At 41.4% G+C, this 103481-nt stretch overlaps 6 protein-coding genes across 10 annotated transcripts in view; 3 read left to right on the top strand and 3 right to left on the bottom strand.

Moving 5' to 3' along the window:
* The first annotated feature begins 1460 nt into the window (after window positions 1–1460).
* LOC134216515 (protein C10) lies at window positions 1461–2106 on the top strand. Of its 2 annotated transcripts, none has more exons than XM_062695381.1 (2): window positions 1461–1513; window positions 1586–2106. In XM_062695381.1, the coding sequence occupies exon 2, from the start codon at window positions 1601–1603 to the stop codon at window positions 1949–1951; it is 351 nt and encodes a 116-aa protein (XP_062551365.1). In that variant the 5' UTR covers window positions 1461–1513; window positions 1586–1600; the 3' UTR covers window positions 1952–2106. The 2 variants fall into 2 exon arrangements, with proteins under 2 accessions (XP_062551365.1, XP_062551366.1); XM_062695382.1 differs by having other exon boundaries at window positions 1501–1517.
* Window positions 2107–11241: 9135 nt separating this feature from the next.
* On the bottom strand, window positions 11242–26549 carry LOC134212386 (FAS-associated factor 2). Its single transcript, XM_062690173.1, has 4 exons — window positions 26060–26549; window positions 22230–22687; window positions 21400–22169; window positions 11242–21314 (listed from the first exon to the last, which is right to left on the bottom strand). The coding sequence occupies exons 2-4, from the start codon at window positions 22606–22608 to the stop codon at window positions 21129–21131; spliced, it is 1335 nt and encodes a 444-aa protein (XP_062546157.1). The 5' UTR covers window positions 22609–22687; window positions 26060–26549; the 3' UTR covers window positions 11242–21128.
* Window positions 26550–39197: 12648 nt separating this feature from the next.
* LOC134209800 (uncharacterized) lies at window positions 39198–44897 on the top strand. Its single transcript, XM_062685830.1, has 3 exons — window positions 39198–40244; window positions 40531–43166; window positions 43235–44897. Exons 1-3 carry the CDS (start codon window positions 39198–39200, stop codon window positions 44895–44897), a joined length of 5346 nt encoding a protein of 1781 aa, XP_062541814.1.
* A 5029-nt stretch (window positions 44898–49926) lies between these two features.
* Window positions 49927–65167, bottom strand: LOC134212385 (uncharacterized). Of its 2 annotated transcripts, XR_009979260.1 has the most exons (4): window positions 65031–65167; window positions 64621–64959; window positions 50083–50359; window positions 49927–49981 (listed from the first exon to the last, which is right to left on the bottom strand). XR_009979260.1 is itself a non-coding variant. In XM_062690172.1 (3 exons), exons 1-3 carry the CDS (start codon window positions 65091–65093, stop codon window positions 50186–50188), a joined length of 576 nt encoding a protein of 191 aa, XP_062546156.1. In that variant the 5' UTR covers window positions 65094–65167; the 3' UTR covers window positions 50080–50185. The 2 variants fall into 2 exon arrangements, 1 of the variants encoding a protein (XP_062546156.1); XM_062690172.1 differs by lacking the exon at window positions 49927–49981 and having other exon boundaries at window positions 50080–50359.
* Window positions 65168–77117: 11950 nt separating this feature from the next.
* Window positions 77118–93084, bottom strand: LOC134212383 (dihydrolipoyllysine-residue acetyltransferase component of pyruvate dehydrogenase complex, mitochondrial). 3 transcript variants are annotated; one of them, XM_062690170.1, is made up of 7 exons: window positions 92620–93084; window positions 81046–81230; window positions 80161–80556; window positions 79675–80011; window positions 78324–78626; window positions 78106–78261; window positions 77118–78043 (listed from the first exon to the last, which is right to left on the bottom strand). In XM_062690170.1, exons 1-6 carry the CDS (start codon window positions 92739–92741, stop codon window positions 78132–78134), a joined length of 1473 nt encoding a protein of 490 aa, XP_062546154.1. In that variant the 5' UTR covers window positions 92742–93084; the 3' UTR covers window positions 77118–78043; window positions 78106–78131. The 3 variants fall into 3 exon arrangements, with proteins under 3 accessions (XP_062546154.1, XP_062546153.1, XP_062546151.1); XM_062690169.1 differs by having other exon boundaries at window positions 77118–77929; window positions 79675–80059; window positions 92620–93081; XM_062690167.1 differs by having other exon boundaries at window positions 79675–80059; window positions 92620–93080.
* A 1775-nt stretch (window positions 93085–94859) lies between these two features.
* Window positions 94860–103481, top strand: part of LOC134212384 (transformer-2 sex-determining protein-like) — a 20545-nt gene continuing 11923 nt past the window's right edge. Inside the window, exons 1-2 of the mRNA XM_062690171.1 lie at window positions 94860–95058; window positions 95117–95664. Coding sequence (XP_062546155.1) covers window positions 95056–95058; window positions 95117–95664 — 551 coding nt within the window. The 5' untranslated portion in view covers window positions 94860–95055. The remainder of the gene's footprint in view (window positions 95059–95116; window positions 95665–103481) is intronic.

Genomic DNA, 103481 nt, shown 5'->3' with positions numbered 1-103481 from the left:
TTAGCCGAAGCAAACAGCCTTTTTCAAGGCTATAAGAGTTAAAAATAATGTTCTCCTTCAGTCGCTATCGCATGGATTAGAAGGCTCTTCAGTGGAAGGGCTGAGATACAGTCTACATCCCCTGCTGAGCCAACTTGTGGTTTATTTCAGGCAGTCCTTCAGTGGGAAGGTTGCCACTGTCGAGGCTAATATTTCGTGACCGGACAGATACTTCCTGAATTTTTTTTTGATGATTCTTGTTCGAGGTAGATTTGATTTCTGTGTCGGTTTGATGAGAAGATTTTGCCAAGGAATGGTATGCATCGCCGATTATTTATCCAAAATAGTTGATGTGAGAAATTTGGACATATTATGTATCTTAAGGGCATGGTCAAGTCAAGTCCTACGTCCACTTAGCGGTTATGTCACAGACATTACCCACTGTTCGTTTTTGATTGGGTTTAGGTGGATACAGATTTTCGATACAGATTTTTTGGCTTGAGATACAGATATGAAGATTTCTTGGAGAAAATATACAGATTTAAATGTGGCAACCCTGGCAACCACCCATCGATTGTCACCGACATCAGTAGCGAAATCCCGGTGGTATCAAAAGGGTGAACAAAGACGGAGCAGCAGAACTGATCAACCAACTGAAAACCCAGCACCATCTACAACCCAGCAGAAATGCAGACGATTTTCGAAGATATAAAGCCAATTCCTAAAACAAGGGCCCATTGCTCTCATGAACGTCAATCTAAAGCTAATCAACTCGGTGGATAACAGCAGATTGCACAAAATAGCAGAAATTGGGAATCTGTATCTGCTTTGATTGTTTGGCTTCCGGAAATACAGGCTTTCGACTGTGTGAGTGTGTGAACCTCCAAAAGTTGCTCAACATTCTGAACATCCCTAGCAAACTAATTACTCTACATTTATCTTAACTAGCGTCAAATCAACCTCAAGACAAAAAGACAAACGAAGGGGATGCTTGCAGTTTGGTTAGTAAGGGTTTCCCTAAAGGATGTCACCGATCCTCTTTAACTTCTACACTAGCAGTGTCCATTAGATCGAACACTTGCAGAAACTCCAAACTATCCAAATGTATTATATTATTATATTAATTTATAGTGCACGATGATACTTCTCAAAAGCACTTTCATCCATGTAATCCATCCGGAGAATTGCCACTTGGCATGCGTAGAGAACTCCTAACCGTTATTTTGAAAAATTAATGTGATTAGATTAGATTAGATACGTGCCTATATTTTAATAACTGATATCCTAGTATAAGGTAAGGTTGTACGATGATAATATTGCGCAATGTAGAAGCCAATTTAATTTAGGAAGAAAAGCATCAATTTTATAGTTGCAATAAATACCAGAGGACTTACATCGTCCAACTCGAATATTCAACTTGTGTGCAACATTACTTTTGCGGTTCCACAGAACAGAGACGACGTAATGATAGTCAATGACGTTTTCAATTTGAATGAAGATGCAGTAGAACATAAACAAATAATCAATAAACACAGTTGGTATTGTCTTAATACGTTTAATTCACAATATTGATAGCATACAAATATCTACGTTATCGTATCGTCAGCGAACAGTGAACCCAATGTCCTACCTTTCCAATTTTACTGCCGAGACCGGAAAAACCATTCTCATCGATGTACTGAAGACGGCAAACCTGCCGGACAATGCCAAGAAGCTGTCCGAGGCGAAGGCCAATTCCGGCAAGGAGATGATCAAGATGATGCAGTACGTGTTTCCGCTGGTGATGCAGCTGCAGATAAATGTCATCAAGGAGTATGGATTTCCGCCGAACCGCGAAGGGTTGGTGCAGTTTGAGCAAATCATTCGGGAGTTCGAGCGTGAGGACGTAGACATTGCCAGGCTTCGGTCGCAAATACGGTCGATCTATCTGCCGCCGATCAACATCAATAGTACAAATGACGTTCTGATCTAGGAGGTGGGCGGATACGGGTCTACTACGAAAGGCCGAATCACAAAAGGCCGAATCACGAATGGCCGAATTACAAAAGGCCGAAAGCAAAAAAGGCCGAATGCACAAAAGGCCGAAATCACATAAGGCCGAATCACAAAAGGCCGAAACCACAAAAGGCCGAATAAAATCGGCAGACCAACAAAGTGGACCGAAGCGCGCGCGCTCGCTCCGGTCCACTTTGTTGGTCTGCCGATTTTATTCAGACTTTTTTTTTATTCAAATACTTAATATAATTTAGAATATGCGGATTATTTTGTGATTTCTCAGTGAAGTTTTGTGAAGTCAGTTTCTTTTAAATTGGGAGAAAATGATATGCATTGAGGAACACCGCGTTACTGCAAGTTATACAGCTTTTGATCAAAAGCATAATAATTTGTTAAAATATTATGTTTAGCTTCTGATGTCGCAATTAGATCATGAGTAGTGCGCATCATTAGCACAATGCACAACCATGCATCATGAAGCGCACAAATCCTACATTGATGCAAATCGGCAATTCGATTCTGTGAGCCATGAATCCGGTGGAATTTAACTCAGGCTCTTGCATTAGATTTGGGAATTTAACTTTTCCCAATACTACTGATAATGATTACTACGTCAACAAAGGAAGAAAAAAGAGAGCTCTTGGATTACTCCGTTACTTTAAAGTGATAATATTTATCCGTATGTTCATGCTTTCATTACTGCAATGAAGATTGATCTATTATGCAATATATAAGGAATCAAATTGACTCTGTAAACACCGTCATACAACTTCTTTCAATTGAAAGATTGAGCTTCGACGTTGAACTGACGTTAAATACCTCAACTGAATAAGATTGATTAAGATCGCTGCTAGTAGTTGCAAAACACGTGGCCAAGTTTTTTTTAATAGGGCAGCATAATATAAGTAAACGTAAATTTGTCAATATTCCAAGTTCTCTTAATTGAAAGATTGAAACTTTTTGTAATGATTCGGCCTTTTGTGTTATTCGGCCTTTTGAGATTCGGCCTTTTGTATCATTCGGCCTTTCGTGTTTCGGCCTTCTGGGTTTTCGGCCTTTTGTGGTATGCTAGAACATTTTCGGCCTTTTGTGATTCGGCCTTCTGTGGTTCGGCCTTTTGTGATTCGGCCTTTTGTACTGATCCCGGCGGATACTCATCATAATACTCAAATAATGTTTGCCAACGATTTCGATTTTTGTGTTGGATGAGGTATTTATTCTTTTCATGCTTCGACCTCAAATATGTGACGATTCGTACGCAAATTAGATTAAGGCAAGACTGAACAAATATTAACCGGATATATATGAGCTCATAGATATTGTGGGAATGGAAGATTTTATTCTAGAATAATTTAAAGGTATTAACATGGAACTGCCAGCGTTTACAATAGACAAAGTATAAAATTATATTATTTGAAGCATCGATGATAAAAACCTGTGCATGTATGTTGGTGATTATACAATTTTTGTGTCAAAGATTTTCATAAGGAACATACACTTTATGCAGGATATAAAATGATTAATTATATACTCGTGAATAATGTCAATAAATAATATATCAATTATTGTAAAATGCTTTGAAAGAAAATTATTATGGAACTCATATATAGATTGTAGTTGGAAATTTAGGCTTCACAATCAAAACCCAGATTCAATTCAATCGAAGTTAATTGCCTATTGTACTGAACTCGAGTGGCGATCTCTTTCCTCGCTTATGTGGTCAGGATGGGATCTGACGACCAAACTGCTTCGATCACACAGCCCTACTTCATTACATACTCATCCTACTCGGTTTGCATTTCACAAAACAATAGGTGTGAAAGAGTTGGTTTTAAAAATAGGTTGCGAGAGTTCGGCTGTGTGCCTGGTGTTGGAAATTGGCTCTCATAAGTAGCCTTTTGAGCTGCTGAGGACGATGGAGGCCCTTTGTAGCTTAGTAGGGAAAGCACCTGTCTAGCGTATACGTTTCGTGGAATCAAACCGCACCAAAGGAAGAAGTTACCCTCCAATACATTTTTCGAACTAAATCTCTCACTTGTTGTCCAAGTCTTGGATATTATCGGAATGGATTTTTTTTCGACTTCCAGGGACCTAATAGCCTCCTAATATACGGATACAAAACTTAGGTAACTTAGCAGTGCCTTGAATCTAATAATAACTGATGAAGTCGTATTTTGGTAAAATCTCAAATTCTCAAATATCATCGACGATTCAAATCATGCGTGAATTAGATTGATTAGATCCTATCAGAATCATGGCGCAGATAATCACTTATGATTCGAATCGCGATTTGCATCATTGCAATCACGTGCCCTTCATTGCTGAATGCATTGAATTAACTTTTTAGAGTAAAACAATGACTTCCATATGTAAACAGAACATACGCCTCGATTTCGTTTTGACGCTTTTTAGAGCGAAATCATTTTTCAGCGAGTGAGCGAAGCGCGATGCTCTCCCTACAGAATCGCAAGCGAGTTAGCTCGTGCATAAAGCCTCGATGATTGAGTTTTTAGTATAATTCTACCGACACTGAAATGCATAAACATAATTTAAATCTTGTGGATTTAATTTGAACTACGCACATAAACCGACCCTTCACCGCCTTCACTAATCTTATCAGTTTGTCCAGAAATCCGTATTCGTATATTATCTATTAGTCGAACATATGGCTAGACTGTATCATACGTTATTTACCCAGGGGGTGTAATGAGCTAATGACTCCATGTCCATGCCACACTAAAGTGCGGCGTATGGTCAAATTATTGATCTTATAGGGTAACTTGGTTTGGACCCCTATAGATTTTGGACCTTCCTGGTGACATTTTTTTGAATTCTGGCCAAAAATCAATGGCGCTGCTAATTCCATCACTGGCTTCAAAATAATAATGTTGTTCTGCATTCATTTAACTAGTTTCCTGTGCAAAAATAATGATATTTAGATGAAATTTTAACGAAATCAGTTTGGGCAAGAAGACAAACGTTATAATGCGTTACGCTTTAAAGCATACATCGCTGCAAATCTCAAAATGCACACAATAAGTGCATGTCGAAATTTAGAATTAAGAATGCAGGAATCATCTTATTTATGTATGCCAATCGAAAGATAAGGCTTTGCTACCGCACAGTTGACCAGAGTGAATCGATAATTCAGCTTTTGAGAGGTTAATTGGGTGCGTCGAAAATGTGTACAAAACGAAGAATATTTTCATTTCAGAAAGTTGCAAATTTCACTGGTTTATCAATAACTGAAGCCCATTTCAAATTTCTATCTTATAAATAAGACTTTTATCTTTGCAATTGTGTGATTCCCGTCCGTATGGGACATGTCTTTCAATAGATATAAGCAGATATTGGGAAGCACTTCCTCTAGGGGTCCAAAATTGGATATTTGCCCTAGGGCTTTGGAACTAATGGAAGTTATTCGGAATCATTTCACAAAGTAAAAATTTCGACAAGAGAGAATATGGGGTTTGCCCTCTAATAAATATAGGTTGTCTGGTAGTAGGGCATTGGTTTCTTGCATATGGTTTGCACATTTTTTGTATACCTTCCAGCTACATACCTTCTTCGGTAAAGTCTTTCGGCATCTTTCAGACTATTCATTTCATTTATTTAGTCTACATCTAAACAGATAACACTGAATCAACAATTTGACGCCACAATACACGGTTCGAGGCCGCATCTCTCCATCCTTCCGTTTTGCACCTGGTCTGCTCATCTCGCTCGCTGCGCTCCACGCCGTCTCGTACCTGCCGGATCGGAAGCGAACACCATCTTTGCAGGGTTGCTGTCCGGCATTCTTGCAACATGTCCTGTCCATCGCGCCCTTCCGGCTTTAGCTACCTTCTGGATACTGGGTTCGCCGTAGAGCTGGGCGAGCTCGTGGTTCATCCTTCGCCGCCACACACCGTCTTCTTGCACACCGCCAAAGATGGTCCCAAGCACCCGTCTCTAGAATACTCCGAGTGCTTACAAGTCCTCCTCGAGCATTGTCCATGTTTCATGTCCGTAGAGGACAACCGGTCTTATTAGCGTCTTGTGCATGACACATTTGGTGCGGTGGCGAATCTTTTTTGGCCGCAGATGCGCCTTCGAATTTCACGACTAACATTGTTATCAGCCGTTAGGAAGGATCCGAGGTAGACGAATTCCTCGACCACCTCGAAGGTATCCCCGTCTATCGTAACACTGCTTCCCAGGCGGGTCCTGCCGCGCTCGGTTCCGCCCACAAGAATGTCAGAATGGACATTGTTTTTGACGCATTCACCACCAATCCAACTTTTGTTGCTTCACGTTTCAGGCGGGTGTACAGTTCTGCCACCTTTGCAAATGTTCGGCCGACAATGTCCATGTCATCAACGAAACAAATAAATTGACTGGATCTGTTGAAAATCGTACCCCGGCTGTTACACCCGGCTCTCCGCATGACACCTTCTAGCGCACTGATGAACAACAGGCACGAAAGTCCATCACCTTGTCTTAGTCCCCGGCGCAATTCAAATGAACTGGAGTGTTCGCCCGAAATCTTCACACAGTTTCGCACAGCATCCACCGTTGCTTTGATCAGTCTGGTAAGTTTTCCAGGGAAGCTGTTCTCGTCCATAATTTTTCATAGCTCTACGCGGTCTATACTGTCGTATGCCGCCTTGAAATCAACGAACAGATGATGCGTTGGGACCTGGTATTCACGGCATTTTTGAAGGATTTGCTGTACAGTAAAGATCTGGTCCGTTGTAGAGCGGCCGTCAACGAAGCCGGCTTGATAACTTTCCACGAACTCATTCACTAATGGTGACAGACGACGGAAGATGATCTGGGATATCACTTTGTAGGCGGCATTAAGGATGGTGATCGCTTGAAAGTTCTCACACTCCAGCTTGTCGCCTTTCTTGTAGATGGGGCATATAACCTTTTCCTTCCACTCCTCCGGTAGCTGTTCAGTTTACCAGATTCTGACTATCAATTTGTACAGGCAAGTGGCTAGCTTTTCCGGGCCCATCTTGATGAGCTCAGCTCCGATACCATCCTTACCAGCTGCTTTATTGGTCTTTAGCTATTGGATGGCATCCTTAACTTCCCTCAAGGGGCTGGGCTGGTTGGCTTCCATCGTCCGCTGAACTGACGTAGTCATCTCCTCCGCTGCCTTGACTTTCACTGCCTGTACTCTCAGCGCCATTCAAATGTTCCTCGTAGTGCTGCTTCCACCTTTCGATCACCACACGTTCGTCCGTCAAGATGCTCCCATCCTTATCCCGGCACATTTCGGCTCGCGGCACGAAGCCTTTGCGGGATGCGTTGAGCTTCTGATAGAACTTGCGTGTTTCTTGAGAACGGCACAGCTGTTTCATCTCCTCGAACTCCGCATCTTCCAGGCGGCGTTTCTTCTCCTGAAAAAGGCAGGTCTGCTGTCTCCGCTTCCGTCTATAACGTTCCAAGTTCTGCCGGGTACCTTGCTGCAACGCGACCGCCCGCGCTGCGTCCTTCTCCTCCAGAATCTGTCTGCACTCTTCGTCGAACCAATCGTTCCGTCGACTTCGTCCCATATACCCGACGTTGTTCTCCACTGCGTCGTTAATGGCTGCTTTAACTGTATTCCAGCAGTCCTCAAGAGGGAGCCCATCGAGCTCACCCTCTTCCGGCAACGCTGCCTCGAGATGCTGCGCGTATGCAGTGGCGACATCAGGTTGCTTCAGTCGCTCTAGGTCGTACCGCGGCGGTCGTCGGTACCGAACATTGTTGATGACGGATAGTTTTGGGCGCAGTTTAACCATCACCAGATAGTGGTCAGAGTCGATTTTAGCGCCACGATATGTCCTGACGTCGATAATGTCGGAGAAGTGCCGTCCATCAATCAGAACGTGGTCGATTTGTGATTCTGTCTGCAGTGGTGATCTCCAGGTGTACCGATACGGGAAGCTGTGTTGGAAGTAGGTGCTGCGAATGGCCATATTCTTGGAGGCGGCCTCTTGGCCAACCTGAGCGTTCAAATCTCCTATGATGATTTTGACGTCGTGGCTTGGGCAGCTGTCGTACTCACGTTCCAGCTGCGCGTAGAATGCGTCCTTATCATCATCAGTGCTTCCGGAGTGTGTGCTATGGACGTTGATTATGCTGAAGTTGAAGAACCGGCCTTTGATCCTCAACCTGCACATTCTTTCATTGATCGGCCAGCACCCGATCACGCGCCTTTGCATATCGCCCATCACTATGAAAGCTGTTCCCAGCTCGTGTGTGTTGCCGCAGCTCTGGTAGATGGTATGATTACCTCTAAACGTTCGCACCATTGATCTCTTCCAACAAACCTCCTGCAGGTCTACGATGCCGAATCCACGGTCCTTGAGCACATCGGCGAGTATGCGTGTGCTCCCTATGAAGTTGAGAGATTTGCAGTTCCACGAACCGAGTTTTCAATCGCTAGTCCCTTTTCGTCGCAGTGGTCTTCGCCGATGGTTCCTGTCCGTACACTCTGGTTGATTATTCGTTGCTTATGTTTTTTTAAAGGCTGGCTTGCAGGGCCTAACACCAAACCCCCTTTATTTCCGGTGGACCATGGTGCACAGTTTTACTTAGAGTTCCTCGCTGGCACTCGGACGATGATCAGCCGCCCCTAACATGGAGAACAGACGCTGTTGTGAGCCGTTCCTGACATGGAGAACAGATGCTCAGTAAGATTTGCACCTCCGGAAAGAAGCAAACCCCCCCTTCCCTGTCAGCATACGACCATAGCTCCCACCAGGGTTGGTTACCCGATCTTCCCTAAGGTTGCTCGTATCCCGGCCAGCACCACGGGGAGGTAGGGATAGGAGTTGCTGGGTAAGAGGCTAAGACTGCAAGATGGGGTCTATTTTATTCCTTCAGGTACGCGAAGTACCAATGGTACGCTTTACCCAGCATTTTCCGTGCCATTTAAGTCGAATGCAACTTATTGCAAACAAATTGGATCAAGATAAGTGCCTAAAAGAAAAGTGAGTTTTATTTTGCGCACATACTTACACACACGCACACACATACACACAGACAGACATCATCTCAATTCGTCGAGCTGAGTCGATTTTTATATAACACTATGAGTCTCCGGACCTCGGATTCCCGAGGTGTGAGGCTATTTCAAGCAGCAATAATAACTGTTTTCAAAGATTGTAATTTTTCTGAGTATTTTATTTTTAATCAATTATGCCAAACGACTATTACGAAAGGCGAAAGAGTTTTGGATTTAGTGGGTCGGTTGAGCCCAACCTCACACTACCTGAGTTATCCTCCTCAGGTATCTGTTTACAGATTTTCGTTTACCCTTGCTAAAAAAACACCAATTATAATACAAAAACACTACTCAGGTTTTTAAGATGAAACACTTTTATTTAAAGTTTCAATAAGTTAGTGAAAATAAGGATTTTTTTTTTCAAAATATAAACCGATTATTTATATTATATCATCCACTAAGGTACTATTCTTATTAAGTAAACTTAAGGCTGCGTTAAAAAAGAAAAACTGTTCATTCGTTTCTTTCCTTGGTCTGAGGCGAATTCATATTTTAACTCTTTAATATAATCAATCGATTGGTTAAGAAATTAGCCCAATCCATAATGTTTCACATAGACATTATTTAAAAAAAAATAGTATTGATAATAATGAAGCAACTGAATTGAATATGACAATTCCATTCAAATACACTATTACACCATTCAGTTGAAACTCGGAAAAGATGCACCTTCGAAATTGATTTTAACGTAAAGAACAGAAGACATTGTTCGATTTAATTAAATTTATTCTGGAAATGCTTGCAAGATGATACAGAACCCAATTAATGATGAATTTGTCCAGATTATCGATGAGATCGCAACAGTGTCCGACATAATAGTGATTCCATTATCAACAGATTTTTTTTACACATATAAACAGAACGCAGTTAAACCACCAACAAAGCTAAACGATCGTTCAAAATCTCGAAAATTGTTTCATACATCCCCGGAAATAATTAGGTATAACGCATTCGCTTATTTTCATACAACATATTCATGTTTGAGGATCAAAATCTCGCTTAGATTGTGGACATTTTTGGCACCCCAGCCTAAAATGACCTAATTTTTTAAATAATGATTGTTTCTGTATGTATGTTTACTGAAAAGGCACGTTTCAGTTGGAAACAATTTTAAAGTCATCACCGACAAACCGACGTGCCTTCCCATATACAGTTCCTCAAATTTCCTGGCATTTCAATCTCCTTTCATTATACAGCTCCATACAATCAAAGTAACCAAAAGTTCCTTTAAAAGTACGTTTTTCGCTTTATCAGTTTGACTGAGCGGATTAAGCGAAAAACGTACTGTTAAAGGAACTTTTGTTTACTTGGGAAGTGTGTGGGCAAAATTGATCATGCACTCCTTAATTTATTTCATCAGCTTTCACATAAAAATCATTATTCGACTTCAAACTTTAATGTCCATCTGATGGGAACGTTTGTCATAAATACAGTAATATCCCGATTTTATCACCCCATGAATTTTGGGGTGATAAAATATAAAATATTACAAAATTGGAAAACATTTTGTTTTCAATTGTTAATTTGTTTCACAAATACGAATCAGTTTATACCTTGGCAAAACACATGAATGGAACCCGAAATTTCTTGTCGATTAGGCTTACAAAATTGTTAACAGGTCTTAGACATAATTCATAATAAATCACAGGCGGTGAAAGTTCCTTCCCCTCGGATAGTTAGCTTGCCGCGGTGGGTCGGCTTACGCCATTAGCACTGATATGGCAACCAAAGACATATCCTGTCGTGGTGGTATCACATGTTGACTACTTTTGTTTGGTGCCGCGTTACATATCTGGCATTGACGCACTAATTTACGGCATTTGCATGTGATCCAACGGATCTCGTATCTTGGAGCCTTGAAGGGGTAGTGCAGTCAGGCAGAGGCCTTTTTCATCAGTGATAATGATGTGAGTTCTCTTCTTTTCGGCAATACTTTTCTGATGCGTTCCCTATGACGATGAGTCGTAGCCACGCTTACATTTAGCTAGCTAGGCATTTATTGAAAAACAAAGTATTCAAGACATTCGTAGGGAATCGACTGCTGGATTCACTGAGTAGAAGTTTTTTTTTTTTCAAAACATAAGGAACGTGGTGCCAGTTTTATTTTGTTATGCCTCACTTCGAAGAGCAATAATGAAAAATATCACACATTATAATGATGGTATATGAACAATCTTATAACGGCTTCATTCTCGATAATTTTTACAAATAGATAGGCAATAGGCGAGATGAAGCTTTAGTTTGCCACCGAAAAGTGAATCCTATAACTGACCTTGATTCGAACTTAATAGATAATTACCGTAATTAATCAACGATAAAGCTACTTGTTAGAACAGTCAAAGAACTCACTTACTACGCATCACAGCGATATGTGACCTAGGTAGAAAAGCTACAAATATTTTTCTGATTTTTTATACCCTTATTGCATTATGCAACTTTAAACAATAAATGATATCTGATTACAGCTCCATACTAAACTCAAGCGGTTTAAGGGCCCGTTAACAAATTACATAACGCTTTAGGGGGTAGGAGGGTACCTGCCAGAGCGTTACGGCTCATACAATTTTCAAAACCCTTTCATACAAAAAACGTTACGAGGGGGTGGGTGGGGGCTGAAAATGGCCAAATTTTGCGTTATGTAATTTGTGAATGAACCCTTACTACAAATTTCTTTATGATTGCTCTCCACCTAGAGTGTACAAAAGTAACATTCATAACTTACGTCATTCTACAACAGTTGTCACGGATGTATATGCAAAATCACATTGAAATCACAGTGTCAATATCGCAATTTATACCAGCAGGTGTACTAGTGTTGTTGAAATGATTTGAAAGGGCCTTAAGCGGAATTTTAGCTAGAATGCCACTGGTCTCGTCCTATTGAATGCATAATCAAAATTTGAGTAACAAAAAAACCTTTTCAAGCCCCGAATTCAATGGATGATCCAAAATATCTCAGAATTAGCTTGTGGTGTTTTTCTCATCATAAGATGGTTGAATACATTTCAAAACTTCGGGTAACGAAAAAAGGTTTTTTTTGCAGCTGTAGATTCTAAGTTCTGAACTAAACTAAAGTAGCCTAAAATTTTCTATTTTTAAACTTCATGTTCAGAATGTTCTAGGATGTCGGAAGGTCTTGCTTAACCCTTTCTTCCAATGGTAGCTGTAGAGCTCCATCAAATCATTCATCGAATTATTTCAACAACAAAAAGCAATGTTTGGCACAACTTTATGGTTTCATTAGACTGCAAATATAATCGCCCGTGCCTTATATTTCTTTCCTGATAGAGGAGTTAATTTCATGCAATCTTGCTGAGGACAGTGTTCACTTTTATGCATCGTTGCGATTTTATACAGCCATTTCTCTTTTGGGGTCTTATATGAACCATTGAACCTCAGGATTAATGTGAATGTCTCTTGGCCAGAATGAGTCAAAATATTTCCTAAAAGTCACGTCATTCTAATGACATTTTGCTCCCCACGCCTTAGATTACATATTTACATATTACAATGGATTGTTCAACAGTTATAGTAAAATTTTAGGGGCACAAGTTCGTCAAAACTCGTCAAAGTTCTCGGAAAATTATACAAATGAATGCCAATGACATTTTACAACACTTGCCAAAACTGGCGGTAGAAGCATCATTGTTCCATATGTATTATGTATAGTGTATATCAGAGAATTATGTGTCGAAACCATATAAGCTTGGTTCGTTAATTCACTATACAATTATTTATGATGTGTATCGCATTAAGGCGAAACTAAACGATTGAATCGCGAATCTTCACCGCTCCGTGGATAATCTGGGTTTTTATTTATATCTATCTAATGGTACGGTTAAAATGAATGGAATTAAACCTAACCATTGAAAGAAGTTTCTTTCATTCAACAGAAGTTTGTTATAATCATTGTCCCTAAATCGTTAAAAATCGCACATATCCTCTTCTTTCTATATAGGCTAGATGTACCAGTTGTGGCTATAGCACCAGTTGTCGCACTAGTGCTTTATATGCCAAATGGCCAATCAAATCACCACAAACCAAGTGCATATCGATAAAGCATATTCATATGATACAATAAAACCTTTGATCTCCTCCAAAACAAGCAAAGCATAATTGTAAAAATTGATTTTGCTTAATTTTTGACGTCCTTTGCACCAGTTGTCGCACTAGTGGTCCCTATTTGGCCAGTCCCATAAGAAAACAATGGGATTTGCCAAATAAGGAACCAAAATTAAGAATAGTGCCACAACTGGTGCATGCGTTCCTATTATGGATTAATCAATTTTGATGATTAGGGTAATTCGCCAATTGTTGAACGGCTAATTTCTTCGCCTGTTGTTGAACGCACGTGCATTTCTTATGGAAGCTCAACAATAGGCGACAAAATTAGCTGTTCAACATTTGGCGGTTTCCCCTATAACAAATTTTATTGTGGTTTTCACAGCAGTTCTAAGGAGCAGGAAGTAAAACCTTTCGCTTGATATATAATGTCCACCTACATGCCTTTTACTTATTTTTTAAAAAATAGTTGTTCTTATGGTTGGCGAAGTGCAGCCATGGACCGAGCTGAATGGAGAAGTCTTCTATGTGCAGCACAGAGCACTCCGGCCTTAGTCTGATAATAAATAAATAAATAAATCTTATGTATGGCGACAATTGGTACACCCACCCTATTGCGCCTTGCAACAAAATGATTTTTTTGTTTTTCCAAGGTTCTCAAAGATATGAAAAAATTCTCCGTAGCTCAAAAAGCACGTGCTATCAAAGCATTCATTGCAGGGTGGCCACTGAACCGGGTAAACCGGGAAAACCGGGAATCAGATAGAACCGGGAAAAACCGGGAAATAACGGGAATTTGATTTTTAGTTTTGTTTCGATAGACTAAATAAAATCTATCATCCACTAATTAACTTCTTGTCTGTTTGTTAAAATAAAAAAATTTCTGATAATTGTTTACATTCTATTTAAATTTTAGGATTCATGAAATGCTGTTTGAATGAGTTTTGTTATCAAATTGTTATAATTTTTTTTATTGGGATGTACATTTTTATAAGGAATTTTTATGAGCTCAGAAATCCCAATTTTCCGTGGTTTCTCAACAGTTGAATAACTTCTTCGTTCCCAGCATAACAACACAGAAATTCTTTGACAATCATAGGTTTTAGAAATCACGTCCTAACTCAAGAATTATATTTACACAAATTTATCAATCTTTTAAAATGATTTTTTTTTGGATTTTCTGGAAGATTTTGCCCTCAGTATTGAGGGTTATGAGTTTGAGTCCTATCGAAGGAAAGTGGTTACCTCCAATACACTTTTCAAATCAAAATCTTCCACATAATGTACATATTTACATCAGAGATTTTCAGAGAACGGTAAATAAATAAAAAAGCATCTTAAGTGTCAGAGATTTCAGAAATTTCAGGAATAAATTTTTCAGTTCAAATATTGAAGAAATCATAATCGATAACCCTTTTGCTTCTAAGATCCTTTCAAATATACCAGCTTTCTTCTCGAAATACAAATACATTAGCTCTTAAATCTGCTTGGTGTGATAGGGGACCAGGGGGCATTATGAACACCCGGGGCAGATTGGACACCCCCAATATTCTTGTTAATTCAATCATTTTTCTACTTTCAATGCAGCGAACTCTATAATCCTTTCATAAGCAACTCATTTATAGCGTAGAAACCATTGTGTTTTATTTTCTTAGCGCATAAATTTGACAAAAATGTTAGAATGTCTTCCAAATAGTTAAAAATTATAAGTTTCACCTCCCATAAAATAAGCTTTACTTTACCACAGAAGATGATTTCTCAATTATTGGTCATCCCATAGCGAAATTCTGTTATTTACAGTGCTCTGGCATGCATTTGTGACAAGTTTCCTTGATTTTTACAAAATTTCCAACAGTTTTTAAATTTGTTCACCTGTTGGGGCAAACTGAACACTCTATATGGGAGTAGAACTGACACCTTAAAAATTAAAAACATAACCTCAAACTCATCGAACTTGGCTTTCATATCGTGTTATTTTCGTGTTATTATGGTGCGGAATTATAAATCGCTATAAAAGTTCCAGTAAATGACATATATACCATAGAAATAGAAGCATATATATACTAGAGTGGGCGCAGTTGTATGGGAAAACGCAAACTTTGTCCGATCAAACCAAACCGATCCGTTTAAACCATATGCAAGAAATCAATGTTTCTGCCAGCACTACCTGTAATTGTCAGAGGGCAAAACCCATTTTCGTTCTAGTCGGAATTTTTACTTTGTGAAATCATTCCGAATATCTCCCATTAGCTCCAAAGTCCTATAAAATCAATAATTTTGAAATAACACTCAGTTAAATTATTGCTCCACGTAGTTCGACAGTGCTGGCAGAATAAACGATTTTTTGCATACGGTTGGAACACTCAATCTTCGAAGCGTTATAACTTTTTTCGTGGACGTTCCAGCAACGTGCCTTTTTCAGCAAAGTTGTTCGGCATCCTTTGGGTTGTACTTTAACGTAATATGCCACTTGGTTTATGATTAACTGAAACCTCTAGTAGTAGAAATGCAAAAATATACGTTCTCCCATACTAATTTCCATACAAACTTCAAACGCGATGCGGAAAGCGAGGAAGCAATCAATCGGTCCCAAATTCTGCACAGTTGTTCAGGACCCAGAATGGCTTCGAAAAACCATTGATTTGAAAAAATGACCATGACGCCCCACTCTAATATATACCATAAAAGTCGCTGAAAGTACGACAAAAAAAGGAAGTGTTTTGTATAGATTTGGCAATCTCGTTGGCAAGTTGACCGGTACAACCCATTGGAAGGATTGGCGATGCCAGTAGAGTGAATAAGAGTATGCATAGATTATGCAATGCTTAGAGTAGAGACGATTGATAAGGGGTCTTGCAATAAGTGTGAGGATCCATATAAAAACAATCATATGCTTCATACACAAAGTTCGACATACATGTATGAGGCCGGCTGAAAGTGGCATATTTTTGCGTTACGTAATCAATCTTCTTCTATTCGTCATGGAATTAATATAGAAAACGACCATATATGACCTCGCTTAAGAAGAGGGAAATAGATTTTCGGATGTTGATGATCCAAACACAATTTTAGGTGTCTCATACAAAATCATGACAGGAAGATGAACAATTGGTAATATTTATGTTGGATGATCCATAAAATAGGTTACTATGGCACATAATCACAAGTAAGATGATTTTCTTCATATTTTATAAGGGTGTCCATACTGCCCCATGGGGGTGTCCAATCTACCCCGATACCTTCCCGAGAGTAGTGAAAAATTAATTAAAAATCGTCCTATTTGATTGAAATTGCCTTATTTTCAATACGATTCAAAACAGAACTGGTAGTTAACAAGTAATAGTATCATGTAATTGCTAGAGATCCGAATTATATTCAGTTAAAATCACCTAAAATTCATTAAAAGCTTAGGGTGTCCATATTGCCCCTTGTCCCCCTATGTTTCTTAGTTAAAACTTCTATTTTTTTTCTATTCAAGAAAACACACTTACCGTCTATAAACCTGATTGATAATTTTAGAAAATTATATCAGCATTACAGAATTTCCTAAATATCAAAAATCAGTCTAAAGCTAAGATATTAAACTGGAATCTTAGAAGTATATGTATCTGAATTTAAGATTTTTTTTCGAACACATGGTGGTCTGTAAAACCATTAGCGATACTCCATTTCTTATAAAATGCTTTCCCAAAAAACATCAAGCATTTTAAAATCCGCTTTGAAATTCTCAGAGAAATCTGACAAAAATAGAAGTGCTTTATGATATGAAAACATCTCTCATCTTTAACTTCCTTTTTTCGGTAGTTGTTATTATTTTTCTGAAGAACGCTTTGAAGTTTTTTTCAAGAAAAATATTTTGCTTGAAAAATCTTTGATATATTAATCACAATTTGGATCAAAATTATATGTAATGAGCTCGTTAATTTTTCAAATAAGAATTTACAATGAAAAATAATTGATAGCAATGCTTCTATCACTTACCAGAGATTCGTTTTAAATAACATGTTGCCAATGGTATAGAAAAGAAAAAACGAATGCAGAAAAGCTTTGATTCACTTCTAACAGTGACTGCTAGAATGTTCAAGATGTAGGTACCTATAGGATGGAGATGGAAACGATCTGGAATTGAACCCATGGCGTATAGAGCAGGAACGAGCGTTTGCCTTAAAACTGCCAAGCCTGTTACTAAAAAAGCGTCACAGCGGAATTTGCTTAACGGGCGGTTTATTAACATATTACCATATTGTTTTCTTTGATTTATTTAGGATGTACTACAATTCCACAGATTTTGATGGTGAATTTAAGTCACTTAAAACGATCGAAAAAATGTCGCGTAAAACAAGGATGGTTGTTCCACAGATTGATTTGTCAAAGGAATACAACACCTCATTCCTCGATCATATCTTTTCTCGATACACTTGCCAGGAAAGTTCAAAAATTTGAACCGGGAAAAACCGGGAAAAAACCGGGAATTCAAAAATGGAAATTGAGTGGCCACCCTGTCATTGCCACGATCCACCATGTGGCGCCAAATTTTCTAAAATATCAAAGCTTTTTGGTATGTTTTTCTTAGGCGACTATCTGGCGCTTATTTTTCTTTGCGACTAAAAATAAGCGGAGGAGTAGACTTTTTTATGTGCGGTACAAAATCAAAAATAAAGGGTCTGTTTTCGTATCTTCATAAATGCTGGATGAATTTAGTGCTAGAAGCCCTCAACGATATTTACTTTAGTCTCATCGCTAGAGCGAACCCCTTGACAAATTGTAGTTATGCGGTACCAGATGACCAGCAAAAGGTATCAGCAACGTGTTACGTACAAAAAACTCGTCAAAACATTTATTTCTACTAGGTACTAAAGCAAGCTTTTTAAATGATGTAGCTTGTATGCGTATTATAACCACCCCGGATCCACAATACGCATTATCGAGTTTGTTTATAGGTATACGTCTAATGGTCCCCCATTTGATAACATAATTAAATTCCTGTTTTCCAGTCCACAACAATTGTATGGAACCTGCTGTCCATATGTATGAATATACTAGCTGACCCGGCGAATTTTGACTCGCCAAAACATGATCAATTATTTTCTGATACAAATGTATGCGTCCACAATTTATCTAAAAAACAAATCGGTTCTTCAGAATGATCTCTCATTTTTGTTTTTACATCTTTTTTTTAATATATATTTGCGAATTGCAAGTCAGTCCCATCTGTAAAAAAGTGAAAACGAGAAAATCGCTTCAAGTTTAGCATGTTTTCTCTACTATTCATGTGTTTAGTTAGACTGACTTGATAAAAAACAAATCATGCTATTATCAATGGTTTTGCAGTAGAAACATTGTTAAAACTGCTGATAACAATCATTTTTTCAATAGTAACTCGAATGTGACTGACATGCGATTACATTCTTCATCCACGCAAAAAGTAACCGCAAGTCAGTCACATGTGAAGACGATTCTCTCATTGCATCGTTCGTACGTAGCAGCGTTAGTCTAAGTATCATGTTCACTGATTTCGGGAAGATCTACAAAGGGATCATCTCTAAATTACGTAACGCTTAGAAAGGGAAGGGGGTTGTCCAAAGTGTGACAATCCATATAAAAATTTCAGATGCATCATACAAAAATGTGACAGGGGAGAGGGGGGTTAATAATTGTCAATTTTTGATTTACGTTATTAAGTTATTACTTCCCAAAGTATGTCACGCAAAAATCGGCGATTTTCAACCTCCCGCCTCCCCCCTTCGTCTCACTTTTTGTATTAAACCTCTATATTTTTTGTATGAATCGTCACGCTGCTCGAACTCCCCCTTCCCCCTGTAAGCGTGACGAACTTTGTGGATGGTCCCTTATAACGAAACCTTTGCTCCTGAGGGCAAGTACATGAAAGACCTGCCTGTTATTTCATTTTTGGGGGGTGAATCTGTCGCCGGTCGTCAAGCCAACGACATTACGAGCTGTTTCCGTCGAGTGATAACCGGTTCAAAGATGCAGGAGAAATAACGTTTTGGCTAGATAACTGCCATGCGCAAAATAATAGTTATGTTCCAACACATGATACTTTTAATCAATCCTGACATTTTGAACGTTTATAAAATATCACTCACGTATTTTAAAACCGGCCACACGTTAATGGCAGCAGATAGTGGGCATGCCGCAATTGAGAAGAAAATACGCAAAAGTAAATCACATTCTCGGCATTTTCAGAAATAGTTGAAAGAGCGAAAAAACATGGAACTCCTAAACATCGTTTTCGACGATTTTTTCAACACAACCATGAACACCACCCAGTACGTGATCAATCAGTACAAACTTCGACCGTACATTGACAAAATTAAACACATGATTTTTAAGAAGGAACGTTTCAAGCTTTTTTACGGCAATGCTCTCGACGGAAGTGAGCCAATGTATCGCAATCTATTTACAAAAACAAATGAAACAGATTCAAAGTGATGAATTCCTTCTGCAAGACACGCTAAAACGACAGACTGCCCTTAAAGGGAGAGGAAAGCTTCTTTGCTGAAAGTTATTTTACCACTCGTCAATAACGATAGTAAATCATACTGGACGAATTTGCCAGAACAGTAAACCTACAGAAATGCTTCAGCAATGCTATCAAAAATCATTTTTTAACCTCTATATTATTAACCATTGTCATTTCTGAAGAAATATAACTAAACAAACAAGTTATAATGGCTTATTGCACTAATGGGATTGACTTGCGGTTACTTTTCGTTATGGGGCAATTTGACTTGGAATGGATTTTTAATTTTCTAGAACAAACTTCCCGTTATGACTAGCATAGCTAAATCTATATACAAAAATGAAGTGAATCCCGGTTCTTACTCAAAATTGATTAAAATGCAGATGGGACTGACTTGCGATTCACGGCATAGATGATCAAAATTTTGAAATTCCATGCAAATTGTACGAAAAATCATTTCATCGAAAAGGATTGTTTTCGATTTTCAAAGCATTTAAATTTCATCATAACATTTTTCCTCTTAAAAAGAGGAAGAAAACGAATATAAATTAGCAAAAATTGGGCTGTCTATTCTTGAGCGATGCGCGGTCGTACAAACGCCAACTTTATTTTATATATATAAATAAGAGAAGAAGAGAAGAGAAGAAGAGATGATCCGAAGGAAGTTCGCAGGAAATAGTCGATTCCAGCGTTTAATTTGGGTTTTTTTCAAGGGAGATCCATTACTAACAATCACTCCCTACTTCATTTTTACTTCAAGAACAGCTGATTTGGCCATAATGGAGTAGCACCTACGGGCGGTCGGTCAAGCTTAAACTCAATAATAAATCGTTTGACTGATCTGACTAAGAGATAAAACAAAAACTATTATATTTTTGTAATTCCACGTTATATGAATACAGTTGTTAACATACCATCCATTGCATTCTACTAAATCGTATTGCATTGAACTGATTTGTGGGAAGCAATCCTTATACGGATATAAAAGATAATGTGTACAACTATATTTCGATTCCAACATTTTATTTGAATCTTAGCAGATAGCCGTATTTCGACTATAACCGACAAACTGGAATTGATTTACCCACTTCCCCTAATACACAACTTACTCTGTTTAATTTGAAAATGGAGGTACATATCTTCAATTTGCTTTTCATGATGTTTCGATTTTTCATAATTGTTTTTTGGACTTATGCTTATGCCGTCCACTGTAACGATCTCAACTTATAACAATAAAAATCATGTTTTGTGTCTTTAAAATACGAAATTTCATATTTAGTGCCCAATGGTTTTAGTGTGAAAAATTTGAAAATGATTATCCTTTTTGTTAATTTTAACCCCTAATAGAAAAGAACAGAGAGAAGACACATCCAATGCGAATGTGCAGTTACAAATGATACAGTTTGCATAATCATTTCCAGCTTACATTCCATTATCAGCATTTCTTGATTTCATACAATCGTTACCACGCAGTCTCATGAATCAAATCTTTTCGTAATCTTAACAACATCGTTCGCTTTGCTTAGGACTATTCTATGCTCTCGATTGGCTGCCTGATTTGGGGCTGTTTTATGCGTCCAGATCTGCCACGAACAACACTTCCCGATTCTTTAACCCGGCATCGACAAGCGTCGGCGACGGCAAGCCCATTCCGCCCTCCCTGGGCTCACACTGTAGCACCCGCTTCGGGAAGTTTGTGGTGACCTCGAACGAATCCGGCGCATCAGGATGGCAGAAGATAAAATTGTGAACGTCCTACGAAATGAATAAATTTATTAGTCGCGGTTACATGTTTCGTTTTAGATATAGTAGAAATATAGCACATCAAGTAATGACTTACCTTGAGGGTATTGGACGAATGGAATCTCCGCTCTAATCGTTGGCCAGTGGGCAGTTTGAAGACTATACTAATTACACCGGGTGCGCCAGTTTCCGGCTCGGAAGGCACTTGCGAAGCCAGCTCCAGTTTGAGCCTTTCGATGTTTTCCAATCTTTGCTGCTCGGCTAGTTCTTCCGCTTCGATCGCTTGCAGGGCGCGTAGTGCTTCATCGCGTTCTTCCTGCTTCCGACGTTGTTTCTCCTGATCAGCCCGGAGAGACATTTGGTATGCTTCATCCTGCTGCTGCCGCAGGGTCTGTGTGAGATCTCGTTCCAACCGCTCCTGGCGGGCTTGGTTGAGCCAAACTTCATTGTCGTTGACGACGGTTTCCATCCGTCGTATCAATTCGTCTGCACTGCAGTAGCCCTCCATGCGACCCATTATAACCATTTTGTTCGCTCTAAGAGCAATTAGGACCAGTACTGGATATGTCCTAGCACTGATTGAGTGTGAAACGCGATACCCTTCTGGTGAAGATTCGTCGCATGCCCAGAAAAGCATCCGTCGATTTATGTATTCAACCACCTGTGGATTGGAAAGGGTATCCCTGCAGAAACTGGTAGTCTCCGCCTTCGATTCGGAATGCACATAGACTAGTAGGAATTTGAGCTCGCGCTTAGCATCATTCAATGCTTGAGCGTAGGTGCCCTGATAAAACACCGGATGTTCCGGAAATTTTTCAGTATAGTTTTGAATGAAATTCAAAACATCGCCTAGAGGATCGGTTACAACTGTAAGATAGGAAACAAACATTATGAACCTTACTTTACTTTGTTATTATCTGAACCTACTTCGTTCTCGATCCTTGAATAAACTGAGAAATGCGGTCACTACCGACGAAAGCGTGCTGTAGCAAAAGTTGAACACATAGTTGACCACGAAGCCGATCATGCCTCCAACTCCGGACGGCACTGGGACGCCAGGTCCTCGCTGGGCTGGAAACACGTGCTGCAGAAAACGATCGTTGACGACCTGTGGTGCCCGGGATTCGGTAGCGTAGGCGGACGGTCGCCCTTCTCGGATATTCAAATGCTCCTGAAATGCCACCTCCAGGTCCCACTGATGGCGAATCAGGATGTCTCGGCACACGTTGATGTCATCTAGCCCGGTGATATCCTGGAACTGCAGCACCTTCTCCGTTTGCTCATTCGACAGTCCGTCGTTGTCCATGATTGTAGTGTGAAGTGTGGATGTGTTTGTTAGAAAAGCTTCCTCGTTAAGTTAGCCGTCTCGAATATGTCTTATTATCCTGGAAGCATGGGATTTTTTCTTATTTCTTTTGTTTTTTAAGCCATGTTTTATTATACGAATAAGTGATTAGGCGATTTGCGCATTTTAAATGTAGTGTTAAATAATCTTTAGAATCCCAACTGCATTATTATTACTCGCGAGCGCGATGCATTTTACGAAAGTAAAGGGTGTAGGAAATCAAATTTTATCACTTTTATAAGTCGCTAACATTTCGCTTCCTGGGCTGATTTAAACGAAATTTTGTGGAAGACGGCTTCAGCATGTGTTATTCACACTGCATGAGTTTCATTACGGGGCCCTCCTTAGCCTGCGGTAAGATGCGCGGCTACAAAGCAAGACCATGCTGAGGGTGGCTGGGTTTGATTCCCGGTGCCGGTCTAGACAATCTTCGGATTGGAAATTGTCTCGACTTCCCTGGGCATAAAAGTATCATCGTGCTAGCCTCATGATATACGAATGCAAAAATAGTAACCTGGTTTAGAAATCTCGCAGTTAATAACTGTGGAAGTGCTTAATGAACACTAAGCTGCGAGGCGGCTCTGTTCCAGTGTGGAGATGTAATGCCAGTAAGAAGAAGAAGAAAAGTTTCATTACGAAATTTTCAGTAGTTTCGAAAATACAGCCAAAGGAACAGGACGTGTGCAAATAAATCTTGCGCATTCACCTCCATATTCCACAGAGTTAGTAATCCAAGTTTGTGCCTTTGACCCCAAAATCCTTCAGAATTGCGACCGATCGAAAGATACTGGTCTGGAATGAAAACACGAGCTTTGGAAGCCTCCAAAATTGATCATTACGGAACATAAAATGTTGATTTGGCCTTTCGCGTCAACCTTTCGTATTGGTTTATAACTCCAACGTCAACACTTTCGATTATCCGATTAATACAGATAAACTTTCCAAAAACCTTTCTGTTTTGTCTCTTCTAATAGTAACAAACCAAAATAAAAAAAAAGAAAAACGCTGAAATCTAATTTTGGACTGATATTTGTCAGATTTTGGGAGAGCATCAATCTCATTATTCAGGCCGGTTCACACTGTAGCACTTTTTTGATTTTTTGTTTTCGATTTTTATAATAGAGGCGTCAAAAATTAAGTTTTTTTTGGGAAAGTTGACTTTAATTAAGTTAAATAATCAATTGAGACTATAAAATCAGTATTTTTTTGTTGGGGTGGATTGCAGGATGAAAAATGTTGAAAGGAAGGAAGGTAGAGGAAAAAAGATAGAAATGGAGAAAAACAAGGAAATGAAAGAAAAAAGAAGAAAAAACAAGGAAAAGGAAGAATAGGAATGGAATGAGAATGCAAAAGGAATGAATGAAGAAGGAAGAAGAAAGAAGAAACAAGGAAGGCAGAAGAAGGAAGAAGGAATGAGGAATTAAGAAGGAAGAACTATGAAGGAAGAATTAAGAAGAAAAGTAAAATGAAGATGCATGTTTCTTTCTTGGAACTAGAAAGGTATTTAACAGAATGGAAAAATGGAATAAAAAAGAGGGAAGAAGAAAAAAGGAATAATGAAAAAGAAGGAAGAAGAGAGAAGAATAAAGAATAAAAAATAAGAAAGTAATCTGGTAAGAATCAAAAACAAATACAAGAACCTTGTTTCTGTTACCTCAAACTTTTTTGAGCTGTGTAGACTAAAAAATAAAAATTCCGTATAAAAATTGAAAGACAACAAGTCCCAAGAAGTTTGCGGATCATTTTAGTTTGTGCCCCTATTAACGTCAAATGTGAATTCTGCCACTAAAATTGGTTTCTCGCGATTTTTCAGCCTTATGTGATTCAGCCTTTCGTAGAAGTCCCTTGGTTGGAAAGTAGGGTAACCACTTTCTTCGGTGGGGTTTGACCCCACGAAACCAGTACGCTAGACAGGTGCTTTCCCTGCTAAGCTACGAAGGACCTTCGTCGTCCTCCGCAGCTTAGCGGGTACTGATAAAACCAAATTCCCAGCACCAGGAACATAGCCGAGTTCTCGCAATCTATCTTCAGAACCAGAGTGTATGTAATTAAGAGTGTTCCAGTGGATGAGTATGAGGAAGTGGTTACCCTCAAATACATATTTCGAACTAAATCTGTCGCATGTTGTGAATATGCGTAAGTCCACGTAAAAAAAAAAGTTATTTATTATTAAGATTTCTAATACTTTTTTGCCAAAGCAGGCGCTTAATGAGATGTATAAGAAAAAACTTATACATCGCATTAGCCACATACATTCCAAAACTTATACTTTTCATTAACTTATGAATGCTATTAGCTTTTTGATATGGGATCATTCATTAGGTGGCATAATGAAGAGTATAAGTATTTTCGAATGGTTTTTTGCCATAACATATAAAGTTATTTTTTTAGTGTCGAGTTTCAGATATAGTAATTAATTACAACGCCGCTGGCTCAATACCCGTAATATAGGCAATTAACTTTGAATGAACTGAGTAAAATACTGAGATTTGATACTCATATTGTCATAGTTTGATATTTTAAAAATGGCCGATTATGATGCCTCCGTACGTTTCACCCGTGGGCCTCTGAACTGACGTCAGGGGGGCCAATATTCCCAGAATCATATCCGGATGCCATAATTTTGCTTGTCTTTCAAAATGCTGAAGTTCTATGCACTGGATTTTGTTTTTACACGATTTTCATTTTCTCAATTTTGCAGTCATCCTGAATGTTTAACGCATATTAATTATGATGTGATTTTTCTTTGATTTATACAGAGTTTTTTGAAACATGTTGCAAAGATTTTGGTGGTAAATTGAAGTCCCACGATCAAATATACGTACGAAAAAAAATCGTGTAAAAACAGAATCCTGTGTACCTATATTGCTGATATGGAGCGAAAATATTTATGGCATTTTTGGGGCTGGTTCCCAGAGGGTAATTTCGAAGGAACCCTGTCTGGAACAGGTACCACCATGATGTTTGCTTCTGATGTAATCTCTATATACAAATCCACCGATGGATGGATAGAGACGCAAAAAGTGACATTTAGTTGGACTTATATATAAAAAGTGTTGAGGACCACATCACAAAACCCAACACGAATTCTGGGATCCGCACGAGTTGAAAAGTTTGGTTTCCAAAATCTTGAGGATTCGGCATAACTATTCAATTTATTAGTTCGAAGATGCAAAAGGGTTGAAGTTATTTATTCTGGTTCTTCCATAAGATAAGTAACAACTCGGATTAGTATTCTGATAGTACCGATTGTAGTATCCGAATTTTAACATTCATGGTAACTATTATAGATTAAGATAATAATAAAATATCGATTTTTTCCAACCAAAATACTCCAAAGCCTATTTACTATAAACAGTAGCACGTCGATTATGACAGATCAAAACAAAACCCCAGCCGCCCCGTAACTCACCGGAACAAAGCGTTTCAAATCCTGGGCTAAACTTCGTCGCTTTTGCTGCTGAGGGAAATGTGTACCTTGTCGGAAGCTGCTTTCGGACCGCAAATTCCCATCCAGCAGCGTTATGTTGCCGCTTCAGTGGCTGCGAAACTTCGAACTTGCGTCTGGCGGATCTCCTGAATCTTCCAACACTCGTTGCTCCACCGGACTCCTCTGTAGGCTTTTATGCTGACCTTTTTCGCTTTTTGCGAATTCAAAAGCAAGTCAAATTATATAACACTGGTTACGATTCTGGCTGAAAAAATATGTTCTCTTCGAAGACGATAACTTTACGCGTATTATTTTGTACCGAAATTGCGGGTAGATAGAATTTTTCACCTTTATTTTTACGATTAAAAATCACGCGAATTATAAAAGTTTGTTTCACTAATGTTGGATGATGGTGTCGAAAAAAATATCACCTAATCCGTTCGCTCGCAGTTTTCCGTCCTGCTTTCTCCAGTGCAGGGATGCCAGATACAATTTTTAAATGTCTGTGTTAATCTCAGTAAAATGTCTGTATTTGTCTGTATGGGGCTTCAGAGGTATACTGGAAATAGAAAATTACTCAAAATCATACATTTTTGATATTATTGAATATCAAGCCTTTAATAATCTGAAATTCGAAATAATTTTTCGTTCCATGAAATTATCAATAATGTATAATAAAAATGATTGCAATTCATTTAGTTTCCGTTAGCGATTATCCAGCTGAGATTCAGCGCACATTCTACATTTTTCTAGTCCCCCTGGATTCACAAAACGCCTATTTCAATTCTGCGTTTTCCGCCTAACAGTTGCCTTCGCTCTCTCAATGAGTAATGGAAAATCATCAGGTCTCGATATGGTTGGTTATTTCATCATCAAAAAGTTTCCCAACTCCGCCAAAATCTGGTTCTGGGGTTGATCAACCAAGCATAGTCTGATCGAATCTTTCCGGATGAATGGCGGAAAAGCCTCGTTGTGCCCATCCACAAAAAAACATTTCCTCTCGAGATGTCACAATGTACCGGCCTATTTCTCTGACAAGAGGTGTCTTCAAAGCCGTGGAAAGGTTTGGCAGGCAGCGGCTGTAAATTAGAAGTCGATAATAGGTTCAGCTTTCGTTAACAAGCGTTCCGCCCGGAATACGGCACGGGCACATACTTCGCATATCTGGAAGATGTACTGTACAACGCCTACAACGACGGCAAGCACACGGATCTAGAACAATTCCAAGGCCTTCGTCAGGACTTCTAACAGTGGCAAGAATGGGAATTCTCCGGCAACCTCCTTGCTTTTGTCCGGAACTTGGTAGACTCTGACAACCAGCAAATGCGTACGAGGACACGTCACCATTGCGCTGGTTGGGTGACTAACCCATCTCCAACAAAAAGATTGTGGAAGTTCTCGGAGTCACCATTGATCGGAGACTCTCGTTCCTTTCGCACTTCCGCGAACTCAAAGTAAATTGTCGGAGCAGAGACAACGTGGTTCGGACCTTGTCTCATCCTCATCGAACCAACAACAGGAGGCCCTTCAATTCCTACGTTCGAGCTGCCTCAGAATTGTTACTCGCAACACCAGCCGAGTCTGCCTGTGCCGAGGCTGGCATTCTGCCTTTTTGCCACCGTGCGCTGGCGGCCATCTGCCGCTAGCCGGCTCGTTCGCCGCAGCCACTGCTGGAGAATACAAGATCCCTCTCCTAGCTGAAGGGGGCCGGAATCGACACACTACGGCCTGCGGCGAATATAAATAGTTTGCAATTCCCGCGGGGGTGACAATTCTGTGGCTCTTAGAAGGTCGGTAGTTGAGCCACAGATATTTCCACAACTATGAACACAGTTTTACGGATGGGGGGAGTCGGCATTGGGGTCACTGGGACTGGTTTCACTATCTCGGACTGCCTCGGCGTGGCTCGAGCAGCCACGGCGTCGTATTCTACCCGACCAGGGAACCCATCCTCGTACTTTTAGACTCTGCCAGCACCATCTCCACATTCCAGAGTGATAAGCCTAAGCACAACAGGATCCAAAGCATCTTAGCGAACATGCTCCTGAACACAACCTTTCCTTGGATCCTGGGGCACTGTGGAGTGCCTGGCAACAACAAGGCAGATCTCCTTGCCGAAATCGCCAACATTTCACGACATCCGTCCCGTTTAGTGATGTCAAAACCTGCATGAAGAAAATCATTTGAGAAAACTGGGAAAAACTGGACAACTACATCCGTTTACCTCCGGAAAATTAAAGGGACCACATCGGCGTGGACATATGTTCCCTATTTTAAAGAACAGCAGATCATCTCCCGGCTCCGAATCGGACAAAAAAGGCCCTTGCATAATTTCGGCAGGAGCCCTTTCTGTACTATCTGCAATGTCTGTGACGTTAGCAACTCTGAGGTGCATTTTGTCAGCGGATGCTTGTAAAATCAAGTTCTTCCATTCAAGTATCCAAGTTCACCTTCAAATTACTTATAAAATATTTATGAAGTTTGTACAATGATTCCAAAGAATATACATTTAAACATATTCCAGGCTTACTTCAAGCATTCCGAACTAAAATTCCGGGGTCATCAGAAAAATTGATTCGATTTTCTTTGGTGTTGTTCTCTCACGATTCCCTGCGTAATGATTTCAGAAGCAACATTAGCTTATAATTTATACAGGATCATCATCGGAGATTCTCAGGTTTTCATGATTTTTTCTGCTTTGGGTTTTCTCCAAAGAAAACAAATGTCTGTAAGAGTCTGTAACATCAATCAAAAGTCTGTATAATGTCTGTAATCTGCATGATGTCTGTATGCAAGACCAAAAGTCTGTATAAATACAGACATGTCTGTATATCTGGCATCCCTGCTCCAGTGCTGGTCATAGCAATTTAACATGAAAGTCTGATGACAGTAAATCGTTAAGTTTCTGACAGAGCATCTGTCATTATTTCTCTCAGAGATGGTCACGGACAGGGGGGGAGTACGCCTGTCATCCACGAACAAATCAAGCCTACCTAAGATATATTATCCGGGCCTCGCCGCTTGGGAAAGGCGGGCCACCCTGGGCCACCCCGCTTGGCAAGTGTAACATTTTTCGAACTGGATTCTTGTAGGATATTGGTTAACCTACACAACTGCTGACTAACGAAAAAAATGTGGGATTGTTTATTTACATTTGCTTCATATTACATGCAGAGGAGGCGCGATGCACCGCATATTACCCCCCTGGTCACGGATGCAGAGATGGTCACGGTTGATTTTTTTTTCATTGGGGAAAATCAACAGTGGCCATTTGCGTACATAGCAGGGTTGTTAACGTTAATTAAAGATTAACGCCGTTTCGTTAATCCGTTAACGTTGATTTCAACGATCAACGATATTTCCGTTTACCTTTATGAAACGTTTATCAACGGTAACGGTAACGCTCTCCGTTAATTAAACGTTAACGGCTTCGTTATTTCACACGTTAATGAGTTGTTAGAATCCAATTTTTTAAGGATTTTTGTTCTTTTATTGGCAAGATGGGGCTTGGTGGTCATATGGCTACCGCTTCTGCCTCATACGCAGGAGGTCGTGGGTTCAATCCCAGGCCCGTTTCATTTCTCCTACTTTGTATCTTTCATATATTTCTCGTGTTCTAGCAATCGTTAGAACAGGAAATGGGCTTTCATACCGTTTCCATATTCTATCCCTATACCTACAACTTGATTAGTTCTAGCAGGTAACTGTTAGAATTCGAAATGAGCGAAAAAGTTTTTTTCGGCATCCAATTAGAATACTACAGCACCATTTCATAACTATCACATTGGCAGCCCGTTAACCAAGACGAACCTCTGCCATAAAACCTTAACCCCAAGATTCCAATAAAACTGCGCAGGAACTCGTGGCGAGTGCAGAGGTGTTCTCGACTTGCAGTGGGCGAGTGACTGCATCATCAATTCCTTCCCATCCCCGATGACCGTGAGGACGTGGCCAGCGCCGTTATCGACCATCCAAAATACTAGAACTCTCGGACTGTGCACATTGAGGTTGGAGAGCATATCCCATGCTTCCATCCATTGGTTCCCTGTGCAATTGCGATTGTTCGATTGATCACGGAGTAGCAACTACGAAATGCACGGTCATCATGCTCATGCTCATTTTTGTTCTTTTATTGGCAAGAGTTTTTGTTTGTCAACATATGTAAAATTTATTGAAACATAAGGCGATTTGACATACAAAAAAAACAAATTAAGATCATGTTTTCAATAATAGAATTTCATTACTCATCTACTTTCACTAGTCAGATGACGGAATATGTCACAAGATAACAATGTATTTTATTAGCAATTGAAAGTGAGGTTAGGTTTCTGAAAATTTCAAAACTGGAATCAAAATTTACGCTCTCCTATCACTTCAATTGTGAGAATCAAACCAGAGTTTTCATTACCAAACATAATCTACCATTTCAAACACAAGAAACAGTGCATAAAACCTCTGCATGCAAATTTTCACGCTGATCGTTTCTGTAGTTTCCGAGTCTATAAGGGTTAGACAGACAGAAATTCATTTTTATGAATACAGATTTTATCAAATTATCAATATTATTAACTTATAAACCCGAATTTTGTATTTAATGAAAGCTGAAACCATCAAACTGTATGCATGACATAAAGATATGCCCAATGAAAGATCTTTTTCGTTTAGTATTCTCAATGAATGCAATAAACAAACAGATAAACTTTTCTCATATTCATGTATTGCGAAGAACTGTATTTTCATTTCTCGAAGTTGTCAAGTTTGGTATCCATGAATGCATCTAACACCAGCAGCCCACACATATGTTTAAACTGCTCGCATATTGAATGACCTCCTGAAAATGTACAAGTTGCAATTTCATTCGTTCCAATCGCATGTTATTTTTCCATGATAAATCTTGATCTGGCTTGAATGGAAATATTAACAAGACTGTCATTGGCTTTTCGGTGGTGAACTACGATTGATAATGAAAAAATCTATGACCCATGGATACCCCATTGGCTTAGAAACGTCCTGATTGTTTATTGGGCAGGAGCTAATGAGAAAGAACTAACGAGCAGATTACCGATGTCCGTTGACGTTGAATCAACGCATCCCGTTAACGTTAACGTTACAATCCAAGTAGTTCAACGCAACGCCGTTGACGTTGAACCAAGAGAAAATTAACTTCAACGGTGTTAATCGTTGATTAACGTTAACAACCCTGGTACATAGTCTGTTCAGACTACAAGCTTTATCACTTAATAAATACAAAAGATAGTTAGTTAGTCCAAAAGATATTTTAGTTACAAGATAAAGATGGTCGCTGTCCGGAACATCTTTTGCTGGCGAGGATAGGGTGCTAAAAAAGATATTTTAGTTACCAGATAAAGATTGTCGCTTCGGTTCCCTATATTCTGCTGTTCGAAACATGTGTGGTACATAACTGTCAAATCGTATGTATTTTTCCTTCATTGACATTTGCAAAAGATGTTCCGGACAGCGATGACAGCGACAATTTTTATCTTGTAACTAAAATATCTTTTGTGCTAAATGTTAATGAAGATTGGACAAATCAAGCATCCGAAAGATATTCAATTTGCAAAAAAGAGCTAACCGCGGTGGAGGTTGCTACTCGGTTTCTGATGGCTTTTCCGCAAACGTGACCTTTAAGTGGTCTTGTTGTGTAGGGGTTATCACGCCTATCTAGAGAGTAGGAGGTTGAGGGTTCGAGTCCCTCCAAGACACGTGGATTCTTTTTCGCAAATTTCATATCAATTTGTCCATTTCGAAACATGTGCTGTGCATATGCACAGCCACGACATTTATATAACAAAAAAAAATTGTTTTGTACGTCCGAGTTGCCGAATAATATGCAATTAATTGTTAATGAAGGAAAAATGCATACGATTTGACAGTTCGGTACCCAACATGTTTCGGACAACAGAACAGAGGGAACCGAAGCGACAACCTTTATCTTGTACATATATAACTAAAATATCTTTTATCCAAACGATAGCTCAACCTTTATTAGAGCGGTTTACGTTCCACGTTGACCCATAATGATAATGGTACTGGACCATAATCGTACTGTAGTCTGATAACGTTTTAACCATAGTGGCTTCGGTTTTCGTCTATAGACCGGACTGTATGAGGAACGGGTTGTTAAGAATGTTGACCGTGAAAAAACGATTTCATAAATTTTTGGAGGAAAGTTTTTGTTCAGTATTATATTGATTATGATATTTATCAACCTGTATAGACCATGCCCATGTTATTGTGTATCCGGAATAAATTTATACCGCTTTTTATACCGAAGTTGGATTTTTCTCCAGATACAGGCAACTTTCCCAACTTCGGAAGTAGTGCGCTGAATTCGCCTAAAGATGCGCTAAACAACGCATCAATTAGTTTGACAAATAAAACTTCGGAAGAAAGTTCGGTTCGGAAGTCCCGACTTCCGAATTCTAACTTGGTGCTACGCCGACAATATATTTGAAACTGCACGAAGAAAGGTATAAACAAGGGTATAAATGATTATGCGGGTACCCGATATGATATCAGAAATATTGCAAAAAATTGAAATGGGTTCTAGATCTAAAAAGTAGAAGGTTGTATTAAAGCAGAGCGTTAAACCCCAAACGCAATAAAACGGAACGGCGACGGAAACGGAAAATTTGACAGTTAGCCCATATATTTCCTGTCAAATTTGCCGTTTCCGTCGCCGTTCCGTTATATTGCGTTTGGGGCTTTAATGAATAACGCTTCCAATGAATGATTAAATTTGTTATGATTAAATAATTCAACTCTATGATTAAAGATTATGATTAATGATTTTATCATTTTTGACAATGATTAATGATTACGATTATCGTTTAAATTATTTTTTGACAATGATTAACGATTACGATTAATGAATAAACCGTTTGGAGTATGATTAAAGAAGGTTACCAATCGTGATTAAATGCTGACACAATATGTGTATGAATAATGATTAAAGATCGGTATGATTAATGATTAATGATTATGAATAATCAAATTGAATGGTTTGCATATGGATCAATTATCAAGGAACATTTTTACCAAATTGGGTTATTGAAAGGTATGAAAATTGAATGATTATGATTAAAGATTAATGAATAAAAGCTATGTATGCAATGATTAAAATTGATGATAATTGCGCATTATTCATGAATAAACTCAAAACAATTATGAATATGATTAGTGATTAATGATTAAATGTAAGGTTCTATGATGGCACGACAAATGCTGGGTAAAGCGTACCATTGGTACTTCGCGTACCTGAAGGAATAAAATAGACCCCATCTCGCGGTCCTTAGCCTCTTACCCAGCAACTCCTATCCCTACCTCCCCGCGGTGCTGGCCGGGATACGAGCAACCTTAGGGAAGATCGGGTAACCAACCCCGGTGGGAACTATGGTCGTATGATGACAGGGAAGGGGGGGTTTGCTCCTCTCCGGAGGTGCAAATCTTATTGAGCGTCTGTTCTCCATGTCAGGATCGGCTCACAACAGCGTCTGTTCTCCATGTTAGGGGCGGCTGATCATCGTCCGAGTGCCAGCGAGGGACTCTAAGTGAAACTGTGCACCATGGTCCACCGGAAATAAGGAGGAATGGTCCTCCGGAAATTTAGGGGGTTTGGTGTCAGGCCCTGCAAGCCAGCCTTTAAAAAAACATAAGCAACGAACAATCAACAAGAGAGTACGGACCGGAACCATCGGCGAAGACCACTGCGACGAAAAGGGACTAACGATTGGAAACTCGGTTCGTGGAACTGCAAATCTCTCAACTTCATCGGGAGCACACGCATACTCGCCGATGTGCTCAAGGACCGTGGATTCGGCATCGTAGCGCTGCAGGAGGTTTGTTGGAAGGGATCAATGGTGCGAACGTTTAGAGGTAATCATACCACCTACCAGAGCTGCGGCAGCACACACGAGCTGGGAACAGTTTTCATAGTGATGGGCGACATGCAAAGGCGCATGATCGGGTGGTGGCCGATCAACGAGAGAATGTGCAGGTTGAGGATCAAAGGCCGGTTCTTCAACTTCAGCATAATCAACGTCCATAGCCCACACTCCGGAAGCACTGATGACGATAAGGACGCATTCTACGCGCAGCTGGAACGTGAGTACGACAGCTGCCCAAGCCACGACGTCAAAATCATCATAGGAGATTTGAACGCTCAGGTTGGCCAAGAGGAGGAGTTTAGACCGACTATTGGAAAGTTCAGCGCTCACCGGCTGACGAACGAAAACGGCCTACGACTAATTGATTTCGCCGCCTCCAAGAATATGGCCATTCGCAGCACCTACTTCCAACACAGCCTCCCGTATCGGTACACCTGGAGATCACCACTGCAGACAGAATCACAAATCGACCACGTTCTGATTGATGGACGGCACTTCTCCGACATTATCGACGTCAGGACATATCGTGGCGCTAACATCGACTCTGACCACTATCTGGTGATGGTTAAACTGCGCCCAAAACTATCCGTCATCAACAATGTTCGGTACCGACGACCGCCGCGGTACGACCTAGAGCGACTGAAGCAACCTGATGTCGCCACTGCATACGCGCAGCATCTCGAGGCAGCGTTGCCGGAAGAGGGTGAGCTCGATGGGGCCCTCTTGAGGACTGCTGGAATACAGTCAAAGCAGCCATTAACGACGCAGCGGAGAACAACGTCGGGTATATGGGTCGAAGTCGACGGAACGATTGGTTCGACGAAGAGTGCAGACAGATTCTGGAGGAGAAGGACGCAGCGCGGGCGGTCGCGCTGCAGCAAGGTACCCGGCAGAACGTGGAACGTTATAGACGGAAGCGGAGACAGCAGACCCGCCTTTTCAGGAGAAGAAACGCCGCCTGGAAGAAGCGGAGTGCGAGGAGATGGAACAGCTGTGCCGTTCTCAAGATACACGCAAGTTCTATCAGAAGCTCAACGCATCCCGCAAAGGCTTCGTGCCGCGAGCCGAAATGTGCCGGGATAAGGATGGGAGCATCTTGACGGACGAACGTGTGGTGATCGAAAGGTGGAAGCAGCACTACGAGGAACATCTGAATGGCGCTGAGAGTACAGGCAATGAAAGTCAAGGCAGCGGAGGAGATGACTACGTCAGTTCAGCGGACGATGGAAGCCAACCAGCCCCCACCTTGAGGGAAGTTAAGGATGCCATTCAACAGCTAAAGACCAATAAAGCAGCTGGTAAGGATGGTATCGGAGCTGAGCTCATCAAGATGGGCCCGGAAAAGCTGGCCACTTGCCTGCACAAACTGATAGTCAGAATCTGGGAAAACGAACAGCTACCGGAGGAGTGGAAGGAAGGGGTTATATGCCCCATCTACAAGAAAGGCGACAAACTGGAGTGTGAGAACTTTCGAGCGATCACCATCCTTAATGCCGCCTATAAAGTGATATCCCAGATCATCTTCCGTCGTCTGTCACCATTAGTGAACGAGTTCGTGGGAAGTTATCAAGCCGGCTTCGTTGACGGCCGCTCGACAACGGACCAGATCTTTACTGTACGGCAAATCCTTCAAAAATGCCGTGAATACCAGGTCCCAACGCACCATCTGTTCGTTGATTTCAAGGCGGCATACGACAGTATAGACCGCGTAGAGCTATGGAAAATTATGGACGAGAACAGCTTCCCTGGAAAGCTTACCAGACTGATCAAAGCAACGGTGGATGGTGTGCAAAACTGTGTGAAGATCTCGGGCGAACACTCCAGTTCGTTCGAATCGCGCCGGGGACTAAGACAAGGTGATGGACTTTCGTGCCTGTTGTTCAACATTGCGCTAGAAGGTGTCATGCGGAGAGCCGGGTGTAACAGCCGGGGTACGATTTTCAACAGATCCAGTCAATTTATTTGCTTCGCGGATGACATGGACATTGTCGGCCGAACATTTGCAAAGGTGGCAGAACTGTACACCCGCCTGAAACGTGAAGCAACAAAAGTTGGACTGGTGGTGAATGCGTCAAAGACAAAGTACATGCTTGTGGGTGGAACCGAGCGCGACAGGGTCCGCCTGGGAAGCAGTGTTACGATAGACGGGGATACCTTCGAGGTGGTCGAGGAATTCGTCTACCTCGGATCCTTGCTAACGGCTGACAACAACGTTAGTCGTGAAATACGAAGGCGCATCATCTGTGGAAGTCGGGCCTACTACGGGCTCCAGAAGAAACTGCGGTCGAAAAGATTCGCCACCGCACCAAATGTGTCATGTACAAGACGTTAATAAGACCGGTAGTCCTCTACGGACATGAAACATGGACAATGCTCGAGGAGGACTTGCAAGCACTCGGAGTATTCGAGAGACGGGTGCTTAGGACCATCTTTGGCGGTGTACAAGAAGACGGTGTGTGGCGGCGAAGAATGAACCATGAGCTCGCCCAGCTCTACGGCGAACCCAGTATCCAGAAGGTAGCTAAAGCCGGAAGGGTACGATGGGCAGGGCATGTTGCAAGAATGCCGGACAGCAACCCTGCAAAGATGGTGTTTGCTTCCGATCCGGCAGGTACGAGACGACGTGGAGCGCAGCGAGCGAGATGGGCAGACCAGGTGCAGAACGACTTGGCGAGCGTGGGGCGTATTCGAGGATGGAGAGATGTGGCCTCGAACCGTGTATTGTGGCGTCAAATTGTTGATTCAGTGTTATCTGTATAGATGTAGACTAAATAAATGAAATGAAGGTTCTATGATTAACGAAATTAATAATCTATGATTAATCACTAATGCTCTGTATTAAAGACACGACCGCAAATTGAACGTAGAATTACTTATCGGTCGATAGTGGATGCGAAATTCAATTATTTTGAGCATGTTAATTGTGAATGGATAATAGCCGAAATGTTACTGTAAAAGTGAAATTTGAACACTACCTGTCGAAATAAGATTTTCAATAGTTAAATGCATTAAAACAATTGTTTGCATTAGTTGTATGAAATCTTAGAGAGTTAACTGATCGATTCATACCAAAATCTCCAGAAAAACGGCTGAGTTATTGGCTCTTACTTCCTGACCTCTTTTCGTGACGGTTCCAAATTTTATATTTTAGAATGATCCCCCTATCTTACCGAAAGACGTAATTCCACGTCAAAAACTGGTTGCTATGAACAATGACATCAAAACAAATGTCTTCCGTGCTCTTATGTTGGTCTTGTTTCCACCTTCCGACGCTGCCAAGATTTTGAATGTTTTCGACTTACTCCTCTGCTTGTCCGGTTACCGTAAAGTTGAAGGGGGTGGTCGTGTTTACATCCAACGATTTGATCTTTTTGACGTTGATGGTGAGATCCGCCTTTGAGAAGCGTTCGGCCAGGTCGTTGAGCTTACTCTGCATATCTGTGCGTCGTAGAGCTATGTCATCAGCCAAATCTTTTAGATGCTCCATAGCAATAGGCTGCCAGAGCAGGTCAATCACACCCACCATGATCTCGTTGATTACGATGAGGAACAGTAGCGGAGATAGAATACATGATTGCCTCACTCCAGCGACTACCCGGATGGGGTTAGACAAAGCTTCGTTATGCAAGACTCTGCAAACCAAAGCTTCGTACTGCGCTTCGATGAGGCCGACGATTTTGTCCGGAACTCAAAAGCTTTTTCTTAGTCAATGAACACCAGGTAGAGGGACTCTTGGAATTCGTTGACTTGCTCCAGGAGTATACTCATGATCTTCCGGGCGGAATCCTGCCTGCTGCTGTTGCTGCTGCTGTCTGCTGCTGCGTATCTGTTTGAATGTGATGGACCCCGAGAACCTTGTTGGATTTCATATGCTTCGGATAGCTGCTTCAATCTCCTGCAATGATGGAGCTTTGTAGTTGACGTCGCAATCTTGGCGGCTCATGCCGAGATGTTGATGGTTGATCGGGCATTGAAACTTGAAGAAGTTGTTCGAAGTGTTCGAAACAATCCCAAGTAACACCAAGCATTTCAATATTGCACATACATCAATCACAAATCGGCATGCTAAATGCTCATTGCGTTAGATCTGTTTTAACGATGTATTGTTGCATTTATTTATCAACTGTCAGACAACGATACTCTAAACCAGCAGTACGAATCCAGCGATGCATTATTGGTGCTTTATTTCAACATGCCAAAGTAATAAACCATTATTTCGATCTTATAATTGCCCTTTTCCACTTTAAGGTGATTGTTCCGTCACCCGACGGAAGCGAGCGAAACAGCATTACATGATTCACCAACCAACGAGTGCCACGCGATCTGTTCATCTCTTTTGTTACCGTAGCTCTGACACCGTACGTCTGTTGCGCCCTGAGTTGAACCGGCAGCAGCGGTAGCGTGAAGTTCAGTTCGCATTTGACCACTACGACCACCACGTTACCAAGTTCTATCGCGTCCAAGTGGCACAGCAGCAAGCCGTTTTTAAATTGAATTGGGCAGATTAACAATAAATAGTTTTTAGTGGATTTGTCAGTTTTTTTTTGTATTTCAAAGCCCTACCGAAGAGAAGAACTTTGCCCCCAGCAATAGCTTTGCATATTGCCTCCGTAGTGAAGTGTTCCCCTGTAAACATTTCCGTACAGTCCACTGTGATTTCGACCCACCCTGCTTGGGCTCGAACATCTGGTCCATCCCGAACCGGATTGCTAGTGGCAGAGTGTGCCCCGTGTGCCGATCCAACCGGATCGAGACGCCGACCGTTGTTGTCGCCTGAGAAAAACGCTGTAAAGGGAGCATCCACAAATTACGTAACGCTCAGAGGGGGGAGGGGGGATTGAGAAAAGTGTGACAATCCATACAAAAAATTACAATGATTCATACAAAAAGTGTGACATAGGGGGGAGGGGGGGTTGAAAATGGTCAATTTTTGCGTTACGTAATTAATGGATCTTCCCAAAAGCGAAACGAAATCGAAGCCGTCGCCGTCGGCTCAGTGTGTGTGTGTGAAAACCTGACAAACGAAAACAAAACCGACGCTGCTGCTGTGAGTGCCCGAGCAAAAACTCGAAATCGAGAATCGCGTAGTCGTCGCGAGTGAACAGAACACCAGAATCTGGTGTGCATTTGAGAACAAATAAACAATTTCGTTGAGACATCCGAAAGTGTGTGGGAGTTCATGTGCAAGAAGAGCACGAAGTAAAAAGTGATTAATGCCACCTGTAACACGGTCGCAGCAAAACAAAAACGCTTCGAGCGGTGACCAACAACATCAAGAAGAGCAGCAGGAAGTAACCTCCGTTGCCAGTGAAACCAGTACGTTTCTCGGATTCGCCGAGTGGGAAGCAACGATGGATGAGATAACCAAGAAGGAGTACGAAAAAGCAGTTCGGCAGCGGGCTCAAGTTAAAATGAAGCTGGTTAGGATCAAACGTACGCTGATCGCCAACCAGTCGATTGGGTTGGCACAATTGAATGTGTTATCCAAAGGACTTTCTGCCACCTACACCGAATACAGTCAACTACACACCAAGATTGTTGGATTAGTGTCGGATGAAGCGATGGAGGATCAGGAACAAGAATATGCAGATTACGAGGATCTGCATTATGGCGTGTCTAACATTATTGAAGAGCTGACACTGGCAGCGAAAGCTGCTGATAATCAAATATCTCCATCCACTCGTGCTGCTCCTCAAGTGGTCATCCAACAACAACCGCTAAAGGCGCCTATCCCGACGTTTGACGGAAGTTATTCAGCTTGGCCAAAATTCAAGGCCATTTTCCAAGATCTGATGGCCAACTCGGGGGACAGTGATGCTATCAAACTCTATCACCTCGATAAGGCGCTCATAGGCGATGCTGCTGGTATATTGGATACCAAAGTTCTGAGCGAAGGTGATTACGATCACGCTTGGGACATTTTGACTGACCGCTATGAGAATCAACGAGTCATCGTTGAAACTCACATTCGTGGGTTACTGTCCTTGAAGAAAATGGCTTCGGAATCATATAAAGAGCTTCGAGCACTGCTCAACGAAACTACTCGCCATGTTGAGAGCCTTCGTTACCTGCAGCAAGCTATTACTGGAGTTTCGGAGCACATCATAGTTTACTTGATCATCTCAGCGTTTGAAAAGTCAACTAGGAAGGCCTGGGAAGGAACCCAAAGAAAAGGCGAGCTTCCAAAGTACCAGCAAACCATCGATTTTATGAAATCCAGGTGTCAAATTCTAGAGAATTGCGATGCAGTGTTCCATACAGTGAATAAATCGACATGCTAAATGCTAATTGCATTAGATCAGTTTTAACGATGTGAAGTTGCATTTATTTATCAACTGTCAGACAACGATACTCTAAATCAGCATTGCGAATGCAGCGATGCATTACTGATGCTTTATTTCAACATGTCAAAGTAATGAACCATTAATTCGGTCTTATAATTGCCCTTTTCCACTTTAAGTCAACTTTAAGGGCTGTGTATTTTACAAGCATATATAGCTTCATGGTTACTTGGGTAGTGCACTCAGCAACTTGAACCTTTCGCAGAAAAACGAAAAGATCCGAGCCGCCGGAGTTTATTTTAACTGCCTGCGTAAAGGGCACCGCGTCAGAGAATGCCCGTCCGATAAGTCATGTCGCAAGTGTCAACGCCGGCACCATACGCTGCTCCATGATGATGGGGCATCCAACCACGATACAAAATCCAACGTTTCCATGCCCGCGGAAGCAGTGGTAAGCCTACCACCGGTTCCGTCTGAGCCAAGCCATCCGACGTCGCAGAAGAATCCCCCCGTGGACCCGCCTGTGTCTACCACCTGCTCGTCCAACTTGGCCCAGTCGCCAAAAACTGTATTGCTGCTCACTGCAATTGTGCAGGTATTTAATACGAAGAACCAATCCTATTCATGCCGCGTCCTTCTGGACAGTGGCTCCCAGGTGAATTTCGTGACCGAAGAGTTGGCCAGCCGCCTGGGTCTGCCCAAGAAACCAGCAAACGTCCCGATTACTGGTATTAACGCCTTGCGCACCCTAGCCCGTGACAAGGTAACACTGAAGATTAGATCCCGAGTATCCAACTTCCAAGCCAGTCTTGAGTGTCTGATCACACCGAAGGTGACAGGCACGATTCCATCCTCAAAGATAAACGTCGCCCATTGGGACCTGCCCGAAGGAGTTGTTTTGGCCGATCCCGAATTCCATACACCAGATAAAGTAGATTTGTTGATCGGCGTTGAGTTGTTTTTCGACATTTTGAAACCGAGTCAGCTGAGTCTTGCGGACAACCTTCCAATATTGCGAGACACTCATTTCGGGTGGATCGTATCTGGTGTAATAATTGAACCACAAATAGTCAACGTTTCCATCCAACAATCCAATCATGCCTCCATAGAAAACATCGAAAAATCGATGCAACAGTTTTGGCAAATCGAGGAGGTGCCAGACGTCCCCAAGCTTTCAACTGAAGAACTCGAGTGTGAAGCTCACTTCCTATCTACGTACCGACGAGATGAAAGCGGCAGGTTCATTGTGAAGCTACCGTTTAAAACGAACATCGACAAATTGGGTAATTGCCGCGCTCTGGCGGTCAAAAGGTTTTTAATGTTGGAGAAGCGTCTCATCCGCAACCCAGACCTGCAGGCACAGTATGTAGAGTTCCTCCGGGAATACGAAGCTCTTGGGCACTGCAACGAAGTTTGTGAAGACAATGATCCACCAAACCAATTGGCGTACTACATGCCGCACCATGCCGTGTTACGGCCATCAAGCTCGAGCACGAAGTGTCGAGTTGTGTTCGATGCTAGTGCGAAGTCATCACCATTCGAATTATCCCTGAATGAAGTACTGCAAATTGGGCCCGTAGTACAAAACGATCTGCATTTTATAGTTTTACGCTTCCGAAAGTTCAAGATTGCCTTTTCCGGAGACGTCTCGAAAATGTACCGTCAGGTACTCCATGCGAAGCAGGATAGACGGTTTCTAAGAATCTTCTGGAGACCCCACCCGTCGCAGCCACTCCGGATCCTGGAACTATGTACCGTAACCTACGGTACAGCATCGGCCCCATCTTTGGCCACACGGTGCTTGGTACAATTGGTGGAAGAAGACGGCGATGCTTTCCCAATCGCCTCCCGAATAGTGAAGGAAGAAACATATATGGACGATGTACTGTCCGGCGCTGATTCGGTGGCAGACGCCATTGAAGCCCAGCAACAATTGAAGCAACTACTCGAGCGTGGGGGTTTCCCCATTCACAAATGGTGTTCGAATTCATCTGAATTTCTCGAACACATCCCCGAAGAAGAACGTGAGAAGACGATGCCCCTGGAAGAAAAGGAAGTGAATGAAACCATAAAGGTGCTGGGATTGCTGTGGAACCCGAGTGCTGACACGCTATCCATAGCAAAGCATTCGACTCCGATGGAAGTTGTTAACCAACGAGTAACCAAAAGGATGGTATATTCGGAGATTGCCAAGTTCTTCGACCCTCTTGGGCTAGTGTCGCTGGTTATTGTATTAGCAAAGCTTCTGGCCCAGCGATTGTGGCAGCTCAAAATCGGCTGGGACGATCCAGTGGACGAAGTGACTACACAAGAATGGATGGAACTAAAAACATCATTGTCTCATCTGCATCACATTGCCATCCCAAGATGTGTAACATTCGACGAAGTGATCTCTTACGATATACATGGCTTCTCCGATGCATCCGCCGTGGCGTACGGCGCATGTATTTATTTGCGTAGCCTGTTTGCCGATGGTTCGGCGAAGCTGCGACTCCTCACAAGCAAATCAAAGTTAGCGCCTCTGCATGACTTGTCTATTCCACGGAAGGAGTTATGCGCCGCGTTGTTGCTGACTCGACTGTTAAGAAAGGTATTGCCAGCCCTGAATATGGCATACCAAGAAGTTGTACTGTGGTGTGACAGTACAATTGTTCTGGCCTGGATAAGAAAGCCGCTCAACCAGCTACAGTTATTCGTGCGGAATCGGATCGCTGTAATCCAAGAGAACACTAGTGACTGCCGATGGGAATATGTCCGATCCCTACAAAACCCTGCTGACATCGTCTCCCGAGGCCAGCTTCCCGAAACCCTGAGAAACAACAGCTTATGGTGGAACGGCCCTGAATATCTCCAAAGAGTAGTCTACGAAATCGACACTGCCGAGCACATTCCGGATGATCAGTTACCTGAGATCAAAGGTGTTATTTCCAGCCCGGCTATAAACCGTTTCCGTTCTTTAACAATTGCAGCAACTTCCGGACAATTCAACGCATCATGGGTTATGTGCTGCGATTTGTTTCCAACTGTCGGAAACATCCGTCGCGGCGCGAGGCCAATAAATATTTGACCGTCGATGAGTTACGTCGTTCTACTGACGTTATCATACACGTGATCCAACACGTTCATTTGGCGGACGAGATCAAACGTGTGGTTTCCAACGAGCCGTGCAAGAAACTCGCCAATCTGCGTCCGGTTTACTCCAATGGCCTGTTGCGTGTAGGGGGACGTCTAGATCGCTCCTTATTACCCTTTGAAAACCGTCATCCGATCATCTTACCGGACAAGGATCCGGTGATACGCCTTTTGATTCGGCAAATGCATGTCGAGCAGCTGCACGTCGGGCAAACTGGACTCATGAATGCCATGCGACAACGATACTGGCTTTTGAACGCACGTTCTACTATTCGAATGGTTACTCGAAAGTGCGTAAAATGTTTTCGAGTCAATCCGACCAGTACCAGCCAGTTGATGGGTAACCTACCCGCTGCAAGAGTCGTACCCTCGCCTCCGTTTGCAGTTACCGGCGTGGACTATGCCGAACCGTTCCTCATTAAACAAGGGGTGCGTCGACCAGCCTTGATCAAAGCATACGCAGCCGTTTATGTGTGCATGACAACCAAGGCCGTCCACTTGGAAGCTGTATCCGACTTGAGTACCGATGCCTTTCTGGCGTCCTTGAAGCGTTTCATTGGCCGACGAGGAATGGTTCAGCAGTTGCACTCGGATAACGCAACAAATTTCCGAGGTGCACACCACGAACTGAACCAACTGTTTCAACAATTTCGCAACCAACAAACTGTACAGGACATTCAAACCTTCTGCCACAACCGTGGCATCGAATGGCGTTTTATTTCGGCAGACGCACCCGAATTCGGCGGCCTCTGGGAGGCCGCAGTTAAATCTGCGAAAACTCACCTCAAGCGCATTGTTGGTAATGTAAGGTTAACGTTCGAGGAGTTAACTACCGTTTTGATTGAAATTGAAGCTGTGCTGAACTCGCGACCCCTATTTGCCATTTCAAACGACCCTGCAGACCCGCTGGTGATCACACCGGCGCACTATCTTATAGGACGACCGCTCACAGCTGTACCCGAACCTTCTCTGGAAGACGTCGCAGTCAACCGTTTAACGCGATGGCAACATCTCCAGCTCATGCGGGAACATTTCTGGCGTGCTTGGAGTCGGGAATACCTCAACACTTTGCAACCCAGGAAGAAAAATCTTCGCACTCAACCGAACATCAAGGAGGGTATGGTTGTCCTTCTCCATGACCGGAACCAACCCCCTCTTAATTGGAAAATGGGCCGCATTACAGCGGTCTATCCCGGTGATGATGACTTGGTCCGAGCTGTCGACGTGCGTTCCGGAGGAACTACCTTTCGTCGTCCCATCAACAAGATTTCCGTTTTACCTATCGAAGACAATGCGCTTATTTCCGAATTCGCTACGACTGTTGAGTGTCCTCAACCGGGGGAGTATGTTCCGTCACCCGACGGAAGACGGAAGCGAGCGAAACAGCATTACATGATTCACCAACCAACGAGTGCCACGCGATCTGTTCATCTCTTTTGTTACCGTAGCTCTGACACCGTACGTCTGTTGCGCCCTGAGTTGAACCGGCAGCAGCGGTAGCGTGAAGTTCAGTTCGCATTTGACTTTCACTACGACCACCACGTTACCAAGTTCTATCGCGTCCAAGTGGCACAGCAGCAAGCCGTTTTTAAATTGTATTTGGCAGATTAACAATAAATAGTTTTTAGTGGATTTGTCAGTTTTTCTTGTGTTTTAAAGCCCTACCGAAGAGAAGAACTTTGCCCCCAGCAATAGCTTTGCATATTGCCTCCGTAGTGAAGTGCTCCCCTGTAAACATTTCCGTACAGTCCACTGTGATTTCGACCCACCCTGCTTGGGTTCGAACAGTGATTCTAGAATGAAGCCAGAAATCGGCCATTTTGTAAACCACGTGCATTAATTTAATTCATGATTCTAATTACACCCGATTCTTTTTTTACACGGGTGGGTTTTAGTTGATTACGACCGTTAGAGTTGATGAAATTATGAGTGAACCCCATGGAAAAATTCACAAAAAATCAAAGAAAATTCAAGTGGTATTTGAAAAGCTGTGAAAAATCAGGTTAACCGGGAAATTAAAGAATACCAACCGTGTAAAAAAAATATTGGGTGTAGTGCACACATAACCACTCTCCACGCGAAGTACAAATATAATCTATAATCAAATAAAATGTATGTGTGGTCTCTAATATGCAGTTATTGAATTTATGTGTGGGTACAAATTGCATATATTTGGGTCGCCAAATTGCAAAAATTTATATGTGCGACAAATATATTCAATATAAAGAATTTTCTCGGTGTACGTAGACTTTTATTGTTATTATTATTTTTGAAAAACAATTTATACAGCAGCTATGTGCAAAGTTCACTTGTTTGATTTTTTTTTAGGATTTTCCAGATTTTTTTTTGCAAGACTTTATCGGAGTAATCTAATGAATTTCACTGAAGTAATAGTCTGAACTACGGCTTAAAACTATATGGAAATTCCCGGAAAATTCTTCTGTGCTGAGCAGGAAATTGCCCGGAGTATTCTACAAAAACTTTCGAGAAAATTTCTAAATTTCCACTTGGATTTTATAGCAGATTCTACTACAAAAAAAATATTTTCGTCGGGAACTTGGAAGCTCCAAGTGGTTCTTTCTAATTTTCACGGGAAATTATGTCGCACTTCAACGGGGAATTCCGCGAAATGTCCGCGAGAAACCCTTCACTGGAGATTTTCTGGGAAGTCCCCGGGAATTTTTTCCTAATTTCGGAAATTCTTCGGAATTTTCGCGAGGAATTCTTTGGATATATAAGCGAAATTCTTCGAAATGTCTTCGCGAGTACTAATGCGAATTCTTTGGAATAATCGATGGAAAATCTTAGGAATTTCTAAAGAAAATGTTGACAATTTCCACGAGAAATTATTTGAATATCCCACCAAAAACTGTTTGTGTCGAAACGTTGGACAAATATAAATCTTGTTTCAATCCTTAAAGACTGCGTAGCCGTTTGAAGTTAAAATAACAATAAACAGTCCCAGAAAAATATATTAAGCTCGTTTAGTGGAATGTATTAAACCGTCTAAGACGAATTAAGTACTGTCCATTTAATTCCACCAGTTTACCATTAACTGGTGGAATTAAATGGACAGTACTTAATTCGTCTTAGACGGTTTAATAAACAGTCGATCATTCGAAAGTACTCTCGTTAAATTCTTCCTTAAATTCTTTTGGTAATTCTTCTAAAAATATCTTTGGACATTCTTCCAGTATTTTCTCTGAGTATTTCTCTAAGAATTTCTTCAAACATACGTTCTGGTATTCTTTCCGAAATTCATCCAGGAAGTTGTCCGGAAGCTTCAGGGATTTTTTCGAAAAATCCTCCAGGAATTAATTTGGAAGATCCTCCAAAAGTTCCTCCAGCAATCCTTCGGTAGTTCCTTCACGAATTCCTCCGATAGTTCTTCCAGGAATTCTTCCAAAAAGTTCCCCCGGGATTTCTGCGGAAGCTCCTCCAGGGATCCCTCCGGAAGTTCCTCCTCTGGAAGATCCTTCAAGGTTGCCTGAAGAGTACTTCAGGAATGACCCTGGAAGTATACTTCTATTACCTCCAGGATTTCTTTCGGAATTTTCTGCAGCAATACCTCAAAGAGCTTCTCCAACTACTTCCAAGAATTTCTTAAGAAGTTTCGTCTTGAATTCTAGGGGAAATTGCTTCAATAATATATCCTTCAGAAATTCATTAGGAAAATCCTTCAGGTATTCCTCCAGAAAATCTCTCGGAATTCATCCTGAAGACAGGAATTTCTTCTTAAGTTTTTCCAAGTATTCCTCCGGAAGGAAGTTTCTTCAGAACTTTCTCCAGAAATTCCTTCAGTAAATCCTTTTAATGTTCCAACAGCAATTCCTCGGGAAATTTCTTCAGGAGTCTTCCAGAAATAATAAGAAGCTCCATCCAGAAGAAAGTTATAAGAAGCTCCATCGGGAATTCATCCGGAAGTTGATCTAGATATTTATCCGGACGTTCCTTCAGAAAAATCTCTGGATGTTTCTTCAAGTATTTCACAGTAAATTTTGCATCCCAACAGGGTATTCTTTAAAAAGCAATTTGAAAGAGTTCCACGTGGAAGTTTAAAAGTTTAAAAATCCGACTCAGTACAAAATCCAGGGGAAACTCGTTTTAAAAAAATAAAGAATTAAAAAAAAATATTCTCTTGAATTCTAACAATTTGAATGTTAAAAAAATAAACATTATTCAACACGAGATTCAACATCTGTAATACAAGGAGATTATTGAATTTATACACCTATTTGATTTTGAAATTTCTCGGATAATCATAATCTTAATATTGAAGACATTTGAAGACATTTTTAAACGACTGTGAAGACATTTGAAAATATCATCTGGCATCCCTGTTCTCTAGAGCCAAATACCGTTGACGCTGCGTTTATTCCGGACATCTCAATTTTCGGCTGATGCAGATGTGGTCAATTTGCGATTTTCAGTTTGTCCATCACGAGAGACCCACGTCACTTTGTAAGGCGGCTTGGTGGTCGTATGGCTACAACTTGTGCCTCATACGCAGGAGGTCCTGGGTTCAATCCCAGGCCCGTTCCATACCTTCTACTTTGTATTTTTCCATATATTTCTCATGTTCTAACAATCGCTAGAACTAGAAATGGGCTTTCCTACTGTTTACATCCTCTATCCTAAATCAACAACCTATAACTAGTTCTAACAGGTAACTTTTAGAATTCGAAATGAGCGAAAAAGCTCGTTTCGGTATCCAATTAGAATACACCATCTTTTCCTAACTTTCACATTGGCAACCCGTTAACCAAGACGAACCTCTTCCATCGAACCTAACCCCAAGATTCCAATAAAATTCCGCATGAACTCGTAGCGAGTGAAGGGGTGTTTTCGGCTTGCAGTGGGCAAGTGATTGCATCATCAATTCCTTCCCATCCCCAATAAACCATGAGGACCAGTGCCGCTATCAACCATTGAAAAACTAGAGCTCACGGACTGTGCACATTGAGGTTAGAGAGCAAATCTCATGCTTCCATCTATTGTTTCTCTGTGCAATTGCGTTTGTTGGTTCTGGTCAATCATGGAGTATCAACTACGAAATGCACGGTCATCATGCTCATGCTCATGCTCACGAGAGACCCACGTGACTTTGAGCTCTCGTCGATGGGGAAAGAGCGATCACCATGTCGTTATTGCCATAGAATTCTGCAAACAGCTCGTCGTTTTGATTTATTCTCCCAAAACCATGGCGTCCATTGGCACGCTCATCCCTAGCAGCACACATGTTCCACATGGGCTACAGCAACTCATACGTGACCGAATTCAGTCACAATCAAGTTGATGCAACCATTTTTGTCTGACTTGTGCTGCTCGGGATAGTACGTGTTGTCGGAGCCGATCTTCGCATTGAAGTCACCCATGTAGATCTTGATTTCACCTTTCGGAACTTTATCCATGATGGCATTCATTTTACTGTAGAAAATCTCCTTGTTGTGTATCTGACATGTCGTCTCACCATTTCGTAGCGCGGTTTATTCGGTAGTTTCGGTTTATGCCATTGCGGTCGAAACTACTACACCGTGGATTATTTTAAGAATATGCACCGGTTATTTTCAGCAGATAACAAACTCGTTTGATTTTAGCATGTGCGCAGTCAAAATAAGTTGTGGTCCATGGACAGGATGAGGCAGTGCATAGGTTCATTATTTGACTTTTGAGCGGTGCCGAAATTCATTTTGAATGAACTCGATGTATGGAAGAGTGTTCATTTTTAGTAAACAGCGCACCGCTCAAACGTCATTGTGTTCATTTGATGCATTTGATGTGACTGTCAAATCGTATGGACGCTTCGCTTCGCACTTTGCGTCTATTCTGGCCGCACCTAATTATTGCTGAACCATCTCGGAACCCTTCTGACAACGGCAGCTGGGTGGCGAATGTAGTGAATATAATGGATTCAAGAAACTTAACGGTGGTTGACAGCTCACGCAATCAAAATGCTGTTGGCGGAGACGACCGACGCAGTTGAAACTTGGATGATTGGAGTCAAGCTGCAGCTGGAAGTAATTCAGCGGATGCAGATTACCGTCTGTGAGGACTCTGAGACATATATGAGCGTCTAGGAGTGATGATAGATAATAGGTTGAATTTCAATACCCGTATATCGACTATTTATGTAAAAAGGCAACTTAATTGATCAGTGCGCTAGCAAGGTCCAGTGCAGTGAGCAGTGATTGGCCTCGGTTCATTGCCGAACCTGGGCACTCGAACAGCCAACCTGCTAAAGAAAGAATACAGAAGAATGAAGCGCTTCGGGTATGTAGGGCACCGCCAGTGCGAACGTCATCCACAACCGGAACCGTCGGACCACCTCTGCAATCTGAAGACGAAGTCTGCGCAATGCGCGAAAGCGTCCCCTGCGATAGCCGTCGGGCACCATCAGTAAGGAAGTTTCCTTCACCGGAACTAATGGACCACCCCCATCAGGTGTCTGACGCCCAGATTTTCAGGCCTTCAGCCCTTGTAAAACACACGCACGCACACGAGAAAGGCAATACCAAACAAAATATGAATTGGATATTTTTCATGTATTTATTATTGTCGCTGCTTTTTATTTTTTGTTATTCTTATGGGTCAAACACAATTGGTACGTTTGCGTGCGTTTTGACAGTTTTTCCATGGGAAAACTGTCAAAACGCACGCAAACGTATCAATTGTGTTTGACCCATTACACTTACCGCTATAATGATAAACTACTTGACATGCTCCTGCAATACTGATCTTCTTAAATATAAATTCATCTATTCAAAGTTCCGTAGTCGGGGAGGTCCATTTTAATCATCGATGACGTCAAAGTCCATCTCACAGCATCCTTTAACGTTTTTCTCCGCCAAGTCGGTCCCAGGAATATGGAAAAGCATACGCACTCGATACGTACCTTTGCCTAGTTCGGTGTAGCTGTGGAGATAGCTAATCTTCATCACCGCCGTGTCTAAGTTGAATACGCCCTAAGTGAGCAAAGATAAACGAAATAAGAATCGCTTTCAGTTTTTTTAGCAGCCAAAAGTAAAAATGCTTAAATGAGTATCTACACTTATAAAAATCCACATATTTTTATTGGCAAAAATCTAAAGAAATTTACAAATAAATTTTATGTTTGCGTTAATAACCACCCGCTATTAGAGAATCCACATATATGCTATGCTAATTCATAATATCCATTACGTGAGAAATGCTATAATCAAAATTTATGTGTACCACACATAAATAATATGATTGGATTTTTATCAGTGTAGGCTAAATTACATATAATTCCAGACAAAATTTTCAAAACGACTTATCTGCTTTTGTAAACAAAGATTTAAACGACGATTTGACGAATCTGATAGCTCTCCCACGCAAACTAACACCATCAATAGGTAGGTGAAGGTTTCCGTTACCTGTTGATGGTGTTGGTTTGCGTGCGAGAGCTATCAGATTCGTCAAATCGTCGTTTGAATCTTTGTTTACAAAAGCAGATAAGTCGTTTTGAAAATTTTGTCTTGAATTGCAAAAGATGACTAATACAGTAGGCGTTCGATAACTGCAAGTCATTTAGCTGCAATGCTTTTAATTGAAATTCGATAGTTGCAACAGTTTTGCAGTTATCACACCGCTGAATTTCAAACTGTTGCCAAATTCAATGACAGCTGCATTGCGCTGCACATTTAGATGCACTTTTATTGCATCTGACGCGTCGATTGACAAACAGTTTGTCATCTAGAATACGTTGCAAATCCTATCTCAAAATTCAAATAGAATTTCAAAAAGTTAGAAAAAGATGAGTTAGAACTCACCCTTTTAATTCCACCATTTGACTGTGACTTTACAGATACATATTTCAGCCTCAACAGTACGGCCGTCTTCAGTGTCTCGTTCTGCTTCTTCATTGGCATTACGTCCCCCACTGGGACAAGCCTGTGTCCTGGTGTTAAGTGGGACGCTAAACAGACCTGACACAACGGCCCTCCGACGAGACAGAAGGTTTGCGCAGGCCCAATAAGCCGCCTTTAAAAACAACCATTACGAACGACATAGAAGATAATACGACTCGATATAATCGGCAACGACCTAGGCGACGAATAAAGGATCACGATTTGAAGCTTGGAACATGGAGCAGCAAGTCGCTATATAGGATTCGCAGGTTGCGACAGAATAATCTACGATGAATTACATCGCCGCAACTTCGACGTCGTAGCGCTACAGGACAGGACAGAAAGTGTGGAAAAGCGGGCATCGAGCGGCTACCTTCTACCAATGCTGTAGCACCACCAACGAGCTGGGAACCAGCTTCATAGTGCCCGGCAAGATGCAAGAAGGCCGTTTCTTCAACTATAGCATCATCAACGTGCACTGTCCACACGAAGGGAAACCCGACGACGAGGAAGAAGCGTTCTATGCACAGCTAGAGCAGACATACGATGGATGCCCACTGCGGGATGTCAAAATCGTCATCGGTGACATGAACGCTCTTGTAGGAAGGGAGGAAATGTATAGACCGGTCATCGGACCGGATAGTCTGCATACCGTATCGAACGACAACGGCCAACGATGCATAAAATTTGCAGGATCCGGTGAAATGGTAGTCCGAAGCCACGTGCCACGATATGTGTAACGACAGAAACGGGAACCTTCTTACAAACGAGCGTGAGGTGATCCAAAGGTGGCGGCAGCAATACGACGAGCACCTGAATGGCGATGTGGCAGATAACGGTGGCGGAATGGTAATGAACCTAGGAGCACGCGCGCAGGACATGCGACGTCCGGTTCCGAATCTCCAGGAAATCCAGGGGGAGACCGGTCGGCTGAATAACAACAAAGCCCCTGGAGTTGACCAACAATCTGGAGAGCTGTTTAAACACGGTGGTGAGGCACTGGCTAGAGCGCTGCACTGGGTATTTACCAAGGTTTGGGAGGATGAGGTTCTGCCGCAGGAGTGGATGGAAGGTTCCGTGTGTTTCATTTACAAAAATTTTAGCCGCCGTATTACACCAATTGCAAGAGAGTTCGTGGGGCAGTACCAGAAGGGGTTTATGGGTGAACGCTCTACCACAGATCAGGTGTACATGTACATGTGCACACATCATCTATTTATCGACTTCAAAGCCGCATATTATACAATCGATCGGGACCAGCTATGGCAGCTATTGCACGAAAACGGATTTCCGGATAATCTGATACGGTTGATTAAGGCAACGATGGATCGGGTAATGTGCGTAGTTCCAGTTTCAGGGGCATTCTCGAGTCCCTTCGAAACGCGCTGAGGGTTACGGCAAGGTGATGGTCTTTCGTGTCTGCTATTCAACATCGCTTTGGAAGGGGTAATCGACACGAGTGGTACGATTTTCACAAAGTCCGTCCAGTTATTTGGTTTCGCCAACGACATAGATATTATGGCACGTAACTTTGAGAGGATGGAAGAAGCCTACATCAGACTGAAAAGCGAAGCTAAACGGATTGGACTAGTCATCAACACGTCGATGACGAAGTACATGATAGGAAGAGGCTCAAGAGAGGATAATGTAAGCCAACCACCACGAGTTTGTATTGGTAGTGACGAAATCGAGGTGGTTGAAGATTTCGTGTACTTGGGCGCACTGCACTGGTGACCTCCGATAACGATACCAGCAGAGAAATTCGGAGACGCATCATTGCAGGAAATCATACGTACTTTGGACTCCGCAAAACGCTCCGATCGAATAGAGTTCGCCGCTGTACCGAACTGACTATCTACAAAACCCTTGTTAGACCGGTAGTCCTCTACGGACACGAGACCTGGGCGATGCTCGTAGAGGACCAACGCGCAATGGAAGTTTTCGAAAGGAAAGTGCTGCGTACTATCTATGGTGGGGTACAGATTGCGGACGGTACGTGGAGGAGGCGAATGAACCACGAGTTGCATCAGCTGTTGAGAGAACCATCCACCTTTTTTTTCTTCTTTATTAACCCTTTTGTTACCGACAGGGTACCCGGGTACCTTTTTCGTTTTCAAGTGAAATTTTTTTAGGGTTCTGAACATCGCAGGAAATTGAAACTCCGTGACATCTTCAAACTCGGCAAAATTAAGGTTTGGGTGGTACGAAAATGAAAATCCAGTAAGGGGGGGCTTGGGGAGGGGCTTCTGAATATTTTTACCCCGTAACGTACCGACAGGGTACCCGGGTACCCACGTTTTGGTATGACCATAACTTCGTCAGTTTTCAACCGATTTCGACGATTCCGTTTGCTATGGATTAAGAAATTCATCCTCTATCCGTTCCATGTCACATAGGACCGATCCGGATTACCTGGTTACCGGAGTTCCGGATTTGCTAGACCATGTCTCAAAAATGGAGAAGTTGATCTTATAGAATCCAAATGATGATTTCTTGTACCCTGAGCTACCAGTTTCGCAGAAAATTCGAGGATTATGACTTCCCAACGTATAAGGACCACGTGATCATATGGACTCGGAACGGACATCCCGGAATAGGTTCCCGTGGGCCCTATAGTGGCCGCAAATTCATTCCTGGCAATATGGGTATCAAAATTCTTGAAATTGTTTCGGGAACATGTTATTCATATAGTTGAAACCATAGGATGGATATGAACCGGAACGGTCATTCTGGAACAGGTTCCCGGAGGGCCCGTAGTGGCCAAAAACTCATTTAGAATAAACCCTGGCAATATGGGTATCAAAATTCTTGGAATTGTTCCGGAAACATAATTTCCATGTAGTTGAGACCATAGGATGGATATGAACCGGAACGGTTATTTTGGAACAGGTTCCCGGAGGGTCCGTAGGGGCCAAAAACTCATTTAGAACGAACCCTAGCAATATGGGTATCAAAATTCTTGGAATTGTTCCGCAAACATAATTTCCATGTAGTTGAGACCATAGGATGGATATGAACCGGAACGGTCATTCTGGAACAGGTTCCCGGAGGGCCCGTAGTGGCCAAAAACTCATTTAGAATAAACCCTGGCAATATGGGTATCAAAATTCTTGGAATTTTTCCGGAGACATGTTATTCATGTAGTTCAGACCATAGGATGGATATGAACCGGAACGGTCATTCTATAACAGGTTCCCGTAGGGGCCAAAAACTCATTTAGAATAAACCCTAACAATATGGGTATCAAAATTCTTGGAATTGTTCTGGAAACATATTTTCCATGTAGTTAAGACCATAGGATGGATATCAACCGGAACGGTCATTCTGGAATAGGTTCCCCGAGGGTCCGCAGGGGCCAAGCACTCATTTAGAATAAACCCTGGCAATATGGGTATCAAAATTTTTGGAATTGTTCCGGAAACATGTTTTCCATGTACTTGAGACCATAGATTGGATATGACCCGGAACGGTCATTCTGGAAAAGGTTCCCGGAGGGGAGGGCCTAAAGTGATCATTAATTCATTTGGTAGAATCCCTGGCAATATGGGTATCAAAATTCTTGGAATTGTTCCGGAAACACGTTTCCATGTAGTTGAGACCATAGAATGGATATCAAACGGAACGGTCATTCTGGAACAAGTTCCCGGAAGGCCAGCAGGGGCCAAAAACTCATTTAGAATAAACCCTGGCAATATGGGTATCAAAATTCTTGGAATTTTTCCTGAAACATGTTATTTATAAAGTTGAAACCATAGGATGGATATCAACCAGAACAGTCATGCTAGAACAAGTTCCCGAAAGGCCTTTAGTGGCCACAAACTCATTTAGAAGACACCCTGGAATCAAAGTTCTTGAAATATTTTCGGAAACATGTTTTTCCAAGAAGATGGGACTGATGTTGGGTCATCAGGCTGAATGGCTGTTAGGCCGAATGGTTATTGGGTCGAATGAGAAGTGAGGAGTGAATAGTGAGAAGTGAGCAGTGAGAAATTGAAAGTAAAAAGTGAAATGAGAGAAATGAGAAGAGAGAAGTGAAAAGTTACACAGTGTTGACCTGATTTTGTCACTCCCCGATTTTATCTACCTCCGACTTTATCACATTCTCGACCCGATTTTATCTCGTTCCGCTTTTATCACGTTTTTGACCCATCTCGCATCCATAAATTTTTTTGAAAATTTCAGTCGTTCTTTTTATTTTTGTAAATTATTCAGCAAACACCAATGATACTTACAGCGTCTGTGGTTCATTATAAATCATTTCTGAGTACCTGTCAAGAATTTTTAAGTCTTTTTGACAAGAAATAACGGGAAAATAAGAGAGCAAGTGTTTCTTCTAAATGAGGGTCCCCTCGGAAACCTGTGTGAGAATGACCGGTCCATTGTCAAACCATCTTATGGCCTAATAACCCAAAAGATCATGCTTCCGAAACAATTTCATGAATTTTGATACCCACATTGCCTGGGCTTCTTCAAAATGAGTTTGTGGCCACTTTAGGCCCCACGGGAACCTGTTCCAGGATGACCGGTCCGTTGTCAAACCATCCAATGGTCCAATTACTTATCAGATTTCATGAATTTTGATACCCATATTGCCAGGGTTTCATCAGAATGAGTTTGTGGCCACTTTAGGCTCCACGAGAACCTGTTCCAGGATGACCGGCCCGTTTTCAAACCATCCTATGGTCCAACTACTTATCGGATCATGGTTCCGATACAATTTCATGAATTTTGATACCCATATTGCCAGGGTTTCTTCAAAATGAGTTTGTGGCCACTTTAGGCCCCACGGGAACCTGTTCCAGGATGACCTGCCCGTTGTCAAACCATCCAATTTTTCAATTACTTATCAGATCATGCTTCCGAAACAATTTCATGAATTTTGATACCCATATTGCCAGGGTTTCTTCAAAATGAGTTTGTGGCCACTTTAGGCCCCACGGGAACCTGTTCCAGGATGACCGGTCCGTTGTCAAACCATCCAATGGTCCAATTACTTATCGGATCATGCTTCCGATACAATTTCATGAATTTTGATACCCATATTGCCAGGGTTTCTTCAAAATGAGTTTGTGGCCACTTTAGGCCCCACGGGAACCTGTTCCAGGATGACCGGTCCGTTGTCAAACCATCCAATGGTCCAATTACTTATCAGATAATGCTTCCGAAACAATTTCATGAATTTTGCTACCCATATTGCCAGGGTTTCGTCAGAATGAGTTTGTGGCCACTTTAGGCCCCACGGGAACCTGTTCCAGGATGACCGGTCCGTTGTCAAACCATCCTATGGTCCAACTACTTATCGGATCATGGTTCCGATACAATTTCATGAATTTTGATACCCATATTGCCAGGGTTTCTTCAGAATGAGTTTGTGGCCACTTTAGGCCCCACGGGAACCTGTTCCAGGATGATCGGTCCGTTGTCAATCCATCCTATGGTCCAATTACTTATCGGATCATGCTTCCGGTACAATTTCATGAATTTTGATACCCATATTGCCAGGGTTTCTTCAAAATGAGTTTGTGGCCACTTTAGGCCCCACGGGAACCTGTTCCAGGATGACCGGTCCGTTGTCAAACCATCCAATGGTCCAATTACTTATCAGATCATGCTTCCGAAACAATTTCATGAATTTTGATACCCATATTGCCAGGGTTTCTTCAGAATGAGTTTGTGGCCACTTTTGGCCCCACGGGAACCTGTTCCAGGATTACCGGTCCGTTGTCAATCCATCCTATGGTCCAATTACTTATCGGATCATGCTTCCGATACAATTTCATGAATTTTGATACCCATATTGCCAGGGTTTCTTCAAAATGAGTTTGTGGCCACTTTAGGCCCCACGGGAACCTGTTCCAGGATGACCGGTTCGTTGTCAAACCATCCAATGGTCCAATTACTTATCAGATCATGCTTCCGAAACAATTTCATGAATTTTGATACCCATATTGCCAGGGTTTCTTCAGAATGAGTTTGTGGCCACTTTTGGCCCCACGGGAACCTGTTCCAGGATGACCGGTCCGTTGTCAATCCATCCTATGGTCCAATTACTTATCGGATCATGCTTCCGATACAATTTCATGAATTTTGATACCCATATTACCAGGGCTTCTTCAAAATGAGTTTGTGGCCACTTTAGGCCCCACGGGAACCTGTTCCAGGATGACCGGTCCGTTGTCAAACCATCCTATGGTCCAATTACTTATCAGATCATGCTTCCGAAACAATTTCATGAATTTTGATACCCATATTGCCAGGGTTTCGTCAGAATGAGTTTGTGGCCACTTTTGGCCCCACGGGAACCTGTTCCAGGATGACCGGTCCGTTGTCAATCCATCCTATGGTCCAATTACTTATCGGATCATGCTTCCGATACAATTTCATGAATTTTGATACCCATATTGCCAGGGTTTCTTCAAAATGAGTTTGTGGCCACTTTAGGCCCCACGGGAACCTGTTCCAGGATGACCGGTCCGTTGTCAAACCATCCAATGGTCCAATTACTTATCAGATCATGCTTCCGAAACAATTTCATGAATTTTGATACCCATATTGCCAGGGTTTCTTCAGAATGAGTTTGTGGCCACTTTTGGCCCCACGGGAACCTGTTCCAGGATGACCGGTCCGTTGTCAATCCATCCTATGGTCCAATTACTTATCGGATCATGCTTCCGATACAATTTCATGAATTTTGATACCCATATTGCCAGGGTTTCTTCAAAATGAGTTTGTGGCCACTTTAGGCCCCACGGGAACCTGTTCCAGGATGACCGGTCCGTTTTCAAACCATCCAATGGTCCAATTACTTATCAGATCATGCTTCCGAAACAATTTCATGAATTTTGATACCCATATTGCCAGGGTTTCTTCAAAATGAGTTTGTGGCCACTTTAGGCCCCACGGGAACCTGTTCCAGGATGACCGGTCCGTTGTCAAACCATCCAATGGTCCAATTACTTATCAGATCATGCTTCCGAAACGATTTCATGAATTTTGATACCCATATTGCCAGGGTTTCTTCAGAATGAGTTTGTGGCCACTTTAGGCCCGACGGGAACCTGTTTCCGGAATAACCGTTCCGGGATTAATTCATAAAATGGTCCAGTAACGTAGTTAAGTTATATTCTTTAAATTTCCAACGAAGTTGATCAGTCATCACGCAAGAAATCTTCATTTGGTTGAATATATATCTTCAATTCACACATACTTTGGGACTTGGCCCAGTTAATCCGGAATTCCGGTCACCAGGTAATCCGAATCGGTTCTCTGTAACATGTATCAAATAGCGGGTAAGTTCCTGCATCCGTAGCAACCAAAATCGTCGAAATCGGTGAAAAACTGACTATGTTATGATCATTTTAAGTCCGTGGGTACCCGGGTACCCTGTCGGTAACGTAAGGGTGTTTTTTTTTGTCGGTAACAAAAGGGTTAAAGAGGCTTTCAGCTCTTGGCTGGTTCACCTCAAGAACCATCCATCGTTCACACCGCGAAAATCGGAAGACTGCGGTGGGCCGGGCACGTAGCCAGAATGTCGGACAGTAATCCGGTGAAAATGGTTCTCGACAACGATCCGACGGCACAGCAGGCACAGCAGGCAAGGTGGATCGATCAGGTAGAGGACGATTTGCGGACCCTCCGCCGACTGTGTGGTTGGCGACGTGCAGCCATGGACCGAGCTGAATGGAAAAGACTTTTATGTATACTCCATTGCACAGGCCACTTCGGCCTTAGTCTGGTAATAAATAAATGAATGGGACATTGCCGCCTCGCAGCTTATTGTTCATTAAGCACTTCCACAGTTATTGACTGCGAGGCTTCTAACCCAAGTTACCATTTCTGCATTCGTATATCATGAGGCTATGGGAAGATCCATTAATTACGTAACGCAAAAATGTGGCAGTTTGAACCCCCCTTCGCCATATGTCACACTTTTTGTATGAAACATCTAAAAATTGTGTATGGATCGTCATATTTTGCTCAATACCACCCCCCTCCCCCTCTAAGCGATACACACTTAATTTTTTTCGCCGAGATCTCAGCATTTTTTGTTTATTTTCCCGAGGTGGGCACCGCCGAGTTTCAGCAAACATGATTTTTGCCGGAATCTCAGTAAAAGTGACGTTTCGGTTGCTGAGATACGTTTAATATGTTGCTGAAAATCAGTAATAAACGAAATTTTCTGCCGAGATTCAGTTTTTAAATTTACTGAGCTACAGCGGGGCCCGATTTTGCCGAGCTCGAAAAAAAATAAGTTAGTGTGTACGTTATTTGTGGATGCTCTCTGTTGAGTTCCATGTTGAATAACTAAAATCTTTTTCTAAAAATTGCCGAACAATGGCATAGAAGATGTTCAGAGTCCTCTACATGTATGGCACAGAAACGACGCCACAAAATGGTTCGGGACCTATAAATTGTCTAGATAATCCAAGTCTTGCCAGCATATCAGCTTGTTCGTTGTCTTCAATGCCACAATGACCGGGAACCCAATACAGGTTCACTTTGTTACGACAGGCCAGGGTTTGGAGTGACTGAACACATTCCCAAACAAGTTTAGACGTCCAATTTGCTGATTTCAAGGCATTCAATGATGCTTGATTTGAAATATAGAAATAATATTAAGCTCGATCGGAACATCTTAGTCAGAATGGGTGCTAAGATTACTTTTCCCTTCTCTAGTAGTACAGGAAAGATTCCATCCCTACCAGGAGCCTTGAAGGGTGCAAAGGAATCAATCGCCCATTCAACTTTCTGTACACTATTTCATTGGCCAGAGTGCCAGCTTCACTTCTGGTGCAATTCTTCCCAGTGACCTCACTCGTTGATTGAATATCTCTCCTGGCTTCAAGTACGCTAGTTTGCGATACAGATACATATATTCTGGTCTTCATGTGAATTAATGATAGAACACGGGAAGTGTGTCATTACTTCGAATGTTTCATAAGTTGTCTTGGTAAAAGACCCATCATCTTTTCTAATAGTCCCTAGACCATTTATGTGATCTTTAGCAAGGACTTTCTGCAATCTAACAGCTACTGGAGTACTCACAAGTTTTTTCCAGTTTATCCTTTCAGATCTTCTAATTTCTCTATTGTAAGTAGTGAGGATTTTCTTTATTGTTCGTTATTGTTTGAAAGAGTTTCCTGGTTTTTACGCAACTTTTGAAGATTGGCATTCCACCGAAGTACGTCTCTGTTTGTAGAAAGTTCCTTGGCAGCGCAGCAAGAAAGTAGCCTACTGAGATGTCAATATTGGTAAAGGCATGCGGTAGGGAACTAATAGAGATCATTCAGTGTTCAATTCTTGCGTAAACAAGCATCATAATCTATCATAATATGCGTCTTTAGACATTAATTTTCCGCGGATGAGTGAATAGAGTTAGGATTTGTTTGTCTATGACAGTTTCAATCATATCGCCAAGAATCTTGTCTTGTCAGAAGTCTTGTTGCTCTAGGGGAGACTGGGTAGACTTGATCCCCTTTTCTGATTTCCGATGTATAACAACCAAAAAAAAATAAACATACGCGATTTCCACACAGACTCTAATAAATATAGTACTTAACTTTACTGATGTGTGACAGTCCTTAAATTATTGTTATTATTGATACACAATCGATTTTTTAGAGTGCTGTCAAAAATCGACTTTGAAAATATTCGGGGGAAATTGATCCCTCTCCAAGAACTTGCTTTGATAAAATTAGAAAGGTGCACTCAGATTTTTTAAATATTTTTCCTTCAAAATTTGCGGAATTATCGAATTGCTGTGCGTATACATGAACGATTTTTGTTATTGAATTCGACAGCACATGTAATTTTAAATTTTTTTGGAGACTTGATCCCCTTTTTATAAGATATACGCAATAAATATTTTTTCCTGCCAACCCTTCATCAAATCCGTCAAATCTACAAAAAATTAGAAGCCTAAGAACAGATTTATATTTTTTTGAATTTTTTCGCCAAATTTTTGTATGGGTGACTAACGGGGGATCAAGTGTCCCCATATTAGGGCAATAACTTCAAATCCAAATATCCTAAAACTTTGATGGAATGTTGACATTTTCATCAGTACAGATCATTAAGCATATTTATGGCTTTGTGCTGTGAAAAAACGAAAGCATTTGGTCATTGTTATGAAAAGTTGTTCAAATTTTGCGTGGCCAATAAAAAAATCTTTAGGAAGGTCAAAACATACAAACCGCCCTGCAGAATAAATAAGGTTGTCAATCCAAAAAATAACTCACCACATAAAGGTCATTTGTCTAGAGGATCTATACTAAAAAATACGCTAGAACAAAACTACTTTAGTTCTCGATAAAACAGGGGGTGATCAAGTCTCCCCGGGGATCAAGTCTACCCACCTTCCCCTACATATTGGGTTTCAAGAGCGTTTTGAAACCAAAAATGTTACTAGGGATCAACTGTCTGTGTTACAATTCTGAGCGCAATCGGGATTTCCAGTTAATGTTAAAATATAAGATTGCTGTTCACGTGACCAACATTTAGTTTGCTTGGACCTAGCAGTCAAAGTACCGGTGCACAGTGGTTCCATTCCCGTAGAAGGGCGGTCATAAATATAAATTACGGAAATTATACGGTAAAATGGTCTACTTTTAGTATTTTTCGGGTTAAACAGCCTATTATTTAATTATTTGGTAGGCTCAGTCATTATCATACTTTACGGAGCCGATTTCAGTATTATATGCAGAAATCCAACAAACAACGTTTAATTTACATTCACTTCACTTCACATGAGGAAGATGCATGGGTGGGAAGATGCTTGTTATTGTTAAAGTAGTAAACGAAAATAAACTTGATTAATCCACCACCTAGCGGTGTTAATGCCTTTCTAGTGCATATGAAAACATAGTATTTTTGCGATCACTTTTATTAGAAAACAATTTTTATTAGAAAACAAAAGGATATGATTCCACGTCGAATGCAACTTGTTCCGAACAAATCGGTTAGGTCTAGATCAACATTTGAAAAGGGCGTAACAGCCAAAATTTATTCATTCTGATTCTTTGTGCACATATATAGCTAAATATGTAGACGAAGAGCCAGAAGGAATAAATATTGGCTGTTACGCCCTATCCAAATGTTGGTCTAGAAGTATAAGTGCCTAAAAAAAGTGAGTTTTTTTGCGCACATACATACACACACATACACACGCACAGACATGAATCATCTGGTATCTAATATTATGGGTCATCCGGGCATATATACTTAGTATATGAGAAAGGCAAAAAGGTTTAATATATCATTATTATTATTATTGTCTTTATTTTAGAGGCTTTCAGCCCTAGGCTGGCTCACCTCTGTTTAATATATCAATTTAAAGTTAAATATAATATATTTTCACATAAATTATCCATAATCCACTATATACTATTCAATAATCTGCACACAGATAGCTCCTGAATGACAGCCAAAAATTTAAATATCTTCTCAGAGATGTCTGAGAATGGAAATCGGGGAGAAACATGCTTTTCAGTCTCACAAAGTTGACCATGATAAAGAAAACATAATACTCGTGTTCATCAATTTTGGTAATTTTTTACCATCGTTTATTTATTTACAAGCTCAGTCGGTAACTGAAATGCCATTTAGGCAGCAGCCAGAAATATGAAAGCACTTAAAGGATATTCAGAAAGAAATTGAAGCGGTACACGATTAAATTGAGCAGAAAATATTATATCTGTTAAACAAACATAATTTTGTTATTTGTTTACCCTCAGCTTTCTCGTGGACGGTTGCAGCTGAAATAGCCTTTAGATGAAAGATAGGAGTGTAAATATTTACTCAGAGGATGTTTCTGGAGGGGATTTGAAGGGGAAACATACTTTCTTAGTGGATGAAGAAGATAACAAAATTGAGTAGAAAATTGTGTTTCCGTCAAAGAAACATAGTAAAGCTATTTGTTTACCATTTGCTTGATCCACGATGGTCGCATCTGAAATTGCTTTTAGAGGACAGATTAGAGTGTAAACATTTACTCACAGGATGTTTCTGGAGGGGATATAAAGGGGAAACATACGTTCTTGGGGGATGAAGATAACAAAATATAGAAGAAAATTGTGTTTCCGTCGAAGAAACATAGTAAAGTTATTTGTTTACCATTTGCTTGGTCGCAAACGGTCGCAGCTGAAATAGCCTTTAGATGACAGATTAGAGTGTAAATATTTACTTAGAGGATGTTTCTGCAGGGGATTTGAAGGGGAAACATACGTTCTAGGGGATGAAAATAACAAAATTTAGAAGAAAATTGTGTTTCCATCGAAGAAACATAGTAAAGTTATTTGTTCACCATTTGCTTGGTCGCAAACGGTCGCAGCTGAAATAGCCTTTAGATGACAGATAAGAGTGTTAATATTTACTCAGAGGATGTTTCTGGAGGGGATTTGAAGGGGAAACATACTTTCTTGGAGGATACAGATAACAAAATTTAGAAGAAAATTGTTTTTCCGTCGAAGAAACATAGTTAAGTTATTTGTTTATCATTTGCTTGGTTGCAGATGGTCGCAGCTGAAATAGCCTTTAGATGATAGATAATAGTGTAAATATTTGCTCAGGGAATGTTTCTGGAGGGGATCTGAAGGGGAAACATATTTTATTGGTGGATGATAATGAAATTCAGAAGAAAATTGTGAATCCGTTCATCAAACACAGTAGAGTTTTTCGTTTACCATTTGCTTGGTTGCGAACGGTTCCAGCTGAAATAGCATGTAGATGACATATTAGAGTGTAAATATTTACTCAGAGGATATTTCAAGAGGAAATTCAAAGGTAAAACATAAGTTTACTGAGGTATGCCAACATTTTCACGCATAGTTTATTTAACTGGATTATCTTAAATTCGAAGCTTTATACAGAGCAGATTAGCTCAAATTCTATAAAAATGGAGATTGCATCTTATATAGTATACCATAAAGTAGCAGTTTAGGGATAACTTGTTGAATTTCGATGAAGTCATGTTTTTGGATTTATGACCTATGGGGGAACCACTGTGCGGTGCTATAAGTGGCGAACCGATGTGGGTGATATAATTAAACATGCACTACAACATGATGCATAATACACGTTTCCGAACCGATTTCAAGAACGAAAGATTGACGAAGGTGTATTTTTCTATACAACTTTAGTTGAAACCCTCATATAAACTTCAAATCAATGCATCAAGCGATTGCGCTGAAATTGATAGTGTCAAAAACATGCGGTTTGATTGAATATACGGTATATGTACTATAGTATAGTATAGCCACATATATGTATGTAACGGTCTACGAAATGATTGACGACAAATAAATAAAAAAAATAATTCACTTACGAGCAGAAAAGTTTGATATCCGCCTTCTTCTTACCTCATGTCGTCCACATTTATCGCCATCAATCATGGCGCTGGACAACATAAACCATGGCCCACTGTCGTCCGAGTGGAATCTATCGCAGTGCATCGGCTCGATATATTCCATCGGGTTATCCAAACAAACGGCGGTACCACCCAGTGGGCACTTGTACGTAGTCAGCACTAGCTCCCATGCGACGTCCTCGGTGCTTTTGCGGATTTCGTACTGGGCATGCAGCGTGTTACAAACGCCATCGGCGTCTCGGTCGTATGTAACCTTGGTCAACGCAACAGGCACCTTATTGTAATCCAGTGTCACATCCTGACAGTTGTCGAATGTGGTCAAATTGATTCGCTACAGAGAGTCGAGTACGTTATTGAAGACAACTTTCCACTCAGAACGTACCTTAATACGAATGAACTCACAAGGCCGTGTATGCACTTCAGCAGATATGTCACGCAAAACAGAATATATCGCCTTCCAAACATATTAAGATATGGATTTTGAGCACTAATTTTGAAATGATAAGAAGTACAAAAATGCACTTCTATTTATACTCATTTTTAAATTGATAGCAGCTTTCTTTGTCAGTGCTAGAATTGCCTGTGCTACTATAATAACATGCTGCCACGAGAGTAATGATATGCTAAACACGTGGAATACCCTGCTTATGAGCGTACACATCAATCTGATTGATCTACAACACCGAGCTGAGGTAACGATCGGCATTGGTTATCATGAAAAAATGCCGAATCATGGTGTTCAAATTAGATTTGTCACCAGATGAAAATGTGCTGAGTTGCTTTATGAAAATGTGGAAAGGCGTATGGTGAATAAATCCCCCTGTCCGTAAACTTGCAAATATTTAATGAACCATAATTAACGGTAAGGCCTTATTTGTGTGGTCAAAAGGAGATAGTAAAAAAAACACAGAGTAACAACTATATATGAATAAATTGTATTGTCATCCTGCTCGTGCTCATGTTGGAGATGAAAAAGAAAAACAATAAAATATGTAAATTTAGTGTTTTAAGATTCCTTCCAATAATCAAGTACAATTTTTGTTGTTTTTCATGATACAATCATAAAAAAATGAAACGAACTGCATATTAACAATTTTGCACTTGACTTCACTTTTAAATTTTAAACTTAGGAATTATCCACATGTGTGCTCAAAACTTCAGAATGCCACTTGCACAAGGCTTACGCCTTTGCTTGGTTTACTCTCGCCGCTGGCAGCGGTGAAGTTATTGCGACCTTAGTTTGACTATAGATATATCAATTTTAAATCGATTGAAGAGGTTAATGGCGAATGTGCAGCCTCTTGGAAGAATTTTGCAACGGTCGATCGTTATAAGATTCAATAGTGCACGGTTAGAAAAAAGTACCTAATTTTAGGTACTTTTTTTCTCTTGCATCTCCCTCCCTCTTCCTTTTGTTGTCATAAAATGCTTTGACCAACTAAGCTACGAAGGACCTCCGTCGGCCTTCGCAACCTAGCGGCTACTGAACGAGCTCGAGATTCCCATATTGGACGCATAGTCAAATCACTCGCAATCCATTTCTCAAGCCAATAGTTTGTTACCGGCGGGTAACAAATAATAAATAATTCAGAATTATGATTGCGGGAAAATAGGGTAAATAATTGTAAAGTTTATTCGCGAGTGGTAACGGTCATTTTATATTGACGCGCATGGGGCAGGCGATATGTGCGTGAGGCGCAACCGCGCACCAGGTGCGATGAAATCATTTGGGTGCTGAGTGGGTGACGAGATCCACTGAACTGGATAAAAGAGGAGGAGAAAAGAAGCGATTATCGGTTTTGGGCGGGAAGGTGTTGGTGAACGCTTGGTATGGCAGTTGATGTAAACCTGCGAATCGTAAAGCATCAAAGGAGGATTGGCATTTTTCTGTCCGCAAAGAACCACATTTTATGACGATTGAGTGAAGCGATAGTAAGGGTTTTTTGTCACCCAAGTTCAAACCAGAAGATTTCGGGACTGTTTTGGCCAACCGAGCCCCGAGTGGACCGTTGAAGACGAAGCCCCGGTACATCTGCAGTGCAAGTGTCTATTGATAGTGGCCCGTGTATTCGGAGTTAGCCACTCCGTGGTCATCCCCGTACCTCCGGATGATATATTCAACAGCGTCGGTTTATCAAACGAAGCCACCGAAGATTCCCCGCCGGAATCACTCCCGGGACCGCCATTCTCTGAATTCCGAGATTTTCAAGCCCGTTGCCGGCGAGCCCCGGCTGGCCCACGTGATTGTCAAGCCATCTCATCATCGACGCGGCCGCCATTTGGATTTCAACAAGATAAACAAGCGTCAGTGAAGATCGACCTTCCACCCTTGAGGCCGCTGGTTTGCTTTCCAGTGCCCCACCCTTCGTTGATTACCGTCGTTGATATCGCTGCCGATGATCGTGGCCCTCAGCATCATTCGACGATCGCCGATACGGGATTATACCCAACCAACCATCGTCGCCGTTGGCTCACTCCGGTGGATTTCCACCGGATCCGACAAAGCTACCGCTAGTCCACGTGACTTCCAGTTGTTCCACCGTACGACGATCGCTAGGACGCGATCGCATCCGAGCCGTATTCTTCTCAGCCGCACACTCTATTGGATTACTGCCGACACCAACGAAGCCCACGCTACGATTGCCTCAATAAAACCAAGTCCGACCGTGAGTAATTTGCGTAAGTTAGGTTCCCGTGATCCGAAAGCTCCCCAGCGTCCGTACGCCCTGAGACCCGGAATCCAAAAGAGGTCTTGAGCACCCACCCCACGGACTGCCGTTGGCTCTAGACCAGCAGTCTGGGGTCTGCTGCGGGTTTCCCTCCGAACCCGAGCTTATAGGTTCCGGGGTCAAAAAGTAGGTCTTATAACTTCCACATGTGTATTGTACACATCCACATTAGAGGAGCGTGAGTATTTAGAATGTCTGGCGGCTATACATATTCTTCATCAGCAACTGTACTGATCAAGTGAGGTTGTGTAAGCTATTTGCCAGTCGGTCGTCAAGCTCAGACCCGACCGAATTGCGTAGGCAAGAGTACGCAACTCAGGTTCAGTTCAATCAAAGTTAATTGCCTATTTCCGGGGATTAAACCACCCGACTTGGACGTTAATTTACAATGTTATGAAACTCATATGTGAATATGTACGTTATGTGGAAGATATTGATTTGGAAAATGTATTGGAGGTAACCACTTTCCCTTCGATGGGACTTGAACCCATGACCCTACAGTACGCTAAACTGGTGCTTTAACCAACTAAGCTACGAAGGACCTCCGTCGGCCTTCGCAACCTAGCGGCTACTGAACGAGCTCGAGATTCCCATATTGGACGCATAGTCAAATAACTCGCAATTCATTTCTCAAGCCAATACTTCCACATGTGTGACGTCCACTAATGTTGGCGTGTACAATACACATGTGGAAGTATTGGCGGTCTACGACTAAATGATTTCGCCGTCTCCAAAAACTAAGCCAGTCGTAGCAGCTGCCGAAATAACCAGCCTTTTTCAAAGCTTCAAAAGTTAAGGAATAATTTCTTGGTCGCTATCGTCCGGACTCCTCTACGATATCTCACGACGCCTGAATAGAGCAAGGATGAACCGCGACTGACCGACCCAACTGATCATCTGAAACGTTGGTTCGAGCACTTCGAACAACTTTTTCAAGTTTCGACGTCTGACCAACCATCAACAAATCGGCATTAAACCAACAAGGGTGCGACGCATTACCCGCATCGACTTCGTAGCTCCATCATTCCAGGAGATTGATGCAGCCATCCTTCCAACCAGAGGTGCAATTTATCAACAATGCCTGCTGAGTGTGATTCTTTTGTTTTGTATTTTTCTCTGCTCCTCTTCGCCTATGACGGTGTCTTTCAGTCAGTAAGACAAAGCAGGAGTAGATTAGCTTACTCGGTTTGCCAACAGCGGGCTGAAGCTGATGATCAATTGGCACAAATTTCCTGTCACTGTCTTTCAAGTGATAGTATTCACCCATGCATTTATATAGGGCCGTCGCATTCACGCAGCAGCGAGTGAACTGAATGGACTGTCACTGCGGGCTGCGTGTGCAATGAGAAGAGAGGTCTTTTGTTTACTCTTTCTTTGATTGTTGCTGCTAACCATTTTCAGTTTTCACTTTTAGGAAGTGAGTGTGAAGAGGATATGGTATCAATTTCAACAAATTTCAGTCACTGAGATTAATAATTCGCACCACTGCTTCCAACAAGGCTCCGGTCGATCGCATTTCACCAGAGATGCTCAAAGTTGACCCCATGCTATCTGCGAAAATGTTACATCAATTATTTTACAATATCCACGAAACCGCGACTTCTCCGGTCGCCTTAAGCCCGCAGTTCACTGTTTGTCATAATGACAAATATTTGTCAAGTTGATCCGGACATCTATCAAACCGATTAGAAATCGACATGGATATCAGGCTGACTTGACAAATATATGTCATTATGACAAACAGTGTACTGATAGCTTTAGTCAGTCGGTCTTAGTGAAGGTCCCAAAGAAAGGGGAACTGACTGTGTGCGACAATTGGTGGGGCAAGAGTGCGCGTGGGGTAAGAGTACGTTTTCGATTCATAAAAGTCATTAAAAAAGATAAACTAGCAGCACTGCATCAGTTTGACTGGTATTCTGGCCAACTATAATCATGTGTTATTGTGAACGATTTGAATAAACAACAAGGGAGATATGAAGTTAGATAATTTTTTGGTCATTTTGCTAAAAATAATTCCAGAAAAATATATTAAGCTCTTTAAGTGGAATGTATTCAACCGTCTAAGACGAATTAAGTACTCTCCATTTAATTCCACCAATTATTTTCGATATCTTTGCAGAAACATATTTCGACCACAACTGTGTGGTCGTCTTCAGTGTCTCGTACTTGACTCGACTTGAAGAAAACAATCGCAACTTACACTATTTATACTACACTAGGTACCTAATCTAATCTTATTTGCCTACTTTATTTACCTATACAGTTAATTATTTTATTACTTAGGTAGAAACTTCAAGTCAAGAGCTGCCGTTTCCCTAATCCTTATTCAACAGCGCTGTTTGTACCTGTCGGTAGATTTCCAAACTCTCAGCTACATCGAGTTTCCATGGGGAAGAGACATTTTAATATTTGATGCCGTAATTGGGCGATTTTCCTTATACACATGCTCTGCTACCTTAGATCTAAATTCGTAATGTAATCCCTTATCGTTTTCTCTTTTCGCTTTACTCACTTCCGCCATAGTAGATCCAAGAAAGGTAGTTTACCTTCTTTTTCCTCTTCGAATGTAAACTTGATGTCCTTATGCATGTTGTTTATCGCTTCCAAAATCCTGGGTAGATCCTTTCGATTGATGATGCTGAAAATGTCGTCGACGTATCTCCACCACTTCTCGGGAAGTATTCCTTGTTCTTGTAGGTTGTTCTCCAGATTCGCCATGAACAGTTTGCACAAAAACGGTGATAGCGGATTTCCCATCGGTGCTCCTTTCGCCTGTTTGTAGTAGTTGCCACGAAATGTGAAGTAGTTCTCCGTCATGCATAGCCTTGCCAGATTTAGGTACATCTTCACCTTTCCTCGCCATGTTGTTTCCGTCCTTTTGTGTTAGCAGCCAATCCTCTAGAAGATTCAGAGCATCTTTCACTGGAACGCTAGGGAACATTGCCGCTACGTCGAATGATACCATTATGACCTCTTCTTCGATGTGTCCTGATTCCAACAGCTTCTGGGCGAACTCCTGGGTGTTGATGACTGACCTGCTGGGGAATGATTTCGGCATACTTTGGAACTCCTTTACCAACCATTTGGCTATACTTGTCATAAGACGAGTTTCTACAATCCCATTGAATTCCACCACTTAATTGTATCTTGACAGATACGTATTTCGACCTCAACAGTAAGGCCGTCTTCAGTGTCTGTTGAGGTCGAAATACGTATCTGTCAAGATACAATTAAGTGGTGGAATTCAATGGGATTGTATAAACTCGTCTTATGACAAGTGAAGACATTCCACTAAAAAGCTGAAAATAATTTTCTTATCATTTGGTTATGTTTTGGGTAGGGGAACCCACTGATGAAACTATCTCTCGCATCTCCTTGCCGGGTTTATGGATTTTTGTTAGTCCTTTAATCCTAGGTAGGACCGGGTTTACTGTCTTCACTCGAGCTTCTCCGTTGATCGCCTTACACTTCTTTATTGTCCGTGAGTCTTATTAATCCTGGTAGCGGATCCACTCTTAAATGTCTATAAGGTCCACCGTTGAAACATTTTATGAAGATTCCTGGGGTATCAGGTATCAGAACGTCGGCTCAGGAGGCACGTTCCCCTCAATTTGGGAGATTTGTGCCATCGCCTCCACTGGCCTTTCTCATCATTTACCTGACGGAAAAGGAAGTGAAAAGGAAAAAGGAAGAGGAAGTGAAGTTGGAAAGGAGAATGGAACCATTTATAGGGAAGCCAATTATGTAGACTCACACGCATTCAGCTAGGGACTAAAGAGAGGTCACAAAAACACAGAGGATGTAACAATAGACGAACGTCAAAGACGAAACACAGAGTGCACTGTGAAAAACGCATAATGCGAATCCATATAGGTGGAAGTTTGTTGAAAAACTAAGTAAAACACATATTCATAACCCCACACTCACGTTGAGGATGAACAAGAGTAGCCATAGCCGAACGTCAAAGACGAGACACAGAGTACACTGTGAAAAACGCATAATGCGAATCCATATAGGTGGCAATTTGTTGAAAACTAAGTAAAACACATATTCATAACCCCATTCTTATTGAACCTCACGTTGAGATTGAACAGGAGTAGCCGAACCCGAACGTCAAGGACTAGACACAGAGTACATTGTGAAAAACGCATAATGCGAATCCATATAGGTAACATACACAAAGTGTATTGTAAAAAAAAAACGCATAATGCAAATCCATATAGGTGACAATTTGTTGAAAACTAAGTAAAACACGTATCCATAACCCCACTCTTATTTAACCTCACGTTGAGATTGAACAAGAGTAGCCGAAGCCGAACGTCAAACGCATAATGCGAATCCATGTAGGTAATATACACAAAGTACATTGTGAAAAACGCATAATGCGAATCCATATAGGTGACAATTTGTTGAAAACTAATTAAAACACATATCCATAACCCCACTCTTATTTAACCTCACGTCGAGATTGAACAAGAGTAGCCGAAGCCGAACGTCAAGGACGAGACACAGAGTACACTGTTAAAAACGCATAATGCGAATCCATAAAGGTAACATACACAAAGTGTATTGTAAAAAAAAAACGCATAATGCGAATCCATATAGGTGAAAATTTGTTGAAAAAACATATTCATAATCCCACCCTTATTCAACCTCAAGTTGAGATTAAACAAGAGTAGCTGAAGCCGAACGTCAAAGACGAAACACAGAGTACACTGTGAAAAGCGCATAATGCGAATCCATATAGGTGACACACACAAAGTACATAGTAAAAAAAAAATGCATGATGCGAATCCATATAGGTGGAAGTTTGTTGAAAAACTAAGTAAAACACATATTCATAACCCCACACTCACGTTGAGGATGAACAAGAGTAGCCAAAGCTTAACGTCAAAGACGAGACACAGAGTACACTGTGAAAAACGCATAATGCGAATCCATATAGGTGACAATTTGTTGAAAACTAAGTGAAACACTTATTCATAACCCCACTTTATTTAACCTCACGTTGAGATTGAACAAGAGTAGCCGAAGCCAAACGTCAAGGACGAGACACAGAGTACACTGTGAAAAAAAGCTACAATGCGAATCCATATAGGTAACATACACAAAGCACATTGTATAAAACGCATAATGCGAATCCATATAGGTGACAATTTGTTGAACACTAATTAAAACACATATTCATAACCCTACTCTTATTTAACCTCATGATGAAGTTGAATAAGAGTAGCCGATTATCTCGGAGAAGTAAAAAGTCAACTACGCCATAGCTCCGGTTAGCGCAGCGAGGGCTAAAATACTGTGAAGGGGGCCCTGGTGCTTCACAGGCTCCGTTTGCGGTTAGGTTCTTATTAGACCCCCCTAACCATTCATTCGTAGGCACGGTAAGCATAAAGCCGCATCACACCAAGAATTAGGGGTCACCTGTATGGTGGACTTTTACCACTGGAACAGGCAATCCGTAATGTTATTCTTAGCCAGATAACCAGCTGCCGACACCACACGGCTATCTAGGCTGTTCGTGGAGAGAAGTTGACATTGACTTCACTCTTAAATGTCTATAAGGTCCACCGTTGAAACATTTTATGAAGATTCCTGGGGAACACTCCAATTCATTCGAATCTCGCCGAGACTACGACGAGGTGACGAACTTTTGTGCCTGCTGTTCAATATTGCGGAAGGAGTATCGAACTTTTGTGCCTGCTAGCTGGTTGAACGGCCTCATTTGCCCTCTCTTTAAGAAAGGGCACAGACTGGAGTGCGCCAATTACCGAGGAATAACCCTCTTTAATTCGGCGGACAAAATTATGTCCCGTATTCTGTTCAACAGATTGAGACCGCTTGAAGAGTCCTTCGTCGGCGAATACCAAGCAGGTTTTCGTGAGGGCCGATCAACGACGGATCAAATGTTTACCCTGAGACAAATCCTTGATAAATTCCGGGAGTACAACTTGCAGACACATCATCTGTTTATTGATTTCAAGGCGGCGTACGATTCAGTGAAACGGTATGAATTATGGCAAATTATGTTTGAACATGGTTTTCCGGCGAAACTGATACGGCTGATTCGTATAACGTTGGACGGATCGAAATCAAGCGTAATAGCCTATTTAGATTACGCCATTAATGACATAATAATTGGCGTTTCAGGGTAAATACGCTTTATGATGTCATTATTTACGTAATATTCCATACATTTTGCGCTGTCAAAAGATACCCGCTAAAAAGAGTCATGAAGAATTTATTACGAACAATTATTACGAGAGAGCTTTCGTTCTAACTGGAATGCAGGGAGAAATTCAACAAAACAAAACTGACAAGCGTCACGCTCTCTTTGCCAGAGAGAAAATTCTCTCTGTTTTCATTTCGTTTCGTAGTTGACAGTCATGCTCTTTCTGTCGCAGCAGGGTCGAATGCATGTTAGATGGAAATCTTCTGAGCGCTGAAGAATAACTCGGATTGTGATGGTTTTGTGGAAAGCATTTTATATGATGAAAAATAATGATGATAATTATTTATTCTCCACATATTCAACATGAATTGTTTAAAAAACAGATGCTCTCTAGAATTAACATGAAGTATTTAACTTAAACCTAGATTTAATAGAACAAATCGAATAAATTTTCAAAGTTCAAGGGCCAATGCGGAAGACAATTTAAAACAGGAATGGTTGTAAAACGAATATATTTGATGAATAAACATGATTTCATAAATTGTTTCAATTCTGCTCCTTGAATGGCTTAATATACTTTGAATTTCAACATTTTTCACGTGGGACAACTGTACGATTTGAATGGGATCACATTCACACGATTCGATTTTGTTAGAAGCTGTATCATTGATTGTCGAGTAGAACGCAATGGTTCAGTTTCCATTTTTGAAAAAAAAATAAATTGCTGAGTTGCCCTTCATACATGGAGATACTGGTGGAAATACATTTTAGTTCGATAATATTTCTTGAAAATTGGTCCAATCGTCCTTTTTTTATTTATTTGTGAGAATTCCCAAAAGTATCTAATTTTTTCTATCAAATCTCCGTTCGATCATAGTACAGAATCAAAATACTTTTTAAACTTAAAAATAAATTGAGGAATAGTCTGATTCCCCGAAGAACGGCGCACCCAACTAATGAATGTATAGCTTCGCTCATTATCCTTAATGAGAGCTTCAAATATTCTTCGAAAATCCCTTTTCATATTTTTTTTCGTAGAAACTTTGTTCAGAAAAAAATGTTCGATTGTCGCCACACAAATGCTTGATTTCGCAAATTAAATTTTAAAACTCTCCTTGAATTCAACCCTGTATTAGCGTGCAAATGAGGAAACATGGAAACGTCAAGATATATTATCTTGCTGCAGTCTGAACACCTCGTAATAATTGGATACCCTCTCACTTAACAAAGTCATAAATAGCCCAATCTGAATAGGCTATAAGGGTTGCGGATGAAATATCGACGTCATTTGTTACCTTAGATGGATTAAAGCAGGGTGATGCACTCTCGAATCTACTGTTCAATATAGCGCTCGAGGGAGCGATTAGGAGAGCTGGTGTGCAAAGGAGCGGTTATTATCACAAAATCGCATATGCTCCTGGGATTTGCGGACGACATCGATATTATCGGAATTGATCGCCGTGCCGTGGAAGAGGCTTTTGCGCCTTTTAAAAGGGAGACAGCGAGGATCGGACTCACGATCAATACCAGCAAAACGAAGTACATGGTCGCTGGCAATCAACGTGGGTTCATTAGTAGTGGTGGTAGCGAAATAGTGCTGGATGGTGAAACATTTGAAGTGGTAGAAGAATTTGTGTATCTTGGAACATTAGTGACGTGCGATAATGATGTTACCCGCGAGGTGAAAAGGCGTATTGCAGCTGCAAATAGGGCTTATTACGGACTTCGTAACCAGCTTAAGTCCCGTAGTCTGCAAACGAAAACAAAGCTCGCGCTGTATACTACTCTGATTCTTCCGGTGGCTTTATACGGCCATGAGACATGGACGTTAAAGGAGGCTGATCGGAGAGCTCTCGGAGTGTTTGAGCGTAAGGTGCTGCGGACAATACTCGGCGGTAAACAGCAGAACGGTATCTGGCGGCGTCGCATGAATCACGAATTGTACCAGGTGTATAAAGGGCTGGATATTATTAAGCTTATACAACACGGCAGACTACGGTAGGCTGGTCACGTTGTTCGTATGCCGGAAGAACGTCAAGCGAAGATAATATTTAGTAGAGAACCCGGAAGAGGCCGCAGGCTTTGTGGAAGGCCGCGTACACGATGGCTTTTTGCAGTTGAAGAGGACCTGAGGGCGCTCAATGTTCAGGGCGACTGGAAGCGATTGGCCCAGGATCGAGTCCAGTGGAGAAGGATACTCCATTCGGCGTAGGTTCATCAAAGAGCTGTAGCCCATCAAGTATCAAGTAAGTTCAATATTGCGCCAGAAAGTGTCATACAGCGAGCCGGGCTTAACAGCCTGGGAATGATTTTCAACAGATCCAGTCGATTTATTTGCTTCGCGGTTGATATGGAAATTTTCGGCAGAACATTTGAAAAAGTGGCAGTACAACTGTACACTCGTCTGAAACGTGAGGCAACGAAAGTTGTACTGGTGGTAAATGCGTAGAATGCAAAGTATATGCTAGTGGACAGAACCGAGCGCGACAGGTGTGGGAAGCAATGTTAGGTCAATGAATTCTATATGAATACTATGAACTCCAGAAGAAACTGCGGTCAAACAAGTTTCACAGCCGCTCAAAATGCTTCATGTTCTTGTACAGAATGTTCGTAAGACCGAAGGTCCTCTACCGACATGAGGCATGTACCATGCTCGAGGAGGACTTCTCAGCACTCGGAATATTCGAGAGACGCGTGCTTAGGACCATCTTTGGCGCGGCGGTGTGCAAGAGAACGGTGCGTGGTGGCGAAAGATGAACTATGAGCTCGCACAACTCTACGACGAACCGAGTATCCAGAAGGTAGCTAAAGCAGAAAGTGTACGATGGGCTGGGCAAGAATGCCGGATAGCATGGTGTTAGCCTTCGTTCCGGCAGGTGTAATAAGATGGGGATGTATGTGGATGTATGCTAAATAACTGAAAATGAAATAGTCCTTCCAACCAGGCTTGAGAAATGTCATCTGCATGTCATTTGACTAATTTGTTCATAACTTTCTTTTTTCTTCCATAATTTTAGATGTACTTATAACGCTTGAGTAGGGCTATATTTTTGTCCAAGGGTACATTGCTTTAAATATAACATCTGAGGCTGGAGAGTGAAAACTCTCCAAAATGTCACGTGTCATTTGACATAATGTCATTTGAATGACATTTTGCCTCCCACGCCCCAGATGACATATTTACAGCAATGTCTTGTTAGACAAAGCTGTAGGAACATTTAAGCGCTATAAGTTCGTCATACCTCAGGAATTGATGGCTACCAAAGTTCTGGAAAAATTATACAAACGAATAGAAATGACATTTTACAACACTGCTCCCAACCATTATGTAATCGGTGTAATCAAGTAATGGAATAATCGCTAAGAATAGAAATATACATGGAACAATTACCATATTTCAATAGTATACTATTCTTAAAAAGCTGATCCATAAAACCTTGATGTAATAAAGAACGAGAAGTAATGAATTAGGCGAAATACGGAAAGGTGGTGAATAGAGGAAGCTGTTCTAGTAGCTCCCCCGGGGTTTTCGAAGTTTCTTAAGTAAGGCTTTCGGATACGCTGCCCAAGGAATTACAATCGGACTGCTTACACGCGGTGAATACCAACGCTATACTGTACGACGAATCGCTTTTGTATTATCTCCTGCACTGTGATTGAAACTATGTTTTTGGACTTGTACAATATTTTCCTTCTGGGAATATCCATTTTTAAAATTGGTTTCTAATATTCGTTTATTCCATTATGTATTACCTACACTCTCCTTGGAGTCAGTTCTTCTGTGGTTCGGTCGTATAAATTTAGTGTGCAAAAGTATGGTTTCTGAAGAATAATTTGTTTTAAAAATATGACATTTTGAAGGTATGTAATGAAAGTATTTGGAGCGGGGGAATTTAAAACAGATTTGGACCAAACACAATAATCTAATCGACTAATCGAATCTAATTGTAGCAAGTGAAATCAATAAATATAGATTTTAGTCTTATTTAAAAACAATCAAAGCAGCATCATCTACGCTTGCAAACAAAAATAATGACCATATTGTGAGTGACTCTGTCCAAGAAACGATTTTACCTTTGTTCAAAACAAAACAACTTAATTTCAAAACTTCACAGATTCTTCGTACGGATTATTGACCACATTATGTCGTTGAATTTGGTTTTACTTTTTTCGTTACAATTAACAACGCTTCCCATTTGTACGAATGTGTCGTAAACTACTAATGTGACTGTTCTACTGAATAGTTGGCAGACGGTATTTGTTCGAAGTATCCGGAGCATCTCATAATTGGGAGTTGGTTTGTTGCATGTTTTAATGCTACTCCAAGACGACCTGAACCTTGTGTGATTGGGGTAACGACGCTTGTCTCTGTATGACTGTACATTTCCCTACTTAACCTGCAAGAATGAGTGATGATGGTCTTGATAACATATTTCCGAAAACCTTGTAGGACTTGATGGCGATGGAGTGGGTTGACGCTACTTTCACATATCAAATAAGGCATGGATACTCTGGGTTGGAAATTGTAATCGTCATGGAGAGGAATAAAGGAGATATGAACAGCGGTACTTACCATCGTTTGTGAAACTTAATACGCGTTTACAGTAGCATAGAATGCGGATCTTCTAGGAACTGGCGGAAGTACTGCAACCAACGAGCACCAACAGCGCCGTCCACCGTGCGATGGTCACAGCTGAGAGTCACTGCAACGTAGTCACTTTCTTTCCAGCTGGAACAGAAAACAAATAAAATTAGAATCCTGTTAATCCTAGGGAATATTCAAAAACCTACCCTTGTTCCGATTCCTTATCAGGTACGATTCGCTTCTGGGTACCACCGATCGCCAGAATGCAGCTCTGCGGTGGGTTAATGATGGCGCTGAAATGCGTCACACCGAACATACCGAGATTCGAAACACTGAAGGTACCACCCTGGAATTCCTGCGGTTGCAGCTTGCCATCCCGAGCCTTTGCTGCCAGGTTTTTGACATCCTTGGAGATATCCGATAAGCCCTTTCGGTCCGCACTGAAGACGATGGGCGTAATGAGCCCTCGATCAGTGGACACTGCCACCGAGACATCCACTGCGTCGAATCTATTTGGTGAGAAAACACAACAGAAATAATTACATAGAATCCGAAAATATTATACTCAGGGTTTAGCGAATATTGGAGGAGAGTACCTATTTGTTTTGTAAAATGTATGTCATTTTTATGTCATATTAAAATCATGTACATCATGATTCAGTGGCGTAGTCACGGGGGTGGTTTTGGGCATAAACCTCCCCCCCCCCAGAGACAACATTTTTGGAGAAAAAATTTTTTTCGAAAAAAAAAATGTTCAGAAACCCCCCCCCCCCCCCCAGACTATTTTTCTGGCTACGCCAGTGTCATGATTTATGGAAGGTATATCGTCTCATGATCAAGACAGATGTAATATAGGGCACTGCGTGAAAAAATCCCGTTCTCTTTCGTCCTTCATGGAACAAGGCTAGTGACTGTCAATTTTTACAGCTATAGTGCCCTTATTGGCCCTCCTTAGCCGCGCGGTAAGACGCGCGGCTACAAAGCAAGACCATGCTGAGGGTGATTGGGTTCGAATCCCGGTCCCGGTCTAGGCAATTTTCGGATTGGAAATTGTCTCGACTTCCCTGGGCATAAAAGTATCATCGTGCTAGCCTCATGATATACGAATGTAAAAATGGTAACCTGGCTTAGAAACCTCGCAGTTAATAACTGTGGAAGTGCTTAATGAACACTAAGCTGCGAGGCTGCTCTGTCCCAGTGTGGGGACGTAATGCCAATAAGAAGAAGAAGTGGCCTTATTGTTTTCTGATTTCTATGCAATGAGAAACCTCGTTCGTGCAGTGCCCTATTGCAAAGTGACGTATGTACAATTGGCTAATTTTCGAGTTTTAGAGTAGCTTCCATCATGATTTTGAAAGGGAAAACTGAAAAACGCAAAATACCATTTTGGTGCATACCTACGTCACTTTTCCAGAATACGGCAGAAGAGTTCATGTCACATGAAACTCACTCCGTTTGTTTACTCGATGTACATATGCACAATACACCGAGTTTCTAATACCCGAAATATAAGCAAATATTTTTTGTAATTGAACCCTACGAAAGTGTTGAACTTACTGTCTGATAACGGTATCCATCCAGGCGGAGTTTGCTTCCGGGACCTTCTTGCAAGCCAACGCCGCAGCTTTGATGACGAAATCGTTGATCGATAGCTTAACACCTTCCTTCTCGAGCTGCTTGTTGAACTTGGATCGCAGTTTGTTAATTTGGTCCATGTTAACATCCACCGTCAGATAGTAGTGCGGAATGGTAGTCTTGGACTCGAGTAGCCGTTTGGCAATGACTCCCCGAATATTCGACACCGGAATATCAACGTAGGCTGCACCGGCCGGAATGGTTGGTGCTGCCGCTGGCGCTGCTGCACGTGCTTCCGGTGCTCCTGCCGCCTGCAGACCTGCAAGATCCTTAGACGTTAGTGAGCCGAACAGACCGGAGCCTTTACCTGAAAACGAAGGGGAGACGAATTGCAACGATGGGTAAGTAGCACGCATTCACACATTGTGATGTTAATGAATACATCCTTAAATCGAAACGTGTATATACCATCTAATCGCAGCCGCTGCTGTTCGGCCAGTTTCTTGGCCATGGGGCTTGCGTAGACTCGGGGACCACGTTGCTCAACGGCAGTCATTGGAGCAGGAGCCGCAGGTACTACTGGCGGGGGAGGTGGTGGTGGTGCCGCCGCTACCGGAGGCGGAGTTGACACTGGTGGAGCGGCTGCTGGAGATGGTGCGGCGGGCTTCCCAGCTGGAGCACCAGTATCTTTGTAGTCTTTGAAGGCAGCAACGTCTGCTTCGTTTTCGACAATGATGCACACCAGCTTCCCGATGGGAACGTCTTTTTGGCCAGCTTGTACCACAATTTTGGCCAAGTAGCCTTCCTCGGGGGTCTCAAATCCCATGGTAGCTTTATCGGTTTCAATTTCGGCCAGCAGATCACCTAGAGAGCAGATAAACGTGAGTTTGTAACATATTGCTAGTAGAAATAGTAATTTATTCAGTAAAATTACAGTCTGAATCAAAACATTTATTCCTTGTTTTTGTGTTGTTGGTTTTTGGGTAATGAAGGGTTGGAACATAAAAATATAAATATTTTGTTAATTGTCTGTGAAAGTTTTTAATATTACTTTTTATTTATCGATTACAATTTCAAATTCCTCCCTCAAATAATAAAAATTGGTCACAAAATTCAAAAGGTTAGAAGACAAAAGAAGAAAATATTGTTTGTTTCGGCCTTATAGTGACTCTGTTGCAATAGTATGTACTTATTCGTTATCAGTGCAAAAAGCGCGCTTCGTTTTGTTTCGTGTGAGGATCGCGTGATCTTGTAATACAACCGGTATCGCCAAGCATTTTTCATCTATTGGCGTCATACTGAAATAGGTACTCGAACCGATAGCTGATAGCATTTTAAAATACTCATACTAACCTTCATTCAGCTTGTCACCTTCTTTCTTCTCCCAACTGACGATTGTACCCAGCTCCATGGTGGGTGAAAGTGCTGGTAAAAGGACCTTGTTGTGGGCTGGATAATTACTGCAATAACCTCGAATGAAGTTCACCTGCCATACAGGAGTCAGTTTCGGTCCAGTTGAGGTCCATTTCTGAGAATTTCTAGAATAATGCAAGAACAACTTATTAGATATTTTAGCACGTGTTCCAAGTACCAATATGTATGAAAAGTTTTTTTGTGCGTCACACGAACGCACGATGAATGGAGCTCTACTTGCATGCTAAGTGGATGATGCAAAAAGGTCAAACCAAGGGAAAGATTATGAATCAGTGTTCATGTTAAGGACGCTCAAGAACAGCGAACAATCTGTGGGCCATTTGTCTTCAACGACTTGTTATCAAAAATTGGAACGCCGTTCAGCTGCTGAAGGTGTGGAAGCAAGGGTTCTATCTGCAAGACAGACGATAAGCTTGACCTGGAATCTATGAACTAACGAACTATGCTATCGCATATACCTAGCTAATAAATTAGTATTAGAAGACAATAAAATTAATGATGAATGTAAGACAATGCTGAGTGATGATCTTTACTTGACAGGAAAAATTAACGAACAAGGCTTCAGTGTATATCAGTTTGGGCTAATCGTGTTGATCTATTGAATGTGTTCTTACATTTAGGTGTTCTCTATTATAGACACACAGAATAGGCTCAATAGCTAATTAATGTGATATTTGTGTTATTTTACACCAGCGAGATGTGGTGTGTATCGGTGGAGATAACGCAAAAGCAAAACAAACTTCCCGTTCTGACTAGCATAGCAAAATATATATACAAAAGGAAAGTGAATAGGGATTCTAACTCAAAATTGATTAAAATGCAGATACGACTGACTTGCGATTCACGGCAGTACTAGGTATACAAAAAAGCGAGACAGAGGGGGGAGGGGTGTCATATTTGAATCACTCCATACTTAAATAAGTTAAAGAAACGATTGAGCGTATACAAATTTTGACAAACTATTTTCAGTTCTTAAGACTTATGTACCTTGACCAGGTGTTTCTGGTGTAGTGAGTTATAATTAATTTGTTTATTTCTCCTATTTCCTGATCTTTTTATGGCATCGTAGTTTGTTTATTATTTATGCCAATCTTCCTCATGTTGATTTAGGACTAAACTGCTCATTAATATAAAATAGTTCTCCAGTACAGCGTGATAACACCAGTACCATGTGATTTTAGCAACGAATGACCAGAAATTATAGAGTTGTCCGCCTGAAATTGAAATTGCCCACACTCTACTATGGTCGACAAAAGTCTCCAGACAAAACATGAGTCACTTGAGAGTATTGACCAAGCATCTTCTTAAAGAATCCACAAGATGCAGTGAAATGCTGATAGCTGCTATTCCTCGGAGATTTCTATAGTCTCAGAAATCTTATGAGGAGTAGGTGGTATGTTGCTTTCGTCAATACCTAGCAGACATATTAGACTTGATATAAAAGAATTCTGGTTCCAATTCCTCTTTTCATTGTACTTTTGACAAGGAACTATCCGCCTCAAATGAATATGATGCCATGCGCTAGGAGAACCGGATGAATGCTGTCATCAGACAAAAAGTAGAATCACAAAAATTTACCACGGCAAGGTATAACCAATGGAATTTAAAATAATTTTAAAAATTACGAACTGATTTTTTTTAAAAATGGTTTATTACACGAGATTGGAAATTCAAAAAACGTCAAAAATAGTAACTTTTCCGGGATCAATTCGAGAAAAAAAATGATTATCATGAACAACCAAATAAATATATGTATAATGTAGATAATCAAAAGTCCAGATTATTTTCAAATATGTAAATATCATTTTGTAATTTTGAAAAATATTTAGAGAATTGCATCCCATATCTCGCAGTGGAAAGTTTTTCATTATTCTTCTTTTTTTACATTTCTCATAGCTGGTCAAGGAAGCTGTCGATGTTACAAAAAAAGTCAGTTGAATACTTTTGGATTCATTTCAAATAAATTGATGAAAGGAAAAGTGTACATTAGGGTGGTTTGAAAAATCGATTTCGCTTAACAGCGCTCATCTGATTCTGTATTATATTCTTAGTGTTCTCCGGAAATTTGAGCTGATTTGGGTGAAAATTGATTTAGTACAAGCCGTTCCAAGTTTGCATGGGAATTAGTATCAAAGATTGTGCTTTCGTGCCGTGCGGCTCTTTTTTCTCTTTGTTGAAGGAAGTTTTTAATACTACCCGAAACTATTTTAATTTAAACAGTGGTTCTCAGCGCTATTTGTACCCACTAATCACGTTACGATCTTTGCAAGGACCCGTGCCTTCGTTTTACGTTGGACGACAAAACTGAGCGATTGTTCAAGGTCGTCTTGGAAGGTTTACCCAGAAAAATCACTGGATGAGATTAAAATGCCTCAATTCACTACCAATGAACTTCATAGAATTTCTAATATTGAGACATTGCAACAAATGCCCAACAAAATGATTTCCAATTTTAGACAAAAATCGTTGCAATCTTCTATTGTTCTATTAGTTCTTTGTACCCTTAGTATAAATTAAGTTAAGTTTAGTTTAAGTTTAAAAAATTGTAATTCCTACATATGTTTATGAGGTTTCATCACCGCGAGAAACTTATTGATTGATTTCCATTGGCTTTTATCGGTGAGATCGAACTACCTAAGCTCAAAGTGGAAGGGAGCATGTTTGCAAAGCACGATGAAGCACAGAATTGAAAGTTATCGCAAGCCTGCGACAAGTATGAACAAGTATGAATAGAAGTTGAAACGTAAGCAGAGGGCCATTGATAAACAACACGTAAGATAGTTCACACGCTATCAGCCAAGCCGGTCCTGGGTGGACGTTAGGTAAAATAACAGCGATTTCAATTTCGTGTTGTTTTTCAATGGCCCTCTGCTTACATTTCAACCTCTACTTCTACGCTTCAACGCTGAAAGGGAAGATGTCGAACGTTACTAGCGCCTTTATTTTTTGATGAATTAAGATTTATATCCCAAGTAACATTTTTAGTTTTATAACAGTCATGAAAACCATTATTTGCTCTACATGACTCGGATCGGATAAAACCAGCATAAATCCAAAATGTTGCTAGGGATATCAATCGACTCGGGCACTCTCCTACAATTTGTCAATTTTATAGAAACTTTTTATTATTGACGATAAATTATTGAAATTTTCAATTCTTGTCAAAGCCAATAAAAAATTCACATATAACCAATTCCGTGCATTCCTAACACGGACATCAGAATACAGTATGCCACGGGCCCTCGGGTCCACTGCAAGATTTTTTTTGTGTATAAAAAAAGTTGTGCCTGCCGTGTGTGAGTGAATCATTCCAGTTTGTGACAGCAGCGCATACTGACGTGCTTTTGGTACGCGTATTTTTTTCTCGTTCGTTGGCTGTGTTCACGTACACAGCATGCAGTCTCCGGCATAGAGTTTCCATTTCCCGACCATTTTCGTTGTCCCGGGATTCGGGATGAACTTTGTATATCCCGGGATCCCGGGATTTTTCGATGTTTCCTTAGAAAACTTATTTTTTGATTTAAAAACGATTTTATTCAATGTTCAGGGGTAAAGTTCATATTTTAGAAAGGCCAGATAATACAGGTTTCAAATTGGAACTCAATTCAATTCTAATTTGAATCGATTCGTTCGAAAAAAAAAACGAATTCGAAAAGCAAATATTATTCACGTTTTTCTCGGAAGGCAGAGTACCCTTTTGGAATATATGATCGCCGATTCCGAGAAGCTGGCGGTTGAAGTTGGCTTGACTGTTTGCATTGTTTTGAATATGCATTGGGTTTAGACAGTTGCTGGGATTGCGTTCAATACCCTAGTGACGAAAGATGGAAGATGCGCAGTAGTATCGTACTGGGCCCATAATCAATTGGATATATGGGAACCCCCTCACAAAGAAAACACAATACTAGAGTATCCTCCACACCATGGCAGGCTACTAATTGATACTTTTATTAAGAGCTGCAGTTCTTCCTAATCTTGAACAGAACGCTTTCTAATCTTGATGTTAATAGTTAATTTATCGTTATCGGCGATAAAGTGAATTGTGTTCAACGTAATCGCTTGCTGCGATAAAGATGAATCAACTCATTATCGGAGTTCAATAATTTAACGAAAGTCACTCGATAATTCAACGATAATGGGGTTAATAGATTACGTGATTAAAGTTGGCATACAATTTTGACAGAAGTCGAGAATTGGACAAATTGATTGCAGCCTGTTGATCAGAGTTGATTTTGATCGAAAAAATTAGGCAGAGCATCGGGGTCGGACCACTTGTACTTGCGCAGGTGCTGGAAACTTTGTTGTACGAACGTTGATTGGAAGGACATGAATTAGATCAAAAAATGCTTTGAAGGCAAGATGCTCAGGAAACTGACTCAACGTTGGGCGGCGCGAGGAGATTAGCAAGGCGAATATCAGCTAGTGTACACAACCTCGCTGTAGACGGGAGATGGGTAGGAAGTAGGCGCCAAATAGATGTAGCTGATCTTGTACTGTAGATACTTGTCGTTTAATTAATAGAGAGTTGTAGCTGCTGCAAAAAGTATCAGTCAGGGGCCCTCCATTGAGTGATATAGGGGAATCTTCGGGATTTTCGGGATTTCAAAAATAATATCCCGGGAATCGGGAAATTTCGAATTTTCCTAAATCCCGGGATTTTTTGTCCCGGGATGGAAACTTTACTCCGGCTGTATAATATGCATGAAAGAAGAGGACGCATTTTTTTGTCATTCCATGCTTGATGATGGTCAGATGCAGCGGTGTCGGTTGCGATTGATGCAATTGCCCATCGCATCGCTCGGAGTTCACGGCTATGATGTCTGAGGCTGTGATGGCAGCGGTGGTGGATGAAGAAGAATAAAATTAGCCCAGAGCGACTTCCTTCCGGGATGGGAACAAGTCATGGCATATGACTGACCATATGTTGAGTTGTGATTGGTACTAAACTACACGTACATTAAAACAGAGTTATACTATAACAGTTCTGATTCTTCATCAAAAAAAATAAAACTACACTGATGAAAATAAAAAAAAATGATTTAAAATAATTACTCCCATTAATTTGCAGAAGGCATTGGCAATTTAATTATACACAATCTGCAATGGTGCTGATATCCATTTTAGATTAGAACATTTCGCCGTATTACATGTTTTATTTACACCAGACTAAGGCCGGAGTGGCCTGTGCAATACATAAAATTCTTCTCCATTCAGCTCGGTCCATGGCTGGACTTCGCCAACCACGCAGTCTGCAGAGGGCTCACAAATCGTCCTCCACCTAATCGAAGTACCTTACCCGCTGTGCACCTCGCCTTCTTATTCCCGTCGGATCGTTGTAGAAAACCATTTTCACCGGATTACTGTCCGACATTCTAGCTACGTGCCCGGCCCACCGCAGTCTTCCGATTTTCGCGGTGTGAACGATGGATGGTTCTCCCAACAACTGATGCAACTCGTGGTTCATTCGCCTCCTCCACATACCGTCCGCCGTCTGCACGCCACCATAGATGGTACGCAGCACTTTCCTTTCGAAAACTCCCAGTGCGCGTTGGTCCTCCACGAGCATCGTCCAGGTCTCGTGTTCGTAGAGAACTACCGGTCTAAAAAGGGTTTTGTAGATAATCAGTTTGGTACGGCGGCGAACTCCGATCGGAGCGTTTTGAGGAGTCCAAAGTACGTACGATTTCCTGCCATGATGCGTCTCCGAATTTCTCTGCTGGTATCGTTATCGGCGGTCACCAGTGAGTTCAAGTACACGAATTCTTCAACCACCTCGATTTCGTCACCACCGACAGAAACTCGTAGTGGGCGGCCGAAAAATCGAGTTTTGTCTGTTCCGCGCCCGTTTGTATCGTGCCTCGTTCGTCCTCGTGCGGTGTTGCAGCAATCTCGCCCATGCTGCATTATTCTCCTCAACCAACTGCTCACATTCGCCGTCATACAAGTCGTTTCTCTGGTCCGGAGGCACCGTGCCTAGTGCAGCGGTTGCGGTGCTTCCAATGGCGCATCGGATAGCTCTCCAGCCATCTTCAAGAGACGCTGCGCCTAGCTGCTCTTCCGTTGGGGGTGCCATTTCCAGCTGCTGCGCGTAGTCTTGGGCTAGTCTACCGTCTTGTAGCCGCCCAATGTTTAGCCGCGGCGGACGACTTCGACGCGTGTTGTACACCGTCGAGAGTTTTGAGCGCAGACATACTGCAACGAGGTAGTGGTCGGATTCAATATTCGCACTGCGATAAGTGCGTACGTTCGTGATGTCGGAGAAGATTTACCGTCGAGTAGAACGTGGTCGATTTGGTTTTCCGTTACTTGATTAGGTGATTTCCATGTGGCCTTGTGGATATTCTTGCGGGGGAAGAAAATGCTTCGGACTACCATTCCGCGGGAGGCTGCAAAGTTTATGCATCGTTGGCCGTTGACGTTCGATACGGTATACAGACTATCCGGTCCGATGACCGGTCTATACATTTCCTCCCTTCCTACCTGAGCGTTCATGTCACCGATGACGATTTTGACGTCCCTCAGTGGGCATCCATCGTATGTCTGCTCCAGCTGTGCGTAGAACACTTCTTTCTCGTCGTCGGGTCTTTCTTCGTGTGGGCTGGGCACGTTGATGATGCTATAGTTAAAGAATTGGCCTTTTATCCTCAGCTTGCACATCCTTGCGATGATTGGCTGCCACCCAATCACGCGTTGGCGCATCTTTCCCAGCATTATGAAGCTGGTTCCCAGCTCGTTGGTGATACCACAGCTTTGGCAGAAAGTAACCACTCATGTATGTGCCGAATTACATGTAAATGTTTTAAAAAAGTCAAAAAAAAAAATAAAAAAAATTCCAGAATAATATTTTAAAAAACATTATTTTATACTTTAGTTTTTATTTTCTTAGAAATTGTATCATTAAACTTGACTTAGATTAGGAGTTTGGAGCCACAAAATTAAATAATTTTTCGTTGACGTATTAGAAGAACCTGCTCTATTTTAATAGGGTTACTGCTCCTTGACTTGTTTCTTATTTTTTGATTTTTTCAGCAGTAAGCACACATGTTAGCACTAAGAAGCAACGAAATTGGTGCTGTATTTCTTTATTTGGCGATAAGATGAATATACATATGTTTAAAGAGATGAAAAAGAGGGCAGTTCCCTTAAAGTAGCACCTTTCGCCCAAGTCTAAAAATTAAAAAAAAAAATTTTTTTTGATTATTGGAATTTTTTAAACGTTAAAAATTTGCTTGAGTATAGTAGGGCCTAATAGTTAGAAACCATACAATTCTGATTATGTATTTAATTATTATTTAATTTTCCAGAATATTTTAATAAACAAAATGCTAATAATTCTACACAGCATGGAAGTTGTTTCCAAAATCAATACCTACAATCAAACCCCATACATTCAAAAGTTAAATGTAAATACGTTAAGTTTTTATAAGTCCAACGTCTACTCGCGGTTATGTATAAAAAAATACCATTGCTCGTTTTTTAGGCTACTAGACCATCTTTGGACAATAACAACAGGAAACGACATTTATTTTGTTGTCGTTTTTCATAGCAACAAACTTTTCTGAATCTAGTACCCATTAAAATCTTCCTCCCATTCCTCGATCTCTCACTAACTCGATAATCCCTTTAATATCGAGAAGTGGAGAGGCGACTGTAGGGGAAGATGAGGAGACTTGATCCCCGGGGTGATTTGATCACCCCCTGTTTTATCGAGAACTAAAGTAGTTTTGTTCTAGGGTATTTTTTAGTGTAGATCCTCTAGACAAATGACTATTCTATGGTGAGTTATTTTTTGTATTGACAACCTTATTTATTCTGCAGGGCGGTTTGTATGTTTTGACCTTCCTAAAGATTTTTTTATTGGCCACGTAAAATTTGAACAACTTTTTATAACAATGACCAAATGTTTTCGTTTTTTCACAGCACAAAGCCATAAATATGCTTAATTATCTGTACTGATGAAAATGTCAACATTCCATCAAAGTTTTAGGATATTTGGATTTGAAGATATTGCTTCAATATGGGGACACTTGATCCCTCATTAGTCACCCATACAAAAATTTGGCAAATAAATTCAAAAAAATATAAATCTGTTCTCAGGCTTCTAATTTTTTGTAGATTTGACAGATTTGATGAAGGATTGATAGGAAAAAATATGTATTGCGTAAATATCATAAAAAGGAGATCAAGTCCCCCCAAATTTTAAAATTGCATGTGCTGTCGAATTTAATAGCCAAAATTGTTCATGTATACGCACAGCAATTTGAAATTTACGCGTATTTTGAAGGAAAATTATTTTAAAAATCTCTAATATTATCAAAGCAAGTTCTTGGAGAGGGATCAATTTTCCCCAAATATTTTAAAAATCGATTTTTGACTGCACCTCAAAAAATCGATTGTGTATCAATAACAACTATAATTTAAGGACTGTCATACATCTTCTTCTTCCTCTTCTTCTTATTGGCATTACATCCCCACACTGGGACAGAGCCGCCTCGCTGCTTAGTGTTCCATTAAGCACTTCCACAGTTATTAACTGCGAGGTTTCTAAGCCAGGTTACCATTTTTGCATTCGTATATCATGAGACTAGCACGATGATACTTTTATGCCCAGGGAAGTCGAGACAATTTCCAATCCGAAAATTGCCTAGACCGGCACCGGGAATCGAACCCAGCCACCCTCAGCATGGTCTTGCTTTGTAGCCGCGCGTCTTACCGCACGGCTAAGGAGGGCCCTGTCATACATCAGTAAAGTTAAATACTATATTTCTTTCTGTGTGAAAATCGCGTATGTTTATTTATTTTTGGCTGTGATACATCGGAAATCAGAAAGGGGGATCAAGTCTCCCCAGTCTCCCCTATAGTGCTATCCAATGAGCAGCTCGAAGTAGCTCGAAGTTATTCCCATCCCTATCATGTCCATTTGTTGACGAAAAGAACAGGCAGGATGGGAAAACCTTCTAGCTGCTCAATAGCATTTCATGCATAATTTTTCATAAAGACGTATGCAACAAAGGTAAACCAAACGAGGTTTTTAATGCAACATGACAATGACACGCGACTTTATATAATACGCATCGATTTTACTGATTTAAGATCTTAATTTTTTTAATTAAATCTTTTTACGAAGCGACGTATGTAGAATTTTCTATTTTTGAAGTCTATGTACCAAAAAAGCAAACAAAACTGCAGTTGCGTCAATCGTGCACTATGGAAAACCGACCAATGTTCAGCGACGTCTGTACACATACGGTGTATGTATAATTTTATCGTTTTTCACAGGAAATTTGAATTAACTGAGTAAAGACATGAAGCACGCTTTTTACGTGCCATGTATTGATGCATGCCAGCGGAAACAAATTTTAAAAGAAGATTTAGTTTTTAAACAGTTTTAGAAAAAGTTGTGCCAACTTTCTGCAAAGGATTTCTCGAATCCTCATAATTGCTATATACGTTTTTATTATGCTTGATTTAGGATAAAAACAAAACACTTCTAATCGATAAGCTTTCACTACAGTAGACTGTTTACCATAAGAAAAACAAATCACCGAAGCTTACTTTGATAATATTTGAAAACTGGTCTCCACGTGCTGCAGTAGGGATGAATGCTTATATCACGAAAAAAAAAATAATGCTGTTTAAATATTATTACAATTTCTAATACTTGTTTGCTAAAGCAGGCCTAAGCAGCCGCACAATGATATGTATGTATAAGAAAAAACCCAACTTAATTCACCGAGTAGTAATACTGCCTTTCTCGCATTTAGTCAAGACACCAACCTTATATGGTGCTAATATGGTTAGATGTACCATTTTCTTTATAACTTTTAAACGCAATGGCCGATCGTTATCAAATTCAATAGTGATCAACTAGGCTTTGCCCCCTGTCGAATGAAACTTGTTGCGAGAAAATCGGTTGATGATTACTATATAAAAAGTTGTCTAATGTTTTTCTTAGCTTTTGTGCACACACATACGCACGGACAGACAGACATTTGCTCAGCTCGTCAAGCTGAGTCGATTGGTATATAACACTATGGGTCTCCGAGGCTTCTATAAAAAGTTCGTTTTCGTAGTGAAATGATAGCCTTTCGGTACAACTTTGTTGTACGAGAAAGGCAAAAACGTATATATATACATTGCATTAGCCACATACATTCCAAAACTTATACTTCTAATTAACTTATGAATATTATTAGCTTTCATAAGCTCATTCGTAAGGTGGCATAATGAAGTGTATTAGTATTTTCGAATAAGTTTTTGCCATAACTTAATTAAACTTATAAGGCGCTATTTGTGTAGCAGATATTTTTTGCACAAACATTTCGATCACTGAAGATGCTTTTTTTCGCAAATAATCAATGCAACACAAAAAAAGTATTAATCAGGACAAATGTGTATACCTATTAAAATAACTAGTTTTTATTCTTTCACTTCTGATGATGAGCTTTTCAGACGAGCTTTAAATTTGTCTTGATATGAAACGTCCTAGCAAAAAATAGATGTACCATACTTATCATACATTAATATAGTCTATATCGGCAGATCGACTTCTTAACAGCTATCTTCAATATTACATCGACTTCAATTTTTGATTTCGTTACGTGTACGATAAGGCCCTGTATGCGACCTGGACAATCAACAATACTCTTCTTTCGATCCTCTTTTTGTCACAATTATTGGTGGGTGAAGCAGCATGCTTGCTTTCAAACTTCCACTGACGAAACTGTTTTCAAACAGCAACAGTTCTATTTTTATTTATAGACTGACGAAAGTAGCCATGTACGACCACCGTGCATCAAAATGTAACACGCGCTTCTCAACTGATTGAATTGGATTAGTGTTTAAGAATGATAGAAGAAGCAAACGCCAATACTACAGTCAGTAGACCCTTATTAATTAAACAACCAAAAATTTATGCGCGGTTCACACATTGAAAAACTAAATTGTTTAATGGTTTAAAATTCGTAATAGTTCAATTCTATTGTTATGCAGAAAAAGTCCTTCAACTTTGTTGTATTGGATACCGCATGCATTCCATAACCCTTATAAGTAATAACGCAGTCCTTAAAGTGATACAATAATTGATGGTTATAAATCCACTTTCATATTCATCGTAGGAATGATTTAAAATTGTCTTATCGCATAAGGGAAGTAAATCTATCAAAAGAATCAACGCCAGTCAGCGATCCGTGACAGAAAAAAACAATTCGAATCATTATAGACTCAATCGGAATAATACGCAGTGACGTTTCCTCCCTTTGTAAATACTAGATTTTCACACACACGTCTGGTGCTTCGTTTTCATCCACAAGTGACCAGACATTCAATTCGAAGGATGATGATTACACAACTTTAATCTCCCGTTATGCCTGATGAAAAAATCCCTTCCCGCAAACTGTATGCACATATGCAGTGAGACTTGCATTCCAGCTTTCTTTTTACACCCCCATCAAGATTACATAACTAGCGTAGGACTTTTCTTAATAAACTCACTTTTGTACATTGCACTTCCGAGCAGCATCACAACTCAGGGCCCTGCTGGCCGTCCCACGAAGAACCTTGCGCGACCCCTGGAGCAGGAGCTTCTCGTTCCGTACGGCGACGGTTCGTAACATACTTCGTTCTTTTCTTTTCCGTCGAGCGGTGGGCGACCTTCAGGAATCAGCGGAATCCAAGACCGGCACAATTTGGTTGGGCTGCTTTACTTCGGTTTCCCAATCGTCTGTCGAACTGCTTCGCTCGAAGATGCTGGCAGAATTTGTAGGTCTTCTCACTTTCCTAGGGCAGGGGTTGATGGAAGCAAAAACACTCGCTATCAATCCGCGACGACCGACTACCACCCGGACACGACCTTCGTACGACGTTTGATAGGTCAATCTGTGAAGGCACTGTGATAGTTGAGAGACGGGGAGCCAAACGACGATATCCCACCGCGCACACAGATGAAATTCGCGTGTACCGATGCGGATGCAAAACATGCGAAACGTCAAACGAAAGTGCTTCTGTTTATGCTTTTGTGTTGGTTGACTGACTGCGCCTTATGACCGTGGATCATATGCTCCGGCAGGGTGGCTAGATTTTCACTTTTCCGCATATAACAGATCGTTACTTGCAAATCGACCATTTTCTGTCAAATTTTTTGGTTTTATCAATCAATTATTATTAAATAATATAATCAATTATTATTCTTCCAGTTATTATTTACTTTCACTTTTATTGAGTTGATCTAATGCTGCGATTTAATTTTGGCCTATCTTTCGCACGATTTTATATTAACATCACTTCATTTATTTGAGCTGATCACTACAGTGTTTTTCATTTTTTGTTTTTTTTTTAAATAGTTGAAAAGTTTGACAATCATAAAAATATATGTATCAAGGACCGATATATCTAGGGCAAAAATAAGACATAACAGCATGCTCTGCTTTTCTGTTTCATATGGTCGTTGTTCAGTAAACATGCTTTCCACACTTTTTGCTACAGTTTTCTATTCTACCCATGGATAAACCAAAAGATATTTTAGTTACTTGATAAATATTGCCGCTTCGGTTCCCTTTGTTCTGCCGGCCGAAACATGTGTGGTATCAAACTGTCAAATCGTATGTATTTTTCTTTCATTGACATTTAGATCCCCTATCCTCGCCAGCAAAAGATGTTCCGGACAGCGACGACAGCGACAATCTTTATCTAGTAACTAAAATATCTTTTGGTAAACCACGATGATTACTATACAATATAATGTAAAAACCTTGGGATGAACCACATTCAACGACAAATTTGTTATTTGTTTCAGGGTTCTTATATATATATATATATATTCATCTTGATTTGTTTTGTGGAATGACTCTTATAACATATTATTCTCCGACAAAATAGTTCGTTTTGTTTCATAGACAACATTGTAAGAATAATAACGGGAAGAAATGTACTACACGGAAGAAATAAACTACCCAATAGTGAGTTTAATTCACCCAACCTCGAACATCCGTACGGGAAGCCAAAATTGAGTAAGTAGGGTCGAAGTAGTTTGCCTTTACTCCTATGTAAAAAAAGTACCCAACGGAAAATTTATTGACCCAAATTTAAGTTAAATTCACTCAATTTCGACCTCAGGTAATAAAACTCAAAATTGGCTTCCCGTATTGAACTGGCGTCGTTGGATTGTTTGGCTCTTTTGTTTTTGACAACAAAAGAAAGAGTGGGTGAAAGCGAAGAGAAAAAATAACTCAAAAGTAAGTTTAAAAGTACTCAATTTTGGGTACTTTTTTTCTTCCGTGTAGGGTGATAATTTCACAAATAAGCCATTTTATAGAAAGCTCAAATGACAGGAGACTTAACACTAATATTTACATTTTACAAGAAACAATTGCGAAAGTGGAATGAAATGATGATGATGATGACGAATTGATGACGATGATGATGATCGAATCTGTCTCGTGAAATGGCCAGTAGGAAATAGATGGCTTCTCTGTGCTACTTGGACTGAACTGATGCAGAAAAATATTGCCTCAGAGTAGATTGTAAAATGTATTCGAAATTTTGAATATCTGGCCACTTTGGTTTTTGTTTATTTGTGGATCATATGTTCGTGATGAAATATTTCTCTATGAGTGGAAAGTGTTTAGTACTTTAGTGCTAAAATAATCAAGTTTTTTTTTTAATTTTTGAATCATCGCCATTAATTTTATAATATTTGTATAAAATCAATTAATAATACTTATAATAAGATTAGAAGTGTAACCAAAATTTTACTTCTATGGGACGTTTGCGGATTGGGTTTCGAAGGTGATGTTAGAGCTCAAAGCGCCATAATGAAATATTTCATCTAGATTTCAACTCATCAGCATGGCGAAGTTGGCTCTGGAAATTTGAAATTCAAAATTTTCTTCATTCGTGAGCTGTTCTTGGGAAGGAAGAAAGGAACTGAAAATGGTGGGTCTGATTTTGCCAAATTCTACTGACGTTTTCAAAACTGTTTGCTCTTTTTCAGGTCCAAGCCCGAAGCCGTAGCCGAACCCCGATCCAGGCCAGCAAGGACCATTATCGTCGCAGCAGCCGAAAGTACCGTCGTACTTCCTCGCGGCGCCGCCATCACTATCGAAGCATCAGCAGTCCCAGCAGTGTCAGCGGCACCTCCGGATGCCCATCCTATCGTTCGACACCTGAACGGCCAGTCCGACCGGTGGATCCTCCCGCAAGCAAGTGTCTCGGTGTGTTCGGTTTGAGTAACTACACCAAAGAATCGCATTTGGAGGAGGTTTTCACACACTTTGGCTCCGTCGAGAAGGCCACGATCGTGTACGATGTGAAAACGAAGCTTTCCCGTGGTTTCGGGTTCATTTACTTCAATGACCTGAGTGCGGCTACGGCAGCCAAAAACAAGTGCAACGGAATGGAACTCCACGACCGAACAATTCGGGTGGATTATTCGGTTACCAAGAGAGCGCATACGCCCACGCCTGGCGTTTACATGGGCGTTAGAAGGGGCGAGGAAAGGAAAACTCGCAGTTCCTATAGCTACAGGGGGCGAAGTTATGAGTGAGTACCATACAATTCTACTTCTAGGATTTATTTTTATTAAATTCAAAATTCAAATCTAACTTCTTGTAACTAATAGCATATTTTTTATGACCGAATTTACTAGAAATTATATTTGAAAAATCTTCATTTACTTAACCATCATTACATCGCTGACTATATAGATAGATTTTACCAAATGATCAGCAGCGATATGACAGTTCATTCTGAATATAAATAACAATACAATAAGTAATTTTTAGACGTTATACTTAATGCGCGGAATGCCAAAAAGGGTAGCCCTTCTTACATTGCACATTTCTTGTACGTAGAAGTATCACATCTCCTTGGCATGATATCAAGTTGTAAACTAACTGGCTATCGTAGAAATACATTATACACATCCTTCAATTACATTACGCAAAAATGACTACTTTGCTACTTTGGCTTCCTTGCACGCTGCGCTCCACGTCTTCTTGTTCCAACAGCATATAAAGCGAACATCATATCTTTGCAGCTGGGTTGGTTCACTCTGAGGAGAATTTAAAAGAAAGCGTGGAAACTTATAATCATTTTTCCGATTGAATCCAGTCGGTATACTCTTTCTCTTATTATGAGAAGCGTTCATCATATACCCAAACTCAAAATAATAATTATTGTCCCTTAATTTCCACTATAAAAATCTGGTAGCCTTTGAAAAACATTTTTTTACGACTTTACTTGTATCTAATAAAACACATATGTCATACGCATACCAAAAATAAATGTAGTGAAATTTAAATGGAAACGTAGAAAACAATATCTATGTTCTTGTCTAGTGAATACAGTCAACCTCCATGAGTCTATATTGAAGGGACTATCGACTCGTGGAAATATCGAGATGTGGAATGTAAAATCCTTGGAAAGCTGTTTGAAGGGATCTAACCCTGAAGGGATAGTAACCCAGAAAATATTTTTAATATTGCATAATTTGCTTCCATGAGTCGATATCGAGTCATAGAACATCGACTGAATGAGGTTTGACTGTACTACTTGACACGAATGTGTAGGCAATGCATGAGTGGGGTACTCAGAAAGAAGTACATATATGTTTGGCATCAATCGCTAATGAAGAATATTGTGCAGAAACATTATGAGAGCAATTTACGAAACTAAGAGTTCATCCCAGTTCGAGACAGCAACACGTACGGACGTGTTTTTTGCTCGCGCATTTTTTCGAAGTGTTTTTTCTCGTTCTTTCGCTGTTTACGTTTTCGCTTGTCGCGTTGGCGTTATTTTCTCCCGGACCCGTCATGGGAGACTCGGTGGCCGATTCGGTCGCTGGAAAGTGCCTAAGCGCACTGCTCTTGGAGGCGCGGGTAACCCCTCCAAGCAGCTTTTGCAGAGCAACGTGTTCTCGCCGTTGCCGCTTGATGACGCCGGCAATCCGCCGAAAAAGAGGAAGAAGCAGCAATCGCAGCTGCCGCAGGTGCAACCGGAGCGGAAGGAGAAGTGCCCGCCCGTGTTTGTGAAGGGCGATCCGCCGGATTTACGCCCAAAAATTCGCCAGCTGATCGCTAAGGGGCTGAAATGTACTTTTCGGCTCTGCAGCGAGGGCGTGAAAGTGATGCCGGCCAACAGGGACCATCATCAATCCGTCGTGGAGTTCCTCGAGGTCCACAAGTATGAGTACTACACTCATGACCATCCCGGCACAGAAGCCGCTCAAAGCTTTGCTGCGAGGACTTCACGACATGAAGGAGGAAGAGCTCCAAGCAGAGCTTGAAAGTTGCGGACTGAAGCCAGTAGCCGTCCACAAGATTGCTCGTCACGACAAGGCGAGGAAATATCGCGACCAGCTTTACCTGATCCATCTGGAGCACGGCTCCACTACCTGGAAGGACCTGAAGCTGGTTGGCGTTATAAATTACACCGTCGTTGACTGGGGAGCGATATCGGCCAGTGCACCGCGATGTCACGCAATGCACCAACTGCTTCAATTTCGGGCACGGCACCAGGAACTGCCGCATGAAGCCGCGCTGCAACAAGTGTGGCGAACCCCATCCGACTGACGAGTGCGACAAAATGGAGGTGGCCGATCCCAAGTGCGCCAACTGTGGCGACAAACATCAGGCCACCACAAAGGGCTGCCCAAAGCGAGCCGAGTTCCTGGAAATCCGGAAGAAGGCTTCCACCAGGACCATGCCGAAGAAGAACCGTGTTCCTGTAATCAACGAGGTGAACTTTCCAGCTATCCCGGCTCCCCGTCGTGTGATTCCAATACTCCCACCGCTACAGCCGCACAAGCGACTGGCAGCGGCAGCTGCATCGGTCCAAGCTCCAGCATCGTCGGCACCATCCACCAGCGAATGGCCCCGCTTCCTCCTCCTGGGTTCCGTCGGCAGTCGGAGAACAAGCCGTCCACCGGAAGAATCTGCCCCGCTGTACACTCCGGAGCAACTGATGCCGATCTTCGCGCAGCTCGCCACTCGACTGCACGGCTGCAAAACCCGATTCGACCAGGTCTTCACACTTGGCATGTTCATCATTGAAAATGGCTGCTAGGGTGGGCCTGGTCAACTGGAACGCTTGCTCGCTAAAGAGCAAAACAATCGAGCTGAAGGATTTCCTTGAGGAGAAGGAAATAGACGTGGCGTTCATCACCGAAACGCACCTAAAACCGGAGGTGAACATCAACATCCCGGACTTCCGCATCGTGCGACTCGACCGGCCAACCAGGGGAGGTGGTGTGGCCATCGCTCTTCGCTACAACATCAACTGTCGTCTGCTTCCAAGCTTCCAGCTCAGTGTCATCGAGGCCATCGGTGTCGAAATCACCACTTCGGTCGGCACAATCCCGCTCATCGCGGCGTACTGTCCAACGCAAGCCAAAGCCGGCGATGGATCATCGGCTGCCCTTCGGAGGGACATCGTCAAGCTGACGCGGAGGCAAGGCCAGTATATCATTGCCGGCGACTTGAATGCCAAACATCAAGCCTGGGGCAACAGTCGCGGCAATCGAAACGGCACCATCTGGAGCAACGACATGGAGGAAGGTCACTATACGATCCTGAGCCCGGATTCCCCACTCGGCTGAGTCGGTCCGGTGCCCACGCAACGCTCGACCTCTACGTAACAAACCTGAGTGACCACGTCTCGCAGCCGGTTGTATACCAGGAGCTCAGTTCGGATCACTATCCGGTGGTGGCTGAACTGGGCTCCTCGGTCAATCGGCACCAGCAGTTACGGCGGAACTACCACCGAGTGAACTGGCAGCGTTTCCAGCAGTGCGTCGATAACACCGTCGACTACGAGGTGCGTCCGGAGACGCCGGAAAGTATCGACCGCCAGCTGTGCGCTATCGAGGAGGCGATCACGGCGGCCCGAGAGCAACACGTACCGACGGCTCGGCAGGTAAGCAACTCCTTAAACATCGATACACTCACCAAAGATTTGATTCGATTGCGGAATGTCACTCGCAGGCAGTTTCAGCGTACTGGACTGCCTGAGCTTAAGGCACGCTGCAATCGAATCACAAAAATTATCAAGGCCAGAATGGTGGACCTCAAAAATAACGACTTCTCGAATAAGATCCGCACTCTCCCAGATTATGCTAAGCCGTTCTGGAAAATGACCAAAATTCTAAAATCCAAGCCTCGGCCCATTCCACCTTTGATCCCACTAGACAATAATGGCTCTAAGGATTGCTTGATAACTCCTGCAGAGAAGGTCGCTGAAATAGGTCGTCACTTCGTCAGCTCACACAATCTTGGGCAGAACATCGTCAGTCCACACGAAGCAGCCGTCAACGAGCATGCTAACAACATCCATTTGATTCCCAACGACTTCTCGGAGGAGTTGGAGATCTCAGCTGACGAATTGACGGCCTATATCAAATCGTCGAAGAACATGAAGGCCCCAGGCTTCGACAGCATCCTGAATCTCGAGCTCAAACACATGAGTGCTCCGTTCTTTGAGCACCTCTCGCTGATCTTTAATCAGTGTCTCCGGCTTAGCTACTTCCCATCGTCCTGGAAGTCAGCGAAAGTCATCCCCATCCGGAAGCCTGGGAAGGATCCTTCCTCCATAAAGAGTTATCATCCTATCAGCCTTCTCTCAGGGTTATCTAGTTATTCGAAAAAGCTATTCATCATCGGTTACTTGAGTCTGCCGAAAATCTCAACATCTTGCTCGAGGAACAGTTTGGTTTCCGACGCGGTCGGTCAACTGTACACCAACTGACCCGAGTTACCAACGTCCTCAGACGGAACAAGTTTGTCTCGAAAACATCCGCCATGGCCTTACTCGATGTCGAGAAGGCATTTGACAATGTATGGCATGATGGCCTGGTGTACAAACTACAACGCTACAATCTTCCCAGCTACCTGGTGAAAATCATCAACAATTACCTGTCGACAAGGACATTCCGGGTCTCAATCAGCGGAGCGAGTTCCAATGCGCACAACATCGTCGCAGGCGTTCCCCAGGGCAGTATCCTCGGGCCCCTGCTTTTCAATCTGTTCACCTCCGACATGCCAGAACCTCCAGAAGGCGGCATTCTGTCTCTGTTCGCAGATGACACATCCATCGTCTACAACGGTAGAGTGATCAGAGCGCTAGTGGCAAAACTCCAACGAGGCCTGGATGCCCTGACAGAGTACCTCACCAGCTGGAAGATCTGTATCAACGCGGCGAAGACCCAGGTCATCATTTTCCCCACTCCAAATCCCTAAACTTGTTCCGCCTGGGGACTGTAAAATCATCCTCAATGGCACGACCGTGGAATGGGCCAATGAGGCCGGCTACCTTGGCTTGACCCTCGACAGCAAGCTTATTTTCAGGCAACAGGTTGACAAAACGGTGACAAAGTGTAACGTCTTGTTGAAACTACTGTACCCTTTGATCAACCGCCGGTCGTCATTGTCCCTGAAAAATAAGCTTGCTGTCTACAAGCAAATCATCCTCCCTGTGATCGAATATGGCATGCCGGTCTGGGAGAGCTGCGCTAAAACCCACCACCTCAAACTTCAACGGGTCCAAAACAAATTCCTGAGGATGATCCTCAACACCCCTCCCAGGACAAGAACATCCGAGGTCCACCGTCTGGCCGGAATAAAAACCTTACATGAACGCTTTGGTGAGTGTAAAGAAAAGTTTAGGGTCCGTTGCTTGCATTCGGATCAGGCTCCAATTAGGGCGCTAGTTCCAATCTAGGTTATCAAATTTTTATTGTAAATATTAGTGTACATAGTAGTTAGGTTATCAAATTTTAAAAAACACACCAGCGCCTCCTAAAGGCCATCATGATATATCATATTAACACTTAAATAACAATGTAAACATAAAAATTTAAAATTGAAGTTGGAGGGCCAAGCCGGCCGAGCACTGTACATGTAGAAAAATAATAATTGTAGAACAGAAAATGATCAAATAAAGACGAATTTTACTACTACTAAACTAAGAGTTTGAGTATGAAATAAACATTTCAGTACTCTTTTTTTGTTCCCGTCCGCTTTTAGTTATTTCAAAATGAGCAGTAAAAAGTTACACAACATGGCGAATTCAGCTTTAACGTCTATAGGGGAGGAGAAGACCACGAGCTGTCATCGAGAGAAAAAGTAGAATCATTGAAATTTCACACGGTGTGGTATAGGCCTTGAAGTATATTTTTGTTATAAAACAAAAATTGAGGACGTTTCTCAAAAAAATCTTGGTTTACGGGGTTAGAATTTTAAAAGCCCACAAAATAGACATGATATCTCGATTTTCATTTTTTTTTTCGAATAAGCAGTTAATGCTTAAGATTGTTGAATTTCAATTTAAAGGAAGGAAGGAATTTCAAGATTTAAGGAAGATGCCTCATTTAAATAAGTACCACAGCAGAAATTCGTTCAAACATTAGAATGTAATTTTCAAAAGATATTTCTGAAAAAAATGCAGTAATTCTAGGAGATTTTTTTTGCGATATTTTCAGATAACTCCTATGGGTATTTCACAGGAATACTCACCGAAAAATTACGAAACCTCCTGAAGAATTATCACAAGGAGGATTTTAAAATTACTAAACCTCCTGAAGAATTTTTACAATAAGGAATTTAATAAATATATTTACGCAGCCTAAAAAGGATTTCTCCAGCATTTGTAAACTAAAAAATTATAAAGAAACTTGTTGAGTAATTTCCGTGAAAATTTTTGAGGCACTGACCACAGGAATTATTGTAAAAAAATCCTCTGCAATGCCATCTTGAATTTTCGAAACAATTCTTGGAAGGTTATCCACAGGAATTCACCAAAGAATGTCTGCAGAAATTTCCAAAGCGATTTTCACAGGAATTTGTGAAAGAAATTCCGAATATATTTCCGGAAGAATTTTTACAGATTCTGAGAGAAATTTCCGCACAATATCACGTTGCGATGATCACCAGGAATTTCTTTAAACAATCCCTAAAAATTGCGTCTAGATTTTAACGAGAGATTTTGTCGAAAGGAGTTCGACCACAGGAAGTCCCCAATCAATTTCTGCATGAAAGACCAAAGCGATTTCCGCAGGAATTATTGAAGGAATTTTCACATTTTGTGTCTGAAAATGTCCCTTAGGTTTTTTTGACGAGTTTTCTTGAATTTATGACAATATTCCCGAATAAATCTCTCTCAGGGGAACTTTTGCAAGAATATCCGGAGGAATTTCGCAGATGTAGATAATTTTGGAAGCACTTCTGTACAGTTTCCAAGAGCAGTTGGATTTGTTTCTTGATACAAATTTAAATAATTGAGATTATGTTCAATAAATTGTGGTAAACAAAATTTATATTTCACGTATATTTGAAAAGTCAGTTCTGGGACGCGCGAATTTGGCACGGAATTGATTTCTTGTCGCGAGGAAATGGCGCGGATTTGATTTTAGTCGGCGCGGATTTGTCGCGGAAAATATTTCAGGATCTCCGTAACAACCCTAGATCTACCTATTTGTTCGCTAGGTTTTGTTGGTGAATCATAGTACGCTATTATGGATCGTGATATGGTACATGGTCTTTGTGCTATGGAATTAGGAATGTGTTCCGATCTACGCTCATACTCATCCAAGAATTTTATGAAGTAAGACCTTTGAGATCTACACGCGTAACCAAATATCTATCCGCCTGTTTCGAATATGGTACATGCTCTTTCTGGCTCATAGAATAGATTGTAATCAAAGCATAAATTATTGGTCATCCAAGAAATCCCTGAAGTAATGCCTTTATATTTACAAGCGTAACCAAAGATCTATCAGCCTGTTTAAAACATGGTATATGCTCTGTGTGGTTCATAGATTAGATGGTATTCAGAGCATAAGTTCTTGGTCATCCAATATTTCCTCTTCCGATGGACTTACACCACTAGCACTAACTTCGAAAGCCAGGATATCAAGTTTCTCTCCCCCGAAAAAACATTTGCTTTTCTTCAGCAACGCATCGTTACTCTCCAACACGGCTAGGACTTATTCAAGGCGCCGTGCTCTTCTTTAGTCCTACCGGATACAACGACGTCGTCAATATATACAATGATGCTCTCGATTTCAGCTAGCATGTCCGTCATTATCATTTGAAAAAAATTGGGCGCTCAGTTGATGTCGCACATTAACCTTTGGCCCCAGCAGCTGACGATCGACCCAGTTGAAGGAAACGCCGCACAGAAGGACCAATCTTCAAAAAGACGGTCAAAAACCATTTTTTCAAAATGATCCAAATTGATAACTTGAGTCATGGGTTGTTAGTAGAATACTTGACGATGATGTTAACATAGTTTGGAGTCGTTTTATTCGGGTGGATCTTACCTTTACAGTCAATACAAGTTGAGCATGTTGGCGATTTTTTATTCTG

Source organism: Armigeres subalbatus, chromosome 2 (assembly GCF_024139115.2).
Source record: "Armigeres subalbatus isolate Guangzhou_Male chromosome 2, GZ_Asu_2, whole genome shotgun sequence".
Classification (NCBI taxonomy): Eukaryota; Metazoa; Arthropoda; class Insecta; order Diptera; family Culicidae; genus Armigeres; species Armigeres subalbatus.
This window is presented reverse-complemented; position numbering and strand designations above follow the sequence as displayed.

Coding starts and splice junctions, on each gene's coding strand:
- LOC134216515 (XM_062695381.1), top strand. CDS start 1,601: ATGTCCTACCTTTCCAATTTTACTGCCGAGACCGGAAAAACCATTCTC.
- LOC134212386 (XM_062690173.1), bottom strand. CDS start 22,608: ATGGACAACGACGGACTGTCGAATGAGCAAACGGAGAAGGTGCTGCAG. Junction 22,170..22,229: donor ATTCAAGGATCGAGAACGAA/GTAGGTTCAGAT, acceptor CCTATCTTACAG/TTGTAACCGATCCTCTAGGC. Junction 21,315..21,399: donor ATTCGTCCAATACCCTCAAG/GTAAGTCATTAC, acceptor TTCATTTCGTAG/GACGTTCACAATTTTATCTT.
- LOC134209800 (XM_062685830.1), top strand. CDS start 39,198: ATGCCACCTGTAACACGGTCGCAGCAAAACAAAAACGCTTCGAGCGGT. Junction 40,245..40,530: donor GCGATGCAGTGTTCCATACA/GTGAATAAATCG, acceptor AACCTTTCGCAG/AAAAACGAAAAGATCCGAGC. Junction 43,167..43,234: donor GAGCACATTCCGGATGATCA/GTTACCTGAGAT, acceptor TAACAATTGCAG/CAACTTCCGGACAATTCAAC.
- LOC134212385 (XM_062690172.1), bottom strand. CDS start 65,093: ATGTTTGGAAGGCGATATATTCTGTTTTGCGTGACATATCTGCTGAAG. Junction 64,960..65,030: donor TGAAGTGCATACACGGCCTT/GTGAGTTCATTC, acceptor GACTCTCTGTAG/CGAATCAATTTGACCACATT. Junction 50,360..64,620: donor ATAAATGTGGACGACATGAG/GTAAGAAGAAGG, acceptor TTGCTCACTTAG/GGCGTATTCAACTTAGACAC.
- LOC134212383 (XM_062690169.1), bottom strand. CDS start 92,741: ATGTTACGAACCGTCGCCGTACGGAACGAGAAGCTCCTGCTCCAGGGG. Junction 80,060..80,160: donor GCAGCGGCTGCGATTAGATG/GTATATACACGT, acceptor CTTCGTTTTCAG/GTAAAGGCTCCGGTCTGTTC. Junction 78,627..79,674: donor ATGGATACCGTTATCAGACA/GTAAGTTCAACA, acceptor CTCACCAAATAG/ATTCGACGCAGTGGATGTCT.